The sequence below is a fragment of the Schistocerca americana genome, chromosome X, assembly GCF_021461395.2.
Source record: "Schistocerca americana isolate TAMUIC-IGC-003095 chromosome X, iqSchAmer2.1, whole genome shotgun sequence".
Classification (NCBI taxonomy): Eukaryota; Metazoa; Arthropoda; class Insecta; order Orthoptera; family Acrididae; genus Schistocerca; species Schistocerca americana.
Genome location: NC_060130.1, coordinates 594,439,901 through 594,546,697, shown reverse-complemented (window position 1 = coordinate 594,546,697; position 106,797 = coordinate 594,439,901). Strand labels below are relative to the sequence as shown.

Here is a 106,797-nt window from a genome sequence, read left to right as displayed (position 1 = left end):
CAGTTGGTAGACACTTGCCTGCGAAAGGCAAAGGTCCCGAGTTCGAGTCTCGGTCCGGCACACAGTTTTAATCTGCCAGGAAGTTTCAGCTTTACTGTTTGGTTAAATGATGATGGTGTCCTCTCGGGTAAAATATTTCGGAGGTAAAATAGTACCCCATTCGGATCTCCGGGTGGGGACCACTCAAGAGGACGTCGTTATCAGGAGAAAGAAAACTGGCGTTCTATGGATCGGAGTGTGGAATGTCAGATCCCTTAATCGGGCAGGTAGGTTCAAAAATTTAGAAACGGAAATGGAGAGGTTAAAATTAGATATAGTGGGAATTAGTGAAGTTCGGTGGCAGGAGGAACAAGACTTTCGGTCAGGTGAATACAGGGTTATAAATACAAAATCAAATAGGGGTAATGTAGGAGTAGGTTTAATATCGAATAAAAAGATAGGAGTGTGGGTAAGCTACTACAAACAGCATAATGAACGCATTATTGTGGCCAAGATAGACACAAAGCCCATGCCTACTACAGTAGTACAAGTTTATAAGCCAACTAGCTCTGCAGATGATGAAGAAATTGATGTAATGTATGATGAAATAAAAGAAATTATTCAGGGAGTGAAGGGAGACGAAAATTTAATAGTCATGGGTGACTGGAATGCGAGAGTGGGAAAATGGAGAAAAGGAAACAGAGCATAACTTAATCACAGCTAACACTTGGTTCAAGAATCATAAAAGAAGGTTGTATACATGGAAGAATCCTGGAGATACTAGAAGGTATGAGACAGATTATATAATGATAAGACAGAGATTTAGGAACTAGGCTTTAAATTGTAAGACATTTCCAGGGGCAGATGTGGACTCTGACCACAATCTATTGGTTATGACCTGTAGATTAAAACTGAAGAAACTGAAAAAGGTGGGAATTTAAGGAGATGGGACCTGGATAAACTGACTAAACCAGCAGTTGTACAGAGATTCAGGGAACAATTGACAGGAATGGGGGAAGAAATACAGTAGAAGAAGAATGGGTAGCTCTGAGGGATGAAATAGTGAAGGCAGCAGAGGATCAAGTAGGTAAAAAGATGAGGGCTAGTAGAAATCGTTGGGTAACAGAAGAAATATTGAATTTAACTGATGAAAGGAGAAAATATAAAAACACAGTAAATGAAGAAGGCAAAAAGGAATACAAACGTCTCAAAAATGAGATCGACAGGAAGTGCAAAATGGCTAAGCAGGGATGGCTAGAGGACAAATCTAAGGATGTAGAGGCTTATCTCACTAGGGGTGAGATAGATACTGCCTACAGGAAAATTAAAGAGACCTTTGGAGAAAGGAATATCAAGAGCTCAGATGGAAACCCAGTTCTAAGCAAAGAAGGGAAAGCAGAAATGTGGAAGGAGCATATAGAGGGTCTATACAAGGGCGATGTTCTTGAGGACAATATTATAGAAATGGAAGAGAATGTAGATGAAGATGAAATAGAAGATACAATACTGCGTGAAGAGTTTGACAGAGCATTGAAAGACCTGAGTCGAAACAAGGCCCCCGTAGTAGACAACATTCCATTGGAACTACTGATGGCCTTGGGAGAGCCAGTCCTGACAAAACTCTACCATCTGGTGAGCAAGATGTATGAGACAGGTGAAATATCCTCATACTTCAAGAAGAATATAACAATTCCGATCCCAAAGAAAGCAGGTGTTGACAGATATGAAAATTACCAAACTATCAGTTTAATAAGTCACAGCTGCAAAATACTAACGTGAATTCTTTACAGACAAATGGAAAAACTGGTAGAAGCCGACCTCGGGGAAGATCAGTTTGGATTTTGTAGAAATGTTGGAACACGTGAGGCAATACTGACCCCACGACTTAGCTTAGAAAATAGATTAAGGAAAGGCAAACCCATGTTTCTAGCATTTGTAGACTTAGAGAAAGCTTTTGACAATGTTGACTGGAATACTCTCTTTCAAAATCTAAGGGTGGCAAGGGTAAAATACAGGGAGCAAAAGGCTATTTACAATTTGTACAGAAACCAGATGGCAGTTACAAGAGTTGAGGGGCATGAAAGGGAAGCGGTGGTTGGGAAGGGAGTGAGACAGGGTTGTAGCCTCTCCCCGATGTTATTCAATCTGTATACTGAGCAAGCAGTAAAGGAAACAAAAGAAAAATTCAGGGTAGGTATTAAAATCCATGGAGAAGAAATAAAAACTTTGAGGTTTGCCAATGACATTGTAATTCTGTCAGAGACAACAAAGGACTTGGAAGAGCAGTTGAATTGGAGGACAGCATGGAGGGTAAAAATCGTAGAGGGAGACCAAGAGGTGAATACACTATGCAGATTTAGAAGGATGTAGGTTGCAGTAAGTACTGGGAGATGAAGAAGCTTTCACAGGATAGAGTAGCATGGAGAGGTGTAGGACTGAAGACCACAACAACAACAAGGTTATGATAGTTGTTCAGATTTGGTAGGATGAAGGAAGAAAATTGCCGTGTGGTGGCCAGGAGAGATGTGACAATTCTTCCTTGTGCTAAAAAAATCGGTCCTGAATGACGCGAGCTGTGTGAACAGGGGACCTGTCATCTTGGAGCACAGCATCACCATTGGGAACAAACATTGTACCATGAGATGGACCTAATCAGGAAAAATGGTTACATAATCTTTGGCAGTAATGTGATCTAGTCAGGTAATCATGGGGCCAAGGAATACCTCAGTATGGCTGCCCAAATCATCACTGACTGCCCGCCATGTTTCAATGTCGGGTGTAAACTTAGCCAGAAGTTGGAAACAGTGTGAAACAAGACTCATCCTACCAAATGAATTTCTTCCATTGCTCCATACCTCAGGTTTTATGGCTGCAGCACTATGTGTTCCTTTTACAGTCATTTGCATCATTGATGAGTGGTTTTGGAATTCTAGCTCAACCTGCAATTCTCTGCTTATGATGCTCCCTTTGTGTTGTTTTGTTGCTGACAGTGTTTGTGAGTGCAATATTTGGTTCTGCAGTGACTTTTGCCATTGGCTTTTTTTTTGCTTTTTGTCATACATCCTATTCAATGACTGTCCATTACAACTGCTCAACACACACTTTCATCTGTGTTGTGACTCAGCAGATGATTTTTTTCCACATTCCCTGTAAACAATATCCTTGATGTGGTGCTTCCTGAAACACCAAATTCAATTGTTTGAAATATAGCAGACAGAGACTGGTATACCACAAAAACCACAAACTGAAGAAGACAGCCATGAGCTGCAGGGCAGTAACCTTATTCTCAATCATGATAGGATTCATCTATAGAAGGTAGCCACAGACTACAAGGAAGCACACTAGTCTCACTCCTATTAGGATGACTTCTTTCCTTTTCATTGGTTGGTTGGGTGTTTGCTAGTGCAAGGTCACTGTGTCCATGGAGTAGCACATTTTGCCACACTGATGTTTCACATGCTTCTTTGGCTACACTGTCAGCTACTTTGTTCCCCTGAAATCAGAGAAGCCCCTATACCTACCACAATAAAGCTTCCATACATAGTCTTGTAAATGCAGAAAAGTTCCCTGAATGTTGAAGGCCATTTTCTCTGTTGGGTACATTTGTAAGACAGTCTGTACCAGCCGTTTAGAAACTGGACCAGACAGGATACACATTCCTGTAATTGATCTCCAGTTTCCCAATTGCTCTCACCAACTGATGAAATCTTGGTGGCAATGGTGGTGAGGGAGGGGGGGAGAGATGGAGGGGAGGGGTGAGAGATGGATGGGAGGGGGGGGAGAGAGAGAGAGAGATGGAGGGGAGGGGGAGGGAGAGAGAGAGAGAGATGGAGGGGAGGGGGGAGAGATGGAGGGGAGGGGGGAGAGATGGAGGGGGGGGGGAGAGAGAGAGAGAGAGAGAGAGAGAGAGAGATGGAGGGGAGGGGGGAGAGATGGAGGGGAGGAGGGAGAGAGAGAGAGAGAGAGAGAGAGAGAGAGAGAGAGAGAGAGAGAAGTGGTTCAAATGGCTCTGAGCACTATGCGACTTAACTTCTGAGGTCATCAGACGCCTAGAACTTAGAACTAATTAAACCTAACTAACCTAAGGACATCACACACATCCATGCCCGAGGCAGGATTCGAACCCGCGACCGTAGCAGTCACGCGGTTCCAGACTGAAGCGCCTTTAACCGCACGGCCACACCGGCCGGCCGAGAGAGAAGTGCTAAGGGCTGGCCTCCAAAGCACACTCAAGTGAAAGGACTGAACATTTAGTGGTATCCTCTTGTTTAAACTTATCAGTGCCAACAACAGATGCTCACCACACAAATAATCAAACACTTAAAAGGAAAAAGAGTAATTTGGCGTTCAAACTTTATTGTGTTCTTGAAGATATAAAAACATCCTATCATAAAATATTTAAATTTGTCTTCTAGATGGTAAGAGGGATGGCAGCCTGCTCTAAATGTAGAAAAATGTAAGCTAATGCAGAAAAGTAGGAAAAACAAACCTGTAATATTCGGATATAGCATTAATAGCATGCTGCTTGACACAGTCACTTGATGGCTCAATACAAAAGTTTTGTCTCAAGTACAGATAGTGTTGAGGATCAGCGGACAAAGTCAAAACCATCGTACAATATGCATTAGATGAGTATGTGCCAAGCAAGATCGTAAGAGATGGAAAAGAGCCACCGTGGTGCAACAACCAAGTTAGAAAACTGCTGCGGAAGCAAAGGGAACTTCACAGCAAACATAAACATAGCCAAAGCCTTGCAGACAAACAAAAATTATGCGAAGCGAAATGTAGTGTGAGGAGGGCTATGCGAGAGGCGTTCAATGAATTCGAAAGTAAAGTTCTATGTACTGATTTGGCAGAAAATCCTTAGAAATTTTGGTCTTATGTCAAAGTGGTAGGTGGATCAAAACAAAATGTCCAGACAATCTGTGACCAGAATGGTACTGAAACAGAGGACGACAGACTAAAGGCCGAAACACTAAATGTCTTTTTCCAAAGCTGTTTCACAGAGGAAGACTGCACTGTAGTTCCCTCTCTAGATTGTCGCACAGATGACAAAATGGTAGATATCGAAATAGACGACAGAGGGATAGAGAAACAATTAAAATCGCTCAAAAGAGGAAAGGCCGCTGGACCTGATGGGATACCAGTTCAATTTTACACAGAGTACACGAAGTAATTTGCCCTCCTTCTTGCAGCAGTGTACCATAGGTCTCTAGAAGAGTGGTGTTCCAAAGGTCATCCCCGTTTTTAAGAAGGGATGTCGAGCAGATGTGCAGAACTATAGACCTATATCTCTAACGTCGATCAGTTGTAGAATTTTGGAACACGTATTATGTTCGAGTATAATAACTTTTCTGGAGACTAGAAATCTACTCTGTAGGAATCAGCATGGGTTTCAAAAAAGACGATCGTGTGAAACCCAGCTCGCGCTATTCGTCCACGAGACTCAGAGGGCCATAGACACGGGTTCCCAGGTAGATGCTGTGTTTCTTGACTTCCGCAAGGCGTTCGATACAGTTGCTCACAGTCGTTTAATGAACAAAGTAAGAGCATATGGACTATCAGACCAATTGTGTGATTGGATTGAAGAGTTCCTAGATAACAGAACGCAGCATGTCATTCTCAATGGAGAGAAGTCTTCCGAAGTAAGAGTGATTTCAGGTGTGCCGCAGGGGAGTGTTGTAGGACCGTTGCTATTCACAATATACATAAATGACCTTTTGCATAACATCAGAAGTTCACTGAGGCTTTTTGCGAACGATGCTGTGGTATAGCGAGGAAATGCATGAGGATCTGCAACGAATTGACGCATGGTGCAGGGAATGGCAATTGAATCTCAATGTAGACAAGTGTAATGTGCTGCGAATACACAGAAAGAAAGATCCTTCATCATTTAGCTACAATATAGCAGGTCAGCAACTGGAAGCAGTTAATTCCATAAATTATCTGGGATTAGGCATTAGGAGTGATTTAAAATGGAATGATCATATAAAGTTGATCGTCGGTAAAGCAGATGCCAGACTGAGATTCATTGGAAGAATCCTGAGGAAATGCAATCCGGGAACAAAGGAAGTAGGTTACAGTACACTTGTCCACCCACTGCTTGAATATTGCTCACCAGTGTGGGATCTGTACCAGATAGCATTGATCGAAGAGATAGAGAAGATACAACGGAGACCAGCACGCTTTGTTACAGGATTATTTAGTAATCGCGAAAGCATTATGGAGATGATAGATAAACTCCAGTGGAAGACTCTGCAGGAGAGACGCTCAGTAACTCGGTATGGGCTTTTGTTGAAGTTTTGAGAACATACCTTCACCGAGGAGTCAAGCAGTATATTGCTCCCTCCTACGTATATCTCGCGAAGAGACCATGAGGATAAAATCAGAGAGATTACAGCCCACACAGTGGCATACCGACAATCTTTCTTTCCACGAATAATACGAGACTGGAATAGAAGGGAGAACCAATAGAGATATTCAAAGTACCCACTGCCACACACCGTCAGGTGGCTTGCGGAATATGGATGTAGATGTAGATTAAGTGATATGAAAAGGAACGAAAATATAAGGATTATAGTAGGGAAGGCGAATAGTCAACTTCGATTTACTGGGGAAATTTTAGTAAAGAGTGGTTCATCTGTAAAGCAGACCATATACAGAACCCAAGTGTGACTCATTCCTGAGTACTGCTCAAATGTTTGGAATCCCCACCAGGTTGGATTAAAGGAAAACATCTAAAGGAATTTAGAAACATGTTGCTAGTTTGTTACTAGTAGATTTGATCATCAAATGAGTGTTACAGACATGCTTCTTGAACTCAAATGAGAATCCCTGGAGGGAAGATGACGTTCTTTTCAGGGAAAACTTTTGTGAAAATTTAGAGAGCTTACATTTGAAGCTGTATGCAGAACAATTCTACGGCTGCTACAATACATTCCATGTAAGGACCATGAATATAAAATATGAGTGGTTCATACAGAGGCATATAGATGGTTGTTTTTCTTCTGCCCTATTTGCGGGTGGAACGGAAATGGCTAGTGGCGGTACATGGTAACCTCTAGGAGGAATACTGTGATGCTTCACTGCTCAGTTTTACAATGACCTGCTTCATTTCTATGCCTCATGAACAAGCATCCTACTGAAGGTAGACTACCAGTTCTTCACAGTAGTGCCAACTGCACTTTGGAAAAAAAAAATTTAAATATAGAAAGAATTCACTTAATTAGTAGCTGCCTTCTGATGGGAAGAGGCAGCTCCTACCCACTGTGCAGTGTGGGGAAATAAAACTCATTCTCTTTGCCTCGGTCACCACCTTTGTAGCCTTACAGAAACCAGAGTTAAGAGTTGTAAAACTATTGTAGAATATCATAAGTAAGCATAAACTACTGTAGTTTTTATAGTAGCTTTGGTCGATTAAGATTGCAACTGTGATACCTGTAAGTTGCCTGTGTTGCACACCTATTGGGCATTACCTCATTTTGATCACTTTTTTTGCATATGTGATCAGCGTCTTCCTAGATTCCTCTAGAAACTCAAAGCAGTGAACCATCTAGGAAACAAAGGGCACATAACCTACAGAACATTTTTGTTCTATATAGTTATCCTCCTGTCTGTTACTTAAAAACGTACATTCTTTATAGCAAAATTGAAACTGTCACTGTTTAGTTCAGGTTTTATTAAAAAATTGTTCACTTGTAACGTTAACCAGAGGGATTTTATAGTAAAAAAAGAAAGAAGACAATGCAGGTTTACCATATAGTGCTAGAAAAAACAATTTCCTCAAAAAAAGGTGAAATTAAAAAATACTATCAGGCATCAGTTTCAAACTTCGTCGAGCTTATTTAATACATGTTTCTGTTAGTTCTAAACAACATTCACACTTATCAGTTATACCAGTAAACTCTTGCCTTTGATCATGATAGAGATTCTGTTGAGTAAAGAATAACAAAAATAATTATATAATTTTTTTGTGTTTGCACATTTAAAATGTACTTGCATCAAAAGTAATGATCTTGCTTGAATAAAAGCGTAGAAGTTATGCTAGCAACTAAATTTTTTACTTACAAAATTTGCATTTTGCAAGGGTATAAATTACGCAATGGACTAACATTGAATGACGTGGAGTTCTAATTACCTGCAAAACAAATAAACAAAAAACAGATCTCCTTCTTTCACACACTCATTTAAATTTCTCTCCCTACCAATACTACCAGTAATTCTACCATTTATTACATCATTTATGTAATGTACCAAACTAGTTTGCTATCATTTCGGCAGATCGCAACTCCAATCAAAGTCCAACAACTTCTGATAGGCTGGTTATCCCGCTTCATAAATAACGCAGCTACAGTCTAGGTTATACCACATAAATGCTTTATTCCTGACCTTTCTGCCTCAAGCATTTATGGATGTTTAGAACTTTTAGCATTCTCTCCTTAAGATCTTTCACGTGTAGCAACCACATGAGTTTCTCATATAAAATTGGAGTCAGGGACTTCATTAAGATTTGAAAAGCAAGAAAAATGTTCACATAGCCACACTATGTAAAGTTAAAAATGTGAGGAGAATGATTAAAATTTACACATATTGAGTTTAACGGTGAAACGTAAAACCAATGCACTTCACCCATTTTTCCAGTCTCCAGAGAGTTAAATGCAGCTGATACTTCATAGCTGAAGGCTAGAAAAATCCACAAATAGTAAGTTCCTGGTACTCCCCGAAAGTACATCTTTTTTATCAAGAGCTCAAGTGATAAGAAAACATGAACAAGTAGGGATATAAAAGTAAACTCCAGCTGTAAATAGATGAGTACACCTAAACCAGTCAGAAACAAAAAGTATTCTAATGACTGTTTTGCCTCAGCAACTGTCAATTTTATTTTCAGTCAGCTCCCCTACTGGCTTTCTTTTATAAATGTTTCTATCATCATCTTTATGCAGACATCTGAAATGCTGAGGTGACACTGGCTACCCCCAGCCTCCCGTTTTGCATAATATAAACAGGATGTTAGCGTTCTCATTCAGTACCATCCAATAGCCATGTCTAGCTTAAGAATGTTACAGGCACAGTAACCCCCACTAGCTACACTTGTCAATGGTTTCCTCCCATATTAACACTAGCCCGTAAAAGGTACTGAACTACATGGTACAATGGTTAAGACTTAAGTTCGTACGAAGTGGGCATTCAAATCCATATCTAGCTTTCACATTCAATTTTCTACAGCTACCATAATTCTCATAAGACTAATGTCACAATGGTTTCTTTAAACATGTCACACTCAATTTATTGCCCCATACCTGTTCAACTGAACCAGTACTTCATCTTCGATAATGAAACTGTACGCAGCATGCTAAATTTCTATCTTCATTTCTTCATAAAACACAAATTCCTTCAGTTTCTATCAGTGGACAGGCAAGCAAACTACCAGTAATACAATCCACACCATTCTCAACTTTATTCTGGATCCAGCTGTATATGTAAAAAATTACTGTGAGGTATTGGAACATAATAACTGAATCAAAATTATTTATCTGTTTTCTCATTCCAGTCATAAACTGAGTGCAAAAAGTTAGCGCAATGCGCATGCGCTGCCCTCCCCCCCCCCCCCCCCCCCCAAACACACACACACACACACACACACACACACACACACACACACACACACTCTCTCTCTCTCTCTCTCTCTCTCTCTCTCTCTCTTTAGTTGGTAGTTTCATAATTTCATAATTGTGAGTCTTATATTAGGGAGGAGAGTACAGTGACCTTAGACTTATTTCTGTAAGCACGTTTTCAGAATTGAGAGCACAGTTTGAATTACACTCTTGCTACCTATCCTGTAGTGTTCACAGTATATCTGTTTGATTTTGACTAGATAAGTCTACTATAAATTTTGTGACTTTTCTATATAATCTCCCAGCCTGCACAGTCACTTTTATGCAGCAGGAATATCTCACTCAAACTGTGCTAAAAGTAGAGGCCGCAAAAGAGTCTGGTAAGTGACCCTCTTTTTAGGTTAATTACAATTCTCCCAATTAATAGTAATCTAAGCAACACAAAACAGGAGGAAAAGATGAGTGAGTTTAATATTCTGAAGGAAATTTAAGATACTATTATAACAAACATTTTGTTTACGAAATATTCAGATACTCTGCAAAAAGAGATATCTACTCATGAATGATGCGGACCTTCACACTCTGCATGTGCTCTTTTGCATTTCTCCCCATCTCAAAAGTATCTACTGAATAGCCCTCATCTACACTAGTATCTAAATAGAAGCTAACTTTTGTGACATAGCCTGACACAAACTAGGCAAGTCATTACTACGAGCCACTTAGCATATGGAAACTGAGATCAACACTAAGCTGATGGCCAAAAACATAGTAGGGAACAAATGTTATGATTGCAACTGACTTGAGCTCAAATCATCGCTGATTAATAAAGCCAAAATCATTTAAACAACAGCACACACACTCAGATTTTCAAAATCAAAGTCCAAATACAGAAAGTGAGGTAACAGCTGTATTCAGATATCAGTGTAACTTAAATGGTGAGATACGAAGTATTGATCCAAGTAACCACTGGGTATTTATTTACTACAGCAGACCAACAGCCATCCCCATGTTGTGGGTGCTGCAACTTCTAGAGTCACAGCCACAGCAAGTGGAGCAATTGGCTACCCAGGTACTATCAAGCCACACTTGGAGGCAGCCTCCGCATTACTACAGTGGTGGATATTTTATCCCTACTCCCCTTAACCAGCCCACAGGGTGGTAACGCCTAGGCAAAAACCAGGGCTGGTGACATAAGGGACAAGACAGGAGGGCTTCCTGTCAACAGTTCCAATGACAGCTGGGCAGGGGCAGGGACAAGATTTCCACAACTGAGAGCAATGGTTTGACCTCCATAGGCTCCCATAGTCTACTATCAGTCATTGTCTTGGCATAGTGGGTCTGTAGCAAGGGCAAAGGTTGTATCTATGCCTCATCAGGCTCTGCAAGTGAGGAAATTTTGTGGGTAATGCATGTGAACTGAGACTGATGCTATGTCGATGGCTGAAAACATAGTAGGGAGTGAATGTAATGATTGCAAGTAATGGCAGCTCAAATCAGTACTAATGAAAAAACACCACCACACATTATCAGAATTCCAAATTCACACTCCATGTCCAGAAAGCAAGGCAACTGTTGTATTCAGATATCACTGGAACATAGGCTTCAATGGTGAGATACGAACTATCAATCCAGCCACCTTCTGCCTTCTTGCAGAAGACCAATGGTCATCCCCATATAATGTGTTTGTTTATTTATTCATCCATATATGATTTAGTACAATATTATCAGACATGGCAGAAACATTAGAGAAATAATATATACATCAACCACTATTTGTAAAAAATGAAACACTCAGAAGTAGCGTTCTGCAGCCCACCACAATAAGAGGACGGGTAGAACAGTGGAATCATAGTAAGCAATTTAGACTACAGACAGGTGGTGTGCACAAACGTCACACAATGTGCTCTTTTGTGTCACCAGATAGGTCAGTGTTATTCATACTCAGTCACTACGAAGCCATCGTACAAAGTGGAAACGTACAACTGAGTACGATTATGCCTTGCTGACATCAAAGGGTGAAATATCAGCATGTGAGTGCATTCAAACAGGGCAGAATGATTGGTTTCCAGGAGGCGGGTCTGTCGTGCTGTGACATTGCACCTTGTACAGGACACGCTTCTTCAGCAGTGAGGCATATGTGCAGCCAGAGTAAAGAAGAGGGCCGTACGAGGCATATCCTGAAAGTAAGGTCCGATCAGACGCAAAATGGAAACTACGGTGAAAACCCAATAAAGCTTTGCATAGTTTTGTTGGACAGTGTCTCTAAACTGCCTGTTGATCACGTAACACCTGTCTTTTCAGTTCTGAGTGCACAGTGGACATGTAAAGATGCCTAGAAAATAGTCCCACACAACATAACTTTTGATCGCCCTCCATACTGCCTGGAATTTGCTTCCTCTGATTTTCACCTCTGCTGACATGAACCGCTGGCTATGAAGTTAACATTTGGCACAGACAGCATAGAGAATTGGTGAAAAGTGAAGACGGCTGCCTTCTATGACGAGGGTATTGGAGAGTTCGTACAATGCTACAACAAATGTCTCAGACAGAGCGGCGACTATGTAGAGACGTTGCCAGAAGGTGTGGCTAACTATTGCAAATAAAACACTTTTGATTTTCACTGTGGTTTCCATTTCACGATCAACCAGACCTTACTTTTGGAATACGTCTCGTACAAAAGTGCCAACAGGGTACCGGACAAGACAATGTGACCACAGCATGAGATGACCACCATCTTGTCTGCTTGGCTGTAATGGACAGAACAGCTTCATCCACAGTGTTAGCGCGATGTTGGAGCACTGCAATGGGTGCGGACATGTCTGAATCAACAGTTTGACACCGTCTTTGTGGGCTGGACTGGTGGCACACTTGCCATCGCATCAACTTCCACTGTCCAGAAACCACCAATGCTGAAGACTGAAATGTACATATGAACACTGACACTGGCATGCTGAGTGGCAAAATGTAGTGCTTTTGGACGAGTCCTGCTTCAACTTTCCTACAGTGATTGCAGCGAACACATTTGATGCCACCATGGTGAATGCCATTGGGCAGACTGTATTGTTGAGTAGCATAGCAGACAAATTCCAAGTGTGATGGTTTAGGGTGCCATTGCCTACAACACACAATCTCGCCTAAAATACGATAGGTCAGCATTCAGGGGGAAACCATCAAAAACCCAAGTCTGGATGGCTGGATGGGTAATAAACACCGGTCCTCCCGAATATGAGGCCAGTACATAATGACTGGAATAGCCACCTTGCTAGGTACATGATTGGAAGGAGTATTGCAAAATACATCATCTACATTGTGAGTGCAACATGCACAATATGTAAATCAATGAACTGGAAAGTTTGAAAATAAAAACAGTACTGTAAATGTGAAAACACATGAACAAATTATATAATATTGCAGAAAAGTACAAAATGCACAAAATGTCAAACACTGCTGTAGGTAAATCATGAAACTTTGATTTAGCACATCTCCTTAACAATAAAATACATTATGTAGCACTGCCAGAAAGTATAAGGCATGAAAACTTGCCAGAACTATAACATTACACTTAGGATAGCATCAGATCTCTTCTCAGCAGTGGTGTATTACACTGCATCTGAAACAGAAAACTGACAGCAGAAATGTTCTTTGCAAAAACAAACACTGCATAGATGGTACATCATTTAACATAATCAAAAGAACACAACAATGAATTTATTTATTTATTTATTTTTTTGAAAGATTTCAGGGTGCCTTCAGCTGCCGTTCTCTTTATTTTATGTATGATTGTACAATTTTGGCCTTAGGCCATTTTCAAGTATTTTATGGATGATTTTTAGTAGTAAATTATGCCTTGTATGTCGTTGCTCCTATGACTCCATGTTATGCTCATAAAATAAAACTGAGATGTTTTAAAACATAGGAGCAGTGACATACAAGGCATAATTTACTACTAAAAATCATCCACAAAATACTTGAAAATGACCTAAGGCCAAAATTGTACAATCATACGTAAAATAAAGAGAAGGGCAGCTGAAGGCATCATGAAATCTTTCAAAAAATTCATCACAGTTGCAGACCCTATCACACTGAAAATAATGAACGAGGGCTTGGTAATCCTATAAGCTAACATGTTCATTTACATTGTAGAAACACTTCTCAACAAGAAATTACTTTAACTCTGCTCTAAAAGCCATTTCTGTCTCCATCCTCTTTACGTATGTTGACAGTGCAAAATAAAAGTGGTACCAAAGTGGCTCATGTCTGTGAGCACAGGTTATTCTCTCTTGACCCTATGGAGGGATCCACAATAGTGAGTATTATAACTGTGGTAATGAAGTTGGTTAGCAGGTCACCAAGTCTAGCTCTTGTCATCAACACGCATTTGTATATGTAATAGGAGGGTACAATAAACAATCACAACTTTTTAAACATGGGCTTGCAGTGGTCCCTAGCCAAGCATGTGACAAGGCTTTAATAGTATTCCTGTAATGTAATAATTTCATTTAATCGACTACTAATTTTACCCCAGAAAACTATTCCATAAGCAACAAGGTACTGGAAAAAACCAAAAGCTATTCTAGCACTATCTGAGAAGCAAACTTTAGAAATAATTCTCAGTCCAAAACATGGAGAATTGAGTCTCTGGGAGAGATTAGTTAGATGGTCTTTCCACTTTAATCAAAATTTCTCATAATTAGAGATAAGAAGAAGTGATCCATAACTGATTTCAAGAAAATTTAATAGCAAAGATCACATTTAGTACTTTTCATTACCGATTACTGGTTTCAGCCATGATGACTGTAATCTTCTGATCTTTAAAAAACTTGTTGTTATATTTGCTGCTCTTGTTAAAGATCAGAAGATGACAGTCTTAACTGTTGAAACCAGTAATCAGAAATAAACAGTACTGAATGTGATCTTGACTATTATACTTTTTCAGTTTAAGTCACAGTCAACACAAATTTCTAAAAATTTTGTGCACCGTACCCTTTCTAACTCATTTCCAACCAGTACCAGATGGAGATCTTGGTTTTTATTTGTATTCCCAAATTATATATAGTCTGTTTCCTTCACATTTAGGGTCAGCCTGTTGGCATTGAACCATGAATGCACAGACTTAAGAACTTCATCAGTTGTAGAGGACAGAGATTCCTTAACATCATTCACAATTACACTACTGTCATCTGCAAACAACATTATGTTCCTGCAGTGTCAAAGGTGTGTATACCATTTACATAAATAAGGAACAGAAAGGGGGCCTAAACATTACTCTGGGGTACACCTATTTCAACTTTCCTCGCATCACATACTAATCTGATTTTATGATTAACATGAGCTGATGTGAGCTCCACAATCTGGAACCTACTTTTCAAGTATGAATGAACCCACTTGTTTTCTATTCCTTTTGACAGCCTCTGGAGTTGGGGGTGCCACAACTGCAACTATTCACTACATAAAACACTATCATTGCCACTCTCTAGTTCAGTTTGCGTATCACTGGAGTGGTGGGATATTAAATGTAGTTCTGCCCCATATTCTTTCCTCCAACTGCCAACTGGGGACAATGCACAGCTGTAACTCTGTAGCCTTTCACAGTGTAATACTTTATGATACTCTACTTGAAATTTCTGCTGGATCCTAAAATCAACTCAACCTAATATTTCACCAATCTACTTGGGTGTCATGTTCAAATGAACACTGTGACTGTCTTGCTGAATGCTAACCAATGCCAGAGACTTATTAATGCCATATAAAATGCACTGAGTGTATGCCAAAAGCTTTCAGTGATGCCCAAAATGTTGCGTATACGAACAGTGCCACCATGCCAACAGTTGGTAGGAATGAGTAACTGTTTCAAAAAATTGCCATCAAAAATTCTTTGAAACCAAATCAAAGAGCATTAGGCTATGATGTAGGTTAACCACACTTTTAAATCTCATATACATTAAAGCCCTTGCCTCTGTTTACAAAATGATTATTATCTGCCAACCTAATTTTGGTTACTTCCTTAAGAACACAGCCCCAATAACAGGACAGGACAGCAGCAATCTGTGTCTACTAATATTTCATACTGTGTCCCTCAGTCAAGCAATGTTCCACTACTGCAGATTTCTGTGGTTATTGCAACCTCGTGTTATGGCTGTGTTACACACACCTGCCCTGAACCCTGTTTACAGTCTAGCCTATATAAGTTTTCTCATAGCAGCATAGTCTCTTACATGTATCAGATATCTTGATCCTGAGATTGTTGTTCACAGAGTCCAGGAGGGCAAAAAGCATAAGGTTTCCCAAACACTCAATATAACAACAGTCTAAGGAGCCAAAGTCATTGGTGGGGTAGATAGCAACTTATTACGGGCAGATACAAGTCACTATGCATTTGTATGTAGTGTGTAAATCATCTCTGACACTGACATCCAGTTGAAAGACTTCCACCAAGTCTTTGAGGTACATGGAACAGAAGGCAGAAAACACTGAAAACTACAGGCCCACTCTGATCATTCTTAAAAATCATAGAATCAATCATGAACAGAGTAATGAGTTACATGAACAAATACAACCTTCTTAATGATCCAGAGTTTGGCTTCCAATATAGCAGACGTAACAGTCTTCACAAAAGTGGTACTTGAAGCTCTCAACTTGGATGGCAGTGTTATAGGCACAGCTTTGGCGCTGTTCAAGGCTTCTGACACTGCTGATCATAAAAATACTGGTAAACAAACTAGAAGCACTACATATAAGAGGAATAGATAATGAGATGCTCCAGTCACATTTGGGAAAAAAGGCTGCAAAAGGTGATAAGGCTAGTGACCCACACAGGCTTCACATGGACTGCAGTAAGTATCAACAGCTGCACAACTTGTGTGCTGTAGTATAGGTTATATATACAAACCTTCATTTTGATTAATTTTATCTACTAGTGAAAACCATGTCATAATCCCTACAGTAGTTCCCGAGATTAGCCTTCACATACAGAAAGAAAAATGTAGTGGGGAATTTAGTAATATGTATACAGTTTTTCTCATGGGTCAGCCGCAACTACACAAGTCCATTTTGCAAAATTAAAAAACAGCACAACAGTTGCTTCACCCACAACCTTTTATTGTGTACACAACCAATTTTGGAACACAGAGTTCCATCATATGGTGTAAACTGTATTAATGAAAATATTGTGTTACATGACAATGGAAAAGGATCCTCAAGTCTGAAATATCAGATAAGGAACTTTGTGGCTAAAATTTCTAAAACGAATTAAAAAGAGAGAGCAGGACATTACTTACAAATAAAATCACTTAACCATCTGAGGTCATCCTCCTCCCAGTGTTGTCATGGAACCAGAGGTTCCGTGTAAAAAGGATAAAAGGGACAAAGAAGAATCCAGAAAAAAATGAAACACCGGACATCACAACACAGCAAAAGTCACCAGAATCTTGAAACATGTAAAATGCAACAAAAAGTTAGGGTAGAGAGGGAGAAATCACATATTGTGTGTAATTACTTACATAAATTCCATAAAAACATTCCCCAATGCTGTATGAGCGGGTACACAAATAGGAAAACTATGTAATCACAAATACTAGCCATGAGTACTACAGATTATTAGATCCCACACATATTAACATAGGTGTGCCTAAGGACCCTATACTGAGACTGTTTCGATTCTTAATCAATGATTTCCACACAATGTAAGACATGGAGAAGAAATTCTATTTGTTGATGGCAGTAACATCATAGTCACCGACAAAACCACCAGAACTCTCAGTTGAGAAAACAAATGAAACCCTCAGTGATGTGTCAGTTGGTCAATATGTACTAAATTAACATTTAACATAATGAAAACACATAGCATAGATTTCAGCTTAAAGAGAGAAAGCAGCTCTCTCTCTTTAAACATAAATGAAGATTTTGGCTGTAATCAACAGTAATGAGAAACAGAGTTATTGTAAATAAAACATGGTAAGTAATGTGGTTTATTTGTATTAGTTATGCTGTGTCTCAGCTACTCACTATCCAGACTTACACCACCATACAGCAGAGGGCCCACACAGTAAGCTGCAGGGATCTCCTTAGCTAGTGTCAGGACAGACATTTTGAGCGACCAGAGGTCACTGGCGTTGTGGACCTACTTGCTTCTACAGTGCGCACATAGTTTCGACAGTATCCTGGCGCCTCCACCATATTTAGGCCGGTGCTCATCAGTGCTAGGCCAGTTCATTCCTAGTGAGCTCTCTGGGCCAAGTACTGACCACAGTAGCAGTTCATCAGTCAGAACCACTATCAATCGACAGCCATTATCAATGGATTTTATTAATCTCTGTCATCTCCTTGGGCATATTATTATACAATTGTAATCCCTGATATAAAATGCTATTCAGAGTTTTTTTGTTTGTTTTTCCTTGATATATGTAAGTGTGAACTGGATCTTGTCCCCCAATCACATGTAGAAATATTTGTGACATGCTTACTAATGCTTTTTTTCTGCCATCCACAGCAGATTTGTAGATTAACTCACTTGGTTCAGTAAGAATATCCAGTGGTTTTTTCACATCTTACAATGAGCTCGACTATTGATTTTAATTATATTTCTGATGGTCCGTTTTGCACTTTGAAAGTTATACGCATGTTTTGCACATTTGATCCCCAACAAAATATGGAGTGATATGTCACCTCATGACACTGGCTGTTACACATTGCTAATGGGACCCCAAGGGCATACCATGCTGATGTCATCCTCTTTCTACTGTCCTTGTGTGTTCATTCCATGTCTGTTGACAATCCGTATTCATCTCTAAAAAATTTGTGTGGGATACCCTGTTCGTAGAAAAGCATCCAAGGCCTTGGCTGTAAACAATGGTAAACCACCAATTTAAAAAAGCAGTCAAAGCATACCTCATAAAATAATGCATACTACACAGTTAAAAACTACTTAGAGAACTCAGAGTAAGGATTAATAATAATAATAATAATAATAATAATAATAATAATAACAATTACTGCTAGCACACAATATTAGTTTCTCACCATTTTTCTGATTTCAGCATATCACTTATAATGACGAGATGATAACTCGGTTGTTCAGACAGGCAGAAGAGAAGATATGGAGGTGTAAGATGGACGTGGCAACACTGTTGTGCTCCTAGTCACCTGTAAATGTGTCTGGCAGGTTCAATGAAAAGTATGGAGAGATTAAATCAATTGTGTATACTTATTTTTCATGTTCCCAAATCATTGTAAAATGACCCTAGGACAAATCATCATCAGGGTCAAACCATCATCATCATCAACAACAACAACAACAACAACAACAACTACTACTACTACTACTACTACTACACCCACCTCCATAGCCGAGATTGCTGACACATGCCTGTGCAGTGGCATATAGCTTGGAGGCCAGCTGGTTCAAATCATGATGGTGGAAAATTTTCAGTGCCATTGTTTAGGCAGCAAAGGGAGAAGAGGTGGTGGTATACAGTTCCTGATCACCAGTCTTTGCACCAATGTCCTGGTGTAAACTGCAGTTCTCTCCATAGTGTCACATGAAGTGAGGGCATGCGACACTGTTATGGTGATCCATCCATCAAATGGGGATATTAAGCTCAGCTGCTGTCTTGGTGCTACTCAAGAGCAGGCTCTATGCTGGCACCAGACTTCACTCTCTCTCTTCCCTTCATCCTTAACAATACAAACCCAGTGTTACACTGCACAAGCACTTACCACAGTTATCCATACAGCATGCACACACTCTTCACATTTCATAACTGGATGGAGGAATAAAACAGCAAACCACTTGCACTACGACCTTGCATAAATTGGCAATGAGGGATTCCTGCATCTGCCCGTCGCCCCTATACTCATTTTCCTCATTATGGGACTACTTTGACTTGTGACTGCTACTACATTATGTTCAAGGTGTATCTTATCAAACTGGGAAAGTTTTAAGAAGATTTAACATCAATAGCATGTTGCAACCACTAGCCAAGATTAGAGCCCTTGTGGGGGTCATTATTGATGAGCTAGTGCTAAGGGATCCCAATGCACATAAATATTGTGATATAGAGGGAAAATGTACATTTTTAAGCTAGACTGTATACACAAGTGTGGAACATCACTATCACACCGAGCCCCAACAACCAAATAGCTCGTTCTGCTGAAGCATTGCTTCTCCAAGGAGCACAGTATGAAATATGAGGAGATACACAGTTGCTGCCACATCCCATTACAGTGTCTTGCATTCTTAAGGAAGCAATTGAAATAAGGCTGGTAGATGGTAACAATTTTATTACTATATATAAGGATTTTCATTTAAGTGAGACATGGAATCCTGGGATAACTTTCAACAACACACAACACACTATGGCTGACAGTTAGAAGATTTGATAGAAATTTTTGATAAAATAAGTTGTCTTTGCCTGCTATGACCACATGGTGGTATTGCATGTACAAACTGAAGTGGAGACCGCAAATGACAGGTTTTGGTGCAGCTGCTGAGTATTTTCTGTGGCACTGGCATCAACTTGGCAAACCTCACCAACATAATCTCACCAGAAGGTAGACCACTGCAATATTCGGTTAGGATGATTTTTAGGATCCAGCAGCAAACTCGAGAAGAAAGCTATTTACAACTGTAGTTACAAAATTAATGGATATTATACAGAAATGAATGTATTTCAGCTGGCTGAACCACAAGATTGCATGCATCATGTCTTTGATCTAATATTTCTGGCATCAAAAGGAAATTTCATTTGAGAAAACTTCAAAATTACAAGGAGACGCAATGACTGGTGAGCACTAGCTTGCGTTGCGTGTTAGGCACTTCGATATCTTGAGTCATTACCCCTTTTCTCTACTGATGTGATCTCATTCCACACAAACATCCCATATACGTATGATATTTCAATGCCCAAGAACACTGCCTCTCCCAACACCCATCTGTAAGTCTTCCTTAAATTCATTTATCACCACCCTAGTCAAATTCATCCTCCCATTAATACTCCACATTCGAGGGCCAGAACTACAAACAAAACAAATCAGAGGGATCTCTATGTGAACTATTCCATCCTGTCACTATCAATGTGACCTTGCTCTACAGAAATATCCCACCAGCACATAGAACTCAAGCTCTTCGAAAATAACTTTTCCAACATTCATCTGAGTGTCTCCCTAAATCTATATTTATAGAAACCCACGCTAAATTCCTCCTTAATCGTAACTACTGCATATTTCAGGCTAGGCCAACACACTAAAAAGGAGGAAAGGGTTACTGAGGGAACCAGGAATCCCTCAGCCCCTGCCAGTCTTTTCATGGATCAGAAGGAGAAGTTACTCCTCACGACCCAGAACCTGAGCCTCTTGACCTGTTACAGAATTATCAATGGCATCTTTGTGCTCTGGACTACAGTAAAGAACATCTTCCCCACATCCTGCAACAGCTAAACTACTCAACTCAAATTTGCTTGGTCCTGTTTCAAATACTGAGGCAAGTACCTTGATGTTGACCTCCATCTCTCTGAAGCTCGCATTCTAACCTCAGTCAATGTAAAATCAACCATTAGGCACTTTGACTTTTGACAAAAACATTCCTTTCCTTACTGCCTAGGCATCCACAGTGGCAAAATTATTTGCTCCACCACCAAATACCTTGACACCTACACCAACAACTTCTCCCAAGTTTTCTCCCCTGACAATTACCCCCACAGATCTTGCTCTCAAATTTCCCAGGCTGACCCTCCTGTCAACCTCCAACAAATACAACTTTCCCTTCCAAACTCAGGAACACCCCTCTTGTCACCCAGGCCATTAGTGCTTCAATACATTGCTCTGAAAAGGTTATGACTATCTCAGGTCAAGTGATGAAATGAGATCCTCTCTTCCTGGTACCCTCCAACCACCACCCACTGTCATCATTGTAAAATCCAGTGTACCCATCCATTACCACTTACGCCAGCCTCACCACTGATAAATCCTACATCATCAAAGGCAGAAACAATATGTGAAACTGTGAATTTTGTTTGCTAACTGTAATCATCACATAATGCTTTAACAGTAATGACCACCGCTAAATTGGCTGGGCACATGAAGGCACACAGAATAGTTGTTCACTTTGCGGGAACACAATATACGACTGCTCAGCATGCTCTATAGAATGACTAAATGTTCACAACACCACACATTTGGATTCTCTCTAGTGGTACAAGTTAACAAGAACTGCAAAGATGTGAACTAGCTCTCCAACATATCCATGCATCCTGCGACCCCCGGGATTTAGCCTCTGTTAACAAATGACTCTCTACTCTCTTATTAAGTCTTCTTTGATACCTTCGTTGCCCCCCCTCCCCCCTTCATACCCGGTAGCTTTTTACCATTTTACCAATTTCTTTCTTGCAACCTCATTCTCAATTGCATTATTCATTTAATTTATAATTTCTTTTCATCTTAGCCTACCTTTACTTCTCTCTCAACCACATATTGTTTCTAGACAAGTGGGGAAAAGTGCTTACCAATGTAATATCACCGGCCTCCTCCTCACTCGCTCATGCTCTCTCTCTCTCTCTCTCTCTCTCTCTCTCTCTCTCTCTCTGATGCCTCCCCCTTAATCTTCACCAACAGATGGTTCCCACTCACCCTGGGGTCCAACTGACTTATTTTTTAGTTTCTACCCATCCCCAACTTATGCCTCTTTCCTTCTTGAAGAAGGAACAAACAGTTCTGCAAACTAGGATGGTTTTTTGTCCTATTATAAGTATATATCAGAAGTATTTAGAATTTCGACTCTTGAAGTTAAGTACTGACCAGTCAGTCTGTCCTCCTTATTTTACAGTTCTCCCTCATGTCTTCATTACAGTACTCTTTTCATCTACATGATTATTAAATTCTCGTAAAAATACTGTAGATGGTAGACATGAGAAATACTAATTAACTCAATATTGAGATTCCACATTAAATTTAGGGCAAGTAAGTCATTTCACAAGGAATGGTCACTAAAGTATATAATCTGGAATAATATATGCATACTAACACAACAAGATGTCTAAACCAGCGTTCGGATTCAGTCCATGTTACTTCAAGTAATATACACGTTTTGAACATGGTCTTCCAAAATTATTTACTTGGACACTTCTACATGCAATCCTCCTCTAGCAAACTAACAAGCAACAGTGACTGATGGGTATATAGCAACTTAAAATTATATTCTACTACAAACAGTAGTACTGATAGAGTAAACTTTATAATCAACAGACTGATCTCTCTCTAATTTTGCAACTATTACCTGTACAGTGTACTTTCATAGTCATTTGTTTGTTAGAAGAGGACATGTGGTTATTTACACTAGAGTACATAGTGACAACAGATTTCATTTTCCTCCTCTTTTTCATTTCCACCTCTACCCAGCAAAGAAAGTCACTACACTAAACATAGACTTAGCAAGCAAATGTCACAGGATAGTGGGACACAGATGACGCAGGTGTGTTGTATGCAAACCCCCCCCCCCCCCCCCCCCCCCCCCCCCGCCTTTTGACAGACGCAGTTGTACAGGAGATCGATCTTCTGAGATGCTGTTGTGCAAGTGATTTGTGTAAAATGCAACACTGTCACGAGCTGATGCCATTCGAAAGGGGTATGGTGGTTGGCGCCCAACAGATGGGAATTTTGATTTTGGCTGTTGTGCAGGAATTTGGTTTCACATGTTCAGTCATGTACAGGGTGTATCGTGAGTTGAATGAGGGTGTCACAGTCCACAATAGATGAACTACCAGCCGTCCAGCTACCCTCAATGACCATGAGCAGCGACATTTGAGATGGATCGTCAAGAGTGACAGAGGGGCAACAACGCAACAAATCAGTACTCAGTTCAACAGAGGGCATGCTAGACACATCTCCCTGTGGACAATCCCTTAGAACATGGGATCCAAGGGGTATGGGAACCGGCATCGCATACGGGTGCCACTGTTAACCCAATGTCATCAGGCACAACTGCTTGCATTTCTTGCCAATCACCAGGGGTGGACACTGGATCAATGGAGTATCGTTATGTGGTCGATCGAATCATGATTTCAACTGCACCATGCCGATGGGACCACATGCAGACCACATGAGTCAATGGATCCCGCCTGTCAAGAAGGTGTTGTCCAAGGCAGTGGTGTGTGTGTTATGGTCTGGGGGCACTTTCCTGGTATGGAATGGGCCCCCTAACTCTTCTGGAAGGGACTGTGAATTGTCTGCAGTATGCTGACCTGCTCAAGGACCATCTTCACCCATTTCTGGTCTTCCAACACCCTGATGGTTCTGTAGTGTTTCATGATCATAATGCACTGCCACATCGCTCCCATGTCACCTCAGAATGGTTCCAGGAACATGTATGGGTGGTCCAAAGACTGAGGTGGCCGGCCACCCCAGAGCCCAGATTTGAACCCCATTGAGCATATCTCTGATGTCATGGAATGCAGGCTCTGTGTTGTGGAACCTGCACACACAAACAGAATTGGTTGCCACTCTGAAAATGATTTGCTGTCAGATGCTTCCAGAGGAGAACCATGGACTTGTAGAGTCACTTCCACGGCATCTCACTGCAGTCTGCAGGGCCCGAGGAGACCCCACGCAATATTAGATGCATATGCCACGACATTTGCTAAGTCAGTGTACTGCACATACATAATACACATTCATCATTATAAACTATCCGCCACCGTAGCTGAGTGAACAGAGTGCCGACTTGTCATGCTGGGGAGCCTGGGTTTGATTCTCAGCTGGGTTGGAGATTTTCTCCACTCAGGGACTGGGTGCTCGTGTCATCTCCATCATCCTCATCGACATGCAAGTTGCCGAAGTGGCGTCACCTCAAAAGACTTGCACCAGGCGATCAGGTCTACCCACCGGGAGGCCCTCGCCACACGACATTTCATTTTCATCATAAATTCACTGCACATTAGTGCACAATTCATATGTATTTCAGCAGTAATTTATGATTGCAATATTTAGTGTGCTTGTATGAAAATGTGTAACCACTAATTTTGTCAATGTCATGCAAAAAACTGGTAAGATTCCCATAACCAATCATAGTGGTAACTGTGATGGGTGCAAGACTCTGCATTACAAAGACAAACTGCAAATACATTATTTCCTTTTTTCGCTGAAATAAGCTTACTCCTAAGTATATTAATCCAAAACCAGAAAATTGTGTATGGAAAGGCAAAAAGTATTTTTTATTTCATGAGGGCCTTGAAATATAAACTGCTTATGTGTTGTGTATGGGAAACACCACCATCAAGATCAGAGCCCTGAAAAGGAACAAGAAATATTTATATGAGGTACGTCTTCACAATCCAATATATGTACATGACACGTCCATAATAATTAATGTGAAGTGTTTTCAGGATGATTTATAGAGTCTGAGGTATGTAGTAAAGTCATACTATTCCAAGGATAACACTGAGTAGCATCACTCCCGACATCAAAAATTATAAGGAATACACTTCAATGATTGGCCTAAGAAATATTCAAAAAGCCAACAAGTTGCATATCTCACAGCATTATTTTGAATTTGTAGATAATCTAAAGAAAAGCATTCCTGGAAGTTGTTCTGATGTGGATAAGGACATGTGTGATTGAACAAAACTGTAGACCATTAAAATCAATACACATTTCCAAGAACAAGGCTACTCCTTTGTCTCCCCATCAAATGACTGTGTAAATAAAGTAAATCTTTCTTTCTGCAATAGAAAACACATGGTTATGAAAGTTCTTAACAGGTTAAAATTATATCCGACAGGGATTTGGAACTGGATTCAGTTTGAGTCCCAGTTTAGCATTAAGTCTTAATTTGTCAACAAGTTATCCAACATTAATAATTGTTGTCATCATTTTTCTGTTAATAAACATTTATTTACATTTATTGACATCTGATTTGTCTTCGTATAACTGCCAGTTACAGCTATCCAAATTCCAAGAGTGATACTTTGAAATACCATACACACATCCTGCCTAACCACCAAGAGAAGTTGTTACTGTAGATGCCTGTGTTCTATGCAACATCAAAATTTAATTAACACAAAACAAAAAGTAAACTACCTATTCAGGATTATTGAGTATTCAATTTTTCAAAACCAATATGAAAATTATAATATACAATCAATCACAGATGAACATCTTACAATGAAACACAGTGGGAGACAGAAATAAAAGACAAGAAAACTCCTCTGGAGTAGAAGAAACTTAACACAAATGCAAAATAAAGTTATTTAAAACTTTAACATGCATATACTTGGAATTCATATAGTACATTGGACCATTAAAATGTTATAATGATTGTCAGAAACTTTTTTTTCAGGCTGCAGTCAATGTAGCAACAACACAGTGTTTCAACAAAGTATTATATTACAAAACATTTCATTCAGGTAATTAATGAGTCTACCTGTACTTCCACCGTTCTTTCCTGATTTCACTGCATACCTTGATTGTTCAATTTCTTGAAAATTTATTCTCACTTATCATCAGTTTTGTATGTTCTGGATTTTGGTGAACACGAGATACTATTAGATAGCATTTTTCTCCCTAATGTAGAGTGGTTGCAGTTAAGTCATTCACACAAATCATTCAAAACCAGCCAAGGATGAAGGTGTGATTGAGCAAATTTGACATTGACAACACCATTCCCTGTGCATTACTGAGCACACTGAGTGCATTGTTGAATCTTAGCTGTGATGTACTGCCTTATTTCCCATATTCATGACACCCTCCAATTACCACTTATTCGACTTACAGTATTCTCTACACTGAAAGATCTGCACAGATGAGTGGAGTATGAAATATACAGTGTAAGTATTTTCTTTATATGCTTCAAATACATTATGTGCTCAGAATTATTAAGCTGATACGAATTGTCAAAATATATCAGTACACTGTGTTTCATCACACATAAAAGTAAAGAACAAATTAATCTGCCAACCCAATATTTCTGTGCACTCTTCACAGAAGCCAGTAAAATCATATTTCTGGCAATATAAAATTAAGCTCTTCAAGTTTTGTTACACACTTACATCCAAAAGGAATCCACTGATGGGATAATATGCGGTCACTGTAAAATGAATCACTGTACAATGAATGTTGACATACAGGTCACAGAAGTTCTGTACAACTTTCACACATTTCTCAGATATCTAAAAAAAAAGTCTATCACTCTGAAAAGACACACACTTGATTTTTGTAAACAAGTAAAACAACAATGGTGATGAAGTCTTTACTGTTTTTACATGAACTTTTGTTTTCTTGTGAACACAATCACTGCTGTTGTTGTTTCCTTTTGTACTGTGTTGGTTTCTCAAACACTTGCTTCATACCAGCAGCAAGAGTTGTGTGGAATTTCAGATTCTGAGCTGTTTCAGAAACCCAAGGGGAATCAAACTGCGTTGTATCCTGGTCCACCAGGTGCGTATATTTTGTACGCCCACTTCGGCCGAAATTTTTCACCTGCATTACCTTTGGCAGAATAGTTTTATCAAAGTGATCTTCCAAAGTTGCAGCTGAGAAATCACGTTTAAACAATTCTTGATCTTCATCCTATATTACAAACAAAAAGAAAACAAAGTTCCAGTAGAATTCATAACCCAATATAAAAATGCTGAAATCAAGAAATGCATGCAATTGCTGTAGCACTGAGAGGAATCAAGGAAAAAAACCATATATTACAAAGGCAAAAAATCCTAGATCTTCACCTTCATTTGTGACAGAAATACACCCCCCCCCCCCCCCCCCCACACACACGCACAGACACAAACTTATTCCTGAAAACATCTTAAAATGGAAAAATACATTTGTTTCACATTTTAGAATGAGGCCAACATCTGCAAGCAATATTTCTCAGAATGAAACTGTTTCAGTTCAATAACATACATTAGTGGAGAGTAACGGGATCCTTAACTGTTTTTACAAAATTGGTAAGACTGGCTCTGCAATCTGTGCAAATCTGGCAATCGTGGAGGTCAAGGAAAATTTATTATGTTGCTATAATGCTCATCAAATTAATATTGGAAATTTGCAGCTGTATGTACATGAAAGGGGGAGAGGATACCTTACAAAATCAACACTATGCTGTTAAAAGGTAGTCCAAGCTGTATCTTCTCCTGGTGTCCTCCACATGTATGAGGGGGACCAAAAAATAATAAAAATTGTTTTACAAAAAATCATTTATTTGACAGAACACTTTCAAAACTTAAACACCTTCAACATAGTGTCTGTCAGACATAATATACTTTTTTCAACACTTTTTATGCTGGTGGAAATAGTTTTTAAACTTGACTGAAATTTGCTGTTTAGTGCCTCCAGCATTCTTTTCCTCTTCTTCAACATCTTGAAAATACTTTCCTTACAGGATTCTTTTCTTTCTTGTGATTTTTAAAAAAAACACAGGGGGGCTAAACCTAATGAGTAGAGGGGGCAAGGGGTGGGAGAAACTGTTGTCATTTGGTTTTTGGGCAAAAACTGCTTGCAACTCAATGCTGTGTGCACAGAGTCGTTGTGGGACAAAAGCAAATCTCCTAATTGCCACAATGCAGGTGTTTTTCTCTCACTGTTTCACACAATCATTTTAGTACTCCCAGGTAGTAATGTCAGTTAACTGCAGTACCCTGGGGAATGAATTCACGATGGATGATCCCCTTGCCATGAAAAAGCAAACCAACATGCCCTGGGATCTCACTTTCCTTGCTTTCTTTGGTCTTGGTGATGATGGAGTCTTCTGCTCCTTGGATTGTTGCTCCATTTCCGGATCATATGCATAACACCATGAATCATCACCCGTTATGACTTTTGCCTCAAAATCCAGATCAATTTCTGACTGTTCCTTCACTTCCCAGCACATGCGCAAATGATTGGCTCTCTTGCACATGCGGAATGAATTTTGCCACAATATGTTTCATTTTCCATCAAAATTCATTTGTGTGAACTCCAGGATGTTCCAGCCATTTCCATCAATTCATCAACTGTTCGTTGCAAATTTTTGACATCTTTGGAGAATACCATTTTCGACTTTGTTATGAGATTTGAAAATGGATCTTGGCCAGAAAGTAGTCATTAAAAGAATGAAAAGTAAGAATTTGCAACTTGGAGTGGTTTTTTGTTCTACTGATTAAAAGAAGTTGCTGACCAAAGCTACTTCAGCATACTGGAAGTTTGTAATTTATCAGCTGTTCTACTATGATTAAACATGACCACAATACAATTTTTTTCAATGTTTACGTCAATTCTGGAAGTCATGATTCATCCTCAACTGATAATTGACCACTTTTAAAATGAGAAAACCACTTGTAAGTCTTTGCCTGCCTCATAGCTTATTTCTCATACACAGTCAGAAGCACTGGGAAGTTTTTGCTGCTGGTTTCCCCAACAGGAAACTGAACTTGATGTTAGCACATTGGCAAATGCCAGCCATTGAAAAATTCACAAAACACAAGAAACAGTCACGCTGACCACAATAATGTTTCTACATCAATGCCACTAGGACAACTGATACAAAATGGTCTCTAATGAAGTCATTTAGCAGGAGAATTCAGAACTAGTGTTCCACCAACTGCCAGAGCAAATGCTCATTACTTTTGGTCCCCCCCCCCCCCCCCCACCCCTCGTATGTCCTGCTTCTGGAAAAAGCATTAAACTAGTCTCACTGAATCACATTAGTTGTGTTCAACAGTTTGTGACACAGGTAGTGTGCACTTTGTAGCACTGAAGCCTCTTCTTTATTTTCATATGATTTCCAAGAGGTTTGGGCAGCTTAACCACGAATATTTTGTTTATGCTGTTCCAGTTACATTGTTAATACAGACCTTATGGTCTCCAGACACATATTAAACTCAGTAGTTACTTTTTTATGGAAGTTGTCTTCTTTATTACAGATAACAATACTATTTAATGCTCATCCGTCACAATCAGTAACTGTATTTTGTCTTCCACTTCTGTGTTAGCCACATAAAGCCTTCCAAATGTGTGTGTCATCAAGGAACTACATACAGCAGGTCTTGATATCCACAACAGTATTGCAATTATTGTCACATATGCCTCTCCTAAGAAATTTACATAACTTTTCTCTAAATGAAATTTATGCAAGGACAAACAGAAAATTTTTCTGTCTGGCACAATTTTCATGAAGTATAGTTACTGTTATGGTTATATGTTCATTTTGCAGTAGCATAAACAAATTTATAACTTTATCAGCAGACTAGTTCTGTTTACCATACATGGCATTTGAAAGCATTCATGTTGGATGCATTTTGTTCAAATGTAAAAACAGTGTCATCATACAATTCTATGTTTTAGATAGGTTATAACCAATACACAATTATCCGTCCACCCCTGGTAGCTGAGTGGTCAGCGCAACAGACTGTCAATTGTAAGGGCCCAGGTTCGATTCCCGGCTGGGTCGGAGATTTTCTCCGCTCAGGGACTGGGTGTTGTGTTGTCCTAATCATCATTGTTTCATCTCATCGATGCGCAAGTCGCCGAAGTGGTGTCAAATCGAAAGCCTTCACCAGGCGAGCAGTCTACCCGACGGGAGGCCCTCGTCACACACCATTTCATTTCACAGAATTATCCGAAGCTAAATGTTGATGTGAATCCTACCCTTCCTGAATTATGTATTAATCACTGCAATGAATGTGGGAAGAGGAACTGGGATAGAAAAAGAAATGAAACGTGTGGAAAGAGGATAAATGACCAAACACAGATTTAACTCTGCTCCTTCCAAATGTGAGTCCAGTGTACTAACAACTGGAACACCCAAATTGGTAAGAAGTGAAACTAAGGTACAAAACAAAGGAAGCATTTAGAGTAAGCTTAGGGGGTCCAAGACTAAGAGTATATTGTTGAGTAAGCTCCAAATTTTCAGTTCTGAGGTACAGGTGTTGAAATCAAGAACCCATGTTGCTTCTGGGGTGAAGCGCAAACTAGAAATCCTTTGAAATAGGATACTATAGGCTACATACATGGTGTGTAAAGTTCTGGCAGAACAAAATTCTGCTGGTAAACTGGGGTGAGGGTTTGTGTCAAGTGAAGTGGGCAAGAGTAGAAGGGAGATGGGAAACAGGAGGGGAAGAGGTTTCTTTCATTGTTTTTTTTTTTTTTTTTAGATCATTAATACACTGAGACAGAATAAGACAGCATAGGAAACCAGATTGTGGACTAGGCTGATTGTGCAACAAATTATGGTCCAGACTAATACATTTATACCTAACAAATAGGTTGTAGGACAAGGTCATTTTGTGTGAAAAGGATGGTAATCAAGTTTTTTTTTTTCTTGGTTGGTTTGGCATGTACTGAAATATAGAATTGGTTATCAATGAAATAAAGACCAACACCGTCATAGACAATGAGATTTTGAAAATTATCTGTCAAATGTTAGTCACTTGCATGTTCCCTGGGTTATAATTGCAGTCTCTTTTTATTGTGTTGAACAAGTCAATTTAAAACTCTAATACATTCACTCAGGGAAAAATACTACAACACACTGACCATTTACATGCCCGTCTCAAGCCTTTTTTCCCCATACAGTGATTTATATTCAACTATGTTTCATCTCACATGCAACATACACATTATATTACTACACATTAAGAAATTATTCTATGAGTAGAAGGAGATATGAAGCAGATATGGTTTCACTTTGTGTTTGGAGTTACTTTAATTATCTATTACATTGTTTACATCACAGGGTAGATAGTCGAGGATCTCTGTACTAAATACATCACTTCTTCCTGTGCCGCTAAGACAGAGTGCTGGATAACATGTTTCCAAAATGCCTAACTGTTTAAAGAGCTGTCTACAAGAGACTCTAGGATGAACATCACATATTATTATTCTTATTACATGCTTCAACAAAACAAACATTTCTTTCCTCAAAGAAGGGTTGCCTCAGAATGCCATAACACATTCATGAATGAAAATAGAAAAGTCATTCCCTATATTTTTACCCAAAAAATCAGCAACTATCATTAATAAAGAAGTTGCAGAACTTAGACATTTAAGACGCCCTATAACTTTCGGTTCAGGTTTGTAATATAAACATGTAAGTATTTACAATATTCCATTTCATTTAGTGATTGAACCTCACTCATTATTTCCAATAGTGTGTTCCAAGTCTTACACAGAACAGAATTGCATGTATTGTGTTTTATCAAGTTTCAGTCACAGTTAATTTAGGCTTAAAGAAAATAACCAACTATTAATTTTTTTCCATTTTCAAATATTGAAGTTTCTCTAATTGTATAGTCAGCACAGAGAACTACTCCTGCTTCTTAGTTGGCAGAACATTTAGATAAAACAAGAATGAATCCAGTATTGATCTCTATGGTAGATTGGTATCGATTATTCAAGTTTCTGAAGATGCTGTTTCTTGTGAGCACTCACCAAGTTTCTTAATAGACAGGATAACAAGCAGTTACCAGTGCGTTCTCTGATACCATTATAGTTGAGCTTCTCTAAGAGAATACTGAGAACTGTACAATCAAATGCTTTTAGTAAGTCACGAAAAATACCACCTGGTAGTTTTTTTTTGTTATTTAAATTTTGTTTAATACACTGTGTGAATTTAAGAATGGTGTATTCTGATGAGAGACCCTTTTGAAATGAAAAGTGACTAAGTACACACATTAACAAACATCTTGCATCACCCCTTTATTTCAAAATTTATGGCACAGGCACTGTCTCTGGCCACTGAAGACAAGACTACTTAAATGTATAGCAGTAATTCTGTGTGCTTGTCTGTGACTCAACGTCAACAGAGTAGTAGCCTATCCTTTTCATAATATTATCAGTATTCCATCCTGGATTTTCCATCGTTTTATTTTGGAATAGGTGTTTTATGGTTCTTGCATACATATTCTTTTCCCGTATCTTTGAGAAGGAGCTAAGCAGTGATACTGGTTAGTAATTAACTGATTATTAATCTGCATCTTACTACCCATCGTATTATGTGGTCTCACATGTGTTATATACAGTTTGATGGTGATGTGTTGCAGATTTCACTGAATACACTGCATGTATGTGAAGGAAAGGATTTTAGTAATTTTTCTGAGGTATTATCAACTCTGTGACAGTTTTTGATTTTTAGGGAGTGAACTATATTCCTAATTTTCTTTGCCAGTACACTGAGTAATTTTGAATTGGTTGTATGTGTGTGGTACTGACACCGCAAGTATTCTATTGCTATATGATTCGAAATGTCCATTCCAATCTTCTGAGTTACTTCCAGGAAATGGTTATTAAATGAACTGGCTATCAGACTTCCATCATTTATTACTTGGAAAGTCCACACACTCCTCAACTGGTTTCTCTTTTAAATTTTGTCCACACACATTTAATTTTGTGTGGATTATTAATTATAGACATCATACAGAGACTTATTGATCCTCTAGCTGCGTCTTGAAATATGAAACCAGTTATTTTTCTCTGTTCATCTTAACCATTTCATATAATTTCCTTTTCCTCACAGATGATACACCTATTTTGATTCCTTTTGTAATCAAATGATTTTTACTATGAGAAGGATATATTGCTACTTACGATATAGACGTGGTGTAGAGTTGCAGACATGTGCAACAAAAAAAAACTGCTATACATTTGAGGTTTCGGCCTAAGGGCCTTCTTTTAATGTAGGGAAAAAAAACTACACACACACACACACACACACAAACCACTGTAGCACTTGTGTGAATGTGTGTGTGTCTTCTACTCTAGAAGTTCTTTTAACCGAAAGCTCAAAACTATAGCAGTCTTTCTGTTGTGCCTGTCTGCAGCTCAATGTCTCCTCTACATGGTGAGTAGCAATCTATCCTTTTCATAATATTGTCATTATTCAATCTTGGATTTTCCATTGTTTGATTTCGCAAATGCTTTTCTAATTGTTTTTATTAGTGCCATACCCTATTGCTTTTTTCTTCCTTTTTTTCCCTTCTTCTTCTTAAAGCAGTCATTAAAGATGGATTGCTATCAATGAAAATATTAAATTTAAACAACAGAAAAATTGGGATGAAATAACAACAATACAAATTAGGATAGATTGCTACTCATCACATACAAGAGACAGGCACATTTAAAAGTAGACTATGCTACTGGACAACTCCATCACTGGGAGATACCATGAAAATCCTAGTGCCAGTCCCAAGCCTGCATAAAGGAGGAGCATTGAGCATGGGGCTAACAACCCAACCCCAGAAAAAAAGAGCTCATTATGGAACCAAAGGTGAAAGGAAGCTGGACAGATGCATGGACAAATGGCCTTTGCAACAGAAACAGCATATAAGTTGGTATTTAGTGACATGGAAAGTAAGAACACTGAACAAGACTGGAGGACTGCAGAATCTGAAAAAGGAAATGAAGAAATATAATGTGATGATGGCAGCAACACAAGAGGTGAAATGGAAAGGTAGTGGAATATTAGCATCTGGGGCACACACATTGTTCTACACCTGTGGAAGCAGAGGATATGGAGGCACAAGTTTTCTGTTTGATAATGCTCCTAAGGCTGCCATATTGACATTAAAGCCTGTTGGCAAAAGAACCTGTGTACTACAAATGAAAGCCCACTTCTTCAATATATCCTTCATATGTATATATGTTTCAACAGATGGTGGAAAAAGATATATTCTATGGGCAACTGGAATACAAAAAAGCAAGGGTGGCAAAACATGATGTTAAGTTGGTTATGGTGGACTTCAGTGCTCAAGTAGGAAGAAGAATTACATAAAGGAAAGCTGCTGGTAAGGAGAGTCTGCATGAAGCTTCTAATGATAATGGTATCAGACTAACTGATATTGCCAAGGGCAATAACCTGGTTATATGGTTTTAAAAGCACAAGAATACAAAGGAAGGATATCCAGAAAGTTACATGGTGTTCCCCAGATGGGATCACAAAAAATCAGATTGATCACATACTCATAGATAGGCAACATGCTTCAGATATATTAGAGGTGAATAGTTGTCGTGGTGCAGATGGAGATAGTGATCACTATTCGGTAAGAATCAAATACCGACAGAGATAGCCAATTAAAGACAGACCAAGTAAACTATTGTGCCAAGGTTTGATGATGCCAAATTAAGAAATGATGAAAATACAGTACAACAGTATAAAACTATTTTGACAAATAGACTTAATGAAGCCAAAGATCAGGCAGGAGAGGGTATTAAGACAGATGGGAAACAGTCACAGGTATAATACTTGAGACAGCTGAAACTGTACTGGATAGAAAGAAGCGATCGAGAACACAGGTCTGGTTTGATAAAGATTGTAGGAGGAAGATAGAAGAAAGGAATGAGACAAGAAAAAGAATGCCACAGAGGAGAACAAGAATTACTGTAAAGAATACCAGGAGAAGAGAAAGGAATCAGATTAGGAATGTAGGAGGAAAAAGAGAGAATTTGAAAGATGGTGGATTGATGAATTAGAAGAGAGAAAGACTGCTCAGGAAACAAGGAAATTCTATATGAGGGTGAATGGTATAAAGAAAGGATTCCAACTCAGAGCACCTTTCTATAAAGATAAGGAGGGAAATCTGACTGGAGGAAAGATCAGATTTTAGACAGGTGGGTGGAGTATTGTAGTGAACTACTGAATACAGAATCGGAAAACAAAGGTGAGGTTGATCCTGGTAAGGTAGAAGAGGTGGAGCTGGAAGTAAACAGAGAAGAAGATTATTAGGAATCCGTCAAGGAACCTTCAGTGGAAGAAATTAAAGCTAGTATCAAGACTGTTAAAAACAATAAAGCTCTGGGAGAAAAACTAATAAGGGTTTTGCATGACATTATAGCAGAAATATGGCAGAATGAAAATATTCCAGAATAATGGAATACAGCAATACTCTGCCCTATTCATAAGAAACATAACAAAGCCAACAGTGCAAATTATAGAGATATTGCACTATTCTGCATAGTATATAAAGTATTAGGAAAAATCATGGCTGGGCGACTCAGAAATATGCAGAAGAGTATCTAGGAGACTACCAGTGTGGTTTCAGAACTAATAGAGCCACTACAGATCAGATTTTTACTATTAAACAGATGCTTGAAAAATGTTATGAGGATAACATCAATGTCCACCAGCTGTTCATTGATTTCAAACAAGCTTATAATAGTATCAAAAGGGATCAACTCTGGAAGGCAATGCAAGAAGAAAGAGTATACAAAAAACTGATAAGACAGGTTCAAATGACTTTGAGAAGAACAGTATGCAAAGTAAAGGTCGAGGGCACTTTATTTAAGGCATTTGAAGTTAATCAAGGATTGCAGCAGGGTGATGTGCCCTCCACTACTCTGTTTAATGTCGCCTTGGAGAGGGTAACGTGAAAGAGACAAAGTGGCAACACTGGAGGAACATTGTTTAATGGAGTGATGCATGATATTGCATATGCAGAGGTTACTGATTTGTTATCCAGGAGGAAACAGGACCTGGAAGAAAAGCTTGGAAAATTAGGAAGATATGGAGTGGAAATGGGACTGACAATAAATCACTCAAAGGCCAAGTATATGTTAACATCTGGGAAAAGGTATAGTGAAGGAGACAGAAGCATGGCTTTGAACGGGAAAGAATATAAAACCTGTGAGAGCTTTAAACATCTTTGGTCACTGATAACTGAGAATAATGATATGAGAGAAGAAATACATGCATGGATTGCAGATGGTAACAGGAGTCTGCACTGATTAAAGTATTTAAAGCAAGAAGCCTTGGTAGGAATCTGAAGCTGACTGTGTATTGTACAGTATTGAGACCTGTAGTGATGTATGATTCATAGACTTGGATAATGATGCAAAATGATGAGGAGTTGCAGAGATGGGAAAGGAAGGTAATTAGGAAAATATACAGGCCAGTGAATGATAGGGGGTTTTGGCGAATCGAAATAAGGAGATCAGAGAGTTGCATAACAAATCAGAGAGTTGTATAACAAACCAGATATCATGACAGAAATAAAGAATAATATACTTTGTTGGTTGGGACATGCAGAAAGAATGGTGGAGAGCAGCAAAGTCAAGAAAGTTTTCAAAGGAAACCCATGTGGAAGCCATATAAGGGGCAGACCAAGGACCAGATGACTAGACAATGTGGAGGAGGACTTGAGAAGAATGGGAGTTAGAAGATGAAGAGCCAAAGCAGCCAGCACAGAAGAGTGGACAGAGATTGTACAGGCCAAGGCCCCACAAGGGCTGTAGTGCCAAGGAGTACGTAAGCAACTAAGCTATCGGACAAACTCTTATTCAGATTTACAAAAACACACACACATTCATACATGCACAACTCACACACACGTGGACACTGTTGTTGCATCTCAATGCTCAGAAATATCAGTGGCCATGTTTGTGTGGAATTTGTCTAATACCTTGGTTTGCTTTTCAATGTACTTTTTAATGTACCTGTCAGCTACTCAAAGCATCCTCTGTGTGGTGAGCAGTAATTTATCCTAATGCATATTGTACATAACATTTAAAACTGTTATGTCTGCCATTACACACATCCCTTGAATCAGCTTCCTTCGAGGATGTCTGAAACATTCTGTACCCTGTTCATTAATTACACCAATTTTTTTCATGATACCATTTCATTTTGACCAGGTAAGTTGATAGGAGGGCTTGCTGAAAATTAATACCTAAAAATTTTTTATGTGAAAACTCTGAAAGCTTTTTAAATGAAACAAACATTATTAACATTCTACATCTTTATTCTTCATGTCTACATATTAATTTGTCAGTATAGTCTCCCTGGAGACAAATGCATTTCTCCCAACACGAGACCAGTTTGTTGATACTGACACTGTAGAATGATGACGGTCGACGGAGCCACAACCTCACCTCTGCTTGCACCACTTTACTACCATGAGAGTGAAGTCCATGAAGGTGTTCTTTAAGGACTGGATACAGATGAAAATCAGATGTGGTCAAGTTGGGACCATATTGAGGATGACCAATGACAGTGAACCCAAGACGTTGAATTGTTGCAGATGTTGCAGTGCTCGTATGTTATCTGACATTGTCATGCTGAAGGGGAGTATGATCCATGTGTGGACAAACTCCTTGAATTTGAAACTCAATTACAGCACACTGTTCGTCATGCATTAACATAGTTATGTTACACACTGCCATGTTACACACAACAATTTGGAGCCCTCTAGCTGTAGATGGCTGCAAATATTTAGACATGAATAATAAAGACATAGAATGTTAATAATATTTCTTTTATTTAAAAAACTTTACAAGTTTTCACAGAACAAATTTGGAGGCACTAGGTTTCTGCATGACATACGTATGGCTACTTACAAAGTATGCACAGATAGGCAATTATCTGTGAAATTACGTTAATTTGTTGTAGGAAGTCCAATAGTTTTGCTCAGTCATGGGTAATGATGGTGTATATATCATTAATGTATCTGAACCAGAGAGATATCAGACTGCTACAAAGGTTCAAGACAAAACATTTAAATATTTAAAAACAATTGAGCACAAAAATGAAGTTAAACATTATAATTAAAACCAAGAGATGTAAATTCCAGTACAATTGACAGAATTACTTGAAACACATCACAGCACACACAACTTTCAGAACAGCGGGGTCCTTCTTTGAGAGGAAAGAGGACTGGGTTGGGTGAAGATGGAAACTGAGTTCCTCCATCGTGAAGGAGTGCCATGATCTATTTCAAACATTTCTACTGGCAGTAGAGGTAGCTGTTCCTCCTGAAGGTATGAACTGGCCAGGCTTTCTGTCTCTCTGTGATTTTAAATATTTTGAATTCTCCTTTATGTACAGTCAACCATGATGCAACTGACAAAATATAAGAATGACATACATAAAACAAGCATTTACCCAGAAGAAAGCTTTCATTCAAAAGATAAGTACAGTAACTATAACTGTCTACTTATGGTGCTCCCGTATTAACCCTTTTGCACCTGCTAGGACCGAATACCCAACCTGCCCGACCGGCTGAACGGACGTAGGCATTGTGCGTCTCACTGGTGGGTAGCTGACTCAGTTCTATGACTGTTGCATGCTATGGCCATTGTCGACTAATTGCACATTCCAGTGCACACAGAACCACTCTTCAATAATGTTCTTTATAAAACCCCTATCACACTGTACAGTCATTGTGTTTGCAGTTTTCAATAACCACAATAGATAAATTTAAAATTAATCCAAGCTTTCTGTTTTAAGTTTATCCTGAGATAGGAAAATGTTAGCTTAGATAAATGATAAATTGTGAATGGAAAATTCTGTAACACGAGTTCTACACTAGCAATACATGTGCCTGCAATCTATTAAAATCTCATTAATATCAGGTCAATACATTTCAACATATATTAAGTTTTAAAGTGAACAGTTCTCAGTGAAGACTCCCATAATTTGGACTGTCTTCTGTTCCACATGGCACCCACTGTTGCTGAGAAACTGCGAGTATTTTGCTACACTGCTCACATTTTATAACGTCTGATAGATGAATTGTGTAGGATAATTCATGTCTTTTCACATTATACATGTATCATGTGTACTTAGTAGGTTAGGAAATCAAATTACAGATACTAGGCCATGCGTGCCATTTTCTGTTCTGTGTGACCACATGGGATCTGAGAAACAGCAAGTATTTTGCTACACTGTTCGACCTGATACATCAGTTCTATACGATAATTCATGTCCTTTCACATGTTTGTATCATGTATTCTTTGTAGATTATGAAATCAACTTAAAGTTACTTGGCAGTGCATGCAGTTTTCTGTTCCACGTGGCTGCAAGAGTTGCTAAGAAGCTGTCAGTATTTTGCTACACTTTTAGCCCTTTGAACCATCTGATATGTCAGTTCTGGAGGATTATTCATGCCTTTTAACTTTATATATATTTGTATCATGTGTATATTGTAGATTAGGAAGCCAAATTACAGTTACTCAGTAGTATATGACTTTTCTGTCGCGCGAGGCTGAAGGTGGTGATGAAAAACTGCAAGTATTTAGGTGCACTGCGCACCTTTTGAATATCAGTTCATTAATGTAATACAGGCCCTTCCGATTATATATCTGTTTGTGTCATTAGTCTTGTGTACATTAGGAAATCAAACTGTATTTATTCGATTTATGTCCAAGCAGAAAGTAACCTCTAAGCAGAAAAGAACCTGGAGCAGGTGAAAGCTGTAGCATTTTCTGACAGTAAAAAGAAGAGCAGATAACAACGGCGCTGGAAGGAATATTGGAGTGCAGACAACCGTGAGTCATCATTCTGTCGTGCCTATTTATCTGCTCCTGTGCCCAGCATCAGGCCTTCCTGCCTGTTGGGGGTACATGAATGCCCTTCGCCATCTGTGTGTTCTACCTGCCAAGCATACAAATACGCCCATAGCTGTCTGGGTGCACAACCTATTGGGCATACACATATGCCCATAGCCACGAAAGGGTTAAAGCTATACAATGAGAGACAATAGCTGTGATTATTATATGTTGATAATGAATTATTGATAAGCAGAGGATAAAAGGATGCAAATGAGCAGCAGGGGAAGAATAAAGAGAGAAACACCAAAGACTAGATATATGGCAAGGGTGTTGTAAATAGTAAATGTAACTAGCACTAGGGAAGAAAAATAAGGATTTCAATTAATTACTAAGATTAAAAACTAGCGAAAGTGGTAAGATGACCGAAGGAAATTAAAAAGAAGAAGAAAAATGCTGTGATAATGAATCACTAAGAAAGTTGATGAAACAAATGAAGACACTGGGAAACAGAAATATAAATAATTTTCAGCTGTGACAAATTTTTAGGTGAGATTTAATACAAAAACAAAAGGACTAGTTTCTTATTATCATTACTAAAAGTGGACACGACAAAATATCTAACTGAAACAAACAAAGCAGTGAGGCACAGTAGTATATTACCACAATATTTTTTCATTGCCATAAATGATGACACTGCAGACACTTTAAGGTCATTTATACATGAGGAAATTCAGATACAGTTCAATGTAAAACTTAAGAAAAGCATCAATGATCCTGTCAAATGCAAACATTTCAGCGAAGTCTTGCACAAGGCGGAATATCTCGCCAAAGGAAACATGATCAGAAGGTGAATAATAATCAAACTTTTATCATGCACAAAGTTGAAGCTCAATAAATGCACATAAACAAACTCAAGGCTTACAGGCTACGCTCATGTAGTCAAAACAGATATTCAATGCACTCACCATATAGAAAGCTCCCCGATGATAATATTTCTGTAGAAATTTGTACTTTCCTTTGGCTGCTTTATTCGTGACATGTTTTGGATTGTTGCGTAGTTCAATTCTGCGTTCTTCTTCTGTCATATTTCTCAGCCGTTCAATTTCCATACGTTCTCTCTCAACCCTTGAAAGATTGAAAATATTTTTCATTCACAAGTAATGTGGTCCCCCACTGATAGATGTGTTGCATAGCTCACATTCTTACAAGCATTTAAAATACTATTACTTCAACAAAACACACATTATTTGCAACTGAAATCATAACAGATAGCCCACATTGGAATCTTTACATATGTACTCCTCCTATTCTCTGTATGAATACATCAGATTTATTGTTGAAGTACAGGCACCCCACTCTATTCTACAACTTTCATAATTACTGTACGAATAGAGTGGTGAAACAGACAGCAGGCACACAAAAAGTAACCAAAAGATCAATCAAGGGATGCCCACAAGGGTCAATTTCCAGGCCAGTATTTTAGAATTTGATAATCATACATCTCTTGTGCCAACTGGAAGGGGATGGTCCAGGTAAATTATGGGGTCCAGTACCAAATCCAGGAACAAAGTAGACAATGAACTATTGCTCCACAGATAACTAAAAATACACAGTGCATCAGTTTTTCCCTAATACTTGTGAGTACCTAATCCTTAGTCACAGAAACCACAGCTAGGACACAGTACCTTGCTTGACTCTGTGGACGTGTATACATGTCCTGCTATGCGAGTTGCCAGGTGCTGTGGATGTGTATCCAAGCATCACTTGAGCTTTTCTACAGTGCTATGGACGTCTGTATGCAATCTGAGCTGCTGAATTCTCACTGCTGCTGACAAGTTACTTCCAAATATTGACGGAAAAAAAAGTTTCCATTATTTATCACACAAAATATGTGCCTCATTTAGGACACATGAAAATTTGATATGACCAAACGATTCACGAGGTGCATGGACATGAATAGGTGTGTAGTGTGTGTGTGTCAGTCAGATATAAAACCCAATAACTCGAGAATGAAGTGAGATATCACTCTGCTCTCAGTTTTAAATAAAATTTTGATATCTTAGCTATATTTCATTCACTGCAATGTAAGAGCTAAAACTGACTACACAATGTTTGCGCAGTGCATTCTTACTTCTGCAATCTCTTTAAAATTTCATTCAATGTTTAACTTAATTTGATGCAGCGGAGTAAGTATGACGGATAATGAAAAGAAATTCAGTTCTTTATCGAGTGAAGATACCAGACTGTAAGATGTGCAAAAATCAAACATCTTCACTAACAGTTTTCAAAAAATCGAATGATAAATATTACCTATCATCTGGAATACTGTCTCTCAGCACAGGAATCAGCTTTCGGTAAGCAGTACAGCCACAACAAAAGCCGCTCTCAGCACTGAATGCAAAGAGCACATCCGCAACAGTGAAAGGATTAATAGTACATGGCCTGTATCCAGCTTACTAGAACAGATTCAACAGGAAAGAGAATATGTGTGAGTGTGGTCACAGGAGATCACCCGACCATATCAACTCTAACCCTACCACTTGTAATGGAATTAGAGAATCTACGGAGACAAACAAATTCCCATATATACCCCTAAGAAACTGTTAATAGTGAATGACAACAGACAATATTGCTCATAAAATTTCACGACATGCCTAAGACAAATACTATAGGATATGACACTTACCAAATCCCCTATTCCGCACAGCACATTTATAACAACAGCAGTAGAAGTGATACTGCAAATGGAAATGTGTGATGACAAACTAGCACGTGGAATTAGTGTTGTAAAAGATGTAGGTATTGTACATCACTTTATAAGCTGATGGTCTTTACTCTAATGGTCCTCTTTACCCCTAACTATGTTTAACAGAGAGGACTGGAGGGGAGGGTGACTGATGGTTGTAAGGAAGAGGCAGCAGAAGCACAGGACAGGAATATGGCAACAATGAGTTCATTCTGCCTGCAGGCAGGAGTTGTGCAAGGCACTCAATGGTGTGGATGAGTGGTAGGAGAGAGAACAGAGGAGCAGGAAGACGGAAGAGGAATGTGTGAGTGCATGATGAGTGATGTTCTGGTCACAGGGGAGGAGTGGAGGTGACTACGATGCAGGGGCTAGGGGAGAGATCAAGGCCAGGACGATTACAGGACTGACCTATCTGTTGCAAGGACAATTCTCCCAACATCATCATCTCTGATTTATGTGGCTAAAAATCATCATTACAACACATCCTTTGAACCCCCAGTCACCCTGATCTCAATCTCTGCCAGCTGCGACCTCATAACCACCTACACTCCTGTTCCAAGAGCCTAACTGCACTAATCTTGCACTTACACCCTCCTCTTCCAGTATTTCCCCTCCTGTTCTATCTTCACTTTTACATTTGCCCTTACATGCCAATGAGTACCATGCCCAATTCCACTTGCCTGCATCCAGAACAAGTTCACTGGTGCCTCATTTGTATCCCATGTGCCTGCTGTTTCTCACTCCCAGTTGTCTACCACCCTGCCCCATACCTCCTTTCTGCTCCGTTCATCCTTTATTCTACTGACCACACCACCCAATGCAACACTTCACTCCTGTTAGGTTGCAGTGCTAGCACAACGAAGTCAGCCAGGACAATGCAGCTGTTTAGGTGTCTATGTACTTTATAGGTTGAAAGGAGTTGTCTGAAAGCATGTACTTAATGACGACTCAACATCTCATCAACTCAGAACCTCAGTTCCTTCCATTATTCAAATTACCATATGTTTGTACATATGTGGTAAAAACAAGATAACTAAAAAAAAAAAAAACACTGTCCTTTTCTTCGTTTTCACAAGGAAGTATTTATACTTACGCTTCTCTCTCTTCACGATCACGTTTCAATCTCTTTAACTCCCGCAGTTTCCATGCTTCATATTCAACTTCATCATTTTCATCATCAGTATCAATATCATTTAAGGAAGGTTCTTCTGTTTCTTTCACAGCCATTTCTTTGCGAACCTCATCTTCTACCATCTGCACAAAAGAAGAAATGGAACACATTACTTTTATGACACAAAATATCTAAACAGTCACACCACTCATTGCGTTAAATCAATACCACCTAAATCACAAGGTCTTACAACCCTCTGCCAATAGGCATACAGTCAGTGCCACTTACTGGTATCAGTGCGACCTAGATGCCTGTAGGAATGCTATGTGGAGCCATCTAAACAACTGTTTCGGAGCTGTAGTGTTAGTGAGTTGAATTCCCTTGGCACTTGTTACTCCCATACCTGTGACTCAGGTCTTTGATGTAATTCCCTTGTGAATTTCTGCTCTTTGAAGTGTATACAGCCTGTAGCAGTTCAGAAGTGATCATCACCATGATGAATAAGTGTTGTGTTCCTGGTTGTGATAGTAATTATGACGAGAAGAAGAAGGTTCACATTTTTAAATTTCCAGCCGATGAGACTACACTAAGGAAACGGTTATCTGTGATCAAAAGAGAGAACTTCATTCCTAGCAAGCATTCTTTGGCGAGTGCCTTTCATTTTAAGCTGCACTTATCAACAAAAGTATATCGCAGTTGAAGTTTGAGTATCAGTATAAGTTTCAGTGACATGCGCGCAGTATATCATTTTCCACTTCATAGGTCTGCCATTTGCACTTCTGCGAAATTGATATATCGTGGGAAACACAAGCAGTAGACCGGAAAACTGGGGCTATGTTAACTGCACCACTAAGCAAGCAACAACTCCAACAAAACGCAGTCCCAAGCAAATTTCCTAACTGCCCTTCATATATTTCCAAACTAATGGCAAAAACCAGAGAATCTTCTTCTGAAAAACAGGAGTGTGGTGCTGAGCACAAACTCATTAAATATGTTAATATAGGTGGGTAGCGATATCCACAGAAAATGCCATTGCTGATAGTAATGTATTCTTTTTGTTTCATAAGAAAACAATTATCAAATGAAAACTGTGACTCCTTTCTCAGGCTTCAAAACCAACGGCAAACAGCTTGTAAATTAATTCTTGATTGTGTTATGGCCAATGATGATTTTGCAGTTGATGTCTGTGACAAACATTCAGCACAGGAATGGTGTAAATCTGTTGTTTGGGCAGGTGTTAATATTTTGCTTAATAAATATTGTAAAATGGAAAATGACAAGGTGCATAGGTCATTAAACAAAAGGAAACTGAAAACTGTGGTGGAAGCACATATTTTAAACAAAGTAAAAAGAAATGTACATAATTTTCATTAGTAGTCATCCACTTTTGCTAACTTCACTAAGCAAGTTTTCTGTACTAACTACAGTACATCTAAGCTCTCCCTATACATATTTATTTCCTCAGCTCTGATGTTACAAAACTTTCACCATTTTCAATATTGAGAGAATATACTTTGTATCTACTATGTTACTGTAATGAGTATTACTTAGAGGAGTGTAGGAAGGTGAGTGAGCTGTTAGGTGTTAAGAGGAAGGACTGATAAGTGTATCTAGTAATAACTGTCTGTCATGTTCCTCCTATTACATATTCTCAATGTGTTTTAAAAATATTACTGGCACTTGTTACTCCCATACCTGTGACTCAGGTCTTTGATGTAAGACATTATCATTTTAGATACTATGCAATACTTAGTGTGTGTGTGTGAGCAGCAGTTAGGTGGTACGAGAAAAAGGGGGGGGGGGGGGGGGGAGTGATAAGTGTCATTAGCCATAATTGCTTCCCTTGTTCTTGCTATCATTTTTAATGTGTTTTGAAAATATTTGGTTTCTGATAGCCAAGAGGTCATTTAAGAGTTTTCTAATTTCTATTGTTCTTTGAGTGCTGCTTTCCTTAAGAATGAGGTGTGTGCTATTGCTGACACATTTTATCCAATTCCTTTGACTCTTATCCTTGATATGAGGTGATGTGGTTTCAGATAGTGTGCAAATGTCAATTAGTGTGGGTGTGGAATTGTGAGAGTGAGTTGTTAGGTGGTAAGAGGAATGGCAGATAAGTGCATCTAGTCATAATTGCCTGTCTTGCTCCCCCCTATTGTTTTCACAGTGGAATATTTGGTTTCTGATATCCACCAGGTTATTTACAAGATGTCTATTTTCTATTATTTTTATTTGAGTTTTGCTTTTTGGATGGATGAGGTGTGTGCTTTTGCAGACACTTGTTATTCCCATACCTTTGAGTCTTGTCCCTCATGTGACAACAGTTTTAGTTAGTTAGTTAGTTTCATGTTCCATGGATCATTTTGCATGATAAACCATTTTAAATTCACATTACAAATTCATTTTTACATATGGCTACATGCTGAAGACTTTTAAAAGTATTTTACCATGCAAATGTGAAATAAGCTGTTCCATACTTGTGACCTGAGATGATGTCTGCTTTTCTGTGAAATACACTACTGGCCATTAAAATTGCTACACCATGAAGATGACGTGCTACAGATGCGAAATTTAACCGACAGGAAGAAGATGCTGTGATATGCAAATGATTAGCTTTTCAGAGCATTCACACAAGGTTGGCGCCGGTGGCGACACCTACAATGTGCTGACATGAGAAAAGTTTCCAACCGATATCTCATACACAAACAGCAGTTGACCGGTGTTGCCTGGTGAAACATTGTTGTGATGCCTCGTGTAAGGAGGAGAAATGCGTACCATCATGTTTCCGACTTTATAAAGGTTGGATTGTATCCTATTGTGATTGCGGTTTATCGTATCGCGACATTGCTGCTCGCGTTGGTCAAGATCCAATGACTGTTAGCAGAATATGGAATTGGTGGGTTCAGGAGGGTAATACAGAATGCCGTGCTGGATCCCAATGGCCTTGTATCACTAGCAGTCAAGATTACAGGCATCTTATCTGCATGGCTGTAACAGATCGTGCAGCCACGTCTCGATCCCTGAGTCAACCGATGGGGACATTTGCAAGACAACAACCATCTGCACGAACAGTTCGACGACGTTTGCAGCAGCATGGACTATCACCTCAGAGACCATGGCTGTGGTTACCCTTGACGCTGCATCACAGACAGGAGTGCTTGTGATGGTGTACTCAACGACGAACCTGGGTGCATGAATGGCAAAACGTAATTTTTTCGGATGAATCCAGGTTCTGTTTACAGCATCATGATGGTCGCATCCGTGTTTAGCGACATCGCGGTGAACGCACATTGGAAGCGTGTATTCATCATCGCCATACTGGCCTATCACCCGGCGTGATGGTATGGGGTGCCATTGGTTACACGTCTAGGTCACTTCCTGTTCGCATTGACGGCACTTTGAACAGTGGACGTTACATTTCAGATGTGTTACGACCCGTGGCTCTACCCTTCATTTGATCCCTGCGAAAGCCTACATTTCAGCAGGATAATGCATGACCGCATGTTGCAGGTCCTATACGGGCCTTTCTGGATACAGAAAATGTTCGACTGCTGCCCTGGCCAGCGCATTCTCCAGATCTCTCACCAATTGAAAACGTCTGGTCAATGGTGGTCGAGCAACTGGCTCGTCACAATACGCCAGTCACTACTCCTGATGAACTGTGGCATCGTGTTGAAGCTGCATGGGCAGCTTTACCTGTACACGCCATCCAAGCTCTGTGTGACTCAATGCCCAGGCTTATCAAGGCCGTTATTACGGCCAGAAGTGGTTGATCTGGGTACTGCTTTCTCAGGATCTATGCACCCAAATTCCATGAAAATGTATTCCCATGTCAGTTCTAGTATAATATATCTGTCCATTGAGTACCCGTTTATCATCTGCATTTCTTCTTGGTGTAGCAATTTTAACGGCCAGTAGTGTATTCTGCTGGTCATATGCACCACTTTTCATTTTCATATTTGAACTAGTAAATTCCTGTATTCTTAATGTTTTAATATGTACCTTCTCTTAGTTCTAGTGCCTTTTTTGTACTGCATTGTGTGTTTTCTAAATATGTTACTTACTGTGTGTACTCACCCTAATGTTTAGATAGGTCTTTTTCTGCTATATAGCATACCTTATTAATTAAAAGATACAGCTATTTCATCCCTCCAACAATCTGCTTGTAGTTTTCCACTGCAAGCAGCAAACTCTTGTTTCACATTCAAGATGCAATGATAGCAACTCTACTGTCTCTAAGATGGCTCTCATTCATGTTTCTTATTATCAGCACAGCATTCTTTGCCACACTGTCATTCTGTAGAGTTTGGTGAGAAGTATTTGCACGTCTTTGACCATGTGCTATGTTGATCCTGCCTTGAACATTAACTGTGGTTGGACAAGGGTTTCATATTTGTATTTCCTTTATGTGTCATGAATTTGGATCATCTCGTTTTTCTTCCTCTATTTGCGTGAAAGCTATTTTAGTGTAGAAATCAGTTAGTGGGATGTGATCTCCCATTTGAAAACTTACATCTATTATCTTCCCTACACGTTGTGCTGTGCCCCTCAGCACAATAACTGAGAACCACACTGTTAATATTTAAGATGTTTTGTAGAAGAAAATTTGTTATCTAGAAGTGCAAATGTGATATAGTTTGAGTAATAATTACCATCTGTCCTTACATTAACTATTAAGAGGCTTTGACATCAGTCATTATGTCTGTGAAACGCACATAGCAAATGAAAACATTCACGAGGACTGCTACTTTGTAACTCTGCACAATGTTTCCATTAAGTGTAATGCAGAATGAATGCTTTCATTGTTAGAGTAATGCTGGGCTGTTTCATGCAATTCATAGATACTTCTGTATGTTTTGGTTGTGATCATAGGTTTAGTGAGAGTTATCAGTAATCTTTTTTCCACCTTTATTGTTTACAATTTACTTCAAACCATATATCTGAAACATGTTATGGATGTATATTATGATTTGTTGAATATTGTTTAGATGTGTAAGTTGCATATTCTACAATTTTGTTTGTGTCAATGTTACGAGAATAAAACTGTGTCAGTGCAAATAAAAACTTTGGTACAATTGAAGGTGTCGTATGTTATTTTACAACTGACATACCTTAGGAAAAAATGCTTTATGTCTCAGTAATGTCATTTCTTACAGCTCAACAGCTTTTAGTGCCTTGAATTGTGTTAAGTGCAAAAAATTTTCATGATTCTATATCTGACACAGATGAAAACAGTAAATGCTTCCGCTTTGTTTCCTGAGATAACAAATCAACTCGCAGTAATTTCATTTATAGTCAAGCTTGATCATCTTAACATCTTTTACTGTCTTATATTTATCTGTTTCTAAAATGGTGTTAGTGCAACGATTTGGCGAAAGGCAGGGTTGACACTAAGTGCCTTACCTGGGTTGTGTGACGTCATAGTTAAGTTGTGAGGCCTTGTCGTTTATATGCTGTTAGTTAAACAGGGATGAGAATGAGAAACAACAGAAAGGAATTACATAAAAATGGAAATTGAGCACTAACAACTCCGAAAATGGAAATAAAGTAATTCGAAAATAAACCACAAGAGAACTGTGAACTGTAGCATGTATATGGAGAGAGCAGTAACACAGTACACAGGAAACATAAAAATACACAGTTTGACAAAAAAAAAAAAAAAAAAAAGTGAAGCACTCAAAACAAGATAGTCAGATGTCAATGTAACTTCATACATGTACACACCATTGGTGGGTATGTAGATTATTAGAGTCGCAATTCTCTGCAACAGGTAGAACAGCCACCAGACTGCATTAGTGCTGTTACTAGGCGTGGTAGGGTATACAATAGTATGGGTGTGAACAACATCATATGTTGACTGAATACTGTGAAGAACACACAGATGCTGTGTACTCATGTGAGACAGCATTATAAGCTCCACACATACACAGCGAGGGCAAAAAGGACTTTACAACTTTGGAATGACATAGAAATTTGTTGAGATAACTTACAGAATTGATAGAATTGTCATTTTGTAGCAAATAACCTCACGTTTGATTCACGTAGTGCATCAGTATCCCATTCTGTCACCAGAGGAGCACCAGCATAGTGTACAGTTAAAACTGTTATTTTCATTGGTGTGGAGCATGCTTGCTGAGTGTTTTGGTTTCATGAAACGAACTCTGCAACAAATGTTTGGTACAAATTTCACACTGACCACATTGAAGAACCTCCAAGCAGACCTAAAATTTACTCTTGACACAAGAACTTCATACAGATGGGTTGTTCACTGTGACACGTTAGATCACCAGATCGCCCGCATGCTGATGACTGTGCCAAACAGGTTAGGGAGTGCTTTGCTCACAGTCCACAAAAAAATGTTTGATAAGTACTGTGAAGATGTTTACACTGGAAACCATAGAGATTCACAATGACACAACACATTAGTGATGCAGATAAGGTTGCTCATTGGGAATCCTGTGCAGAAATGTTGCATTGGATAGTGGACAAGATATTCCTGAACACAATAGTCTTCAGTGATGAGTCAACATTTCATACCAGTGTCACAGTGAACACCCACCACTGCAGAATATGGGGCAGCAAAAATCCACATGCAACCATGGAACATGTTTGTGACAGGCCCAAAGTTAATGCTTTTTGTGCCGTTAGCAAATTCAAAGTGTACAGCCCTTTCTTATTCACAGAGAAAATTGTCACTGGTATTGTGTATCTGGATACGCTAGAAAACTTTTTAACTCCACAGATGAATGAAGATGACCAAAATGGGATGGTTTACTTCCAGCAAGATGATGCAGCACCTCATTTCCTCACAGAAGTCCAAGGTTTCTTCGATAAGTTGGTGGACTGGCTGTGAAGAGCCAATCACATGGCCACCTCGCTCCCCAGACTTGAAACCACTGGGGTTTCATTAAAGACTGTATGTATGTTCCTCCCTACCAAACAATTTATCTGACCTAAGAAATTGAATCTACACTGCCATTACACAAGTTATGCTCGATTTGCTGCAGTGAGTGTGAGAGGAAATTGATTACTGAGGGATGTTTGCCGCATCACAAACGGTAGTCACATTGAATCAAAATGACACTTGACACTAATGTAAAACTTGAGGTTGTTTGCTGCAAAATCATGCCTCTACCAATTCTGTAAGTTATCTCAATAAATTTCTGTAACATTTCAAAGTTAAAAAGTATTTTTTGAGTCACCCTGTAGTTAGTGGATCTCCATTTGGCCACCAATCATGCCAGATCTGCGGGGCATTTGGCTGTGACAGTGGCTCTACGTTGGATTGCATCAGAATGTGAAGATAGGCACGCTCATTGTCAAGAGCAGGACTACAGAATCAGTGTCCCATGAATAGGCTGCCACTACCACCACAATACATACAGAAGAAATATTAGGGTATAACGTCCCATCTACATTAATGTCATTAGAGATAAGGCAAAAGCTCAGACTGTTTTGCTAAGAACTGGGAAGATAATCAGACATGTCAATTCAAAACAAACATCCATGCATTTTTCTGGAGTGATTTAGGGCATTCACAGAAAACGTAAATCTAGATGGCCTGAGGCGAATTTGAACTGTCGTCCCTCCGAATGTGAGTAATGTGCCCTACACAAATGGCTACATTTAGACTGGTGTCGTGACCAGGAAGCATGAATGGCATCTCACTGTGTTCAACGATGATTCATGATATCCCATTACCCTAGATGGTCATTGTAGGCGAGTACGGCAGAGAACTGGGGAGAGGTCCTATTTTTCCAATGTTTCAGAGAGTCACAGCCACATTACTCTTGGCATCATGGTATGGGGAGACATCGGGTATGACTTCAGGTTATGGCTGGTAGTGACTGAGGGAGCTCTGCTGGCACAAAGGTATGTCACGGACATCCTGAGTCCTCATATGTTACCTCTCACACAACAATATTGTGCTGCCATTTTTCAACAGGACATTGCTCATCCATACATGGAATGCATCTCTACAAACTGCCTGCATGATGTTATGGTTCTCCAGTAGTGAGCAAGGTGCCCAGACCTGTCCCTAATGGAACATGTGTGGAACTAACTCAGGCATCAACTATGTCCTAATGCCAGTATCTGCTAGTACACTAGCTTGCCTCCAGGAGAGGCTATAATGGCTTTATAATGCCCTTCACAGCTCTATCAGAGCATGCATCCATGTCAGCAGGAATCCAAAGTAACAATGATAGGTGGGCTCATACTGTCAATTATTCTTAAAGTTAACTCAAATACTGTAATCACTGAAATAACATCACATACCCTCTCAACCAGTTAAGGTTCATTTCATTTCCTCTTTCCCTCCTGGGTGCTTCACTTTTTTCATCAGGCAGTGTATGTGATTGCACAAGAGTTGCATAAAATTAAACTTAAACTGACTTACACTTCTTAACTACAATACACACACAAGGATCTCTCCCCCCCCCCCCCCCCCTCCCTTTTACATTTAAATACGTTCTTCCGTATGAATTTTCTGACGTGACTTTACATCACAGAGCATACTTTCACCAGACAGGTTCAATGGAGGGGGCAGTGGTTACCTAAAAAATGCAGCTGGCACTGTTTACCTACGAGCTTCTGTGTGTTTCACATCATTGTTTTAGTATAACACTGTCTATAAACTCACTCTAATTTTAAAATACAATCTTGTATTTAACAGCATTACCCCATCTAATTCTGTGTAGGACTAGGGCAAACGATGGCCATGATCCAGCAAGTGCTTAAATGTGAAACCCTATCAAAGCCACTGTTTTTAGCTGGGCAACTTGTGATGCTCGCCTGCTTTATTATCTCATTGATGGTCCTCGACGTTGATGTACTGCATTGTTATACCGGCTGAAAGACGGGCGGGGGAGGGGGCACGGGTGGGAGTTCAACACTGACTACTGTAAATGATGTACCCGACGGCTGCGCAGTTGAGTTTCACGGTTCTTTACTTTCACTGTTCACCTTTTATGAAAATGCAGATTATACTTATGTATGTTAATGACAATAAGTCAAAATGAAAAAAAAAGTATTTAAGGAGGCATATGGCAAAACAAAACAGGAAGTAATAAGATCCAAGCTTGCTTCGTCACAAAGTGAAGACAGTCCTCAAAGGAAACCACCATGAGAGCACGGTCGAAGCCAAAGCAGCTTTGATGCACTGCTTGAAGGATACTGCAACAGCACAGCAGAAACGCATGAGCCACGCTTGCCGCCCATCACTTGCTTTGCATGCATGGCGGGCACATGCAGCTGGCAGTTTTCACATTCAGTATCATGCAGCGCGGACTCACTGAGTGGCCCTGCCACGCAGCTAAGAAAATGTGGACTCCATACAACTTCGTCACAATGTAGCAGCACTAATCGGCCTAGCAAGTGTTGGAATGCCTTTAGGATTAGAATTTTTCATTAGTTGTAGGGCAATTCTTTTATTGAAATGACAAGGAATGAGTCACCTTACAGGATATGTACATTATTAGTTTTAACACTGATGAACATGCAATTCTCCAGTCCTAATCATGTAACCAAACTTCAAAGCTAGGTTCTTTTTTTACAGGTTACCACTTTCCAGAAAAAAAAATCATCTGTGGAATAGAAGAAGTTGTCAAGGAGAGATTTTATGCTGCTTTGTAAATGATTAAAGATTTTTGTTGATGCATATTGAAATCCTTTCTGACCCAGTGACAACTTTAATTATGGGTAATAAAAGCCATATTTTCTTCTAATGCTGTAGGAATGCTATCCTTCTCATATTGTGGTGGATCATTTATAACAAATTTTAGCAGTGAAGTCATGTTTTGTGAAGGAGCAGTTAAAACGTCTAACTTCTTGAAGAGGTATCTACATGACGACTGCGGGTGAACACCATATATTACTCTTATTGCTCCTTTTGTGCCACCAATACTTATTTTCTAAGTGATGAGTTATCCCAGAAAATTATTCTCTAAGATGTTATTGGGTGGAAATATGCAAAACATGTTACAAGATTGATTAGTTTGTTTCCAAGACTAGGAATTATATGAAGAGCAAGGGTGGCTGAACATACTGGTTTGAGCAGCTCAGTAGTATGATTCTTCCAGTTCAAGTTCCCATAATATGTACATCCAAAAATTTGGAGCATTCTACCCTATTTGTCAACTCCTGTTCATGCACTACATCAACTGTCGATATCTCTATTTGTTGTACAGAACCGAATATACTGTGTTTTCTCAAAGTTCAGGGGGCATTCACAGAAACCCACTTAATAATTCTTTTAAAAATATCGTTAAAGATTTCCTCTGTTGTTTTCTCCTTAATGTGATTTATTGTAACATTAGTATCATCTGCAACAAGTACCAATTGTGCTTGATGAATGTTAAGTGGAAGGTCGCTTGTTCAGCAGGACAGATGTGTTTCACAGCAGTATAGATGAACAAGTACTCATAGGTCTTAGATAATACATTTTACAGCCCACGTTTACCAGATTTTTAAATTTTTATTTTTGCTTCAAACAGTTGTTCCTGCCATATCCCTGAATACTGACCATTTCTCCTGGGACACGCTTTATAAGGAATATGAGTGGACTCAAAACTGAACTCTGTGGGATGCCCTTCATGATTCCTCCTGTCACTAAAATTTTCTCTCCTTTCAACACTGTTTGAATTATTCAGCATAACTTTTTGCATTCTGCTTCTTAAGTTTGATTCAAACCAGTTTTTTGTAAAGCCACTGATTCCATAATATTCAAGCTTTTGTAAGAGAGTAACATGACCTACACAACCAGATGGATTGGAAAGACCACAAAAATACCAGCTGGTGATATTTTATTATTTAAGGCTTCCAATATCTGGTGAGTGAATAATAAACAGCATTCTCAGTTGAGCAACCCTTCTGGATCCAAACTGTGATATGCTATGAAATTCATTTCCTCTTAAATGTGTGACTACCCTTGAGTACATTACTTTTTCAAATATTTTGGAAAAAGACATCAAAGAGGAAACTGGACAATAATTATTGAAGACTTTCTTGTCATTTTTCTTATAAACAGGTCTAGCAATTGCATGTCTTAATATGTCTTGAAAAATTCCCTGTGCCAGTGTCTTCAGAATCAATGCCACATGAGCTTTTTTTCCTCCTTTATTTCAGTAACAGATGTTAGTGATAATTCTAGTTGCTTAAAACTTTTGTGGAATGGTATTTTTAATATATTGTCCTCCTTTTCCAAATGAACAATTTAATCTTATTTTTGCTACTACACTTAGAAAGTGATTGTTAAAGATACTCATAACTTGTCAATTATCAGTCACAACATTGTCATTTAGTTTGTAATGGTATCTTGTGCACACTGACAGGGTGTATACGTGGACAAGGAAAAAAATTTCCGGATTTTTCCCGGATTTCACAGTTAAAAATACACTTTATTCCGGGTGAAAAGACACTTTTTCGTGATAAGTGACAGTACACTCTTCTTCGGCACTGTAAAACTCATCAATTCTTTGAATGTTTATGTTTTTATATACCTACGTTCCTCCCCCCATGAACCATGGACCTTGCCGTTGGTGGGGAGGCTTGCGTGCCTCAGTGATACAGATAGCCATACCGTAGGTGCAACCACAACGGAGGGGTATCTGTTGAGAGGCCAGACAAACGTGTGGTTCCTGAAGCCTTTTCAGTAGTTGCAAGGGCAACAGTCTGGATGATTGACTGATCTGGCCTTGTAAAAATAACCAAAACGGCCTTGTTGTGCTGGTACTGCGAATGGCTGAAAGCAACGGGAAACTACGGCCGTAATTTTTTCTGAGGGCATGCAGCTTTAATGTATGATTAAACGATGATGGCGTCCTCTTGGGTAAAATATTCCGGAGGTAAAATAGTCCCCCATTCGGATCTCCGGACGGGGACTACTCAAGAGGATGTCTTGAGAAAGAAAACTGGCGTTCTACGGATCGGAGCGTGGAATGTCAGATCCCTTAATCGGGCAGGTAGGTTAGAAAATTTAAAAAGGGAAATGGATAGGTTAAAGTTAGATATAGTGGGAATTAGTGAAGTTCGGTGGCAGGAGGAACAAGACTTCTGGTCAGGTGACTACAGGGTTATACACACAAAATCAAATAGGGGTAATGCAGCAGTAGGTTTAATAATGAATAGGAAAATAGGAATGCGGGTAAGCTACTACAAACAGCATAGTGAACGTATTATTGTGGCCAAGATAGATACGAAGCCCACACCTACTACAGTAGCAAAAGTTTATATGCCAACTAGCTCTGCAGATGATGAAGAAATTGAAGAAATGTATGATGAAATAAAAGAAATTATTCAGATAGTGAAGGGTGATGAAAATTTAATAGTCATGGGTGACTGGAATTCTGTAGTAGGAAAATGGAGAGAAGGAAACATAGTGGGTGAATATGGATTGGGGCTAAGAAATGAAAGAGGAAGCCGCCTGTTAGAATTTTGCACAGAGCACAACTTAATCATAGCTAACACTTGGTTCAAGAATCATAAAAGAAGGCTGTATACATGGAAGAAGCCTGGAGATACTGACAGGTTTCAGATAGATTATATAATGGTAAGACAGAGATTTAGGAACCAGGTTTTAAATTGTAAGACATTTCCAGGGGCAGATGTGGACTCTGACCACAATCTATTGGTTATGACCTGTAGATTAAAACTGAAGAAACTGCAAAAAGGTGGGAATTTAAGGAGATGGGACCTGGATAAACTGAAAGAACCAGAGGTTGTACAGAGTTTCAGGGAGAGCATAAGGGAACAATTGACAGGAAAGGGGGAAAGAAATACAGTAGAAGAAGAATGGGTAGCTTTGAGGGATGAAATAGTGAAGGCAGCAGAGGATCAAGTAGGTAAAAAGACGAGGGCTAGTAGAAATCCTTGGGTAACAGAAGAAATATTGAATTTAATTGATGAAAGGAGAAAATATAAAAATGCAGTAAATGAAGCAGGCAAAAAGGAATACAAACGTCTCAAAAATGAGATCGACAGGAAGCGCAAAATGGCTAAGCAGGGATGGCTAGAGGACAAATGTAAGGATGTAGAGGCGTATCTCACACGGGGTAAGATAGATACTGCCTACAGGAAAATTAAAGAGACCTTTGGAGATAAGAAAACCACTTGTATGAGCATCAAAAGCTCAGATGGAAACCCATTTCTAAGCAAAGAAGGGAAAGCAGAAAGGTGGAAGGAGTATATAGAGGGTCTATACAAGGGTGATGTACTTGAGGACAATATTATGGAAATGGAAGAGGATGTAGATGAAGATGAAATGGGAGATACGATACTGCGTGAAGAGTTTGACAGAGCACTGAAAGACCTGAGTCGAAACAAGGCCCCCGGAGTAGACAACATTCCATTGGAACTACTGACAGCCTTGGGAGAGCCAGTCCTGACAAAACTCTACCATCTCGTGAGCAAGATGTATGAAACAGGCGAAATACCCTCAGACTTCAAGAAGAATATAATAATTCCAATCCCAAAGAAAGCAGGTGTTGACAGATGTGAAAATTACTGAACTATCAGTTTAATAAGTCACAGCTGCAAAATACTAACACAAATTCTTTACAGACGGATGGAAAAACTAGTAGAAGCCGACCTCGGGGAAGATCAGTTTGGATTCCGTAGAAATGTTGGAACACGTGAGGCAATACTGACCCTACGACTTATCTTAGAAGCTAGATTAAGGAAAGGCAAACCTACGTTTCTCGCATTTGTAGACTTAGAGAAAGCTTTTGACAATGTTGACTGGAATACTCTCTTTCAAATTCTGAAGGTGGCAGGGGTAAAATACAGTGAGTGAAAGGCTATTTACAATTTGTACAGAAACCAGATGGCAGTTATAAGAGTCGAGGGACATGAAAGGGAAGCAGTGGTTGGGAAGGGACTGAGACAGGGTTGTAGTCTCTCCCCGATGTTATTCAATCTGTATATTGAGCAAGCAGTGAAGGAAACAAAAGAAAAATTCGGAGTAGGTATTAAAATCCATGGAGAAGAAATAAAAACTTTGAGGTTCGCCGATGACATTGTAATTCTGTCAGACACAGCACAGGACTTGGAAGAGCAGTTGAACGGAATGGATAGTGTCTTGAAAGGAGGATATAAGATCAACATCAACAAAAGCAAAACGAGGATAATGGAATGTAGTCTAATTAAGTCAGGTGATGCTGAGGGAATTAGATTAGGAAATGAGACACTTAAAGTAGTAAAGGAGTTTTGGTATTTGGGGAGTAAAATAACTGATGATGGTTGAAGTAGAGAGGATATAAAATGTAGACTGGCAATGGCAAGGAAAGCGTTTCTGAAGAAGAGAAATTTGTTAACATCAAGTATAGATTTAAGTGTGAGGAAGTCATTTCTGGAAGTATTTGTATGGAGTGTAGCCATGTATGGAAGTGAAACATGGACGATAAATAGTTTGGACAAGAAGAGAATCGAAGCTTTCGAAATGTGGTGCTACAGAAGAATGCTGAAGATTAGATGGGTAGATCACATGACTAATGAGGAAGTATTGAATAGGATTGGGGAGAAGAGAAGTTTGTGGCACAACTTGACCAGAAGAAGGGATCGGCTAGTAGGACTTGTTCTGAGGCATCAAGGGATCACCAATTTTGTATTGGAGGGCAGCGTGGAGGGTAAAAATCGTAGAGGGAGACCAAGAGATGAATACACTAAGCAGATTCAGAAGGATGTAGGTTGCAGTAGGTACTGGGAGATGAAGAAGCTTGCACAGAATAGATTAGCATGGAGAGCTGCATCAAACCAGTCTCAGGACTGAAGACAACAACAACAACACACCGACGTTTTGAAAGACCTTTGATGTGCAGCAACATTTATGCTGCATATTTCTGTATTACGAAGGTATAAATTTGAATTCCACCTAACGCCGCATGTAACTTTCCAAAGCATTGAAATCGAGATTGCGAGGTGCTTTTGTAAGTCAGTCATAGCTCACTGTCACATGATCTCGCCAGCTGATGACAGCACAGACACGTAATGTAGTAAGCCAATAGAAAGATAACTCTTAAGTAGCGCGAACACACAAATAAGAAAAGTCAATGGTTTAAATTAATATACATAGCATTCACATATAATATTGGTCTCTTAAGATTAATAAGCTGGAAGAGAAGCTAAGCTTCCACATATAATGTTGATCTTTTTTGCGCATGTTGCACTTTAAGATACATCACATAAATGTGCCAGTAAAATTTTAGTAACGACGTAAATGTTTGATCTTCTGGGCTCGAAATTCTTCTAAATGGTCGTCCTCAAAGAGCTGATTTTTAAATTAGAGTCAAAAGTTTTGTGATTTAAGTAATTCATCATACATTCTCACACATAGTTCATCTTGCGTTAAAAGGAAATTTGGTTTGAATGTAACGCTTTTCAAACCACCATTCGCAATATTTTCCTGCAATCTGTTAGAAATAGGTTCATTTCAGCAGTTGGAAGAGAGCACCAGATAATAGGTGTCACTGCGCTTATGCAGCTACGATGACGCAGGAAGCCCATACGTTCGTACGTGTAAAACATTAAAAGATCTTACATTATGTCATAAAAGAAACAAGACATCAGAGGATACTTCAAGAGCATCGGAATTTCGAGAACCATGCTAAAATGCATAATTCTCTCCACCACAACCCAGACTGTTCTGGGCATCAGTGCCAGATTTACTATATCAGTGCCAGATTTACTATATTTCTGAACCGGGGCAATATTAAGTAGTGGCGCCCAGCCATACTTCTGTAACCAGAAGCGAAAGAAGGTACTACTCATACGTGACTCAACTGTGGATACACAAGAGCCCGCCCACCACTGTTCAAACAAATCTAATTTAAACATTTGTCATATCACGGTCATCGGACGCAATTTGTTGTTGGGAAGCATTGCATAGTCTTCCTAAAGCCTTTGGCCGGCCACAGTGGCCGAGCGGTTCTAGGCACTTCAGTCCGGAGCCGCGCGACTGCTACGGTCACAGGTTCGAATCCTGCCTCGGGCATGGATGTGTGTGATGTCCTTAGGTTAGTTACGTTTAAGTAGTTCTAAGTTCTAGGGGACTGATGACCTCAGTAGTTAAGTCCCATAGTGCTCAGAGCCAGTCTATAGCCTTTGACATACTTTGCTGTTGGCAGATACACTGTGTTTTGTTGTTCTACACGGCGCATTTCCTTTGCAACTTAAGTTTTATTTTCGTTTTTTTCCTCTCGTTCATGTTTTGTTGCTGCAGTGTTGTTCTACAATAGCGGGATACAGTAATATCCTTTGTTAGAGTATTGGTTCTTACCAGTCAAAATCACAAAAATTTAGCTGAAAACTAAAACAATGAAAAATTCCTGGAATTCTAAAAAAAATCTCGAGTTTTTCCCGGTTTTCTCCCGAATGAAAAAATTCCCGGGTTTTTCCCGGATCTCCCGGTTGTTCCACGTCGTATACACCCTGACTGACTAGATGTCCTGTCTCCTGTTTCACAATATCCCATATAGTTTTAATCTCATTAATGGCATTATTAATTTCTGCCAGGATGTGCATATTTCAGGACATTTTAATGACTTCCACTAAAATATTACACTATTTTTGTGGCGAGCAAATAACATCAAAACTTGACTTGTTCTGGCCCTTAAATTTCTTTTTCCTCTTATACGAGATTTTAATATCTTTAATTATTCATAACTTATTTCTTTTATTGGGCTTTCTGGATAAGTTTTTAGGAAAGATACTTTCAAATACTGACCAAAATTTACTACAGAAAACACTGAATTTCACATACGCATCTCTTTCTGTATGCATCTCACCCCATACCACAACTAGTAACTTATTCTTAAAACACTGTATGTTGGTCTCATTAAAGCCTCATCACTGCTTTGTAGGAACATGCCTCAGAGTTTTAAGGTGCTAGATTCTTTATTTCCATTAGCTGTGCATCATGATCAGATAGTCCATTAACAATTAGGCAGACATTAATTGTTTCAACCTGAGCACTGTCTATAAAAATGTTATCAACCAAGATCTTGCTATCTCGCAGCAAGACATGGAAAATTCACTACTGAAATTGAAACAGCCAAATAATGATTCAAGTTCATTTTTCCTGTCAGAATCTTTTAACAACCCTATTAATGCAACAACATTCTGAGAAGTAAGGCAGAACATTTATTACTTCTCTACACCTCTTATTCTTTTCTTTCACCCCGAAAGAAGGAACAGTCAATTCCAAGAAACAGAGATTCTTGTGCTGCTCATCCTTCTTCATACAGATAAATATGGACTTATTGTTGCTTCTGTTTTTAAATTCTTTGTTAGGCCAAAGTTCATTTCTTGTCTCATTTGCTTTTCAACAAAAATAAACCCTTACCTTGAGGGTGTACTTGCGACGTTCTTCAGCCATTTTCTTTGCTTCTTGTTGTGCTAATTTCTTCTTTTGTTCTTCTCGCTCTTTCTCCAATACAGTCACTCTATCTTTCTTACGTACAAAAACTGGCTTTAGTCTTGGTCCAACTTCTTCTTCTGAGTCTGGACAAAATTAACAACTAAGTTACTAAAAAGTAAAACAAGACGTGTAAGAAATTAAACGTCTGCAAACAAAATTCCAATATTAATGATTTAGGGATGAAGAATAAAATAATTATTACATAACACTGTACAGCATCACCAGTTTCCCTCTGCACAGGATTGTCACTGATAATTACTAACAGACGCATATTAAGAATGTAACAGTTCGTGTCCTTAACAGTGAGATGTAAATATAGAACAGGAGAGACAAAGGACTTCAGACAGCAAAATATACAATGGAAAAAGCTGTCACGCATAAACTACAGAAATTTTTTAAGTATGTAAGGTCCTATGTCAAGTTTAGACCACATTTCAGTTAAGTGAACTTGATCACGTAATTTAAAGAAACTACTAATGTAATGATGCAATGCTAAAAATAACAGCTATTCACATCACAAACTGTGTACATTATAAATCTATGTTCAAGAGCTACAAAAAGCTGCGGCAGTAGAGAAGTCATAATCAGTACACATCAGTTTAAAGATGTACTTACTACATGCTTGCACACTGCAACCCATTAGGGACTTCTGGGTAATATCAAGTCACACTCTACTATGTCTTTTACATTTTATGACACACTTATTTTAACATCCAAACCGGAAAGCAACGCATCCTAATTGATGAAACATTACAGCAACAAATGCAATAAAGAAAATGAAGGAGGGTACGTAAAGGAAAAGTAATACTTTCAATTTTTATGTTTACTAACTCACCTTAGACGAAATGCTCACGCCGGTCTGAACTCACATCATGTAAGAATTAAAAAGTCGAACAGACCTAATCAATGGGCTCATCAATCCAAAATTTTTCTTAATCTGACACTGAGGTCGCAATCTGCTTTGTCCATATGAGCTCTTGAAAACAATGATGATGTTATCCCTAAGGTAACGCTAAATGTTGTTGCTGTTGTGGTCTTCATTCCAAAGACTGGTTTGATGCAGCTCTCCATTCTAGTCCATCTTGTGCAAATCTCATCATCTTTGCATAACTACTGCATCCAATTGAAACTGCTTACTAGTCAAGCCTTGGTCTCCAAGTAGAATTTTTACCTCCCACACTTCTCTCCATTACCCAACTGACAATTCCTTGATATCTCAGGCTATGTTTGTTCAATCTATCAATCAATCAATCCTTTATCTTAGTGTGGTTGTGCCATAAATTTATATTCTCTCCAATTCGATTCATCACCTCTTCATTGCTTATCTGATCTTCTTTGATAGCATCATATTTCAAAAGCTTCTATACTCCTATTCACTGAATTGTTTATCATGCAAATTTCACTTCCTTGTCTGGAATATACACCAGACAAATGCATTCACAAAATACTTACATTTATATTTCATGTTTAAAATTTCCTTTTTCAGAATTTTTTTCCCCTTGCTATTTATCAGTCTGCATTTTTATCCTCTCCAATTCTGCCAGAGTCGGTTATTTCACTACCCAAATAGCTAAACTCATGTACTACCTTTAGTGCCCATTTTCTTAACCTAATTCCCTCAGCATAGCCTAATTTGATTCAACCACATGTCATTAACCTTGATTTACTTTTGCTGCTAATCATCTTATACTAATGTTTAACAATATTATCAATTGTGTTCAAATGACATTCTGTCTTTTGCCATCTCTAACAGAATTAGTATGTCACCAGCAAACCACAACTTTTTATGTCTTGTCCCTGAACTTTAATTCCCTATACAAACTTCTCTTTTGATTTCCTATGCTGCTTCCTTAATGTACAGACTGAATAACATCAGGTATAGGCTACAATCCTGCTTCACTGGCTTCTTGATTAATGCTTCCATTTCATGTCCAACTTTTATAACTGCAGTCTGCTTTCTGTACAAGTTGTAGACAACCTTTCACTCCCTTTATTCCTGCTACCTGCAGAATTGCAATAAGCATATTTCAGTCATCACCGTAAAAAAGCTTTCTCAAAATCTACAAATGCTGTAAATGTAGGTTTGGCTTTCTTTAGTCTATCTTCTGAAATAAGTTGTGGAATCAGAATTCCTTCGCCTATTTCTACATTTTTCCAGAACCCAAACACATATTCTCTGATGTTGGTTTTGCCAGTCTTTCCATTTTTCTGTAAGTAATTCATGTAACTATTCTGCAATCGGGCTTATTAAACTGAGGATTCAGTAATATTCACACCTGGCCGCATCTACCTTCTTAGGAACTGGAATTGTTACAGTCCTCTTGAATATATGTCAGTACTTCACCTGCCTATTATACCAGACTGGAATACTTTTGTCATGGCTGGCCCATTCAGGTGTCACAAAAAATAGTGGGAATGTCATAGACTCCTGGCCTGGTTTCAGACTATGGTTTTCAGTGGTCTGTCAAATTCTTCTTGCAGTATCACAATTCCAATCTCTTGTTCATCCACTCCCTCTTCCCTTTCTGTAACACTGTCTTCAAGTTCGTTTCCTTTGTACAGCCTCCACCCCCCCCCCCCCCCCCCCCCAAACATTAGACCTTCCCTTGTTTGCTTGGTACTGGGTTGCATTCTGAGCTTTTGATATTCATACAGCTTCATATCTTTTCTCCAAATGTGTTATTTAATTTTGCTATAAATGGTATCTATGTTTCCCATAATTATTCATGCTTCTACAGCTTTTGTGGTTTTCCTCTAACTATTACCGATTCACTATTTTGTGTTTTCTGTCAACCTTATTTTTTAAATGTTTGTATTCCCTTTTGCCTGCATCATCTGCTGCAGTTTCATATTCTATCCTTTTGCCAATTAGATTTAATGTTTCGAGTGTTATCTAAAGATTTCAACTAGGTTATTTTACTCATTTGAACTTCTGCTCCCTTCACTATTTTATCTCTTAAGCCTACCTACTCGCCTTCAATTGCATTCCTTTTCCCTGCATCTGTAACTCACTGCATAATAACTCTTTTGAAACACTCGTTAACCATTGGTTCTTTTCAACTTATCCAGGTCCCATATCCTTAATTTTCAACTTTTCTGCAATTTATTCACTTCCAAACTGTAGTTCATAACAAATAGTTATGCTCAAAGTCCACATCTGTTCCTAGAAAGGCTTTCAAACATTTCTACTACCATTATTAAAACTATCTAAAATGTTCTGGTGTCTCATGTCTCTTTCCTGTACACAGCCTTCCCTCATGGTTAGGAAACAAAGTGTTAGCAATGATCAAATTGTGCTCTCTGTAAAATTTTACTAGGTGACACTTCCTCTTTCAATCCTTTCCCCCAGTCCATCTTCTCCTACTATTTTTCCTTCTCTTCCTTTTCCTAATACCAAATTCCAGTCCCCCATCACAATTAAATTTTGATCTTCCCTAATGATCTGAATATATTAATATATTCTTTCATCTCCTCATCATCTACAGACGTATTATGCATATAAATTTGTACTGAAGTGTTAGAAGTTGGCTTTGTGTACATTCTGGCTACAATGACATGTGAAAGATAGGTAAGGTAAAAGGATAGTGATGTGTCTGCCTCCCCCCCCCCCCCTCCCACCACCACCACTGGCCTAGCCACGGATTTCCACTATCATTGTCATCTTCTGAGTATGGTTTGTTATTGATAGTACACATTGTAATAACAACTTCTGTAGCACCATTCTGTGCTTTTAACTCAACACATGAGGAATGATTCAAGTACTGAGCACACATCATGGCGCACCACATTATTTTCTTCGAACAGTCAGTGTGTCAGTGCACAGACTTACCTGAAAACTTTTCCCCAACACCCATCCCGAAAGTGTTCCTTATGAAGAATTAATTTCTGTGCCAGACAAACAATTTAATGAACAGACTAATATGGCAGCTGCGTGTTAAAAATTCTTTCATTTGCAGAGGCAGCTTAATCAGACTACATTACTCACACTAAGTCAGATCCTCGCATGTGCGAGCAGATTCCTAAGTATCCCGAGTCTAGTTTGCAACAAGTTTTTGAATTAGTGGAGCATCAGGATTTGTAAGACAGTGCAGAGGTTGACTTTTGATTCCACCCCTATCTGTGCCGTACAGAGTAGTGGTAAACAGGTTGTGCCTGTAGTCTGTGCACTGCGGCACACAAAGTCTCAGCCACGGTAGTGATACATCTACATATATACTCCACTAGCCACCAAGAGGTGTGTGGTGGAGGACACAATTCACGACACAGTCACATTCAACCCCCCCCCCCCCCCCTCATTCCACTCGCGTATCGCGCGAGGGAAAAACAACTGTCTGAACACCTCAGTACGAGCTCTAATTTTCCTTATCTTTGAATGGTGATCACTGTGTGACCTGAAAGTTGGTGGTAATAATATATGCTCTACATCCTCAGCGAAGATCGGATTTCAGAATTTAGTGAGCAGCCCCTTCTGTTTAGCACTTCGTCTATCTGCAAGTGTGTCCCTCTTCAAACTTTCAATGAGATTTGTAACGCTCTCGCGATGGTGAAATGTGCCAGTCACGAATCTTGCCGCACTTCTTTGGACCTTCTCAATCGCTTGAATCAGACCCAACTGGTAAGGGTGCCATACAGACGAACAATACTCTAAGGCTGGACGAACTAAAGTATTGTACACAATTTCGTTTGTTGGAGGACTGCATCGCTTCAGGATTCTGCCAATAAACTGCAATCTAGAGTGCACCTTGCCCGTTACTTGTGTAATCTGATCATTCCATTTGAGATCATTTCGAATAGTCACACCCAGATACTTGATGGATGTTACTGCTTCCAAAGACTGGGCATTTATTTTGTACTCATACACCAGTGGGGATTTTCACCTTGTTATACGCAATAGGTTACACTTACTAATATTGAGAGATAACTGCCAGTCATTACACTACGCATTTATTTTCTGCAAATCTTCATTGATTTGTTCACAACTTTCTTGTGATACTACATTCCTGTAGACTACAGCATCATTGGCAAATAGTCTAATGCCGCTGTCAATACCACCAACCAGATCGTTTATGTAAATCGTAAAAAGTAGAGGACCTATAATGCTGCCCTGTGGCACACCTTAAGTTACGCGTGTTTCTGTTGAAGTCACCCCATTCAGTACGACATACTGCTCCCTGTATTTTAGAAAACTTTCTATCCAACCACATATGTCATTGGATAGATCGTAAGTGCACACTTTTTGGAGAAATCGACAGTGCGGTACTGAGTCAAACGCCTTTCAAAAGTTGAGAAATAGGCATCAACCTGGGAGCCGGAATCTAGAGCCTGTTGTATATCATGCACAAAAAGGGCCAGCTGTGTCTCGCATGACCACTGTTTCCTAAAACCGTGCTGGTTTCTGCAGATGAGCTTCTCAGAGTCTAGAAAGGTCATTATGTCTGAACACAAAATGTGTTCCATGATTCTACAACAAATCGATGTCAGTGAAATTGGCCGGTAATTATGTGCATCCGATTTTGTACCCTTTTTATAGATTGCTATGATCTGGGCCTTCTTCCAGTCCCGTGGAACTTTCCGCTGTTCCAATGATCTCTGATAGATGACGGATAAGAATGGTGCTATATTTGTAGCACAGTCAACATATAATCTTACGGGGATACCGTATGGGCCAGATACCTTCCTAGCGTCTAAGGATCTTAACTGTTTTACAATCCCAGTTGCACTAAACTCTATGTCAGCCATCCTCGCGCTTGTTCGATAACTGAAAGGGGGAATGGTGCTGCAGTCCTCTACTGTAAATGAGTTTTTGAAAGCTAGGTTTAGAATTTCGGCCTTCTGTTTGTCATCATCCGTTACATTCCCCGTACTGTCAGCAAGAGAAGGTTTTGAATTATTTGTAGCGTTCATAGATTTTACATATGACCAAAAATTTTTGGGGTTATTTTTAGAATCTGTAGATAAAATATTGCTTTCAAATTCTTTAAAAGAATCTCTCATTGACCTTTTGACAGCTGCTTTCAATTTGCATAATTTCTGTTTGTCAGCGAGGCAGTGACTAAGCTTAAAACGACTGCGAAATTCTCTGCTTTCTCAGCAACTTCCTAATATGTTTGTTATACCAAGGTGGATCCTTTCTCTCCCCTATATCTTTGCTAGGCACATACTTCTCTAGCACGTGGTGGGCAATACCTTATGACCAATAATGCTCAATATCTTTTGTGTCCTGCAGTGAATGCTTGGAGCTGACTATGAAGATATTCATTAACAACACTTTTATTTGATTCCCAAACAAGAAAACTCTACACTGTTTCTTTGTTTGTTTTTTTTTTTTTTTTGCAGCTTCCACTGACATAGAAGTCACAATGACATTATGGTGGCTAATACCATCTTCTAGATTAACTTCCTCAAAAAGATCAGGTCTGTTTGTCGCCAAGATATCTAATATGTTCCCATCTTCAGTTGGTTTTTTAACCACTTGCTCAAGGTTGTATGTAGAGAGCGTTCCTAGAATAACTTCACACGAGTCTTTGCTTCTGCCCCCTGTGATAAACGTGTAATTTTCCGAGTCAATGGATGTCAGATTAAAGTCTCCACCTACAACTAATGGGTAATTTGGATATTATTTTAAACAGATTCATGAGCTAGGTACCATACTAGTGGTGTTAATTCTTGCCCTTGGTGTTTCACAGGACACAAGCACCAGGTGTGCCCTTCGTGGCGCTAAGTGGTGTTGTTGAGGCAAGTGCAGTCAATCATGCTGCCTGTTTGCAAAACTGCAAGTCCAACACACACTTTGCATATTCTCCAAAGTTCCAGTCAATGAATGTCAATGCAATAGTTTCAAAGCCAAGTAGTGACTCTAATATAGCACAGGGTAAATCAAGCGCAGCAATGAAAAAGTGACACATTGTTTCTATTCAGTGTCAGGCAAATAAAATGTTTGTCACTTTGCAGATTACCATTCACAAAATACATTTTCAGTTGGACACTGCTGTGTCAGTGATTTTCCTGAACAGAAGCACTTACAAACTGTTAAGCAATCCTAATGTACACTACTCACAGGCAAATCTTTCTGGTTACGGTGGATGACATTCCTGTGTTAAGTATTAGCAGCCTACCTGCCACTTTTTATAATGTTACCAAGGTAGTTTCATTTATGGTTTTGTGCTCACTTGACAGTGAAAACATTTCTGGCATGGATCCTTTTGATTTGTTTGGTCTACACATTCAAAAAAAAAAATTTTCTCTCCGTGAACTCTCTTGTGCCTACGGACAGGGTAGCTGGACTGAGTGATGAATTTGGTAACATTTTTCAAGATGGCTTTGGCAAAGCTATTAATTTTGAGGCTCACATTACCAAGAAAGAAAATGCACAACCATGGTTTGCATATCACTCTCAGAGATCAGGTGGCACAAAAACTCTTTTCTTAACAGGACAATGGTGTGATTTCCCCTGTAGCAGCCAGTCAGTGAGCATCACCTTAAGTGATAACAAAGAAACATGCAGGCAGATTATGCTTATGTGCAGATTTGAAGGCAACACTAAATCCATAGAGTGAGATTGACTCTTTTTCCTTTGCCACAGCCTGAGGAACTCATGGACAAACTTAGTGCAGGTCGCTCCTTTTCCACGATTGATCTGCGTGATGCTTATTTGCAGCTTCTCTTAGTTTAACAGACACAACAAATTTTTGTGATCAACCCCCACAAGGGGTTAATTAAGTTTCTGAAGTTGCCCTTCAGCTCACAGCCGACTGCTACAGTTCCTTCTTGTTCGAACTATTTGGATGAGAGTCACTTCAAGTCTTACAAACACCTATCCAATCTCAAGAAATTTCTTCAAAAGCTTTCAGATGCTGGGTTGACATGTAATAAAGACAAGTGTTCCTTCTTCCAGATTGAGATTGAATATTTAGGACATATAATTAATGGTCAAGGTATCCATGCTTTGTAGTCACACTTAACCATCATACAGGACCTCCCAGCTCCTAGGAACGTTAGTGAACTCCAAGCTGTATTGGGTAAATCGATAAATTGACTTATTATATTTGGTTCATTCTGAGCACTGCATATATTGCAACTCCATTGCATAATCTCCATCAAAAGAATGTTCCATTTGAGGCAACTAGAGTGTGTGAGGTTGCATTTCAGAAACTGAAAGATGCTTTACAGAGTGATCATTCTTTGGTACATTTTCATCATGCTAAGCCAGTTGTGCTAGTGGTTGATGCATCCTCTTAAGGGGTTGGTGCTGGTCTCTCACACAGAGTCGAATCACAGAACGAGTCCAATTGCCTTCACATCCAAACTCGTCAACAAAGCACAGGGTAACTACTCACAGATTGAGAAGAAAGCTCTTTCTATCTAAAGTACAACCACACAGGCAAGAGTGGCTGCCCATAGCGGCTACTGTCGCTGCGTCAGCTGTCACACTGTGGAAGTGGCAACAATTTCATTAGCAGTTAGGCTTGTGTAGCACAGTATGACAGAGCTGCCACATGCCACTGCTGCAGTCGAATGCACCAACAAGTGCACACAGTTACTCTGGCTTCCGGTGAATCTGTTTTCTGCGGGGAGAGTTGAATGCCTCATCTAGAGTTGCTTCCCCACCCACTGACTCACTAGTCTAAACAAAGCTACACAGCCAACAATTGTGCATCGAGTGGTTCTTCTTTACATTGCATGTGTATTTTTGTGCTATGGCGACTATGCGGAAGCATGTAGTGATTACTTTTGCCAATAAATTAGCAGCTATCAATGAAGTTGAAGAAAGGAAGTTTATTGAAAACTGTTGTCACTAATTACGGAGTTAGTGTTTCTAACATTTCAGAATGGGTGCAGTGGAAATATAAATTTCTACAGCAAGCCACGAAAAATCCTCCTAGAGAAACTCTGAAAACATATGACACTCAAAAAGTAGGTGAAGCTCTTTATCTTTGGTTCACCTAACAATAAGAAAAAGTTTTGCCTTTGACGGGCTTGATACTGCAAGAAAAATATAAAATGTTATCCAAGTTGTTAAGTGAGGAAGGAAAAGGATTTTCTTCAAGCTATGGGTGGTTATACAGGTTTAAAAACAGATACAGCATCCGGCAGCAGAATTTATGTGGAGGAAAATTATTTTCGGATGCAGATGCAGTTGATGTGTTTCTAAAACAAGAGTTTTGCACCCAAGGTTACACCAAGGATCAAATTTACAATGCCAATGAGACAAGCCTACAAAATCCTTAGCTTGCTCAAAATGCGTATCAGGAAGCTGAAATAATCTCGAGCCCTAAACGATGTTGCCCAAAATGAACTACCAGTTTTTTATAGACACCAAAGAAGTTCTAGGGGATCTTGTGACCTCTTTACCGAATGGATTGGAGATCAATTTGTACCGAAAGTTGAAAATTGTTTAACTAAAAAACATCTGCCTAAAAAAACCATCTTATTAACTGACAATGCGCCTACACATCCTTGTGAGTTAAAATGTGGCAATTATGTTTCCTTCCCCTGAACGTTACCAGTCTCAGACAACCATTGGACCAGAGCATAACAGCAACATTTAAATGGCACTACCTTGGGCTATTTCTGGGCACCATCCTACAAGACCCACAAAACAAAAACATGCATGAAGTGCTGAAGGCAGAAAACACAAAACATGCAACTTATTGGTGTGTGCATGCCTGGGATAATGTAAAAACAGAAATTCTTCGAAGGTGCTGGAGAAAACTGTATGATGGGCTTGAAGAAAAAAAAATCAGAAAATTTTGAAAGCTTGACAGAAACGGCAAAGAGGACTCCTGGATGTGAAGACAAGGTTATGTGCGAGGTGGATGAAGGGGTTGTCACAGCCAATTCGCAAGAAATCACAGACCAAGAAATTTTAGAAACAGTATTGTAGACAAATACAGATGTGACTGAAAAGCCTGAAGTAGATAACATGGATGACAAAGTCACAGCTGATGGTTTTCGAGCACTAGAGGCAAACCTATATTAAGCATTTTTCTTTCAAAAACATATTGTGTATAAAACACAGAAATTCCAATACTTGTGTTGTTGTTATTATAGATTGCCTTAAGATTTGTTGAACAATGCAATGAGTTACTGCCTGCTGATTCTAATGAAACGACGGCGGGACACGGCTGCTCGTAAACGTGTGGAGGGACACAAGAAAGAAACAAAAATTACTGAGTAATTTATATGCTGCAAACTATTGAGTACAGTATGCTGTAGATAAATATTAATGTACTGTAATCCTAAACATGTAATTTTAAATATAATAAAGAACATAAGTATAGCCTACAAAGTGACTTTCCAATTCAACTCACCTTTCAAAAATACATACTGTAATTACAATTCAAAACACTTTAGTACATTTTATTAGACATTCGTAGCTGAACCGAAAAAATATTATCCTGAAAAGTACAGACATGAACCAAGATGACAGAGATCTTAAATAATATTCCTCAGCATGTTCATCTCTTACATTGGTATCCTTGGCTAATAAGAAGAACGTGATCAATTTTTCTTAAGCTAATCCAAAATTATGGTTCCTGTCATTAAAATCAAGACTCCCAATCTCAAAATAGGAAAAGAAAAATTTATCTTCAAATATGAAGCAAAGAAATAAAGCAAGGTGGCACTAGAAATGACAAAACTGCATTCATAAACTCTGAAATGTGGGAAAAATTTTAGGTTGCATGAGGCTGTTGTGGACAACTGCCAACAAGAGCATTACAATAGGTAATGGCAATGGCAATCGCATTTCCACATTTGTCAAAAAATTTCAATTTATTGCTAGTGATCCTTGGATAAAAATCTTAAAATGTAAACATCCAACAAGACAGTGAAAAATCACCAAAAATGATGATGTAACTTTGAAAGAAATGGCAGAAGCAGCAGAGAAGTTTTGCATACAGACACGATACATAATGCAAAGATTCAAACTTTGTTATATAATTAACATGACGTCTGTGTGAATCAACATACAGGGTGATTCAAAAAGAATACCACAACTTTAAAAATGTGTATTTAATGAAAGAAACATAATATAACCTTCTGTTATACATCATTACAAAGAGTATTTAAAAAGGTTTTTTTTTCACTCAAAAATAAGTTCAGAGATGTTCAATATGGCCCCCTCCAGACACACGAGCAATATCAACCCGATACTCCAACTCGTTCCACACTCTCTGTAGCATATCAGGCGTAACAGTTTGGATAGCTGCTGTTATTTCTCGTTTCAAATCATCAATGGTGGCTGGGAGAGGTGGCCGAAACACCATATCCTTAACATACCCCCATAAGAAAAAATCGCAGGGGGTAAGATCAGGGCTTCTTGGAGGCCAGTGATGAAGTGCTCTGTCACGGGCTGCCTGGCAGCCGATCCATCGCCTCGGGTAGTTGACGTTCAGGTAGTTACGGACAGATAAGTGCCAATGTGGTGGCGCTCCATCCTGCTGAAATATGAATTGTTGTGCTTCTTGTTCGAGCTGAGGGAACAGCCAATTCTCTAACATCTCCAGATACTGTAGTCCAGCAACAGTAGCACCTTCGAAGAAAAAGGGACCAAAAACTTTATTGGCTGAAATGGCACAGAAAACGTTCACCTTAAGCGAGTCACGTTCATACTGAGTTGTTTCCCGCGGATTCTCAGTGCCCCACGCTGAACAACTGTCGTCGATTCACTTCTGCCGCACTCAATAACACAAAAAGCTTTCTGTTGAGCGGTCGCCATCTTAGCATCAACTGACGCTGACGCCTAGTCAACAGCGCCTCAAGCGAACAAATGTACAACTAAATGAAACTTTATAGCTCCCTTAATTCGCCGACAGATAGTGCTTAGCTCTGCCTTTTGTTGTTGCAGAGTTTTAAATTCCTAAAGTTGTGGTATTCTTTTTGAATCACCCTGTATAACAGGTCACTGGATTACAAGGAGGCAAAGACTGTTTTGATGAAAAACCTCAATCTCTCTTACATAGTGCAGTACAGTTTAACTGCTCAGGAGAACTGTTACGTCTTGTATTTTAGATGTATGCCAACAAATTTGATCCGTAAGTTGCTGTTACTGCCAAGAAATGAGAAGAAGAATATAAGAATGTTGTCGTTACTTGCTCCAAGTCAGGAAAACTAACAAAAGAGCTTAATGCAAAATTCTTGGAAACAACATTAAAGTCATACATTCCTAACAATAAGTTCCTTCTATTGATGGATTTGGGTGTGGCCAAGTAGATCTGACACAGTATGAAGACACACTCATAAATGAGGAAGGCGAAGTAACATATACAATAGAGACCATTCCGCCCAAATCTACTTCTCTTGTTCAACCCTCTGACGCATATTTCTATCATCAAGTCAAACACCCAATTAAAAGACTACACAAAACTCAAACTCAAATTCCGTCTGAAAAGGCATCAGAAAGCCCAATGGTACTGACAACTGTTGTGTAATCCTCAGCTAATAGGCATCACTGGATGCGGATATGGAGGAGCATGTGGTCGCCACACTGCTCTCCCGGCTGTTGTCAGCTTTCGTGACTGGAATTTTCTCAGTCAAGTAGCTCCTCAATTGGCCTCACACAGGCTGAGTGCACCCCACTTGCCAATAGCGCTTGGCAGACTTGGACGGTCACCCGTCTAAGTGTTAGCCAAGCCTGACAGTGATTAACTCTGGTGATCTGACAAGAACACGTGCTACCAATGCGGAAAGGTTATTGGGAAAAAGACTACAAAATGCCCCTTAACTACTACAACACCAGTGCGGATTATCATCACCAGAAGATGCAGTTAAAATACATTTGATCGCACAGCATCAATTCAGTGCATCTGTTTTCACCCCACAGGTTCAGTATGCATCCAAATTGATATAGGAAAAACATTCATTTAAAAAACTGAATGATGCATACTTCCCACTTAAGCATATTTCCGAAAAACGTTTTTGCTAAAGAAATGCTTTCATAAAATATATGTAGTGTGAACACTATTTGTGTTTCAAATGTTTCTCTGTTGATTAGCACCCTAAAAATGTAATGTACCTTCTAATAATAAATAAAAAATAGATAATTAATTTCTAGGATTTTTGGAAATTTTTCTGACATTTGAAACTTTGCACAATTACATAAACAAAATCTTTAAACATATTATTTAATTAATTTAAAGTAATCTTAACTAAACTGAATATATTAACTTTAAGTATATAAATTTAACTATTTAAATTTAATAATTAATAGTTTAACACAGCAAGGAATAAAATAAAATGAATAATTAAAAATTGGTAGCAGTGAGAATAGAAACCAAGCCAATTAATTTCCAGACATTGCACTTGGCTGATGCGCCATGCCACTGACTTGAAAATTCAAAAAACACCCTCACAATCTACTTACAAAGCTTTAGAGTGTGTTTCACCTTATCCTACAGTCCACACAGGCGAGATATTCCATGAATTTGAAAGGGGCACCTACTTGCTACAACTAACATAGTTTTGGCCAAATCAGTGAGCCTCATTCCAGAGCCTCCCCTTGTTAGTTATGTGAGAGTTCCTTCATTGTTAGAATAAATTCAAAAACTAAATCAAGGTGACTCATACTTGGTCAAAGAATAATGATGCATGAAAATCCAAAAATTATGTTACCTGAAATATTACAAATTTACTGCAGCAGAAACAAAATCTGAACCAGGGTTGTTGCTCCAAATCTCAGAATTCCGTTATTGACAGAAATACAAAACACAAAGAATAATAAACAAATAGCTCTCAAAAGCTTAATGTACAATAATATTCAACATAATACAGTAAAACTGATTTAACCTGCCTTTAAGACTTACCTGTTCCTTCCTCATATTCTGATGACTCTGATTCAGTGATTTCTGGACTTTTATTTTCATCTTCTTTGTCCAATATTTCAACCTCCTGCACAAAGATATGTATTTTACAGAGGATAGAAGAGAAATAAGGGTTTAATTTTATATAAAAGAATATTCCACATTCCTAGACATGTGACACTTTCCTGAGGGTAATTCAACAATCACCAAACTTCTAAAACACCATTTGCATACCAAGAGTCACATGGGTTACTAATAAATGTTTTATACACAATAATCTTTCCAGTAAGGAATATATAAAAGTACCACTGTACAAACCAAAACACCTAACAATGAGCATAATGAAAGTCTGAACAACAAACAAATTACATACGAACGCAAACCCATCATGTAACAACTGTTACCAGGGGAGCAGAGGAAGAGAATTTTGCAAAAGGGTGCCTGCAGTATCTAGTAATTAATTACTGTGCCTCATATGTCCAATGAGCCTGCACTGTTCTACACCTGTCATGGACATTTCACATTCCACAAGAGCCACCTGTGAAACAAGTTACATTTTATGTCATCTCTACTGCAACAGCCATATAGCTTTACATCCAACTGTGACTATAAACGATGTTATCTACTTGTATGAATGGCCAATACAACATGAAATGGAACTGATCCAGTAACAGGGCATGCTCTTCGGTACAAAATGAGGAGCTACAACAGTGTCTTCACAGCATATGTCACTAGACTCATCTCCCAACGATATCATCACATTGTACTTACAAAATCAAGTCCATACCCAAAAGCAAGATCATTAGTAAAATAAAACACTTACCACTGAAAGCACATTTATTACTAACTCTGACATACAGACAGAACAGAACTGACATCTTAGAAAGAGAAAGCTCCTATTTACACAAACATCAAATATTCCAGCATAAGAATACAAATATCACAAACATAAGAAATTTCAAGAAACTTACAGAAATGATGTATACTAAATAACAAATATTTTCTTGTGGTCTGGTCTGAAATGGCAACCTGCAGCACACCTGCCCACAACACTAACTGCTGTGGCACACTACATGTAGCCCAGCTTGTGGCATTGCTCCCTTCCCTGGACAAACGAGACCCACGGTTTCAGAAGTTTTCATGGGAGCCGACAGCGATCCGCTGTTTCAGAAGTTCTCATTGGAGCAGATTACAGCTCCCTGGATCCTCTCGTTCTGGTCATGTTGTCACATCCTCTTCACTAACACAAGCATCAAAGGTAGTCCCTTCCATCAAAGATTTGCAATCATTGAGCAACTTCAGTTTCCATGAACAATAAGCCCCCCCCCCCCCCCCCCCACTGTCAATCTGCACCTCAGGAGTGTAATATGGCTTCATACAGAGGACACAGATAATTCTCTATGCTTTTGTCTTTTGATTAAGCGTCATAATCCTTAATCTCATATCCGATATATAATCAGTGACAAAGGATACGATATGGACCAATGTAGTGCTTCATTACCTTTTTCGACAGTCCCACTTTCCACAAAAGCATAAAATCCCATGCCAAGTCCCCCAGGCTACATTTCACTGTCCAGTCCTTGATGTTATAAAGATCTCAATCCTTTTCCTGGACAATCAGGGTTCATTCGTGAGCCAGCTGTATTGCTTCTTCGGTCCTGATGAGGTGTTTCACGTAATCATACTGAGTACCATCTGGTTGAAACAGGAACAGTGTTTCCACTGCAGTTTCAGACTAGTTACCTGTCTTATTAAAGTGTCCTCCTGCGCCTTTCACCTGTGGGCATTATGCAGTTGTCATCCTGTGGGTGATGTTGCACATGAAATTACCTCTGACACTACTCTTGACTGGAAAACTTTTTCACTATCAGAGACCACCACAAAGAGCTTTCAAGATCTCACAGTAGCTCAGGCTACCTTTTCCACAGAATATGATATGTCAGAGCTGTATTCTTGATTGACAAATGCAGCTCGACCAAGTCCGCCTGATGGTGAAATTGCAAAACTGTCTTGCAGTGCAGGTAGAAGTGGAGTGGCCCCTGCTTGACAGCTCGGGCATCAAACCCCATGTCATCGCAGCTTTTCAATTCAGTCTCTGCGAAATTCTCAAAGACTGCTCATTTGTCCTGATTGTTTTTCTTTACATGCTAGAAAAACCTGTCCATGTAATAATGATATCTGTTAAAAGTGTTTCCACCAGTGTCATATATCAGATGATTGTTGGTGTCAACTGAGTCACGAGTGGCCCGGTGTACAAACACAAATAAATGGCATCAATGCTTCATGGGTCGCAGCATGTCACCTTACACTGTCAGAAATAATTTATGGTACTTCAGTTTTATTCCATTTTGAAATAGGGGATATAGTCTCAGTTATTAATCAGTCTATATATTTCCATCTGCCTCCATAGCTGAGTGGTCAGTGCAGATGACTGCCACACAGGGGACCTAGGTTTGATTCCCAATACTGCCGGAGGTTTTTCCTTGGTGGGAGGACTGATACTGGGTGCACTCACCCTCGTGGGACCAACTGAGGAGCTATTCGATTGATTAGTAGTGGTTCCAATGTCAAGAAACCCAACAATGACTGAAAGAGCAGCATGCTACCTACTTGCCCCCCATATACCCATCCAGTGACACCATTGGTAGAGGGCGACACAGTGGTTGGTCGAGCCCGACTGGCCCACCTAGGGCCAGAACACTGTACTTTACCTTTTTTACCTACGTATCTCCAATTTTAATCTTCCACAATACAATCAATAGCAACACAGGTGTTGTCTTACACTCATCAAGAAATGCGGATACAAAACAGGCTGTTCTAAAACTGATGTATAAGTAATGTCCTCTATCAGTATAACAGGTTACATTTCAATGTAGTTACAGCACCAATGAACTTTCAGAAATTTCTAGGACACACTATTGTCAACCTTCCACAAAGTTTCATTTACCTACATGACATAGTAGTGACATAAAGAACTCAGGGGGAGCATATATCAAATCTCCAGCAAATATTTTCAATCCTCCTGAAACTCTGATTAACGTGCAACTTGTAAAATGCTCCCTCTTCCCATCTTCTATAAATTATATAGGATAAATCCTTCCCATATTCCAAAACTAAAGAATGTAAACAACCTGCATGTTTTCATGGGCAAGCCCCATTCCCCTAAATAACAATGACAGTCAACCTACTGAATCAATGCAGAGAAAAGGGATCCCCCTCCAATGGTCTGCAGACTGTCATGTCAACAAGCTTTTCTTAAACTGAAGCAATGCCTCCAAACTGCTCCATGCCTAATCTCGTATCAGCCTCATTTACCAATTGTGTTGGTCATGGACCTGTCACAATGTTCCATCAGGGCCGCTCTATCACATAATTACCCAAATGGTTCGGAATGGCCTATCGTGTTCACCTCCAAGATGTTGATCACAGCACAAGAAAATTATACTAAGTACTGAAGAAGGCATGGTCAATTATATTTAATATGCAAAAGTTCTACATTTTCCTGTTTGGCATCAATTTTCATCTGGCCACAGATCATATATCACTGTTGTCCATATTTGGCTCTAATTCAAAGCTGAATAAATGAACATCTCAGAGGTTACAATACTGAGCTTTTTTCCTGTCAAATTACCACTATTCTGTCAGCTCAACACTTGAATGTCGTCTGAATTCTGTCAAGATTCCTTATGAGACCAGATGAGGAATTTGGTAAACAAGACACCATTTACTGATTTGCAACTAGAACAGTTGATGGAAGAGTTTCTCATCACTTCCAGGGATGTCACAGCAGCCACACATAAGGATTCACTCTTCAGGCAAGTTTGTCAGTTTGTAAAATCCAGCTGGCTGCATGCCCTTCCTTTGGAAGCCTCCACGGAACTTCATTGTCCTCGCCCCCCCCCCCCCCCCTACCCCTGCGCGATGCTATGCCCTCCACCTTTGCAAATGTGTCCTACTGTTGAATAACAATAGCCACCAGTGTCGAGCAGTCATTCTAGGGCTTCTGTGCTGTTGTACATTGCAACTCTTACATCAGCCCTACAGTGACATTTCCAGAATGAAGAATCTTACTCCACAGTATGTGTATTAGCAATGCGTAGATGAAGATGTTGTGCAAGTGGCTCCTAATGCCAGCTTTTTCAGTTGCAGCAACTAGCACTGCCTAAAACCTTTCAGAGATGGTCTATGGGAGATCAGGTGCATGAGGATACCACCAAAGTCCTCACAACTATTTTTTCCTATTGGATGAGCCCCAATAACTCTTGTTACAGATAACAGTCTGAAGTTCAACTCTGCAGTTTTTCGGCAGCTTTGCACCCAGAATGGAATTAAGCACGATACCATACTTCCTTTTTCATCCTGCATCTAACCATATGACAGAAAGTTTACAATGCAGATGAAAAAAATCTTGACATAGTTCCTACTGATTTTGCACTGCTCTCATTTTTATCCTCGTACTGGGCAACACCGTTTGTCTGAAGATTATAAAGTATAAATCAAAAAATTATACAGAATTAAAAGACCAGAGACATTTTTAATGCAGATGGAAGTGGCATATTTTGCAATTTACCTCCTATGAAGGTATATTCTGTTAAAGGAGAAAAATGCCAGGGAGTTAAGAAAAGTAAAGAAAGAATGGCTGTGCTATTTTGTGTAAATAGTGATGGAAGTGAGAATTTGCCACCACTGATAATAGGGATATTTAAATCTCTCTGGTGTTTTCAAGACTAAAAAACTAGCTTGTTCTTAAGACTACAACAGCAACACCTGAATGCAATGGAAATGTTTACAAGCTTTCTCAGGCATTTAGATGCCCAGATGAGTGCAGTAGGTGGCAAAATAATGCTAATAATTGACCGAAGCCTTATACATCATACAAAAACACCATTTCTGAGAAATGTATATGTTTAAATGTTGCGTTCCTTCCATCGAACTGCACATCAGCAGTGGCCTCTGGACCTGGGCACAATAACTATTAATGGCAAATACAGAGTAACAGTTGTCCAGAAGTCAATTGCATTCCTTGAGAGGAAGTAAGCGATGAGACTCAGCATTCTACAGGCTATGCATATGTTTGTTGCTGTATAGAGTTGTGCAACGGCTGGTCGTGGTACATCAATTTCTGCTGAAGACGACACTGTTCCGGAAGAAGACTACAGCAGAGTCACAAACGTTCCTGAAAATGTAGCATTCCAGGACTTTGTTTCTTGTGATGATGACATTTTGACTCCCACATCCAAGATGAATGTGAAATGTGTGTAATTCTAGTGAAGGAACACTGTGAGGTAGAAGGTGATTGTGACAATGATGAAAAAAAGGCGTCGGCCTTTGGATGAAGTTTCCAGCTGCTATGCAAGGAACTAATACCATTAGGAACTACTATTACTCTTTTAATGTAAATGAGTCAATTCTAACAAATATCAACCAACTGGAGCAACAGCTTCAGTCACTACACTACACAGGAAGGACAAAACAAACAACTCTTCCTGTTCAATTTTTGTAAAATAAGGAATGTGTTCTGCAAAAAGTTTATGGTGTGTGTGTGTGTGTGTGTGTGTGTGTGTGTGTGTGTGTAATTAAAAATAATAGCTCTTACAATACTCAGACATGCCAGAATTATGAATCTGGGTTACTTCTTCTATGTACTTATGCTAAACCCCCATTTAAGGAGATTCATTAAAAAGGGGTTTTACGATACTTGCTCTCTGATGGATTTAATTATGATGACCTTGAGATACTTGACTATTTTCTGGACACTGATTTGGACTTCATTATTTCCTGTGGCCAATCTTTGGCTTGCACAGATTTATGTCAATTTCCCTAATGTGGCACTGCCTCTGTTCTCTATTTGACTACATGTTGTGCCTTCTGTGAGTGACCTGACAATGTGTGTATGTGCACTGAGAGAGTGGTATATATTAAAGTGTCTCTCAGTTTGCTGAACTTACAGTGTTCCCCAGTACTAACGTTTGAGTTAGTGAATAACTCTCCAGAGTACTTTAATGGCCAGCAGGTATCCACCTATAGAAGCCTTTGTTGCTGGTTAGTTCAAGAAGAGTCAGGATGTATTGTATTCTGTGCTTTATTTGTATTTAATTAGTGTTCAATAAAACCTGTGTTGTTGAAGAAGCAGACTTGTAACATTATCCAAGAAGAAAACACAGTTCAGATAAATATTTATCAATGACAAAGGTGAGGAGAGTGCACCTAACTGTCTGAAACAATCTATCTTTATCAAAATACAAGATACAAATGTAAAACCAGTGCCATTTTGCTGAAGAAAAAGGCTACCAAACTGGGAGACATACCAGAATAACAAACATATGTTGAATTTTTAAAAATTTTTTTTACAAACATTCCACTTTATACTTCTTCTACCTTCCTACCAGAAAACTAGAACACTGATGAAATTGTAAATGGTATACTGTAACAATGACATAAATAGCGATGACCGTAAGCTTCAGACATTACAATATTCATGTAAACTGATCACACTTCAAAAAGTGTAATGCAGATTTAATGTTGCTAAATAGTTTCTACTGAATTTCATCAAGAATCTTTGTAGGATATCCAAAAGTATGCTCATGAATTAAAACTTACAACTTCTTCTTTGCGGCTCAATAATTTTTCTCGGAGCTGTTGTCGTCTTTTTTCTATCTCTGAATCACTAAGTTCTTCCTCCTCCTCTTCTTCACTACCTTCATCTCGATGTGGTTTTCCATCGTCTTCATCTGATTCACCACCCTGAAGTACTTCAGGGGCATGAATATGTCTGAAATATTTCACACAATATAGTAAGTGTATGTGGAAAACATTACAAAGAAAGTTTCAGAGATGGAAGGAAGAAAGATTAAGGTTTAAATCTAGTTGACAAAATCATTAAAGATTATCTAGGAACTCTTCAATCCAATCACACAATTGGTCTCATAGTCCATATGCTCTTACTTTGTTCATCAAATGACTGTGGGGAACTGTATCAAATGCCTTGCGTAAGTCAAGAAACATGGCATCTACCTGGGAACCCGTGTCTATGGCCCTCTGAGTCTTGTGGACAAATAACGCGAGCTTAATGTAAATTTAAATGATTCGCTTATCCCTCAAAATAAAGGCTTCCACCATTGAACTATTTATTCATCTTTACTGCTTTAGACGATGATCTGAACTGTTGATCAGGTATCTGTGTGAGTGGCTTTTGAGCTCTAATGTTCAGACATTTCTACTGGGCATGGACTCTTCAAAACATTAAATTGGACCCTCTTCTATTGTGAACCGTATGTTCAGATCAGTACCATTCAGAACATGTAGAGTGTTCCTTTTCTCAATGAGACCACATAACAATGATGAAATCAATGGATCAAAAAAAAAAACAAGTGAGTTTGTTCACCTCAAGGCCAATTTCTCTTAGGTTTTATACATACAAATTTGCTACAATTCCAATGAGTATGTTCCCCATAGCTACACTTATCAGTTAATTTGTAGAACTTATTGGCCCACTGCAAAGTAAGTTGACATGTGGCAATTCATGAAAGGACTAGCAAAGTTCTTTGTGAAGATATCTTCTTGCAGTGATGTCATTTCATTCACCACAATCATGGTGAATAAAAAAAAACATTATAACATTTGAATATCATGCCTCTAAGATATAATTTGGAAGTTTAGTATGTTTCAATAAAGTAAGTAGAATCCTTTACATATATATGTGTAAGTTTTTCCCATAAACAGTTGTAGGGGTGTGGCCAGTCTATTGTGCAAACAGAAACTGGGTAGGTTTATTATTAGTTCAAGCACAGAAACTGTGGGGTGGCTCATTAGAGAGTGGAGTTTGACTCCACATATTTTCACTGAGTGTCCCACGGACAGAAAACTTTAGGTTGGAAATATGACTTATACCTTGAGTGAAATTCCAGAAACCACACATAAATAGCAATATACAACTGAACATTTATTTACATTTTTACTTTACACATTTAAAAGACATCTCATACTAAGAGAATGCTGTACATTGCACAAGTTATGGTAGAATACAAACAGGAATTTTAAAGGCAAGCATGTATGAAACTAATTAAAGGAGTTGAAGTGCCTAGCAAAGCCTGCAAAAGTTGACTACCAATTTCGATTTTACTTGGACAGTCAGCTTCGCAAAAATATTTCATATTGAATCGTACTTCTGAAAAATAGATTGGAGAAACATAAATTTGTTCTACTCTACAGCTGTTTTGGACTCTACAAAAGTGAATATGCAAAGTGATCTGACCATTGTCAAGTGGTAAAGAATGTCCCCTCTGTGGAAAAATACAAGGAATCACCACCACGTAATGTTCCCTCTGTGGAAAAATACAAGGAATCACCACCAGGAAGAAGTGCTCTGAGACAGCACACGGAAAATTACACGAGGCATTAGTAGCACTATGTGTGTACCCCAGGGAGAACAAAATCAAGCTCAAATGCTCAAAGGTTTCACCCTCAAAGTGCTTACATTATGACGACAACTACGCCTCAACAAAACCATATGTGACATATAAATATGCATCAGTGTTGGAAGTTCCTACTTCTAATATGTTCATCAAAACTATCTCAAGAAGCATAATAGGATTGCTTCTCAATATACATCAATGTGTTATCACATGGGATCAACAGCACACACTAACTGTTCACTGATGGTGGTATTGTCAACAGTAATGTATCATCACTACAGTATTTTTTGTGGAATTCTGGGAACGTATGTTACATGTCTCAAGGAAACAGTACACACAACACCAGTGTGATCTACTGAGTACTTCTCCACTGTTTGGAGTGCTTATTCAGTTGACACCACAACTACTGTAAAAAGATCAGTAGGCTATAGGTCTGAAAAAAACTGTAACATAGATACCCCGCACTCAGAAGAAAGTAAATGAGGTATTTGGGAGAAGGATGATTTGTTCTCACAAAACCCTCTTGAGTAAATTTAGAGAACTGGTGTGTGAATATGCAACAGTTCTGCTCCCTCAATTGTATACTTCCCTTGGAGAGCATATAATTAGATAAGAGAGATTAAGAGGAATATTTTCCCTTTGAACCACATGCAAATGGATTAAGACTAGTAGCGGAAGCTATTAGTATGAAGTAGTCATCACTATACACTTTACAATCATTTAAAGAGTAGAAACATAGGCAAATAATTACAACAGCTTAACTGACATTGTGTTAGTCCACTTCAAGTGGCGAGGTAGGGACAAAGTGCAAAATTTTGTGTCATGGCTTCTACAAGTCCTTGATATGTGATAGCAGGTGGATGGTAAAAGGTTTCTCTCCACAACTGATAAAATACCTTTAAATTAGGAGGAAAAGGGGTGATTTATAACATGTAAGATGGCACAAAATGTAGTCCCAGATGTTTCTAACATCCTAATGCACTGTAAATTGTTACAAGACATCAGCTGCCATTCTTTGGCATGCTCCTCAAACTAGTATAACACTATCAGACCTCGTGGCCAAATCAAATGTTTTATTTGAAACTGCCATGTAAGAAGTGGGTGATATCAGCCATGAAAGGATACAGTTTCACTAAAGTCTTCTTTACCAATTAAAACTCCCAGAGAAACCAAATTTAATGTCATTCACAGTATAAAGCTGACATCACTGGTCTGTGTACATCATGTCAAGCAGGTGTCTAGCATGGATTCTCCAGACGGACAGCATATTTTGACAACCACTAACACACTGTGACTATTTGGTGTTGCAACATATTTCCACTGTCCCAGGGACCAGTCCCAATGTTCCCAACCCAACAAGAACATAACTGATGATAAAACTTTTGGCAGATCAAAACCGTGTGTCAGATCAGGATTCAAACCTGGGACTTTTGCCTTAACTTTGGAAGGCAGGAGATGAGGGACTACCAGAAGTAAAGCTGTGGAGGTGGAGCATAAGTGATGCTTGGATGGCTCAGTCAGTAGAGCACTTGCTTGCGAAAGACAAATGTCTCAGGTTCAAGCTCCAGTCTGGTATACAGTTTCCAATCAGCACACACTCCTATGAAGAGTGAAAATTCTTTCTGATGACTGATGATAATGTTTGCTCAAGAAAGAGACACACAAAAACACCATCATTCATTAAAAAAAATTATACTTGCTCACTCTTTCCAGTTGGTGTATGCAGCATGTATCACACTGTCTAGAGCTTAAATTATTTTTACAAACCCTTCCTCAAATTGGAAGACCAGATTATCAACATAGTATACAGGCGGAAAATGGAGGTTTGCATATCAAAACAGTTTGCACAGGTATCACAAAAAGTGGGACACCCTTCATTTATCAGGTAATAAAGCAGACCAGCAAGTCCTACAATGCAAGATCTGGGCGAGAGGGGCTGAAAAGCATTAGAAACTGACAGAGCATCATTAAAATGGATTCACTATATTGCAGATTATTTTACTGTACCGCTCAAGCAATCCCAGTACTGTGCGGCTGAGGCTGCCAGGAGCGGCACTTATATTCTCTTCTTGTAGAGGCCGCTCCTGTTGTGGTGTGGTCCTAATCAGCGGGCTATTGCTTGACGTCGCCTCACAGCTTTCTATGCTTTGTGTTCTTCATCTTCGTGCCAGCACATGTCGATATGCCGGAACACTAATTATTTATGTAAATAGTACTGTTGCAAAGCTCAATTAGTGGCCTTCAATAACATTCTCCATTCAATAACAACTTTGGTATTGGTTACACACAATCACATTCAGTTGCTGTAATAATACTAAGTGATTCTCAGGGATGCAGGATATACTGAAAATACCATGCCTAAAAAGGAATTCAAATTCAAGATGCGTTCCACTGCATACCAGATACAATCCGCAAGGTAGAATTGTGATGAAGCTAGCCATTATATTTCTTTAGCCACAGGGCAGGGGCCCACATCTGTTTCCATGCACAAGGCAATCGCTCACCTGTATGAAGGCAAGTGAGGGAACTGTTGGTCACCCAAAGATGGGCTGTGCTGAAAGTAAGTAACGAGGAATACGTGTTGCACATGTGACTTCACCATCCAGTTGTATTGCTCTAGTTGGAACTTAAAGTGTATGTTGTGGTCTAGTGGGTACAGCACTAAAAACCAGCCTATGGGGTCTCGGATATGATAGCAGGTAGGAGCAGGGAGTTTTCTCCACTCCAGTCCCTTCAGGATGGCCCTAGTTCCACTCAATCTGCTATCAAATGAGTACCGGGACTCGAGTTCTTTCTTGGGGGTAAAAAGTGGTTGAGGCGATGGGCCAATCACCCACCTCCTCCAAATACCACAGTAACAAAAGGCACTCTAGCTACAGTCAGCCCAACAGCCTAGTCCTGTGTTTGTACCAAGGGGTGAGGAGAGGAACCAACAAGAGAGAAAGACTTGGGAAGTTGTCTTATTAGATCTACAAGGAGCCTCTTTATCATGAGGTAGGAATCTGCTATAGACACAGGCCTAGTGGATTTTCTGTACTACATGATTGAGCTCTTCCATAGCTTTTCCGAATCCATTCATGTTTGATTAAATTAAGGGCGACATCTTTCAGTAAGCCTTTCCTTTTACCCCTTTCTCTGCTGTGGTGATTTGCAGGAGATGTAAGGGAAGTCCAGCTATTATATACCTCCATTGGGAGGAGCATTGCGCATGTCATCACTGTTGACAGAGCTTAGTGAACTAATGGTTTTAATCCTACTTTCTTTGGCTTTGGTCAGTTCTTGTTTTAACTTTATACTTTATTTGGAGGTGGGCATGTTTGTATGGGCAAGAAAGCTCACTTTTTAGATGTTTGGTAATGAATATTTTTGTTTACAGTACTCACTGGCATCATAGCATTTGAACATTCAGAGGAAATAGTTCCTTTGCAGATGCAGCTGCAAGTACACGCTGATGGCTGAATTTTTGGCAAGGAATTTCTCTGGGAGGCTGGTTTCTTAAGAGCTTCTGGAAAGGATGCAGTGAATGACGAAGGTTGCATGACCTTGAATGCTTTTTTAGCCTCACCAAAAGGCATTCCCCTTGTTAGCTGCAGTTTACAATTTTTCTTTCCTTGGCATAAATACGACAATCCCTGCTCCACATGGGATGATCCCCAAACAAGGGAAGGGTTGGTTGCATCCACCCATGCACACTCCTTGCTTGGGTAAGCCTTATGCAACTGGGGTGTGGGCAGTTGGTACCCCAGAGATAATCCACTAGTGTCTGTCCCCTCCTCCTCCCAGAGTAACAGTCACCCACCCGACCAGCATGTAGCACACCTTGAGGTTGTTAGCTTCTTTTTATATTTAACAGAGGTTTTTATGATCCTTGTGATCCAGAGAGTACAGCCAAAAATCCCCGAACACTGAAATACACAAAACTCCACTGTTGAACACCACAGTGGTTGTTGAAGCATGCAACGTGTTTTCAGTAACAGAAGGCCAGACAGCACTGACAAACTTGCAGCTCAGGAACACCAAGACTGCCTGGCCTGTAACCAGTAACTAATGACTGGGTCCCTAAGGGGAAAAGTAGAACAGTAAGATGTTAGACTTGCAACCCAGAAAGGCAAGCAATACTGGAAGGGCTTGGGGCCTCATGTTCACCAATAATATGCACAGCTGAGTGGAACTTTTTTACTATATAATGCATTCTGTTGTCTAGTTGCACATTAAACTTAGAAAAGATGATGATTACCTGTGTCTTTCAAGTCTTCCTTCTTCATTGGATGCTTCCTCCTCAGCCATAATAGTCTGAAGTCTTCGAAGTCTTGGGTCATCAATTTCTGCTTCTGCTTCTTCTGGAACATCACTCTCCACTGTTTCGGCATTTGGATATGTACGGAAAGGCTGTCGCCTTTTTTGTTCAATAAAATCATCATCATCTGATTCCTCTTCACTGCTTGACATAGGTGCATAATCTGGCCGTTTTCCAGATACATAACGGTGAACTTTCACCTTTTGCATTGACACTTCACCTATAAGAAGGTTTCCATTGCCATTAACACACAAAATAATATTTGCAATACATGAGGGACATTCTGAAAGTAAGTTTTGTCATTTTTTAAAGAGAAGATGGTACATGCGTGAGACAAACAAATGTCATATGAATCCACACCTATTGCTAGTTCAATGATGGAAAGTGCATATGGTGAAGAGGCCGTGTCTTGTCAAATAGTTGACTGCTGGTGTTGCATGTTCAGAGAAGGAAGGTAGTGTGTGGAGGATAGAGGATGAAGTGGGCATCCTTCCACATCCACGCACGAAAACATCATTGCTAGAGTATGAGATACAGTGTTAGCAGAGAGCTGCTTAATGGTGTCAGATGTGGCATCCACACTGTGTACTGGCTGTGCTCAGGCCCCCTGCAGTGCTGATCTTGCCCCATAAGACTTTCACCTACTCTCTGCTGTGAAAGCCGTACTCTCAGGATGTAACTTCAAACAAATGCTGAGGTGTAGTAGTCTGTGCGACAATTTGGTGCACTGCAGTTTTATCTGAGTGATTTCTGGAAACTGATTCCATTCTACGACAAATGTCTCATGTTGTTGGTGACTATGTCATAAAATAGGTATATAATTAATGATGTCATACTGTATCTGTTTTCAGCAGTAAAGTTTCCAAGTGAAAAAAAGACAAATTTACTCTCAGAATGTCCCTTGTAATAGAAATTATAGATTCATTTTAAAGCAGACAATACATTTTCTTATTCCTGAAAATTACAAAAGCAAAGAAAACTAAGATACAAGGACACAGTGTGTTATTTAGTTCTTTTAGAAAAAATCTTACAATAAGTAATAAACGAAAGATTTTGTCAAAGAGTGAAAGGGTCCAAACCTTCACGAACATCAGTTTATAATAAATAAAGAGGACATAATAACGTCTTCAACTGAAGAGCAGCATGCAAGGTCAAAAACATTGAGATACATATCTTAGAAACATGGCTTGTACTAGTGGCAAAAATATCTCCAATGTCTTCTTTCAATTTCAGAAGGATCTAGAACTTTGCCTACATAAACTCAAAATCATCATTACTGTATGGCATTAAGTGTTTTCTTACATCCTAAAGTTGGAACACGTGAGGCAATACTGAACTTATGACTTATCTTAGAAGAAAGATTAAAGAAAGGCAAACCTACGTTTCTAGCATTTGTAGACTTAGAGAAAGCTTTTGACAATGTTGACTGGAATACTCTCTTTCAAATTCTAAAGGTGGCAGGGATAAAATACAGGGAGCGAAAGGTTATTTACAATATGTACAGGAACCAGATGGCAGTTATAAGAGTCGAGGGACATGAAAAGGAAGCAGTGGTTGGGAAGGGAGTGAGACAGGGTTGTAGCCTCTCTCCGATGTTATTGGGAAGGGAGTGAGACAGGGTTGTAGCCTCTCTCCGATGTTATTCAATCTGTATATTGAGCAAGCAGTAAAGGAAACAAAAGAAAAATTTGGAGTAGGTATTAAAATCCATGGAGAAGAAATAAAAACTTTGAGGTTCGCCGATGACATTGTAATTATGTCAGAGACAACAAAGGACTTGGAAGAGCAGTTGAACGGAATGGACAGTGTCTTGAAAGGAGGATATAAGATGAACATCAACAAAAGCAAAACGAAGATAGTGGAATGTAGTCGAATTAAGTCAGGTGATGCTGCGGGAATTAGATTAAGAAATGAGACGCTTAAAGTAGTAAAGGAGTTTTGCTATTTGGGGAGCAAAGTAACCGATGATGGTCAAAGTAGAGAGGATATAAAATGTAGACTGGCAATGGCAAGGAAAGCATTTCTGAAGAAGAAAAATTTGTTAACATCGAGTATAGATTTAAGTGTCAGGAAGTCATTTCTGAAAGTGTTTGTATGGAGTGTAGCCATGTATGGAAGTGAAACATGGACAATAAATAGTTTGGACAGGAAGAGAATAGAAGCTCTCGAAATGTGGTGCTACAGAAGAATGTTGAAGATTAGGTGGGTAGATCACGTAACTAATGAGGAGGTGTTGAATAGGATTGGGGAGAAGAGAAGTTTGTGGCACAACTTGACTAGAAGAAGGGATCGGTTGGTAGGACATGTCCTGAGGCATAAAGGGATCACAAATTTAGCATTGGAGGGCAGCGTGGAGGATAAAAATCGTAGAGGGAGACCAAGAGATGAATACACTAAACAGATTCAGAAGGATGTAGGTTGCAGTAGGTACTGGGAGATGAAGGAGCTTGCACAGGATAGATTAGCATGGAGAGCTGCATCAAACCAGTCTCAGGACTGAAGACCACAACAACTCTGAGGAAAAAGCACTGCAGTCAGCAGGTCTCCAAATTGCCTGCTTCTAGCAGCATGTAGATGATACATTTGTGGTGTAGCCCCACAGAATAGAGGCATTACCCATGATACTCCAGCATTTGAACTCACTCCATCCAGATATTCAGTTCACTATGGATGTGGAAAAGGGGGGTGCCTTACCATTCCTGGGTGTTATGGTTAGAAGAAAAGTCAACACTATACAGTATCTATTGCAAACCAACTGACACACAGTTACATTTGGAGGCCACAAGCTGTCATCACCCTGCACAATACAATAGTGTCTTACACTCTCTGGTACACAGAGCATATATGGTCTCAAGATACCAACAGTTGTCTGGTCAGCTACAACACCTAACAAAAGTGTTCCAACTGAATGGCTATTCCGATAAACGGATATGCAATGCATTACGTTTTAAGGAAGTTCAATGCAGGGATGTGAATGACGATGGGGAGGCATCCAGTGCAATGGTGTTCTAGCTGTATCCTGGTGGAATGTTTTCAGCAACAGAAAGAATCCGCCGGAGACACAACACCAAGGGTGTTTTTCGCCCATCAGCAAAACTGACGAATTTGTTGCATTTGGTCAAAAATGATCTTGGCCTTAGGAAACATGGCGTGTGTAAGACCCCATGCCAATGTGGAAAATCTTATACTGGGCAGACATGTTCAAATGTACACGAATGCTGTATTGAATACCACTGTCATATACACCTGGGCCAAACTGATAAATCATCAGTAGTGAAACATTGGCTGAATACTGGGCATTGCATTTCATGAACAACTGTGAGTGCCTTCCCATTCACACGCGCCTCCTGGGCTGATAAATTTTGACGCTACCACACAACTACCATCATTCTGGGACTTTTGCTTTAAGGAAGCCATACATATCCATACAGTGAACAATCTTATAAACAGGGACGCAGGTTTTCAGCAATGTGCCATCTGGAATCCAACAACAACTGCCATTAAATCAAAACAGGCAATACACGATCTTCCAATTCATGACCTGACACAGCACAATGCAGAGACTTAATTTAGCAGTTAACCACAGGAGTGTACAGCAGCATAGTAACTGCCCACTGCACACACAGATGACCTCTTCAGCTCAGCTCATGGTAGGGAGCACTATGAGCGCCACTTTCATCCAACTGTGAGTGCCTTCCCGCACACACGTGCCTCCTGGCGTGATAAATTTTGACATTAACACACAACTATCATCAGTTGCATGTTGCAGCAGTGACTACAGCAACTACCAGTACCTGAAGATGTCAGACAGTTGTATCAATGAAATATTGTGTGATTTGCACAATATGATCCATTGGCAAACCTGAGAAGTGTATTTGCATTTGAAATATCACATATGAATGCAAATGATACTTGAGCATCTTTCTGTGTAAACTTGAACCTATGTTAATTCCTATGAACAAGAAAAAATACTGCTTTAGTAATCTGTGAGGATTTCAATACTGATAGTCCATTCCATGAGGGAAGTGGTAGCACATAAGCAATTTATTCAGATATAATCAAAGAAATATATAATGAGGACAGTGTTGAGGAAGCAAATGAAGTTTTAGTCATCACTTCAGTGAAATGGGAAACTAAAGAAGTTACTAGCATCATTCAGGTTTGCAACAGCTTCAATGATAATTTCTTGGTAAATTAATCAAAACTTTTGGCACATCAAAAATAGCGTAAGATTTCTTATAGAACACATATTCATAAAAACAATAGGACATGGGTTACTGAAAAGTACTATAAAGCAAATTGGGCCAATAATTAAGTCTGTGACATGCAAAAAACGGTTGTGGTGACACACTGACCTGTAGCTTTGCCTGAGGTCTAGGTTAGTTTGGAAGGTGACAAGTTAGTATGTGAGTTCATGAAGCCAATGGAAGTGATACTAAAAGACCTGGTTGTGGTGAGAAGACTGATCTGTAGCTTAGCACATTTGAAAAAAATAACCAATAACTTCAGGTTACAATTACCACATTGTTTGTGGCATTTGCAGCATGTTTCCTATGTCACTGGTCAAAGCTGATGACTTGTACTAAACATTCCTCTACATCCCAAGGATTCATATTGTTATGATCAGATATTAACTCGAAGAATGATGATTTGTAGCCCCTACATTGGCACTGCACTTATTTATTTGTTTAACATAAATTTTTAGCTATATGTTTTACCAAACAGATATTCAGCAGTGTGCCCTCTGTACAAGAAGGGGATAAAAATAATGATAACCACAGGACTATATCATTTCCTGAATTTTCAAAAATTTTGGAAAAGACAGTGAACAATATCTCTTAGCACAACTTATAGACAGATTTGTAGTTCAGCTTTATAAATGGATTAACAGCTGATCTCACAATATATTTTTTGATCCAAAGGATAGTGCAAGATACTGATTTTAAAAATGTGGTTATTCAGTATCTTGTACAGAGTGAAACAAGGTTTTTGATTGCTTAGAGTATAGCACATTGCTAAATTATGGAAATATAGAGGAAGCATTAAACAGGTATCAGTCTTACCTGAACAGCAGTAAGCACAAGGCAATCAGATTATCACATAATACAAAACGAGGTAGCACCAGCCTACGGTACTGTAACATGGGGTAATCTACAGGCATCCATCCATATTAGGGCCACTGCTTTAACAGTTACACATTAATATGTTGCATTTAGTTGCATGAGATAACTCTGAAGCTGTGTGAATGTAGACTTTCCCAGCATACATTGCATGTGAAAAATTCTTGAGTTTCCACCCGGGTGGTGATATTGAAATACTAATTATTTAGAAAGCGTCATTCTCATCATCTCTGCTCTTGGAGTATAAAAACATACTTTTACTAACTCAAGCCAGGAACTGAATAATACAGTGAATCATGTTTGGAGAGTAACAACTCTTGGTTCTATAGTTCCACTCTTAAATGCAGAAAACAGCACATTCAATTTTCCACCCATTTAAATTAACATTCAACTCACTGATAATGATGGAATGATTCATGATGCAGAGAATGCTACATTTATGAAGAGAAGAGGAAGAGAGATTATACATTAACACCCCATCAACGACAATAATTAAATACATAACAAAAGGCTAAGATGGAGCAAGAAAATGGTCAGCTATTTTTCAAAGAAACCATCCAAGTAATTGCCTTTCTGAATTTAAGGAATTTCCATATGGAAATTTAAGTCATATTTCCCAAACTGTAAGTCAAATGTCCTTTATGAAATCAGAGATATCAATATGGCTTGTTCGAAAGGAGCAGCAGCATACACTCAAAGCACAGAGAAATGATCACTACATCATGAGGATATCCACAGACATTGTTCAGAAATGTAGAGAGCATACTGCAAGATAGTTTCAATGAGTTCCCACAAGTGTTGTTAGTAGCACACACCAAGTTTGCAAACCGAACTTGAAGTTTCTGCTCTTCGCGAACTATTTTCTTATTCCCTACCAGTATACTTAGGGACAGTTTGATTGTTTCTTCATTAATCACTAGTCACTGAACTGAAGAAAAATTAGAAGAAAAAATTCATGTATCTGTTCAGGTTTGTTCAACTGGACCAATCACCCAGATCTGAGTATTCCCAAATCATTCCTGGTGAATGCCACAATGACTTCTATGGCCAACACTATACTCAGTCACAATAAAGGATGGCAGCCAAAAACAGTTGCAGGATAGAATTTTTTATTAAAATTTTTATTAAAACTAAAATCAGAAGAATTTTAATAAAAAAATTCTATCCTGCAACTGTTTTTGGCTGCCATCCTTTATTGTGAAGAATTTTAACAGTTGCTGCTGCAGCCATGTTTAAAATCTTGAACTATACTCAGTATTTACCTATTGTTGGACAGCGTCAACTGTTGTACATTCTCACGCTGTGTGTGTACTTATTATTGTTATGGTTACAGTCATTATTTCCCAACAGTTCGTACTTCTGCATTCTCATATTTTTGAGCTCCTCCCCTTTATAGACTTCTGTATATGTGGTGCATTCCATGACATGTCAAGCAAAATGAGACTAAATAAAACTTAAAATGATAAATGTTGATTTATCACAGCAGAAGTTCGAATGTTTACATAATTCTAACATACAAATGGGTGGCAGGCAATGTGAAGAATGCTATATTCCAACCAAAGTCTCACTTACATTGTTCTGAATGATCCTGAAGTAATTCGAGACTTACACCAACAAAGCATAGTTCACAAGTGTCATTGCTATTGCTCACAACATCCGTAATTCTTTAACAACTGGGACTAGTATTTCTTAACCGCAAAAAACATATGTGCATAACATAACAATTAGTGCTAGTCACAGGATTGTTTTAGTAAGATGTACAAATATATAAATTACAATAGTTAAGGTTTCTTAAATTTCAGTATGTTCACTCGTATTTGCAACTAACTGATACATGACGATGATTTTACACTTAACCAAATACCCGATTCATACTGTTGGCACAAATGCAACTACGGTATAACAAACTGTACGGTCAGTAATGTTTGATATTAGTTACATGAATCATCGTCGTCGAAATAAGTTGCAATAAAACATATCTATTACAGCTAACATGAGAGAAATAGCAATTTTGCCATTTGGTTAAAACCGCAACAGCAAAGTGTTAGAAATGACTAATTCAAAACTTTATTAATATTACTCGAACAAATTCGCTATTAAACAAGAGGATCCAGATTTGGCACATCCGAGATTTCTCTACATCGTTTAAGAGGAATGCCAGAATAGCTCAATCCCAATAGTCATAACCAATTTGCAGCCCAATCCCAACAAATCATCCTCCCTTACAACAATGTACTTAATATGTGCTATGATAGTGTGCAAAAAGGTCAGGGAGAAAGCAGAATAAAATTACCTTTTTCATTTCTCACAGGAACAGCACCAGCTGTACTCTGAATAGCAATATTCGCAATGGCACTCATCTTGAACTAAAAATCTTTCGGGTACAAGTAACTTCTGAATTACCACTAACGTCAACCACAATAAACAAACTGTATTACTATGGCAAAGAAATTCAAGATGTACAGTATGTTTGTACACAATATTGGCCAAATACAACTTGCAATCGATTGTAACTTGCAATCGATAGACCACCGAAGATGCAAATGACAAAACTGAGTTATTCTACCTCCATGGTTACCGGTAAGGTTACTTTATACAATCCCATCAAAATATAAAAAGTATTTTAACTTAAGGTACGCTCACACATTCAGTTAACTCTCTAACCGGAACATCTGTTATTCGGCAATTAGATGGAATATCGGTCTCCTAAACCGCTAGGACTTATAAACTAAATTTTTCTCCCCATTTTTTACTTTTCCGCTACTCCAGATCGTTTTTATCAGTCTTTAAGGTATATATAAAAGTAATACTAACAAATACAAAATTATTACTAGAAAGAACTTCAATCTGCAGTATTTGGTTGTTTACATTTTTACTCGTTCACAATTTTTTTGTTTTTACATTATGCCAATTACTTGTAGAGAAACTGAATACCCAAAAGTAATGCAACAACAAAATTTAAGGTTTATTTTTCATGACAGAAGTTTTCCACAATTTTCGTGAACACTCCAAGCGCGTTGGCTCTTAGCAACAAATACACTTGCATGCAGTTTTCCTCTTATTTTCATATGGACAAAATTGACAAGTTTTTCTTTTTTCAAGCTTGTCCGTTGGACATGGAGTGTCATCAACTCGCAATAAAAATGTATTACGTTGGCTAACGATTTGTTTTTATTTTGCTGCCTCTTCTTCTACAGGTGAAAAAATATTTCCTAACTCTTGAGGCAGGTTGGATGCTGTCAGTAGGGATTTCACGAAATATTAGACCCAATACAGAACTTTTTCAGGAAATCAAAAAGTGATATGGTTTTTGTTTCTTCAAAAAGACCATAAAGAATATTTGAAAGTGATCCAGCCATGGTAAAAAATTGCCAACAGCCACGTTCTTGTTTTACGATAAGCAGAATAAACACTGCACTTCATATCTAGTGTGTCTACTCCATTTTTTGTGGTGTTATAAAAATAGGTTTTCAGGTTTACCATTTGCAAGGTCAGTGTAACTGGAATGATGCATTGTCGATAGAAGTAGGACTTCCTTATTTTTTGTGAACATGAGGAAGCAGGGTCATGTCTTTTGTAAAGTCATAAGTGCTAGATCCCATTTCACTACCGCTTGTTGCTTGAAATTCGACTGGTATCTGCGGTTCGTTCCGTTTTACTGACCCAACCAAAGTCAAATTGTGAGCTAGTAACTCCTAAGCAAGTTCTAAAGAACAAAACCAACTGTCGCAACTGGTATTTCTGTTTGTGACGTACAGCCCTTTAGATAGACGGATTACAGAGTGCGTGGGGTTGCTAAATATTTTTTCTACAACTGAAAGTGTGACTCCATCATGTAACTATATGCATTATGTATGTTTTTGGATAGGGTCCGCCTATAGCAAAACATAATTTTGTTCTTTAACCCAAACATGTTTCACTGCTGTTGCAGCATCTTCAGTGGGCTTATATTTCTCATCTGTTAAAGATGAAGAATGTTCTTTACTGTTTGTACACATGTAACTATTAGTTTTTAAATCGTATTTACATGTATACAAACAATAAAGAACATTCTTTATCTTTGACAGATGATAAATGAAAGCCAACTGAAGATGCTGCAACTGCAGTGAAACATGTTTGGGTTAAAAAACAAAATTGTGTTGTGCTAACAGCGGACCCTATCCAAAAACATACGCATTGTTAAAGCAAACACGGAAAAAAGAGCTTCAACCCCAAGACGATTATACGTATTATGTGCATCTGCCAGGTCCATGACTTGGATGCCATATGTTGTTGGTTTTTTGGGCATATGTATGATGAATTTAGCCCATCCTCTTAAACTCACCAAAGTTCCATCAACTGTCAAATCGCTCCAGGGCTATAAATTTACTGACAGTTCCAAATAAATTTGTTAAATGTGTCCTTAATAGCAGCAGCTGGAGCATTTTTCTCTCTCTGTTTCCTCATGCCCAATTCATTGAAACGTAATGCTCTAAGCAATACTCCTAATCGCTGTTTTAATTAATCGAAAAATTGGCCTCCCCAAGACAGATGTGGGAAACACGGAGGTCATAGGCTCCCTCCCAGGTCTGAATGTGCTGCAAAGAACTGTGAGTCCAATCACAGCGTTCACTTCACGCACATTAGTGTCTTTGTATGCTATATTTTCCTTTAGTTCAATAGCAGAACGCATTCTCGGCAACTTTTCATTGATGTCAATTACAATCGTCTCAATCATATCATCGGTAAAGAAAAGGCGCTTAACTTCTGCTGACACTGTCTTTTTTTTTTTTTTTCCTTCCAGTGAGGGCAGTACCTTGTATTTTGGATAGCCGTACTTTTATTATGTTGGACGCTGCTGTTCGCATCCTAGAAGGTACAGGAACTTATGACCATGTGAAACATTTATTTCTTCTGTAGTAAAAAACTGGAACACAACTCACATCTTGATTGTCATGGTCTGAACGCATAGAGGGGCTAGTAACATCAATAGGCAGCTGTGGACTCACAGGTCTTCTTCCTCTAGAAGTTGTGTCAGGCTATTATTGTTCTCCAATTTCTTCATGAAATGGGGTATTTTCTACTTCAAATATTTCTCGAATAGTTTCATCACCATGATCATCATCATCGGGAGAGTCTTTGTCATTATTTGTTTCATTATGAGGTCCTAGGATAGCTAGGTCCTCATTTGGAGTGTATGACTCATCTGAATCCACTTCCGAGTCGGATTCTTCAAAGTAATCTTGAGAGATTGCGAGGGCTACAATTTTTTTCTACTGATTTGAAAAGTATTTCGGACTGTCTATTGCAAAACTGTAAGGAAAATAGGAAAAATGTATTATAACGAATTTTGATGGAGATATTTCTATTGCTGTAACAAGTTTGCATAGCAAATTGGATTATGTGTGAATAATGGAATAATTAAAATTAAAACTTAAAATGGGAGTTGTTACAATTTTTTGTTCTGTAATGAATACAAAAATATTAACTGTAGCGTAGAAGCAAAACTTCTAGTCAAATTGATGAAATGTTCCAAGAAAGAAAACAAAAGTGTTGGAATAGGGGAACACCAGTCACACAGACCGAAAAATATGTGACACTTTTGGGAACACACGGTTGGAGAGACTGGCAAACACTTGACACTTTTAGGAACACCAAGCCTGTCAGAGCGAGAAAAGAATGCCCATTTACGGAACACGGTCTGACAGACTGAAAATGTAACGAAAAATCTATTTACTGGAAAACAATGAATGCACTGGCAATGAGCTGTTGACCAGCCGCCGTTCAAGACCTGACTGAGGGTTTCTCAGCTATTCCCTTCCCTCGGGCACCATGCGGCGCCATCAACATCTCGGTTGTATTTTGTCTGTGATGCCTCTTCCCTTACCCCACCAATGAATAGCGCCATGCGCCTGCCACTTCTTGGCTAAATTTCAAAGCACCATTGCTATATTTTGAATTTTGTGTTTATTGTTTTCTCCTGTGTCTTTCGCAGTACCAAGTATAGAAAGTGGTCAGTAACAACAACAGTTTCTAGAACTGTGTGAGAAGCGATCTTGATTGAAAAAACACAAAGTGGTAGAAATACAGAGGTTTAAGAGATCAAGAATTTGTTTATAGATACCATATGCCATGGGCAACCAATGATGTTTACGTTCACATGTGGAGCGTACATAGTAATAGACCTACACAGCGAATATGAAAAACTCAAGTAACAGAGTCAGCACTATACATCAGTTCTGGTGCTGCGTGTTCAGACTAACATATACATCTCAATTATGTTCTCACTGTGCTCATGACGAGAATGTATGATTTTGTTGTTATACAGGGCACTCAACACTCTCATAAACTTCAGTAAGAATTATAGTCTCAACATACCCTTTTTCTGATGTATTTATGCACTGTATGATATACATCGTCACAATTTAAGTATGTCTTATAAATAATTGTCCATTATTGTGTAGTCAGGTCACATAGTAAGCAATGCAGCTTAAACCAAATGCTGACAATGAGCCTCGCCAAGTAGCAATGTACACTAAAAAATGTGCTATGTATTTTGTGTTAGAACCATTTCACGTTAACTGTTTATAGTGTGTCATTTCCTGAGATGCAATTTTCTATGTATTACATTTCTGAGGATGAATAATTAATGTAGACAAATCTTATCAACATAAAAAAATTGTACTTGTGATCTTGACTAACAAAGAATGTTTCTGAAACCACAACTTTTAAGATCAAAAACTGATTGAAATTGTGGATGTTATAGGGGGAAACATATTAGGTTGTAATTTATGGATCGCAAAACCTAAAATAAGAAGTAATCACAATTCCCATACAATGAACACAACAAAGTATTCAAATCTTATAAGAATGGTGCGCCTGCAGGTCCATCTGGCACATTGATTTCCGTAAATGTATGATTGCACATAAAGTAATTTAATCTTAAAAAACTTGACACTTAATTTTGTGTGTGTTTAGAAAAAAAATTCTGAATTTTCTATAAAATAAAAGTAAAATAGTTTGTGAGACTTGGATACAAATAATGGTATTATTGCAATTACTCAATACAAAAAAATTGATCATTTTATGCTGTATGGTAAGTGCACTACTATCATGACAACTAAAATGATGTGGAGTATGATTTCATTATACAGGGTGAGTACCAAGCAACTCAGATGGGAGTGGTTTTATTCTAAATTGTGTACCCGTAATTTTGACAACATGGTGTTTATTTTAATAGTGACAAAATATTAACTTTACAAACAAGGTTTCTGGTAGCTAAACGTTTTGCCATTATAGATATAAGCACACAATTATTAATTTATGTAGTGAAGGTATATAATATTTCTATAATCTGACACGTCTTCGTGTCGAAGAGAAGCTACAATTTTCTCAGGAAAACTCTCTGATTTCCCGTACTTGCAGTATCAACCTTAAGTTCTTGGATAGACCACTGTTTCAGTTGCCATCCTGGTATTTTGAAGGATGTTTTAGTGATGATGAAATTACAGGCTGGAACATTGACTCACTGGAAATGTATTTGTGTTTTGTCATTTGCCGAAATGAACATTGATTTCAGAATTTGTTCTGATCAGCAAGATACCTGTACCTCACAGCAACGTTGCAATTGTTATGGTGAGAGAGTTGCTTAAAGCTTGGAAGCAGCCTTCCTACTACAATGTTGATATTCAAATGACAGATGCACTCTTGACCGAAATAATTGTTTTCCTGACCAGTATTTGCTTTAATATTGTGGCTGCAATAGCAGACATGTGTGCAAAGAATACTTCTGTCCATGGAGAGATAGCTGTTTACTACAGTTTTCATACTCAAATGACAGTTGCACTCTTGCCTGCAATAATTGTTTCCTTGGCCAGTAATTGTTTTACTGTTATGGCTGCAGTAGCAGACATCGACGCAAAGAATAATTCTGCTGGAAAGAGCTTGGCGTTACTCACAAGGACATTTGTTTTCAGCACCCATGTGATCCTCCGAAACATGTGTAGGCGTTCGGGAGCGTCCCACATTGGCTAAAACTCTTGAGGAATCATATACTCGATCAAAGAGTTATGTTGGAAAGCAAAGGCTGTTACAAAAGCCATGGTCGGGAAACTGTTGATTATGGACACTGGCGGGATGAAGAAAATAGGCCCTAAATTATCTCAGAAACACATTATAGTGATGGGCATAGAACGACAGCGAGTGCGTTCAGCAGCTCACTTACGATCTCACACAACTGCACCGACGATTCGCAAATTTAATGTCTGAAGAAGAGCATGCTAGTGATTTTACACAGATGGTGAATGAGACCTTTCTATATGCTCAATTCTAAGACTCACGAAAGTAATAAACCATTAGTCGGTGGATTGGATATGATATCTGGCTCAGACGCAATGCCAAAGTAAATTTCATATATGCAGTGAGATCATGTACGATGGCTCCTCAAAGCACCTTCCACCATCTCAAAAAGGATTTTAAAAGGATTTTTGAAAACTATTTGCTCACTTATGGGTCTGTTCAGTGACTCAGAGGCCTAATACATTGTCACTGAAAGGATAAATCAAGACAGCCCGGAGATTTTTTTTCCTTATAACAGGCCCTGGAAGTTTTTATGACCACCTATCGCCAGTCGAGGCAAAGAGACAGATAAGACTGTTCTTTTGAGCAAATGTTCACGATGTTCCTCTTTCAAGTGCATCGTCTGTTGAGCCAGGTGAAGGAAGATTTGTGACTGCAATGGTGTTTGGCAGCATCCTGCCAGATGTGTCTGAGGCGTTGGCGATAGTTGAAGGAAGAAGGAAATTGAAGACCTAGATCTCGCAGTGGCACGTTCCGATGTTTCAGCAGAATAGACTCTAGCGACAGCGAAACACGGGAAGTTACGAAGTTCACAGACGTTACCACATCCAGTTAGAAGCGTCTCGTGGGCCCCGAGGAATCATGACGTCATATCATGGTATGACGTCGTCTCTCATGCAAGTCAATATCGCTGGTAGTTTTCGAAACGCGGATATTCTTTGAACATGGCATGCTGATGCCTTGTGGATTTGTGTATGGTGGCGGGATTTGTGTGCGTTAAACCTTTTCAATCACGGAAAAAAAATTGATAATACTTGCTGCAAAAGCACGTGTTTGCAGACGAGAAAGGATAGTTTATATTCCAGACAATGGACGGTAAGTAACTTCCGTTAGTAATCTTATCATGCACAAGAAAAGTAAAATGTATGGTAAATCTACAGAAATTTCATTCTTTGTGCCTATAGTATTCTGATGCATTATGTTATTCAGTAAAGTTTCTTTCAATGCATCTATGAGGATTATTTGTGGTAACGGCGTATTCTCATAACAAATGGCTTCGTTATTTAAGTTGCAATCATCGTAACTTTTTCCTGATCAAAAATTGTGTAGTAACTGTATTCTAACAGTAACCTGCACATTTGAAAACTTTTGAATGTTCACAATTAATCATTGATCATAGTCAGTATTTTTGACAGTAAAATAGATATGAATTGCAGTGACTGAATCCAGGTTTGTGAGTGGTGTAATGTGTTTTTGTAATCGATGTTTCAGAGTTTCTGAAGTGAAAGTCCAAGGAAGAGAAGACAACGAGTAGCAGCTTTTTTGTCTGTTTCATGGTTTATAGACCTACTGGGGAAACTCGCCATGTAAAAAAATGAGTAACGCATCCAGCTTGGTACCTCCATGGTGATGTGGAAATCCGAGCATTGTTAATAAAGAAATTAAATGTGTGTGTGTCTTTCTTTTGATTCCTTTATCATGTTGCTTATAGTAGACCAAATTTAATTAAAATACCCAGGTGATAATTTCAACGTAAATTGGACTATGTGCATAGCTGCTTCTCACAGGCAAAGTATAAATATTCACCATCCTATGGCATGCGTGTTCACTAGTCAGTTATGGCAAAAGAAATCACTGACTCAAAGCATAATTTGCTTGGTAGACATAATTGGAAATGGCCTTTTTAGTTATAAGTTTACATTATTAGATTATAGTACTCCCTGAGAGATTATCTTCTGCATTTCTTGGCCCTGACATGATTAGGTCTGGAATACAGCATTAAGTGTGCTGCTCTGCTGTCAGCAGCATGGTAGTCAATATGCTAAGCAGTCGTTTAGGAACTAGTGTGAAGAATATACATCTGTACAGCCTTGGCTATAAAGATACAGCTAGAATGCTAATTACTGTTTCAGGAATTATCCTATGTTAAATATGTATCTAAAACTGAATTCATGAATAACTTTGTAGTCATTTAAATAAAAATACCGCAAACCGAAAAATTGTCTTGAAATGGTAAGGGAGATCAAATATAAGTAAATATTTTTCCTCGGTAAGATTAAAGTGTAAAATTGCTGATACCTGGTTGTTACCATGAGATCAGTGCTGGCCCCAGCAGAGCAATCTGCTGTGACCACCGGCACCTTCATGCCAGCCAACGGGTTAATACACAAAACAGGGCAGTGCAAGACTTGGTCCGTAATTGTCATTGGTTGAAGCAACTAAAATTAAATTTCTGAGGTATGCTGCAACTGTGTTGTTGGTATATTCCCCAGCATGATTTAAAATCTTTGCATTGAAATGGCACTGACAGTGTGTAATATATTTTGCAACCGAGAATAGATACTTAAAAATTTATGTGGGAATATATTTCAAGAAACCCTTTCAAACCAAACCTGACAATTAAATTGACACACCAGTAAACCCACCTGAATGGCACACTGGGCTACACAAGCATTAGCTGTAGGTGTAGAATAGGTAATTTACACAAAAACTTTTCATACAAATTTTGTTGTAAAGCACACTGAAGTTAAGGGAAAGATGCAATGCCTAGATGAGATAAATATGGACACACAATAACTCGTTTTGCTCAGATATATGGAAAATTAACTGTAGTATTATATGATGTATAACATATATATGACATACAACACATCTGAGGTGCAAATTTGTGGAGAGGAGAGATTGCATTGAATCTGTTGTGTATGGTGCATATTTTGTTGCAGTGCTGGGATGATGTCATCCAGATTTCAAAATTAGGTGTCTTGTAATGAAACTCTCATCAGTTTTAATATTTAAAAATAAACACGCCTGAAAAAGGAAGCTGAATAGGACTTTAAATTAAATTGCAAAAATTTTCTTGTTTTACACATTCACTGCAGCTGACACTTAAAAGCTCGTGGCTAGTAGCTCTTATTGACCTTTGTGTCAGCCACAGTGAACATCTTGAAGATTTTAAAGTAACTAAGTAGTTGTTGACATTCTGGTATTAATGGATGGCAGCAGGAAACACAGCAATGAAATAATGTGAATGACTTAAACCAGAAATTAAACAAGTCTACATAGCTTTGAACACAGTCATTTCACACTTCTTAGTCACTGCATATTTGTGTGCTATTACTAATACAGCAACCTTTCATTTTCTCATCTTTGATCTGGGACACATGTCACATCTTACTTATTTTCCTAGAGCAACTCTAGGTTTACTAGATCCACATTTCAGAATTCTGGTAATTGTAGTCCTACTTCATGCTGAAAGTGTGGGTTGATAGCTGTCTCTTCAGATATGATCTCATCAACTGCCATTTCAGAAACTTGAAGGAAAAATGTGATTATTAAATTTTCTGTCAGTGATGAATATATCACTAACGTATGTACATCACAAATATTCATGATGCTATAGAATAGTGCAGGGCCATCTTCTGGAACACCTGCTGGGTAGACTAAACAGTGCACTTCGCATCCAGTGCATCAATTTCTTCATAGGTAGTATCATAGTACACTACTATCTCAGGCTTGATTGTTGCGATGCTCAGTGAAACAGCATTATGCCTTGAAGACACTTAACTAACAGCCTTCTTAAGTTTTTGAATGAAGGATATAAGTAAGTAATATATCCAAAAACAATTAAGTTTTACATTTTGCTGTAAGAAACTCGTTTTGAATCTTTCCTTTTATTATTTTGTACATGTGTGACCTTTTTGTGTCCTCTTCCCAGTTTGACAAGTACATCTGATTTACTTAATGAGGATATTTATGGTTACAAACAAAAAAAAGGAAAAAAGAAAAAACATGTGGTGACAGTGCAACCTGCGACCAAAGATCATCTTCCAAAACTTTACGAGCCTCCTGCGAACAATGATCATCTTCCAAAACTTTACGAGCCTAGGAAGTAAGCACAATGATTTGGACATAATAGCATGTTTTAATAAACCATATGTTTCAGTTATTACTGAGCACTGGTATACCAAAAAAGAACCTTATTATGCACCAATTAACAAAAAATTTCTGCTCGTCTTTCAGTAGGGATAGCAAACCTTATGGTGATGTTGCAAAAGTGCCAATAGTTGGTGCTCAATTTCTTACATGTTGAAGGTGTTACTGAACTTTCTGCGATAAGCTATAGATGGGAAAGCTAATCTCTATCAATTGCTTGTAGAGAGAGATAGTAAATACTCTGGGAAAACGGCTGGGTAATAATGCTGATAATTCTTCACAGTTTAATAAAACCTTATCTAACACAAATCAGTTTTCACTCTTAAGAATGGCGAGTGGCGTACGCTGTTCTAAAATTGCTGACATGTAATACAGGGTACCCAGGACTTTGTACTGGGATACTTTCTTTTGTCGATTTATGTAAATGACAAAATACTGCTCCCCAAATTCAAGGATAGTTCTGTATGCTGATGCTACATCTATTGCATGCAAGTGTAAAAGTCATGAGCAACTACAAAAACTATGAAACTGTATTACAAATGAAATAATTCAGTATTTCTATGAAAGTCATTTCATTGTCAGCACAAGATAGCAGCAGTAATGGATTTTCACCCCACAAGACAGATTTTGAAATTCAGTTGTGCACTGGAACTGATATTGTCATCAAAGAAAACTACTGCTTGGTTACAGTTAAACTTTCTATATTTAATATGTTATTACATGGAAACTAATTACTGTACCAGAACACATCTTGGTAGCATTAATGTCAAGGACATGAGCAAGAGAAATAATGTAGAATCAATTCAATTGAAACACTTTTAATGTTTCCAGAATGAGAAACATCCCCCAGGCTGTGGCTAAGCCATGTCTCCGCTATATCCTTTCTTTCAGGAGTGCTAGTTCTGCAAGGTTCGCAGGAGAGCTTCTGTAAAGTTTAGAAGGTAGGAGACGAGATACTGGCAGAAGTAAAGCTGTGAGTACCGAGCGTGAGTCGTTCTTCGGTAGCTCAGATGGTAGAGCACTTGCCCGCGAAAGGCAAAGGTCCCGAGTCGGGCACACAGTTTTAATCTGCCAGGAAGTTTCACTTTTAATGTGCTGCTACAGTACACCACACCAGTACCATTACTGGTGACGGTGATGGTGGCTGCTATGAAAAGCTTGCGATTTTATTCAAATCTGATGTGGCAAGTTAACAAAACTTTTTATCCATGTGAGTAAAATTATTGTGTAAAATTGATAGCGCTGCTTCTTACAAAAGTCTTTTCAGAGCCCTTCGGAGTCTTTCACTTACATGTAACATATTTACTCCCTAAAAGTATTTGTTGTTCATAATAGGGGTAATTTTACTCTGTTCAGTGAAATGAACTTGCAAAATACTGGAAGTAAAAACAATGTCCATGTAGGCTATACATCCCTGCCTACGATTCAGAATGGAATATCACATTCTGATTGAAAGTCTTTAACAGGTTGCTGCTAGACATCAGGCAGAAAACTGAAAATCCTAAGGTAATAAAAAAATACAAAGTAAAAAAAATATTTTATTAGCTTCTCCTTCTACAAATATAATTAAACATAATGTTTCGACTCACGAATGCAATTGCTAGTTAATGTTAACACTAAGGTTCAAATTAACAGGATTTTAATGTTACCATTATATGAACAGCTGACAGTACTCATTGTAAAATTATGAAAGTATGAGAGAAAAACAGCACTTAAAAAAAAAAAAAAAAAACAACCTTTCTAGCTTTCAGGGTTGTTACTTCTTTCCTCTGGGAAGATGAATATAGTTTGTGACTGGAAATGAGGGGAAGATCACTTACACCACCCGTATAGAACAATTATGTGACACATTCATGAGTACTGCTCCAATGTTTGAGATCCAGG

General features: G+C 38.8%; 1 protein-coding gene across 1 annotated transcript; it reads right to left on the bottom strand.

The window, feature by feature from the left end:
• Nucleotides 1–26,018: 26,018 nt before the first annotated feature.
• On the bottom strand, nt 26,019–95,157 carry LOC124554943 (microfibrillar-associated protein 1). Its single transcript, XM_047128642.1, has 8 exons — nt 94,997–95,157; nt 87,524–87,803; nt 81,473–81,644; nt 74,876–74,960; nt 60,999–61,156; nt 43,649–43,809; nt 40,775–40,934; nt 26,019–27,146 (listed from the first exon to the last, which is right to left on the bottom strand). Exons 1-8 carry the CDS (start codon nt 95,061–95,063, stop codon nt 26,868–26,870), a joined length of 1,362 nt encoding a protein of 453 aa, XP_046984598.1. The 5' UTR covers nt 95,064–95,157; the 3' UTR covers nt 26,019–26,867.
• Nucleotides 95,158–106,797: the final 11,640 nt, after the last annotated feature.

Coding starts and splice junctions, on each gene's coding strand:
- LOC124554943 (XM_047128642.1), bottom strand. CDS start 95,063: ATGAGTGCCATTGCGAATATTGCTATTCAGAGTACAGCTGGTGCTGTT. Junction 87,804..94,996: donor TCCTGTGAGAAATGAAAAAG/GTAATTTTATTC, acceptor ACCTTCTTATAG/GTGAAGTGTCAATGCAAAAG. Junction 74,961..81,472: donor TGAGCCGCAAAGAAGAAGTT/GTAAGTTTTAAT, acceptor ATCTTTGTGCAG/GAGGTTGAAATATTGGACAA.